Source organism: Cupressus sempervirens, chromosome 11 (genome assembly GCF_028749045.1).
Source record: "Cupressus sempervirens isolate cs-2001-9-10 chromosome 11, ASM2874904v1, whole genome shotgun sequence".
NCBI classification, from domain to species: Eukaryota; Viridiplantae; Streptophyta; class Pinopsida; order Cupressales; family Cupressaceae; genus Cupressus; species Cupressus sempervirens.
In genome coordinates this window covers 813,878,798-814,022,976 of record NC_143128.1, presented here as the reverse complement: position 1 = coordinate 814,022,976, position 144,179 = coordinate 813,878,798, and the positions used below count along the sequence as shown (strand labels likewise).

Here is a 144,179-nt window from a genome sequence, read left to right as displayed (position 1 = left end):
GAGTTGAGTGGACAACGAAAAAGAGTCAAAGCAAGAGCAAGACTACTCAAGCTTCTCTAGTCGTTGCTACTCCCACTTCCTCTCAAAGCGCCACACCCAATGTTACAACTTTGGCTACTCAAGGGCCGGCTCAATCTGTAGGAGGAGGTGATCAGCCCCTAAAGAAGAATATTTCAATAGCTCCAACTTGCCAAGGAGGTTCTCTACCAATGATTGGAGCTCAGGTTGGTACTGAAGAAAAGGGACAAAAGAGTCGAAAGATGGAACCACCACTCCACCCTCGCCTCCTCACACCACTCCAACTCCATCTCCACATGCTACTCCAATTCCATCCCCCTGTGTTACCCCATTTTCATCACCTCATCATAGCCCTACTCCATCTGTAGGTGTTGCTCTTTTGAAGCCAACTGGTTCTCCCATCTAGATAGTAGAGATTGGAGATGATAAGAGCAGCAGTAGCAAGTCCACTGAATTTGATGAAGCTGCAAAGAGAACTCAAGAAGAAGAGAATGTCTCAAGTTCATCTTGGCTCCTCTCTCAAGATCTGAAGAACCCCTTCTTTGCAACAACAGTAGTAATGACTCCAGTAAAGAAGAAAATGTTCAGCATAGAGTCACTTGGAATGGCTTCTAAGGTGATTGGTACGAAGTCCTAGCTTGAAGACACCTTAGAAAGAAAAAGAAAGAGGAAAGATGAAAGTGTTCCTACAAAGGATGTTGTGTCTCAAGCGGTACACTCTAGATCAACCATAGTAAAAGCTAAGAAGTAGAAAACTTTGTCCATAATTGGGCAGGATCTAGAAATTGGACATTTGACTATGGAGATTGCAAAACCAAATAAAACAGGGCAGATTGAGGAGATGATGCCTGAAGACTTCACTCTGCATTCAATTGATCTTGGAGAGGCCAGACATGATACAAAAGTTGGCTTATGGATATCAGGCAATGAGATAATAGAAGATCAGTTAGAAAACCTCAAATTATCAAAGATTAAGATGAAAGCTGAGATAGAAGAACTCAAAAGATTCATTAGGCAGCTAATTGTTCCATTGGCAACCATTACTGGTGTGCCTACTATTGAAAATCATGCAACAGAGGAAGTGCAAGCTTTCATCTCACAGCTTCAGAAAGATAGACATTTTGGTCAAATTGGAAAGAGTGGATTGATAGACTCAATGCAGATGGAGTTGCTCTGATTGATCAAATTGGGAATGTTATCCTTCGATTGGAAACTGAGAAAGATAATATCTCGTCTAATCAATGCACTTTGATCATGGAGAAAGCATGAAGTGATGAGTGTATTTCTCTCCTAAAAATGATTATCCAGATGAAGGCAAAGAAGGCAGTTGAAGTAAAGATTTTGAAGAAAGGAACTAAACCCCTATTTAAATGGCTCCAAGGTATGCAATTCAAGCTAGAGATGATTCAAGAAGCTGAAAAAGGACTCAAGGAAATAGAAGATAAATTAAAGAGAACTCAAGATAGGGCATTTGAACTGATGAAAGGATTACACACTGATCCACAAACTAGCGGTCAAGGGAGAGCCCTTATTGGAGTAGAGATAATGAAGAACAACTTCTCCATGTATTTAAGTAACCTGTCAGGAATGGCTTCAAGCATTCAAAATAGAGTGACAGAGCTACATACACTAGGTGGATGCATACACGTAGCTGCTGAAGAATTGACACGACATCTAAATTCTGTGAAAGAAATGGCTCGAGAACATTCCAAATGGCTCTTAAGATTTACTAATGTACACGTGCCTAGTCATGAGGAATTAGTTCCCATTATAGTTGCCACTAAGGCATATAGGGCGAAAGTTGAAAAGGGAAAGAAGTCTAAATGATTCGATGATGCCTCCTTTTCACTTTCTTTTGCAGCTTCTACCAATTTTGTAAATTTTGTAATATGAAAAACTAGCATCTTTCCATTTGTCTCCTCAGAAGATGAACCAATTAAAATTCCTATTGTAACGGTCATCTCTCAAAATCTATATGTATGAAGTTGAAGGATTAATGAATGGTTGGTAAAAATTTTGGTATGAAGTACTATTTTTTGTAGAGACAATTGAAGGGTATTTTATTTCAAATCATTTTTCGTTCCAGTACATATTGTGATTAGTTAGTGTTTCCTTTCTGTATCGCAGAGAACTAAGGAAGAACATAGTTTCATTCCCCTTGTTTTCTAGAATACAAATGAATGTAATAAGTATTGTTATAATTCATTTGACGAAAGGATTCTATTAGTTTTTCTCCATTCATCAGTTGTATTTCAAATTTGAGTTTGACTTAGTTTAGCATCAGTTGATTATGCGAATGGATTTATGGATTCATAAGATGTGTGGGTACATGAATCTATTTCAGTATTGAGAAGTTATTATTTGCCTGAGTTGGATTTAATTTAGGTCTAACTTGGTTATTCCTCTACTGTTCTCGGACTAAGAACATACCACAAAGTAGTTTAGGAAGAAAACAAAATTCATTGCAAATTTGTTTTAGGGAGCTATACCTATCAATTCAGAGGAAAGCTAAATTATTAACAAGAGGCTTTCCAACTATTCGTGATCAGATATTGTTCTTAATTGGGTAATAAAGAGTAATAATATAAAAGAACAATCTGTTTACCAACAAACTTCTTCCACTTGCCTCACCATGATCTTCTATATCATGCTCAGGTCCTACTATCTGTGATTTGGGCTTCAGACTGTGACTTAGGTTGCATTAGATGCAATTTGGGTGCTTCTGGAGATTTTGGGGACTCAGGAGGTGATTTTTTTTTTACTTCCAATTAGATTTGGCAATGTATTAGGTTTAAAGTAAATAAACTTTCTGTAATCTTCAGGTTCTTTGTTGCTCTCTTCTTCACTCTTTCTTGCAAATTCATCAATTCTCACATGTGCACTTTCTATGATCTTATGAGTAGTTAGATTTAAACATTTATATGCTTTACTTCTTCTGGAGTATCCTAAGAAGATGACTTCATCACCTTTGACATCAAATTTACCTTTCCTAGTCTCTTTTAAAATATAACATTTGCTACCAAATACTTTCAAGTAACTTAAATTAGGTTTGTAGCCATACCATAGTTCATAAGGAGTTTGAATTCAGTCTTTCTTCAGTTGTACTCTATTCAAGGCATGCACTATTGTATTGATTGCTTCCTTCTAGTATTTTATTACAACATTATTTTCTATCATCAAGGTTCTTGCACAATCCATGATTGATCTATTCTTTCTTTCAACTATACCATTTTGTTAAGCTGTACCATGGGCTAATACTTGTCTTTTGATTCCTCTTTTAGTGCATAATTCATTGAAATTCACCTCCTCTATTTTATCTCTAACATTTTAGTTTCTTTCTTGTTTCTTTCTCTACTCTTGCTAGATACCACTTAAACTTTTGAAAGGCTTCTAAATTATCTTTCAGATACATTACAATCATCATTCTAGAATAATCATCAACAAAAAGAATAAAGTACTTATCTCTACTATAGATCTCAATTCCAATAGGTCCACAAAGGTCTATATAAACCAACTCCAAGACTTCTTCAGAATGATAGTTCTTTCTCTTGAAACTTATCTTGCCCATCTTACTAATTTGACAATTTTTGCATAGGCTCATATCAAGTTTCCTCAAACTAGCAATACGTCTCACTCTTTTGTTTTTTTTTAAATCTTGATCAAGTTATCAAAGTTCACATGACAAAAAATCTTACGCTATAACAAGCTTTCTTCTATTTGAGCAATAAAACATGAACTTTCGCTAAGATCTAGGTAGAATAAGTTACCTTTTGTTTGGTTACTAGACCCAACTAGATTTCCTTTTCCATCTAGCAGCTTGGCCTTCCCATTCATGAATTCTACCTTGAATCCAATGTTATTCAACTATGCCACATTCAGTCAATTATGCTTCAGTCCTTCAACCCAATAAACATTATCACATCTAAGTTCATGGGTTAGTGAGATACAACCCTTTCCCTTTATGTAACATGGTTCATTATTTACAAATCTTACACTTCCACCATTGTAGTATTCCATATGTTCAAACTTTTTTTTGTCACCATTCATATGATGTGAACAACCACTATTAATAATCCATGTATCATTTTTGCTAACATGAGAGATAAGTGTCATTTTATCTTCTTCATCATTAGATTCATCTTTTACAACATTATAGACCATTTCATCATCATCGCTATTGTTTGAATCTTTAGTCATAAAATAAGATTTCTTACCTTTATCCTCATAGTCTTTGTAGCTTTTGAAATCCTTCTTGCCTTTGTATTTGTTGTTCTTCTTTTCATCTTTGTCTTCTCTGTTTGGACACCTTGCAACAATGTGACTAACTTCTTCACAAGAAAAGCATATTAAAGGAATTTTACCCTTGTACTTTCCTTTGCCTTTGGGATACCTTCTTCAAGTAATGCTTCAATGGCTTCAAGATTGTTGTCAAAATTGTCTTCCTCTTCACTTTCAAATTGTTTCCCTTTAGAATTTTATCTTTCTTCTTTAGTGACAACTTGGCTTCAAATATAGACTTAAGATTGCTAGAACTAGGAACATAATTATCATAGTTATCTAGCTCAAACACAGTCAATCTTCCAACTACTGCATCCAATGTTATATTATTCTTTGGATTTCATCTCATCACTTGAATTGTTGATACTATGATTGCATATATGGGAAGAAGTGTTATGAGAAAATTACTTACCAATGTCTCATCTTCAATCTTTCTTCCTAAGGCTTTGATCGCACAAACACTGGCTTTGATTCTATCACTGTATTTTGTAATGTTCTCATCTTCTCTCATTTTTATTTGATCAAATTTTCCTTTGAGACTTTCAGCTTTGGTTCTTCTTACATTTCCATCTCCTCTATAGATGGCTTTCACCTTGATCCACATCTCATAAGAAGTACTACAGTCTTAGTTGAGATTTGAAGCAATATCAATTAATCATATTGTTATGATTCTTCTTCTTTTCAATTTCTTCAACATTCATAGTTCTAGTAGGTGCCACATACTTGGCATTAAAATATTTCAGACCTAAATCATTGATGATTTCCAAATGAAACTTCATAAGTTCCTACCATGTATTGAAGTTATCTCTATTCAACTTGGGGATCTCTCTTCTGTAAGACATCCTGATCTTTAGCTTAGGTCCTTGAAACCTTCTCTGCAAGCACCAAAAGTTATGATACCAATTGTTGGAAATATAAGAGTAACTGAGAGGGGAGGGGTAAATTAGTTATCACAAAAATAAATCCCAGATCCCTTAGATGTCAGTACAAAACATAAACTCTGATAAAATTGTTGTTACTTGGTTAACACATAGGCACTTGGTTAATATTAACAATATGTTGTAACTTGGTAACCATTGAAATAACAACCATTACTCAACAAATATTGAATATGAATAACTTGAGATATTATATGTGATTAAACTTAATTAACTTAGTTGTACACACATAAGAGAAATAACATGAGCACAAGTAACACCAAGATTTAACATAGAAACCTAATTTGGGAAAAAACACCAGTTGCAACTAGTTATTGATTTTCACTCTTCTGAAGTGAATCATATTAGGAGCCAACCTTGTTAAAGGTTACAAAACACACTGTTAGGTGTGACCCTATTAGAGGATTTAACTACCTTGTTAGGAGTGGCCTTGTTTGAGGTCTTTAGACACTGCAATCTAGAAATACCACCTTGTTAGAGGATTTACAAATAATTGTTAAGCCAACGTTGTTAAAAGATTTAGTTGGCTGCTACAATGGTTAGAGAGTAACAATGATATGACCTAATTTCTGATACATCTGTATTGTTGATTTCAGATCTCAATTCTGGCTTGAATACTTGATCCTTTCTGATTGAATGTATCTTTGCAACTCCTCAAGGATATTCTGCTTATCCTTCTAATTCACTTCCTCTAATAATCTTTTATTCTTCCATTCATTCACACACATTCAATCCTCAACTTGACCTTATACTTATATCATACATATTGTCAAGTCGACTTGTGAATAATTAATATTCATCTCCTTAATCGACTATAACCAACAAACACATTCTTTAAACTTAATATGCCAAAATAAGAAAATCCTTCATTACTCGACCCTGCTTGGTAGACACTAACTTAGAAATGATTTTCTTGTGTTAACCAAGTAAACTCAATTAACACTACATCTTTGCAAACTTTCTTTGGTAACTGAGTGAGCTCTGTTAGTACTGGTTCCATCCAACTTTCCTTCATTAACTGAGTGAGCTCAGTTACCACTCAACTTCTACTACTTTCTCTTCTGTAATGTCTCTCCCATTTGATTTTTGTAAGTCATCTTGATGGATGCAACTTTGATGATCTTGCTTGGTGAGTGATCATAATTGGGACCATGAGTGGTCTACACCCTTGAGGTATTTAGATTTATGTTACTATATTAGTTGCTTTGATTATGCTTATGGTTGATTTATGAGATTTTGATGTGTTAGATAGTTCACTAAGGTTTGTGTCAGTGGTTATCAGGATCAATGTGATATCATAATGTTGTTCTATGATTACCCTAAGATTTGTGTAGAGATTGCACTATGTATTACTATACTGCTACATTGGACTAGGTTCATGTAATAGAGGTTAGTCATGTATTTGACCATGTTCACTTATGTGTTTTATGTACCTTTTTATGTTGTTAAACAACCATTATTAAATGCTCAAATAATTAGAAGTAAATTGCCCATGTTAGATTACTATGTTGATCAATTAATCATATCTACATGATGATGCCTTTTGTTTGAGATGATAGTATGTTTTATGATGATATCTGGTTATCCAATATTTCTACATATCCTCTGATTACATTTATATGTTGGATTTAATGCTATGGTTATTTACTTCATTTTTTCTTTGTGATGATTTACGCGAAAGTGAGTGATGTAAATGGATTGTTTTAGTACAATTAAATAAATGGTTAAATTAAGTTATTTAATGCATTTATCGCTTTGACTATATTATTATATGTAACTGCACTAGATCATGTGCTTTAGTGTGCAGGATTTATGTCCATGGCAGTGCCACGTGGAGTTAGTGATTCAACTATTCATATTTACCAATGTCGTTCCTGTATGGTTGACGTATCTTATTTAAATGTTTAAATTAAACCTTCCAATGATTTGATAAATCCAGACTCATTTGCATTATGTGATTAAACCTATGAATGTGTTTGTGCATTTAGAGGTTCGCATTGTTGCAAAAGTTGTTAAGGAATTATATGATTTTGATTTAAGGGTTTTGTGGCTTCATTTTATTTAATTTTAATTTTTGGCAGCTTTGTCATAGATGAATTCCAACTACTTGGAATAGCCTATTTTTGTTTGGTTTGATTCAAGGTATAACTAGGTTACTTGGTTATTTACCCTGATTGGTTATTCACTTGAAAAGTGAATAAGTATCCAAAAAAAAAATTATATTACTCACTTCTCACTTTTGAATTAGAAATTTTGAGAGTAAAACCCAAAATTTTCTTCATGAGGAATTACCATTATGTTCGTTGTGGGAACTATGGGCATGGGATCATCATGAGATTGGTCTCGTTGGATCCATCTCAGGGAGACCTTGGATTGTTGCAATTTTTGGCTACTTTTGTAGGATTTTTATTTTATAGTTTAGAATCTCGTTTTGCCCCTTTTGGCTGCAAGGTAGGGCTCTCCCATTTTATTGTTTCAACTTTGTTTTTGCTTTTGTTTTTCATAGTCATTTGTTAGGAGGTTGATAACTAGTGTTCCCCTCTATTTCTATATGCTAGCTCTACCTAGTTGGGTAGGTATGAGAATTTCCTTATTTTTTGAGATGAGGGTTTGGGGTTTTGCACCTTTATGCTGGCCATTTTTGCATACAGACTCTGAACCCAATTTTTATTAGATTTCCATGGGTTTTGTACCCTAAGACCCAATGGGTTTTAATTTCAAAGTTTTGAGTTTTGAGGTTTTTACCTCAATTTGTGTGTCACCCATTTTTCTCAAATTTTCTTGGCATGATGCTGGTCATGGACTTGGAGTATTTGTAGGATGTTAGTCTGATGCAGGAGCATCTTGGGTTTGCTTGCAATCCTATATTTTTGGAGGGATTTTGGTTAAGTGTTGTGGAGCTTGGCAGATACTGGTGTTTGGCATACACTGGGAGCTCGGCATGATCTATGGTTGCTTAGCATGGTCTGGGAACTCGACATGGTCTTTCATTACTTGGCATGGTCTATGGTTGCTTGACATGGTCTCAGAACTTGGCATGGTCTTTGGTTGCTCGATTTGGTCTATGGTTTCTTGGCATGGTCTTGGGACTCAGCATGGTCTTTGGTTACTCGTCATGGTCTTTGGTTACTCAACATGGTTTGGGAGGAGCTCGGCCTTGCTTAGAAATTTGGTGACTATTGTAGGCTGTGTAAATGATTTTTCCAAAATGAGCTAGAGGATGAAAATATCAAGGATTGAAGAGGGCCTAGAGTACTAACTAAGGTTTGAAGCATGAGTTCTAATTCAATCGGAGCTAGGAGATATCTCGATTTTACTCAAATATCAATTTTGGGCATTTAATTTATGTATTTTTATTTAATTTGTGTTATGAGCTGACTTGTGGCTTAGATTGGTATAAGTAGGGGTTGTGGGGAATTCTTTAGTCATTATTCATCCATCGTGGAGAAGAGAAGTACCTGAAGAATGAGTTTTCTTGAAATCTGATTAGTTCTTTTGGAATTTGATTGTGTCTGAAGATTTTTTGCATCAATGTTTCGAATCACACACAGTGATCCATCATCAAGATGAAGAACAAGAGAAAAAATAATAAGCAGCAGACTAGAGGAGACACAGAGATATAAAAAGAGGAGGGAGGGGGGACACGTGGATTGAGGGGGGAGACTAAAAGAAGAAGAAAATGAGATAAAATAAAAAATAAAAAATAAAATGAACATAATGATATAAATAAATTAGATGAATAAAGTTAATCATTAGAAGGAAACTCAGTAAGGAAAATGACTCAAGATAAAAGCAAAAAAATTGATAATAAAAATAATAATGAACAAAGAAGGTGAATCCAATAAAGAGCTACAAAAATGTTAACATAAACGAGAAAATAAAAATGAAAATGATAAAAAAAAAAAATAGTAATAATAATAACATTAACAATAACAATAAGGTTTAAAATAATAATAATAACAATAACAACAATAAAGAAATAAAAAATAAATAAAAACAAAAATAAAAACAAAAAAGAGACCAATTCATCAATAATAACAAAGATGTTAAAAATAATAGTAATAAGAGTTTTCTTGAGTCTATGAACAGAGAGCCAAATGTGAGGCAGTTTACAGTAGGATTGTGATGGAGTTGTGAATGTGTGGACAGAGCATCGAATGCGAGGCAGTTCACACTTAGATCTTGAATCTTGGGGAAGAGCTAGTAGCTGTGGCCTGGAAAATAAGGAGATTTCTTGGTGATCTTGCGAGCACAAGTTAAGATCTTCCTTGGGGTTTCTACCAGAGTGTGCATCTAGACTAGCTAGGGTTTGATTTGGATCTTGAGGGATCTTACAAAAATATTACTTGCTTTGTATTTGGCCGTAACTAAGAAGGCCTTATAGCTCAGCACATTGCATGTAATCAGTTATACTCTATGAAAGAATTATTGTAATTTGGTAATAGATCTTGTGTTGTTGCTTCTTTCTATTGTGTTTCCACTATGCAGTTATATTGTTGGGGGCTAGGACATCTCCTTTGAGGATTCTCCTACCTTACACTACGTCAGGTGGTATCAGAGTGAAGGTTGTTCCTGAGTGTGTAGATGGATCACCGAAGCTAAGGCGATTTGCACTAGGACTTGGGTTGACGAAGGTTGATCTTGTGGTTGATTGATCTCTTGGTCGATGCATTTGTTGCTTAGGGTTTGCTAAAATTTTGGAAGATGCTTCTAAAAAGATTGGACCCTAGGGCAATTTCTGATCTTACTGATATTATAGAAGAATAGATCTCAGAGAAGATGAGAGCAGAGTTCAAATATGAGATTGTATGGATGAAGAGTGACATGATTGCTGAAATTGTAAGTGCTTTGGGTGGTGTACCTAGACATGTGGGTAGTAAAGATGGTTATGAGGAAGTTGTTGAACACTTTGAATTTTTGAATCAAGTGGTGAGACCAGAACTAATCGTATGGAGAGACATATGGGAAATTGGGTTGTTCAGTTTGCTTGACTTGGATCTTAGTTGAAGCTGAAGCATAAGATAGAGGTTTCTAAATTTTTAGGTACTTTGAATCCTAAAGGCCTGATTGATTGGATTGGTGAATTGGAAGACTACTTTGAGCTTGAGGATATTGAGGATCCACTTAGAGTAAGGTTGAAACAAACTAAGTTGAAAGGACATGCTGCTCTTTGGTGCAAGCAACTGCAAAGAGACAGAGAAGAGGAAGGTGAAATGAAGATCACTAGCTGGAAATTGATGGTGACTAAGTTGAAGGCTACGTTTATTCCTGCTAATTATGAACTTGAGTTGTTTAAGAGGTTATAGAATCTGAAACAAAAGGATATGATCGTGAAAGATTATATAGAGGAGTTCTTCAAGTTGACTATTGGGTCTGGGCATAGAGAATTGTCAAAATAGAAGGTAGCTTAGTATATTAATGATTTGAGATTCAACATTTAGGATGTGGTTGGTATGTTGAATATTTCTTCAGTTGAGGATGCTTATCAGTATGCTTTGAGAGCAGAGGAGAAGCTAAAGAGGAAGAATCAAAGTAGTTCCTAAGGGAAGGAGAAGCAGGATGGTTCAACACAAGCTAAACTGAAAGTAGAAGGTGAACCAAAACCTGTTGAACATAAAAGAAGGATAGGTGGAGGTGGGTTCAAAGGTAATTGTTTCAAATGTGGTCAATAAGGGCATAGATCTTTAGAATGTCTAATTGGTAGGACAATTGTTGTTGTGAATGAGGTTACAGTCGAGGATAGTTAGCCTGAACAAGGAGAGAGTTTGTTGGCTTAATGAGTACTGGTTGGTGAGAGGACATTGGATTCTTGTTAGAGGACTAGTTTGTTCAAAACTTGTTGTAAGTCTAGTGGTAAAGTCCACAAAGTGATTGTGGATGGTGGTAGTACTGATAACCTTGTTGCTAAAGAAATGGTTCAGAAACTTGGTTTGAAGAGAATAAGACATCCTTATCCTTATCAGATTAGCTGGTTGCAAGGTAAGCATGCTTTGCAAGTGAGGGAGCAATGCCTTGTTGATTTCCAGATTGGGTAGTATAAGGATTAAGTGTTGTGTGATATTGTAGATATGAACAATTGCCATGTGTTGCTTGGTAGACCTTGGCAGTATGATTGCAGGGCTATGCATGATTGTGTTAGGAATGTGTTTACTGTTGAGAAAGGTGGTAGGAAGTTTTCCCTGATTCCTTTGCAGAATGAAGAGCTTGGTAGGAGGAACCTGAGTATTGGTAGCCGAGTTGAGTTGGCAGATTCTAAGAGGGTTGGATATCAGCATGGAAAGTAGACTTATGGAACACCCATGGTTGATTTGAAGAAGACAAAGAAAAACAAGGGAAAGAGTGTGCGAGTTGAAGACTTGGAGGATGTGTATGTGAAGAATGAGTTTGGGATTTATGTGCTAAATTCCAAAAGATGTCCTTCTAGTTACTAGAACATATTTTTGAACCTAGGGTGTCCGATGTAGGATCATCTTCAGTTTTCTTACAATCCTACATGTTTGGAGGGATTTTGGTTAAGTGTTGTGGAGCTTGGTAGATACTAGTGTTCGGCATACACTGAGAGCTCAACATGGTCTATGGTTGCTCGACATGGTCTTTGGTTGCTCAATATGGTCTATGGTTGCTTAGCATGGTTTGGGAACTCGACATGGTCTTTGGTTGCTCGGTATGGTCTATGGTTGCTCGACATGGTCTTGGGACTCGGCATGGTCTTTGGTTACTCGACATGATCTTTGGTTGCTTGACATGGTTTGGGAGGAGCTCAACCTTGCTTAGGAATTTGGTGCCTGTTGCAGGTCATGTAACTAATTTTCTAGAATGACTTAGATGATGAAAATTTTAGGGATTTAAGAGGGCCTAGAGTACTAACTAAGGTTCAAAGCGAGAGTTATAATTCAATTGGAGCTAGGAGATATCACAATTTTACTCGAATATCAATTTTGGGCATTTAATTGTTGTTGTAGGCCAACTTGTGGCATTTAATTTATGTATTTGTATTTAATTTGTGTTTTGGCCAACTTGTGGCTTAGATTGGTATAATTAGGGGTTGTGGGGAAGTCTTTAGTCATTATTCATCCATCATGGAGAAGAGGAGTACCTAAAGAACAAGTTTTCCTAAGTTTGTGAATAGAGCGCTAAATGGGAGGCAGTTTATAGTAGGATTGTGATGGAGTTGTGAATGTGTGGATAGAGAACCGAATGTGAGGTAGTTTACACTTGGATCTTGGGTCTTGGAGAAGAGCTAGTAGCTGTGGCCTGAAAAACAAGGAGATTCGTTGGTGGGCTTGTGAGCACAAGTTGAGATCTTCCTTGGAGTTTCTACTAGAGTGTGTGTAAGAATTTGGCTTAGGCCAGAATTCACCCAAGAACTAAAGAACTCAACACAAGCACACAGTAGACCAAAATAGATAGAGTATGATCAAAATGATGATATTCATTCAATAACTTGATTCAAGAGTACACTAGGAGTGCCTAGATATAAAGGCCTCAGGAGAGCTTCTAGAATGCATAGAAGTTAGCATCATGATATGTCATTCAACTAGGCACATGTCCACCAGATATGGATTATCCTCCATTAAGCATGGGATTAAGTGCGATGATGTGAGGATAAGCCTACAATGGTGTAGCACGCAAATCAGTGGTGTAGACAACATGTGCTAAATGAGGAGTGCGGATAACTGTGTTGTCATCATGACAACTCAGTGAATGATGCATACTCCTGTGTTGTAGACACCATGTGCATAATTAAAGTTGCGTAACTCAATGAGAGTACACAAACTCCTAAGTGTCTCACCTAAAATAATAATAAAATAATGCAAAATAATTAAATAATGCATTAACCTAAGTAAAACTTAAGTAAGTGTAATAAGTAAATACTTAATTACACCAACACCCCCCCTTAAGTGCAACTTAGGGGAATGCCCTTAAGCTTACGAAATCTAGAATGAAATGCAAGATGGGTCCCGGCTACTAGGCCATGTTAGGTACCCATGTACATAATGATATGCAATCTCCCATAAAGCAGGGAAAGAGGGAAAACCTCATGGGAAAAACCCTCCCCCAAAAAAAGAGATAAAGGAGGATGCATGAATGGATGGAGTAATCAAGACCCCCCCCCCATTATGACATACATCGAATATATACATAAGAGAATGATGAGAAGAGGAAGAGAGATAGGATGGACTCCCCCCCCCCCCCAAAGAAGAATGCCGAACAGTGACTGCTCTGATAAAGAAGCTGATCCAAGATTGGAGAATGGTGTTCCTCCCCTTAGGAAGAAACAATGCCAAGGGTACAAATGAGACACTTCCACTGTGTGTGGAAAGAATCCCATGGATGAGTGATGTCTCTAAAACTTACTCAACTGAGTGAAGAACCTATCCCAAAGAACTGTCTGTCTCTGCAACTGATGAAGTGTTGTAATATCTTATTGGAAAGAATGCTTTTGAGAGGGGGGGGGGGTGAATCTGAAGTACTATCTTTTGACCTGTTTTAAATTCTTAATAACATATCTTTGAAATGAACATGCATGCATATAAACATTAAGCAATCATGAGAAACAAATATGCATCACCACATAACACTTGAGATTTTGGTAACCGAGAAACCCTCCAGGAATAAGAAGGTAAAACTGGGGTAGGGATGATACCCACAAAAATTACTACAGCAATAATGTTTAACAACTTCTGATGGTCTACCCTGTTAAAGGCATGCCCTATTAAAGGCTTTACACTGTATCAATAGTGACCTGGTTAGAGGATTTACAAACACTTTACATGAAGTGCTACCTTGTTAAAGGATTTAATCACCTATTTAAAGGATCTACAAAATAGTTGTTAACCTAACTTATCATCATAGGATTTCCTTTCTAATACAATGGCTAAAGAGTATTAGGTATAATAAACCTGATAGCTTACAATCCTTGATTGCTGAATACAAGCACTTGATCTGCCTTCTTCTGATCTTGATCCTCTGAGATTTGATATTCATTTGTATCCCCTGCTTTTGTTCTTGATTAACTAGATATTTAATTGCTGATCTCTTCCTCTAAGTCTTTTATACTTCACTCTGAAAATAGTTTACCTTCCACACTTTCATCCCTCTTCATACAATGAGACTTAGTCTTCCTTATAAAGACATTTGAAGACTTAGGGTTAGATGTGGATCTACGATCCACATTGAATCTCTGATTCTCACTTATTCTTTGCACATTTACTATTGGTTGCATGCCTTCTCCATTTTTCTTATTGGATGCATGTAGGTTGCATATGAAAAAAAAAGATTTGTTCTTATCTTTTTAATCCTTTGAGATTTGTCATATTTCAGCCATGAAAATGGTTTACATCTATATTTGTAAAGTTACAAACTCATATGCCGATTCTGAGTTACTACTGCTTCCTGATGCTCGGCACTTATATTAAACTGGCTTACTCAGCTCCTATTGTATTTATGTATTGCTCGACATCATCTATAACTCGACACTTGTATCATGCTTGGCACCTAAAGTCATTTGACACTTGATCTTCATTCGGCAGTTGATCTTCACTCGACACCTGATCTTCACTCGGCACCTGAAGATCACTCGACACTTGTTGGCTTTCCTGACTCAGCACAACTTGTGGCTTGACATACATAGTGTGCTTGACTTTAATGTAGAAAGTGCTTAAGTGTGTTGGCACTCAAATGTCAAAACCATTTTTAGACTAACATGAAGAACCCTACTACAACTGTTGATCATAAGTATCCATAATCACTTCAACATGTGAGGATTGATCATGTAGAGAATGAACAAGAGAGTTGGATGGAACCCTCGTGACAATTGAAGAAGGTACTTCTATATTAAGAAGAAGAGGCAGATCATGAATGTTGTCCCCCAAATCTATCACTGAACTTGTATCTAGAAGACTAGATGTACCCTATTGTTCTGGACCTATCACTGTGGCGATGTATGCATGTGGACTGAACTGATGAAGTGACCTCTCATTATATCTGTCGACAGAACTCCACATGTCTAAATCTGTTAAAGCACTATCGCTAGAATCACTATCAGTATCCACGCTGTATGATGTGTGAAGAGGAGTAGAGGACAAGCTTGGAGAACTTTCCTCAAAATGTACATCCTTCTCCACAAATATATGATGAGTCTCTAGATCTAGAAGTCTGTATGCCTTCACATCGTCTTAATAACCAATAAAGGTACAAGGGTGAGATGATTGTGCCTTGCAACCCCTGAAAGATCTCTTTGCCCATGCAGGACAACCGAAGACTCTGAAGTGTGTCACAATAGGTTTTTTGCTGCACCATGCCTCAAAAGGAGTTTTTCCATTTAAGGCTAGATGAGGAGAACGATTAAGAATGTGAGTGGCACTTGAGATTGCTTCGACTTCTAATGATAGATCGAGAGACTTGGCATGAATCATGCAACTTGCCATAGACTTAAGAGTTCGAATCCTCAAGGCTGCAACATCTGTCTTATGCAGACTGAATACTGAAGGAGTCTGAAGATCAATGCCCTTATGTCTGCAAAAGTCCCTAAGTCTTCTATTCACATCCATGTTTCCATTGTCCATTCGGAGTACTTTGATGGCCTTTCTAGATTTCCATTCTGCATGAGTCTTGAAGGCTAGAAATTTGTCCAACTCTTCACCCTTACTATGCAAAAAGTATACCCAAGTGAACCTTGAAAAGTCATCAAGTAAGGTGAGTATGTAGCGACCCTAGCTGAATGCAAAAGGACCTGTTAATACCATGTGAACCATTTGAAGAACACTTGTTGCTCTTTAAGACTTCCCTCTTTGTAACTTCCTCTCTGGATGCATATCCACTAAATTTGTTGAACACTCACCTTTAGAAAAGTTGATTTGAGGTAGACCTTTCACCATGTGGTATGTCCAAAGTTGCTGAAGATAGTGATAGTCAAGATGACCATACCGCTCATGCCATAATTGCATGTTTGAATTGGATTGTGATAACAAGGCCTTTGAAGAAGACTTGGGTACAAAGTGAGAGAAAGAGTACAACCTCTTGTGATCATTCACTTTCCCTACTACAACCAAGGAATTGTCTTTAAGACTGTGCACTTTTATTGAGTCTGGAAGGAACTCAACTCTATGTCCATCTTCGAGGTGAGTGACTTGATAGATTGATAGGAGATTTGAACTTAGGTTTGGAACATAGAGAACCTCTTGAAACTCTTCATTTTCCATTTCCACGTTTCTTTTTCCTTCAACTTCCATTTTGCTATCATTCCCCATGAAGATGTGTGGTACCTTTGAGTGATTCAATGAATAAAAATCCTCCTTTGAAGAACCCATATGATATGAGGCACCTGAGTCAAATATACATTCCTTTGAAGAGTTTGAATTAGCCATGAGTGCTTGCCCTTTGCCCTTAGAATCTGAAGAAGATACCTTCTCCTTATAAGCATTAGGCAATGGAACATTATGTTTCTTCATGATGTGAGTCAACTCATCAATCTTTTTAATATAACACTCATGCTCTTCATGACCCGATTTCTTGCAATAAGCTCACTTCTTCTTCTCCTTATTGTTGTTGTCCCCTTTCTTGTTGGAATTCGAGGACTTGCCTTGTTGATTGGATTGTGGTGTTGTCTTTTCTACATCCTCAGATTTACTCTTCCATTTCTTCTTACCCTTTCCTTTATTTGAAGATTGCACACCTAAATTTTGAGAACCCTCATTGGCCACCAATGCTTTGGATTGAGGTGTTTTGAGAATCCCCATTAATTTCAACTTCTTTTCTTCATCATCCAACAATTTAGCATATTCATCAAAAGTGACTTTCTTGTAGGCAAACCCTAAGGTAGTCTTTGAGGTGTTAAAAGAAGATACAAATGTGGAATATTTCGATGACAGCTTGTTATGGATGAGATAGATCAGTCTGTCATCTTTGATAGAACTCCCACAATCAGTAAGCTTTTTCCTTAATTCATTCACCTTGATGATGAAGTCCTGTATTGAGTCATACGACTTAGGATCTAAGGAAATAAGCTCATCTTCAATTTTAAATACATCCTCTTCAGACACTTTATCATAAAGGTTTTTGAGGGTATCCCAAGCTTCCTTGGATGTAGTACATATCTTGATTTGATACATGATTTTATCATCTACCCCAAACATATATCACCTAGGGCTTTTCTATCCATGGCTACCCAATCAGAAATTTCACTTACTGATACATTATCACTTGCTGGTTTAGGAAGAGTACCATCTACATATTGTGAAACTCCATTATGCATTAAGTGATACAACATTTTGATTGACCACGAAGCATAGTTATGAGGAGTTAATTTAAGAAACTTAAAGTTGCCCATAATGCAGAAAATGAAAGAAAAGTGCAAAAAAGAGAGAACACAACACCAAGAACACCCCCCCTTTTCACTAAATCAAGAAACCCCCCAAAATAGATGCTTTGAGCACTTTATCAGTAGTGCGATTACAATGGGCCACTTGCCAATTTTGGCCTTCGTGGACTTCTGATTTTTCTTGTTACAACCTCTTAATGGAGTACAAATCTGAAACTTTACAATGTGCTACAACTTTGAAGCATTACAATGCAAAGAAAGACCCTATTGCTGAAAGTGACAATTTTGTCCACACAACCCTATAATCTGATGCTAGATTTGGAAAGTAGACAAAAAAAATGCACTTTCAAAAAAAACAGAACCTAATTTCGACTCCAGATGTGCCTATACGGAGCATTTGAAGTTGCAAAATGCAAGATTATGCAGGTACAGTCACCAAAAAATGCAATTTTTGAACAATTGATGCACCAAAACCACAAACTAGTTGCACCACTAAAAAATTTGAAAAATTCTACCCAATTTCAAAAAAAAATTACACCTGATTTGGAGTCCGGATGTGCGAGTTATGGCCTCTTGAAGTTAGACTGTAAAAACCAAAATCAATTTGGAGAGGGGTTGCATCAGAGAATCACGGGGTTAAATTTGACAATCATATGGCCATCACAGTAATTCTAATTTGGCCTATTTTGACTTCCAGACGGGCATCAATTTTAAGCGCATGAAAAGGATGACATCAGCGAAAATCAGGCCCACTGGATGACATGGCAGTTGACGTGGATTTCTAAATGTACGGGATGTACGAAAAACTCCTGCATGCCCGGTGACGTGGCGATGACTCGACTATAATGCTGACTGGGCAGATCATACGAACAGGGTGGCTGAAGATCTGACATGTCAGTCTTATCATAGTCAATGCTGACTGTGTTTATCGGAATGCGACGTGCTAGGACAAGATTGGTTAGTGTGTCTGGTGAGCATCAAATAATTATGCACCATGTGTCACTGACAGGGTTGCCACCATGGCGATAAAATGCCAAAAAATTTTCCCGTTGCTAGACTTTTGTACGACGTCAAGCAGGATGTATGAGATTAATCCCACATGCAGTGGGTTTGTGCTATGTGCACTTTTTATAACCAAAGGGCTACGATGAGAATGTAAATAATACCTCCACATTTGGAGTTGGCCGCCATGAGGTCCTTGCCAACCGCCGGTTAGATATACCAGCCAAAAAATGAAGTGTGCATAGATTCGACCGCATACGCTGGAACTTGAATTTAGCCGTCGGATTATGTGTGCAGACTATGCACAGACTATGTCGATTTATTGTGTACAAATCGAATATTTGCTGAAGCTGCTCGCAGAATTTGTTTAATAAACTTGCGAATTAAAATATATCCGCCAAAAATATGGAGATCTGGGCCGGGGTGTCACTACCCGGTTTGGCTAAAAAAATTTCTCTACTAGGGCAATTAATTCGAAAATAATTTCAATTCAAAAATCAAACAATTAGATCTATAAAACGATCATACCTAATTGCAAATCGGTGTCTTCGGGTGCCGGTTTGCAAAAAAAATTTGCCTCACGATCAACTTTCACCTACTATAGGCAAATTTATAGTCAATCTTCACCGAATCGATGCTCTGGACGCAACGATGAGGTCAGATCTGGCTCTAGACACTCAATTTTTGCAGATCCCCCAGATTCGTGTCAAGGTGCTGAAGCATGAATGGTCTCAAACAGCTACGTGATGAGAATCCTCCTCAGCTCTGATACCATGTAAGAATTTGGCTTAGGCCAGAATTCACCCAAGAACTAAAGAACTCAACACAAGCACACAGTAGGCCAAAATAGACAGAGTATGATCAGAATGACAATATTCATTCAATAACTTGATTCAAGAGTACACTAGAAGTGCCTGAATCTAAAGGCCTCAGGAGAGCTTCTAGAATGCATAGAAGTTAGCATCATGATATGTCATACAACTAGGCACATGTCCACCAGATATGGATTATCCTCCATTAAGCACGAGATTAAGTGCGATGATGTGAGGATAAGCCTACAATGGTGTAGCACACAAATCAGTGGTGTAGACAACATGTGCTAAATAAGGAGTGCAGATAACTGTGTTGTCATCATGACAACTCAGTGAATGATACATACTCCTGTGTTGTAGACACCATGTGCATAATTAGAGTTGCGTAACTCAATGAGAGTACACAAACTCCTAAGTGTCTCACCTAAAATAATAATAAAATAATGCAAAATAATTAAATAATGCATTAACCTAAGTAAAACTTAAGTAAGTGTAATAAGTAGATACTTAATTACACCAACAATGTGGATATGGACTAGCTAGGGTTTGATTTGGATTTTGAGGGATCTTGCAGAACAATTACTTGCTTTGTATTTGGCCATAACCGAGAAGGCCTTATAGCCCAACACATTACATGTAATCAATTGTATTCTATGAATGAATTATTGTAATTTGGTAACATATCTTGCATTGTTGCTTCTTGTTGTTGTGTTTCTACTATGTGGTTATATTGCTGAGGGCTAGGACATCTCCTTTGGGGATTCTCCTACCTTGCACTGCATCATAGTCAGATCGATGTTGCACTTTTATGTTTGCATTGGGATGTGTGTTGCATCCATACTCCTGACTTTGTGTTTGGTTGAGTGATTTTATATTTGATTTTATTGTTCTAATCAAACCTTTTTTGTTATTATCATGAATGCTAGGATTCATGTAGAATCCATACTCCTAGATAGAGGTCGGTTGAGTGAGTTCATGGTGTGTGGTTTTGTTGCATCATTAAGATTTGTGTAGAATCCATACGTCTAAATTAAGGTCGCTTGAGTGAGTTCATGATGTATGGTTTTATTGTTCTTTTGGATTTGTGTAGAATTTGTCCTCTCGAGTTTGTTTTCAGTTGAGTGTTATTTTGCATTATGTTCTCATCCAATCCTTGTGTTATGATCTTCATGATGGTGGTGTGCCACACACAAGTACTTACATGTACATTTGTCGAGTGACTTGTGAGGCCCAATCTCCAATTTATACTTTAGTGAAGTTATGATCATTGGGTTGGGTTGGGAATATGCATGCCTACGACTACTCATCGTTGGATGAGCGTGGATAGGGTAGGGTAGCACCATGGAGGAGGCTTCTATCTGATAGCCTAGCGACCATTGTCCAAAGGATTGGCAAAGGAAATTTCAATCAAGTGATAAATAAATAAAACATTGGGTGGTAATAAAACTTAAGATAATAAAATGTTTCAGTGTGAGAGCCTTCCGTTGGGAAGTTGAGTTCGCATAGTTCTGAGCTTGGGCTTTTCGATTCTAAGGAACTCTCCATGTTATCAACCCCTACATAGTTACCCATTGAGTGTCTAACCAAGACTTGTTATACTTGCATTGTCTCATGATCTTGGTTTCAGTCATCTTACTGTCTAGTGTGAGTGTTAGACATGGAAGTTTTCTTTATGTGTGTTTGTGGTTGGATTATTATCTCCATCAACACAACAAGAGTGGACCTATGGGTTTCACATGGTTGGGAGGCATAGCTACCTATACCATTACGAGGGATTGATGTACAAAGATGGTCTATTTTCTAGTTGAGACTGATGCTTGATGTTCACTTGGTATTTTGGGTTTTCTAGAGTATGTTTCCCTTGTGATTTATGCTTTCATTGGAATGCTTGGATACCATGTTTAGATGATGTTAGTTTATTTGACACATTCCTATATTATGATGTTTAGCATATGATTAGATGATGTGATTTACTTAGTTGGAGTGTTTATTGCTTTACTGGATTAGCATGTTAGATTTCCTTGTGCTTATGATGTTATTACATTTTAGTAGTGACATTCTCATAAGACAGCTCCGACTATCTAGTTGGCAGTTTGGGATGTTACGCATGTGGGATGGTTAGGGCCTTCAAGGTCTCATGATGTTATTATGGTTGGGAGGAACTACACATGAGTTTTAGTTGTGTTGGTGCTTTATTGTTTATGTTTTCCTTTATATGATGGTTGGTTTATGAAAAATGTATATACACTGTGATGTTTCTTTCTGCATGTTCCTTCATATGCTATTATGGATTAGATGGATAGTTGTATTCCTTGTTGCATGGTGTTTCATATATCATGCATTCAAGTGTCCAAGCCTTGATTATAGTGTATCTGGTACTCCCTAGTGTGGAGGCCCTTTCTCTTTTTCCCTTCTGATAGTTCATTGGATTCTTTCTTTTCAATCATGGGTGATAGTGGTTCAACATTGCACGATATTGGAAGAGTATCACATGCCTTAAGAAGAAAGCTTGTACGATACTGGAAAGTATCACACCATAGTAGTGTGAAATATTGTATGATACTAGTGAAGTATCGCATGGCCATACTACAAACTATCGCCTGGCCATACTAAGAAGTATCAATTAGCTATAGTGAAAAGTATCACCTCGGCAAAAAGTATCACCTGGCTATAGTAAGAAATGTTGCTTGATTGTTGTAAAGTGTCACTTGGTTTTCTTGCAAAAACCTGCTAAGGCAAACAACAGGTATCTCTGGACTTCTTGGTTGAGAGTTGATTGGAGTTTTGGGTACCCTTTAGGGTTGCACTCCTTCCTAGTTCAATAGTTGTTTCTATTGGGTTTAATACTTAAGATATATTTTAATATATGCAAAAATTCATTTGAGATAGATTCTAGACCTCTCTGAGATAAGATATAGATTCTAGAAAATTTCAAGGCTTCATAAATTCAAACTTAGCCAAATTTCAGGAGTCAGCATTATCTTTCAACATGGTGTCTTATAGATGAGTGGACTTAACTTGAGCCCTCATCTTCTGCATGACCATTGTTGGTCTTTGCTTATGATCCTTGATTATGATATGATTATTAGATATGGACTTGTGTGTCTAACCATGCTAGGAGCTTTTACTTTGGGATTGAACGAGAACATCCCCTTGGTACATACTCATGATTCATGTGGTCATAGTTTGTGAGTTGTAGTTTTGAGCTTGGAGATATTTAGAAGTGTTTGTAAGACTTTCACTGGTGTAGGTGAACATGTGAGCTTAGCCATGTTCCCTATTCTCATCACTTTGTCCTAGTGTTTTATAATTTGCACTTTGTTACTTTATCCCATTGTTATCTTCAGAAGCATGTTTTATCCTTGTGTTCCAAGGATCTCAGGGTGGGGCATTACATCTTTGACACTCGAATGAACTCAATAGACACTATCTTTTGAACTTGGCAAACACTAGAATGCTCGACAAACACAATAAATTGTCTTCATCCCCTGAGTGAGCTCGGCATACACTAACTAGTAAAGATATGACATTTTGTGTAACATCAAAGACAATGTACAATTGATCATTTGTTTTCAACATTAAGGAGCTATATTTGTAAAATATCTCACTCTCGGAAAAGATATCAATAATATTTTTGATTGTTTTGTTCACAAAATTGAAGAGAGTTTAGAAAAATAAAAAAATGTGTAACTTGTAATAAAAATCACATTTGTTATCAAAGGATAAACATTTTCTTTTATAAGATTTTGTATAGCAAGGGGTTTAAGTAAGGGGTCTAAAAGAGTCCTTATAAGAACTATTTTTGTGGATTATGAGGTCTCATGGAAATGCTTTTTTTTTACTAATAGATAATTTAGAATCTTGTGAAAGCTAGCAAGAGCCTCTATTTGTTACATTTTTCATTTAAGATGTCTTTAAGGTGGGGCTATAAGAACCTTGTGAAAGCAATATAAGCTTCTAGATTATATTTTTTATTTAAGGTATCTTTGGAGTCGGGCTACAAGTATTTATTACCACATATTATTCATTCATAATTTTTAGATTCATATCAATAATTTTTTAGAGAAACTATATAATTGTTTGATTCAACACTCTTTGCTATTAAAAAAATCACAAGATAAACTCTTTAAGACATCATAAGGCACGAGGAGTGGAGCATGCCCCAAGAAAATTTGGCTAGATGTATACTCTTGTACTCCTCTGTGAATGTCCTTGCTGAACTCATGTGTTCGTGAGCGTTGTGCCCCTACTGTGTTGCCACACTTGCAATTTGAACTTCCATTATTTTTTTGAAAGCTTACCTATTATTAGTACTTGTCGAGAGGCTAAGTACTACTATATCACTTTTTAGATTGTGAGCCTTAATTAGTGATTGAATGATACATTTTTAAACCAATCTCTATTAAATATTTTTCTCACTATCTCATTCTTTCAATACTTTTTATAGTTGACATGCACATTTTTTAAGTTAATATTTTATGCAATTTATTTATTGATGATTGGATTGGTTCAAGTCAATTGAGTCTTATGTACAAGATTTTTGGAAGATAAAAATAATAATTATTTAATGCCATTTTTTAGGCATATTGCATAAATTTAGCCTTTTAAGCCTAATTTTTTACATAAACCATATTTTCACTTTGTTTTATATAACATACCACCATTAAAAACTATACTCTTTTTTGCCTCTCTCCTATTAAATTATTCTTCTCAAAAGTGCTCAAATATAATTTCAATTTCAATTTTAATAAATGTATTATATTTAGTTATATTATATTATATTATACTATACTATACTATACTATACTATACTATAATATTGTTAGGTAAGGGGAAGAACAACAATAATTCTAATTTTTGTAAAGGTTTAAAAAGTGGTTATTTTACTCTATTATCTATTTGCTTTGAAAATAATTTTTTTTGAACAATTCGTCTAATACTAATCCACAAATGATCCAATAATTCTACACTATTTTTTTTGATGAACAGTCCCTTCCTTATATTAAAAAAAATACAATAACGTTACATATTCACAAAAAAAGGGGCATGGGAAAACAAGATCACCTTGCGAGTTCATACGGCCATAGGCTGAAAATCAACTATTCATCAAAAAAAACTTTTAGAAAACATTAGAAAACATAGAAATCCTCAAGCTGCCAGCGCATTGCCAGCCGAAGGAGGAGGATCTCATTATCAGAGCCCCACCCAAGGGTGAGGTGAGTAGATGGCTTAGGGAGAGTCCATCCGTCATCAACAATAGTAGCATTATCTTCATCTTTCTCTCCCTCAGGCTTGAGAGGAGAAATGGCTAAGTCCAGCTGGGGAAACACCCACTTAGGGTCTAAGTACATAGAGGGCCAACCGGTAGTAGGAGCAGCCATTAGGGACCACCCCAAACGAGACCTCCGGGGAGGCGAGGCAGAGCGGTGTCGACCACCAGATCCTCTAAAAGAGCGGTTTCGACCAAAAGCACCACTGCTAGGTATAACACCTCCTATAAACAACACAATACACTCCATGACTATTAAGAATGACACACATGCCCCTTCAAACTATAGAGATTCACGAGAACAACACAATACACTCCATGACTATTAAGAATGACACACATGCCCCTTCAAACTATATAGATTCACGAGAAATTGAATTTTGTGATCTAGTATTTTAGCACGTCTTGCTGTTGACAATTGAACCAAACTCCTGAGTCCTAAATCAATAATCTTACATTATTATTATTATGAGTAATGAAATTGCTAATTTTTGTAAATGATTTAATTAACAAAATCTAATAAACAGCAATTGACACCTGCTTAGATACCTTGAAAAAAGTTCCTATAAACGTCAATGGAGGGAGGCACCGCAGTAAACGGGCGTCAATTGATGCGTGGGAGTGAAGATCGGTAGAAGGCTTTAACAGAGGGAACTGACACCTAGGTATGCCCCACGTGTCGGTAATATAAACGATCCGTAGCCTGCCAGGTGTGATAAGAAATAAGATTCAGGAGGACATTCTCCAGCCTCAAACCCAAATTTAATTCACACGCAGGGTACGGATGCAAATGACGGAAAGCTTTCAACCTTCTTCCATCGACAGACTTCGCATTCAATGTGTTCTTATTTGGATTCAATGAATCGACATGCGCAATAAGGTCGTCAATCTGATTTGCTTGCGCCTTTTTGATTTTTCTCAATAATTTTTTGCCTACAATTTTATTTTGACTATATCATAATAATGGCTACAGTATTTTATACAAGCGCGTAGATGTTGAATGCGCGAGCCAGATGTCTTTCACATGTTGTTTCCTTCATCAGGATTTGGGACAGAGGCCTCGAATTGAAATATTAATTTTTTATAGGGATATGGCACGAATTTCAGATTCGCCTTTCGATTGGGAAAAGGAGAGTGGATATTGAGATGTTAATTTTCTTAAGTAATTTTCATTGGCCTCGTCTTGAAGAATCTACAGTTCTTCATCAGAATATGAGTTGATGTGCATAGTAGTCTGTCATGCCTATAAATATATTCTAGCTGTCTAATTATCTTTGCAGCAAGACATCATATGGCTGAAACTTTTAAGGCTTCTTATCTCGCGGTTAGGCCTCACATTTTAGATAATATAGCTTATTGGGGTTTCACAAGATCTGATTTTCACTATTTTGAGTTATGACTATTAGTTTTTACGGACGCTTTGCATGAAAAGCGAGATTTTCTCTTGTTATAGCTCTATATGCTTTGTTTTTCGTTGAATGATTAGATTTTAGTTGTGAGAGCTCTGTAATGTTTGCAGTTCGTTTAAAGAAACAATTACGTCCTCTCTCACATTGAACTTCTTTTTAGTAGCGATAACAGTTCGCATAAGGAAACAATGGCCTTGTATGATGGTGAGATGCAAATGCTTTTGTTATTTGGCCGTAGACTCTACGATTTACCTCTCTTCTCCATGTCTTAATCATAGAAATTTATATGCGCCGCAGTTTAAACAATTTTTTATGAACTGTGCTGTTTTGTGGTTGATCTTCTGAGCTTCGGTTTTAAAGCTCACATGAAATTTTTAGTCAGATAAGAGATTGAAACCTAAATCAGTGGCTGTGATAAGTTCATCCAGATCATAAAACACGCGCACTTAAAGCATGTAACCATGCCTCAAGATTCTGTTTACCGGTTTGTGGCTGCTCTTAAATTCTGGGCTTGGCTTTGCATTACCAAGAAAACCTTCTGTCTAACTTGTAGCGAAATCCACCTTCTGTTTAGAAGGCGTCTTCTTGGCGTGAAGTATATTACAATCTGCGACAAATAAGCCATTAGCCAAACCACGTGTATCGTTCAATTACCACGACTTAATTTTATCCTTATTTTTCGCGTCGTTAGGAATCCGATTTTCCTTTTAGTCATTGACCAGATTTGTTTCCTTATTTTGCTGAATGCTTTAGACGTTTCTCCAGTTTAGTAAGAGTATGCATTTGAGTTACAACAGAATTTTCGGCCATTTACAGCAGGAAAATATTTTATTTGAGGCAGCTTTCCTTGAATTTTTTACTTTTTAGTTTTGTGCTCGGATTTGTGATGGTTAAATGTATTTCAAATGCAAAATGAAGTTATTTGTTTTTGACATCTCAGGCCCTAAATCGTTGTGAATTCATGTGAAACAGTGGAACACTTTTTTGCGAGTGAAATGATCGACTGAATGCGTTTTTTTCCCTGATGAGCAGGCGCCGCAAGGAACAATTGTTATCAGATTTACTTGAACCCGTTGAATGAAAGTGTACATTGTGTTAGGTCAAAGTTCTTTTCACGGGAGATTCTTTAATGGTTTTTGTATTAAGCAGATAAATCGAGATAAAGCGCAGTTTTAAAACGAAGGGGTTGGTAAAAATAACCCTGATGAAATAACAATCAGGTATGCCTCTGACAAATGTCTTGTCTTGTCCTCAAGTGTAGTCTGTACTTACTAGCTTTGACAGTTTGGCAGTGTATAATTTTGAAATATTCTTCTGAATTGAACTACATTAAATTAACCAAATAAATCTTGTTACTCAGACCGTTAATTTTTTGGGTTTAAAATATTAACCATTACAAGTTTCCCCGTGACGGCATGATCTCTGTGACGAAAAGATTATTTTTTTTGAGTTGAGGTTCTAGTTAAAATTGAATCTAATTATGCACGGAAGATCTGAGTTTTGTCTTTTGAATTAACGTTTTTTAATAAAAATGATCTCACTTCAGTTTAGAATAAAATAATAGTAAGTGCCTCACTGAATACATTTTGCTAGGGAATGATCACACTTCAGTTTAAAATAAAATAATAGTAAGCGCCTTACTGAAGATCGGATTTTTGGTCTTTTAGCATGGATCTATACGTACGAGTAAGATAACTATACTTCAGTCTATGAGCGTGGTTAGACGGACAATTTGGTGAAGCGTAGATTTGGTGTAGGTATCAAATAAATCAGAGAACTCACTTGTTTAAAGTAGAGAAACATTTCTAGCTGCATATCTATATTTGTTTCTACTCTCTTCTAGATCTTTGCGGAATTGTCCAGTCCTTCTTTGTCCATTATAAGCTAGCTGTAGTTTAACAGTCACCTTGGTCTGTAAGGGTCATTTGTGGACTTAGGTACAAAAGTCTGTCTTTTATGTATTGTGTTTGCTTGCTATTGAGTAGGAGTTCTGTGCGGAATTTATGCTGCGATAATGAATATCCCAACGTAGTGAAGATTGAAGTTTGAGATCGCCTTAAAGAGAGAGACAACTTTTAGTCAGATCAATTTTAGCCCTTGGAAAATATTTCATTTTCCAATTTGTCTTACACCAGTCGTTGGCGGTGGAAAGCTTGGAGTGTACTTGTTCCAAATGTTCATGGTCTAACGTATAGAGACGGCTTGGATTCAGATTACCCGTAGCCATTTGACGAGGTTTCATTTACGTTAATATTGTCCTTACACTGGTTACATTCTGAGTTGGCACTACACAGCTTGTAGTGTTCTTGTTTGAAGTGTAAATCATCTCAAATCAACTTGACCATACTTGCTTGGAAGTACCACGAAAATTCTAGATTTGACTTTCTGGAGAGTATTTTAGATCAAGAGAAACTGAGTTGTTGATTTCCAATCACTAAAGGTATGGACTGCAGATTTTACGGTCCAGGTGTTTGATTTGGGTTGTTAATATTTTGTATTGTAGCGGAGGAATATAATCGATTGTAGTCCGAGTTAAATTTTTCCGATAATTGTAATCCTCGTAACCGGTGTTTGAGCATTTCAATAGAGCTTTCCAAATGTCCAATGCAAGCTTTACCTATGTTTACTAAGCTAACCCGTTTTAGTTTATCATATATTTTCTTCTATGTGATTGATGAAAGGAGCAATTCAATGTTAATGTTAAGCTGTACATTGAATCCATGTACAATAAGAAACAGCAGGAGAACACAAATATTTTCCCACAAATAAGTAAGTTATTTATAAGAACACAAATTATTATGTCCTCTAAGCTAAGCGACTTGTATGCTACTAAGTTACTAACAATGATGTATATTTTGTATTTACTACCCTAAACTGAGAATTATAATCCAGAATGGCTTTATTACCTAAACTAGAAGTTTTAGGAGATCGTGTTTATGATTTTATTTGTTTTGTTTTCCAGTTTCCATTTTTCATACAAACAGGAGGCAATATAGAGAATGATAGTAACTGAGCCCTTCTAGCTCAGAACTTTGTAATCAGTTATGTATGATTGCTCGATATCTTCTGGAATGTAGAGACATAAATGTTGAAATTGGGATATTGATCACAGAGTCCAGTCTGACACAAACATTCAATAGTAAGTTTTTGTGCAGAAACTTTTCTATCATAAAGAGAGCGGAATGTGTTGCGGGTCTTAAGGAAATGTCTAGAGATCATTGTTTTTTTAATTCATGGAGAAGATGAATAATAGTAAAGCATATTTTGGACTAGCTTTAGCTTATTTCATTTTGAGCAAAGCTCATCTATCTACAGAATACAAAGAGTTCCAGTTAACAATGGAGCTCCTTATAAGTTGTTATTGTGTATGCCTGATGACCTCTCTCTATATATATTTAATTTCGTCAAGCAGAATGGCTACTACAGAAAGGTTGCCAGCAACACAGCTTGGGAAATAAATTTTGATTTTCTTTGATACTTATCCGTAAGGCTTAATTAGAATCTTTGGATGGACAATTTCTGGTGCTGAGACATATTGCCATTAACAATTATATCCTGCTCCTAGTTTTGTTACAGCTGATATATAATACTTGTACAAAATGACCATAACTCAAAACACAGCTGTAAATTCATCATTCAATGTCAGTTCTCAAAATGTTGATCAGTCAAAATAGTTTATATTAGTAGCTGTACATGGAAAGTCATACAAATGTCATATTGTTTTTCTTTGAGAGCATCAATGTTGTGTCTTTTACATTACAAATTAGAAAATTGAACCAAAAGCAGTGCCAGTACAATTCCCACAAGCTCTAACATGCAATTCCCGTATGGCAGTTTCATGCTTCTCATTCTTGACCGAGACTATGAAAAGCTGTTTGTTAGGGTTTTTTAAACATTAGAAATTGGAAACTCAGAGGCAAAAGCATTGCCAGTGCAACTTCCACAAGCTGTACCACGTAATTCCTGTGTAGCAGTATCATGCCCCTCATTCTTGATTGAGATTATGAAAAGCCGTTTGTTAGGGTTTTAATATTGCTTTAACATTATGAGTTAGTAACTTAGAATCAAAAGCAACACCATATAACTCCCACTAGCTGTACTGTGCAATTGCTGTGTAGCAGTTTCATTCCCCTCATCATCATGTTTGATTGAGACTACAGAAAACAGTTAGTTTCAATTATTTTTATTATTTGAAAACTGACAGTTTGGCTGAAGTCAGGCCCTCTCCTCAGGTTTGGGAGAGGATCTTGAATGAACCTGGCTTAAACCTGGACCAGGATCTGTACTTGGTTTGATCTGGTTTGCATTTGGCAAGAGTTCTTCTGAATCCAGTAACAAAATTTTGAAGTATGCTTTATAATTAGAGAGTGCCCAAAACCTTATAGCTGGGGTTTCTCCAGTAGATTTGAGAAGATGAGCCAAAAGGAATGCTCAAATATAGCCTAATAGCTAGACACTCCATCAAGGTAGAGGGATTGTCTATCTATTATGAAATGATTCTTGAAGATAATTCTTGTGTTTGCTCGTTCTTGTATTTTGCAATATACGATTATTCTATAAATTAGATTCTTGTTTTCTCTTTGTTTTGGACAAATAAAGTTGTATTATCTGGCTTCATTCACTGTCATATCTGTAGTTTCTTATATTTCTAATGGTCTTAACGTATAATCGACTCATGTATTTTTTTTCAATAAATGGTTGAAGTAATGGTACTGTGTTTTGTTTTTTTGCATTTAATGTTGCAGTGAACAGGACAAGATGGTTAATTTTGGGAAGAAGTTGAAGGAGCGTCAGATCCCAGAATGGCAACGGTCTGTTCTATTCCAAGCAATCAGTGTTGTTTCTTATAATGTGACTTCTCTTCTTTGTTGTTCTTTATATTCTCAAAATACTGTTGCGATTGTACATAGTCAATTGTTGTATACATTTTAACGTTACATGGAAGCGATTACTCTGCCATTTGTCAATTCATGACAACACCTTAAAGTGGTATTGATTTCCAGTTCTTACTCTTGAATAATGAAAGATTGCAGCAAATGTAATGGCACTATTTGTGTTGTATGTGTTTTCCAATGAAAACAATCTTTCTTGTACTTATATTGTGGATGAGACAAGAAGAGACATGTCCCATGGAGGAACATGTCTATTCATTAACACATATTTGATAATTAAATCTATAGTTATATATATGTATTTTTATTTGTTATATTTCACATGATATACGAAAAAGCTAGCTTAAGTCTTGGTAGATCGGTTGGTTTTATTGTATTTAAGATATATGTCTATACACACACATATATAGTCTCATAGGTTTATCCGATTGAAGCTTCCAAACATCAACACTCCCTCTTAGCCGGGGAGGATAAACACAAGATACAATATTACCTCAATGTAAAATCAGGAATGACAAGTTAAAGGATATCTTTGATTAGAAGATATCCACCATTTAGATATCATCTTATGATATCAAGAGTAATGGCCTCTTGAATGTGAAGTCACATGACATTCACCAATTTTTGAGAAATGATATTAAGAGTAATGACCATACATAATGTATCTTCAATAATAATTACCATAGAAACATTCATGGTCTGTTTAAAGAAGTTAATCTAGTATGCAAGATATAATATATCATGATTGATGCAGAGCAAGGTGGGCCTTTCCAAGTTCTATGACAAAAAATGCTCAAACAATGTGTTTTCCCACAAGTTTCCCAACACAACATTAAGGCTTAGGTTGCCCAAATCAAGTGCTTGATCTCTCCAATGACTTTTTAGGACCCTAAGGGCTTTGAATCCCTTAATCCAACCCAAATAACTAGTCTACCATATTTCAAATGCCTATTCTCAAGGGAAAACCAAACAACTCTGCCTACTAGGCCTACAAGCCCCAATTAGCTCTCAAATGCTGTCCTCTTGCATTTTTCTCCAAACTTTCCCAAAACACCAAACAAATAAATAGCATATTCGGATGCTCAATTGGCTTCTCTACAACATATCAAAAGATTAGGTGGGGTTGTTTTGGACCACGTCTCTGCTGTTACACTACAGGCCTCATTTTAGTCATAAAGACCCCCTCATTTACAAAGAAACTATAAGGAATACTTATTCCCCAACCCTATAACTTGGTATAATATCTTCAAATGATCCTAAACTAAGGATTCTTCAATTAATTTGAACCCAACAACTTTCCATATATGCTTTCTATGAAACCCTCACCAAATTGAGCCAAAAACTAGGGCCTCGTCAAATCCCATCAAGAAATCACTTTCAGAATCAAATGAAAGTTATTACACCTTCCATTCAAGATATAGTAACTATTCCAATCATAAAACATAGGCCCACATAGGCCTCCAATGGCTAGATCTCCTACTGCTGCTCCATAGCCATGAATCTAATGTCCTTCAAACACCCAAACTCCAATGGTGATTGTCAACTTTCAGACTTTCCTATCAAAATCTTGTTAGCACTGTTTTGTACATATTATTATGTGATCATTCCATGAGAATCAGACACCTACATTCATGGAATGATCAACATTTCAAATAGAATCTCAAAATTGTTAAAGAAAAGATCAATATTCTTGTAACCAGTCAAGAATGAATGAACAAAGACTTTAAAGCATTCACCAGAATCCCTTGGTTTTATAGACGTTTCTGAACCATCGCAAGTGTAAAACAACTGATTGATCTCAATGAAAAGCAAAGATTTTTGAAAATAAGACACTTTCTATTGCATTTCTCAAATCTGTACTGTACTTGCTCCTATGCCTTGACTAGGCTCTATAGGGTGCATGACAACTTCCTCAACCGATTTCATTCGGTTGGCACTTGTTACAAACTTGTTTAAGGCTTTAAAACTAGTTTCCCTCCAAAAGGTAACTAGTTGTTATAATTTGAAAATTCAAATCTATAACTCTTATTCCTTCATTCTAATTAATTTAAAACCTATCAAACTTTTGGAAAGTCTCTTCCTAGGACCTAACCAACTGGTCTACTATCCCTTTAACCCCTTCTTAATCTATTGGGCACTATTGGCCCCCCATTACATTCAATTGTGCTCAAGCCTTTATCAGGACCTTGAGGAATCACACACATTTTATGAGTTTGATTATTACAATACAGCCGTGATTGGCTCTAAAACTCTCCAATTGACCTTCAAGGATGTCTTCATGTTATATTCCATGCCAAGAGTCTTCATGATGCCTTTGTCTTTGAGGGGTGCCCTTGCACCAATGATCTGCCTCAAACATCATAAGATGTCCATCATAATAGAAAGCCATGGTTTGTTTAAGGAACTTAATTCACCATGGAAGTTATCATCTATCATGATTTTCTTGGACATCTTAAGATGTCCATCACAATAGAAGGCCATGGATTTTTGAAGGAACTTAATCCTTCGTGCAAGTTATCATCTATCATTATTTGCTTAGACATTATAAGATGTCCATCACAATAGAAGGCTATGGTCTGTTTAAGGAACTTAATCCACCATGCAAGTTATAATCTATCATGATCTGCTTCAACATCATAAGATGTACATCATCATAGATGATTAAGTTATTGAAAAATTCTCACCTTCCAATAACTTTAACAAATGCAAGGGATAATCATTTGGAAGGTGTCACTTCCTCAAGATATACATAGGGTCTAAAATAATTATGAAATATCATTCATTTGCTATAGTTTCTTGATCACTAGAGAATCCATCTCAACATGGTCTACTCCCTCAGAATAGATATGATCAAGATCTTTAAGAATCAATGGAAACATATACACTATCTTCTTCCTCTCTTTCCAAGGCTGCCTTGATGAAATGTCAAACTCCCTCTAAATCAAGTATCAATCTTCTTTTTCTTGCAAATGAGTTCTATCTTGAAAGCATATCTTTTCAGATTGTACTTCGTATCAATGTTCAATGTGGTATATGTATACACATTGTATTCTTCAGCAGATCTCATAGTATATAAGGTTAATGATATCCTCTTTCAATATTTATCATTCCCCTTGTCTAAATTTTCAGTTGCACACCATTCTTATATATATATATATATATATATATATATATATAATTAGTGAGACATACCTTATACCCACCTTATTTGATCCTTCTTGAACACAATTTTTATAACTTAGATATTTATGTTGTCCTTCTCACCTGACGCATAGGGGTTGACGCTTGCTGTCCTTTGTACACTAGACTTTAATCCTTCTTGTCATTGACTGTAGACAAGAGATATATTGTTACTTACTCAAGTTCTGCTCTGTGATGCTTCCAAATTCCATTTGGTGTTTCAGATGCTGAGATGGTTTGGTGTGTGTGGATAGTAAGGTATGTAATTAGGTCTTCTCATTCTCTCCTCCAAATATTATTTGGTTCGCATTTCTTTGGTAGTGTTCTGTATCATATGGTATGTTCCCCATCTTCTCAATGAAATTCTGCCAATATTATCGGGTACTGATTGGTTACCAACTTACCACTTGTCACTGGGCTATTATTATCGGGGTTTGATAATAATAATAAGACGGATTGATAAGTAATAAATATTAGAACACTCATTTAGATACAAATGGAGATGGATTAACAATCATGAAACTACATATATACTCAATTATTTGTAGACATAAGGTATAGAACATGATAATAATGTATATATTTGAATGTTTATAATATTATATTTGTGTCTTAATTGTATGTGTGTTTGCAATTTATTTAAGTGATATGTTACAATTTTGAATGTTTTCATAACCCTGAAGTTGAGATGGCATAGATGGTTTGGTACCATGTCCACGCATTTAGATATGGGCAAAATATGGGCTCGTATGTGGATTTGTTTGGCTAAGATTTCCATGCTGTGTTCAAGAGCTCTGTAATTATACTTGGTGTCTCATACAAGGATACATTTATCTAGGCAAGGAAGGAGAAATTTATGTGAACTCTGCAGTTCAACCTTATAATGTTTCTTAGCTCATCAATTTCTCAAGGTTTGCGTGTTGGATAGTAATGTTGAATTATCAATTTATCTTGAATATACTGTTTATTTGTAAAATCTGACTCTGGAGAAAACTTGTGTAGTTATTGTTTTTCAGATAATTATTTTTGTTGTCAAATGATTTAGATTAAATGTCACCTAGTGATTTTAAATACTCTATTTCGTTGAGAATATTAAGCTTTTCTTGCATTGTAATTAGATAATATGTGAAGACTTGTAAACATTTTAAATATTACAATATCTTCTCACACACTACTCAGAATCACGCCACATTGTAATTTTTCTAGAAACTATAAACTCTGATGGTGAACTGAACACAATGTTAAAAGAAATGGTCTTTGTAACAGATATTACATCAACTACAAATTAATGAAGAAAAGGGTGAGACAGTATGCACAACGAATTCAAGCAGGAGCAGAGGATCGTCGTAGTATTCTCAAGGAATTTTCAAGGATGCTCGATTATCAGGTTAGTTAAATGTATGTTTCATGCTAGTCAGTTTTAACAATGTTATCGTTGAAGAGGATTACTTATTGAAACTTTACTTACATTATCCTCTATGCATAATTCACAATGCCACGTACAATCTGAAGGCTTTGACAAGAGTGTTGTATGCCCTCTATCTAAATAAAAAAATAAAATCAGAATGATGCAAGAAAGAGAAGAAAAATGCATTGCATTAAAAAATATCATGACACTAGATCCATGTTATATTTATAGAATCTGGTGGAATACATTAATAGTATAATAATAATGTTCGCTTGAATACATCGACAAAATAGTAATAGCAGTGTGGAAATGATAAGAAATCAAGCACCTGGTTGGACATCTTTCATCAGATCTGAATTGATGCTGCTGTAAATGCTGCTCTGCCCCACAAATCAGTTTGACAATAGGAAAGGAAATGTTCTTTGTGCAGTGCAATCCTCAGATGAGATTGCCCACAAGGAACCAGAAGGATTTAACCTTTGATTCTGGATTGAAGGATTTTATTCCTGAATTGATAGATAAGCTTTGCGTGTTGTAGCCACTCATTCTATGTCGGAAAATATGTGTAATGAGTTATAGAATAATTCCTCGATGTTGGCAGGCCTCTGTTTATTTATTGAAATGCTAGAAAATTGAGTGTCAAATCCTATGTGCCTAGCCTTATTGTCATCATAATTTCTGTTGATGATATTATTATCATTTATAAATGAAGTTTGACATTACATGGCCCTAGTGTAATAACATCAAATTTCTCAAGTTGCCAATAAAGTCTGATGAAAGCCTGACCACTCATCAGTAAATCAAATATAGCCTGAAAACCACTAACTAGAAAGACGTAATATAAAGCATTATGCAGAAATGATTCACAGCCAAATCCAATGACAGGTACTATTATTATTTGAAGTATAATAATAATGCTTGCTTCGGGCCCCTAGGAAGTAGGAAGAAGTTTTCCCGTGGCCATTTATAGTGGACATGTACACTTAGAAATTTGCTAATCCCATAAGGAGACTAGTGGTGAGGATCCTAACTCCAACCAACCTCTTAAAATTTAGGGAACAGACCTACAATATACGAAATGGTCCAAATATTGTAAAATATCAAGGAGAAATGAATGAACCAGTCCTCACTAGTATATACTATTTTGGTAAACACCCTTTGCCCGTTTAGAAGTGTAGAAATGGCTTTATGCCACACATGTTGACTTAATGAAAAAGGGACACTAAAAGTCCACCATAGCTGGAATTCCTTGCCCATGAACAATGCAACATTGGATGTTCAGGTATCCTTGGTCATTCCCAAGGAGCAGCCTTTGTGGTTAGGCTTTTGAATGGACTAAGTATTCTGTGATGATCTTGTTCCCCAATCTCTTCTCTTGGTTGTACAATACAAAGCAACATTTTTCTCTATTATGAAGAGATCCAACTCCTTGTACACTGACACCTTCAAATTCTCCAAGTTTCACAACAGGATTTGTGTTTCTTCCTTAGTCATAAATGATTTTTGAACTTGAAGTATTGTAGTTGCTACTTAAAGGAGGTAAATCCTGATTCCTAACTGCACTTGCTGCTGACTTGCTGCTGCACCATAATTGAGATATTGAAGCATTTGAATCAGGAACCCTGTATATTTGTGCACAAAAATCCACCAATTGGACTTGAGCCACAAGGATTTTTTGCATCTGAGCTTAAGATTTCCCTAAGGCGATCACAACCTTTCGCGAGGAAAATTGAAATGTGATTGCTTTAGTTTTTATCTTGCATGTGATCCAAAGTTATTGATTCCATTTTGTTGAAAAAGCATATGCTTGTTTCTGTATGCTGATGTGCATTGCTAGATTTATTGAGCATGTCCATTCCCATTTTTTGAGCATGTATCTGTTTGACCATTGACTTGTTCCTCATCTGCAATAGCATCACCATGTTTGTTACCAATAACGTGTCATAATTTTTATCCAATTATCTCCTAATTCTTTGGGTAGCTCTTCTAACCGATACATTTTCTATTCTTTCTGAAATCTTCATATCATCTTCTGGTATCCCACTTGTGTTTTTTGTCAAGGATGACAAGTTTCTGAGAGCTGAGGCAGTTGATTGACCACATAACCTCTTAACAAAAGCTGTGCTAGAAGATCCAATCTATACACCAAACTTGTCCTTCTGAAGCAGATAATCTAGAATATTCTGGGGTGACTGAATAAATTGTCATCTCCCTTGAAGTCAACAATCTGAAGTTCACTGTGAGTATCTTTAACCTGAAATATATTTTATTTGTACAAGCTGAATGATTTTAGTAGTTTAGGCGACCAATGAAATTGCATTTAGAAATGGTTGGGTGAAGGAGAGATTATTTTCTTCTGTCCTGAAATGTGAGGCTCAAAGCAGAAATAACTGTCCTGCTAGAAATGATCCCCACCTTTTTCTTGTTTTGATAGAAGCATATTATCCCTTCCAAACCTAGATAGATAGTGTACAAAATTTCAAAATAATAACTTTCTTCCAAAGGGCGGGATGATCTGTTAAATACAGCACCCTTGTATCCTTTTGGAGATTTGTTACTCCTTTCGCTGCTAGACACCTCAGCTGTGCCTATTTCTATTGTAGCTGAATCTTTACCATGGCCTGCACAGTATAACTATTTTTTGAGAGAATTGGACTACTTTTGGCAATATCAAAAGTTTCCTGTTTGGACACAAACACATGCTTCCTTAGGATTATTGGTACTGTTGTAGGAGACATTTTTTATGTTCTTGTCTTCCCCCATATCATTTACTCTTATTGACTTAAAGGTGCTATCACTCACAAACTTCAACTGGCTTGTAAGAGCTGATTTCTCGGAAACACTTCAAGGGTTATTAACTTATTCCGTACCAAACATTTCTTTTTTATACCGCTTTCTTCATCAATAGAGTAACATTATTTTTGCTCTGTTCGCAGCCAATACACCTCCAAGAAACTTTTCAAACTTTCTATAGGTTTTTGAATTGTGCATCTGTATATTTCATGAGTTGCACTAGATGGTTCCTTAGAGCTCTAGATTATCCAGACCCTTTGCTAGTGGTGGCAATTTCCTCTGCCAACTGTCCAGGCTCATGCTCATTTTGTCTGTTGCCTGATAGAGGTTTCGAGGATTGGTGGATATTTCAATATGAGACTCCTTTTGAAATATAATTAAAATAATATCTCCATTTAACCTCAAACATTAAGGATGGTTATCTGTCTTTAAGTGTTGGTTTCCTAGTAGGTGAGCTTATAACTAGATCATATATCGTGTTTGACGATATTCTTGGCGAACTTGTTCTTCTTGTGGCTTAGCCTGGTGACGTTAATGCTACTGTAGTTAACTTCTAATTTGGTGTTGATCCAAGTGGATCATGAAGACCTCAAAAATTCAGCCCACTCAAAATCTCCCAAAATTGACATCAATGCATAGAGCACGATGAAACATTCTTGACACAATTTGAAGTGTGTCTAAAGGAGTCTATTTGCTCGAGATTTGCTCGGTCAAAGTTTGGGTCAAACTAGTGAACTAGGGGTTGACCAAAAAGGTGAAATTAGACCATCTCAAAAGTGGTCAACAATGGGTCTTAAATTAAAGAGCCTGTCAAGAGCTTTCCAATGACGTTCATTTCATCGAAAACAGAGTTCATATGTGAAAGTTATGATTGTTTGAAGTTGGATGATCAAGGCAAGAATGATGACATCAGCATGACATCATCATGATAAGGTGTCAAGATTTTCCATGATTTGACATGATTTTTCAGACTTTTAAAAAAGGTTTGTTTTGTTTTAAAATGAATAATGTTGTTTTAAAATATAAAATGAACGTATAACCTTCCTATTAATAAGGATTCACTTTCTTATTTAAAAATTTAATAAGAGGCCATAATCTAACCGAGATTTCTATGTAAGGCTTGAATTATAAAAGCCAAAAATTGAACCGGTTAAAATATAAGGGCTATTAATATTAAGGATTTACATGGGAGGTATATGGAAGAATTATTTGTTATTTAAGGGGGAGATAGTTCTCAAATTTGTTATTTGGTTTTACAGCAAATAAGGAAAATAATTTGTATAAGAGGGGATTTGTTTTCTTGAGAAGACAGTTAATCTTGGAGGAGGATTTTGATAAGTCTTTGTAATTCTCGAAAGGAGAATTTGGGAGAGAATGCTGTAGAGAATTAAGTGGTCTCATAATATGAGAAAAAAAACTTAGAATTTTCTTGAGAGTATTTTTGATGACACTGTGTCATTTCTGTAAAGGCTTAATGCCTATTGAGAGAGAGTTGCAATTTTATTGCTTAGCATTGTAAAAAGTGGCAAAGGAGCTATGCACGAATATTTTGCTAGCAAGTTCTTGTCATCATAGTGTGGAAGCGAGAAGCAGATTGTAACTCCATGGAAGACCATGGTGATGTATGAGTTTTGCATCATAATTAATGGCATCGATCTTGCGAGTTTGCAGATCCGGAGACGTAGCCAGAGTCTGGTGAACTCCGAAATCAAATCTTTTGTCTCTTGTTCTTTTTGATGCATGTTTTGTCTACTTAGTTATTTTCCACATTTCTAAGTATTATTTGCTTAGTTCACAAGCAACGTTAGTTATGATCTTTCTATTATATCTGTATCCTAGTGAATCTTGAAATTCCAAGTGATTCATAACAAGGAGTTTACAGATCAGGTGTTTTCTCAAATGGTCAGTTCACTCCTAAGTAAAACTGCATATGAATTCGTTCATTCTTTTGAGTGATTCATTTATTAATTATGTATGTGTTATACACTTAAGGTTCTTTTATTACATCTCTTTCAAATCTTAATCATAGATTGAGAAAAAAATTCAATGCCCCTTTTCTAGGTAAAGAAAAAATTAGCTGGTAGACATTTAGCAATCTTTTGAAATTCTTTGCAAGACAGATTTCTTATTAACTACAGTTTCCAAGAAGCAATCCAAGAAGTAATTTTAAACTGTTACTCTATTAAATTCTCTTTGTGATAGTTGAAGTAGTTTTAAAATTATGTTAGTGTAAATTAAGCATAGATATACATACACATGAGCATTTGGATATTTCTTATGCACTTCGCCCAACCTTAGATCCAAGAAATTCAGCTTTAATCCATAAGTTTAATATTTCAGAAATTTTTGCAGATGCTTTGGTATACCTTTGTTTAGATTTGTTGAGAATGTTTACTTTTCAAAAATAAGCCTAATATGCCGTCTTTTCTAGTAATGTATTAGATGAGAGTCATTTGCACTTAAAGCACATTGAAGCTCATTTTCACATGAGAACATCTAATTTAATGTACTAACTTGATCCTAATTGACTTTATAAAGAAAACATTTACCTGTGGTAATATCTCGTGCAATGGTTAAAGAAGGAAACTGGATATACTGGTCAGGAGAGTGCAGGGTAATGGCCAGAGGTTGGCATCAGTACTGGTTGAATCTGATCTATTTGAATGATGGATGCAGATATAACTTCACAATCTTTTGTTTGAAGCCTAGTTTTTGCTAATCCTATGAGCTAAGATTGTGTGTGTCTGAATTGAGTATTTTTTATTTCAGATTGACTGCTATTTGTGCTAGAGCAGCAAGGGCATCTTTCTAGCACAATTTAATCTGACCTATTTGAATGATGGATGTAGATATAACTATACAATCTTTTGTTTGAAGCTTATTTTTTGGCTAATCTTATTAGCTAAGACTGAGTCTGAACTGGGTCTTTTTATTTCAGATTGAAAAGACTGTGCTATTTGTGCTAGAGCAGCAAGGGTATCTTGCTAGCAGGATAAAAGCTCTAGGAGAAGAACGGGAAATGCTAATGCAGCAGAGTGACTTTTCTGCATTGCATGCACTGCGGGAAGCATACAGGCATGTGGGTCAGGATCTTTTGAAGCTTCTACACTTTGTTGAGATAAATGCCACTGGATTGCGTAAAATTTTAAAAAAATTTGACAAACGATCTGGTTACAAGATTACGGACTACTATGTAACAACCCGTTCAAATCATCCTTACTCACAACTTCAGCAGGTCTTCAAGCATGTAGTAAGTATTTAAATTCAGCTGATCCATATTGACATTGCCAATCATTTCAAAGTTATATGTACTAAAATATAGCTTTGTGCCAGAAAATGTATGCTTTGAAACTGTACGGAGAACAGGACTAATATTTTACGGTCTACCATGAAAATGTTTTGTCCAATTTTAATATTTGAGGGGACTAATCAGTACATGAAAAAAGGATACAAAACAAAGGCTAACATGCATGATGATAATAAAGTATTTAAAAACAGAACAAATGAATCTATTGGATCCAATTTTAATATTGAGGGGACTAATCAGTACATGAAAAAAGGGTACAAAACAAAGGCTAATATGCATGATGATAATAAAGTATTTTAAAACACAACAAATGAATCTTTTGAATTATCAGGGCATAGGAGCTGTTGTTGGGGCATTGTCTCGCAATCTTGCCGAGCTTCAACATCACACTGGTAGCTACATTTCAATTTATGATCAACCTGTTTCAGCACTAGCACTTCAGGTTAGTGTGCTCAATGTTATAAATATATCTGAAGTGGATCAATTGTTTCTGCTGTAACTTTGGGGTAGTTATCTGTTACTCTGAAAGAACTATTTTATACCTTTCGGCATATCTGTTTGATTGTGATTATTACAGGACCCTGTTATTGATGAGATAAAAGAGGCAGTTGAGAGACTTACACACTCAACAAACTTCCTACGGTTTCTTGGGCAGCATGCCCTTATTATTCAAGAAGATTTACCTAGGCCTTCGGAAGAGTACATTGAGGATCAGAGATATCATTTTGTTTCTCTGATATTGAACTTAGTGAACACTTTCCTTTATATGGTAAATACATATATAATTGTTCCAACTGCAGATGACTATTCCATGAGTCTAGGAGCTGCAGCAACTCTTTGTGGAGTTGTTATTGGATCAATGGCCTTTGCACAGTTAATTTCTTCCATTTACTTCAGTGCATGGTCAAACAGGTCATATTTCAGACCACTTATTTTCAGCAGCATCGTTCTTCTCCTGGGGAATTTGTTGTATGCAATGGCATATGATGCAAATTCATTATATGTTCTAATAATTGGCCGTATCCTTTGTGGGTAAGTTGTGTATATTCTATTTGTCTTGTATTCAGGTCCCCCAATGGATGGTATACTTTTGTATGTTAGCGTGCATTGTTAACATATAGTTTCTTTATAATATCCTTCTTTCTATGTTTGTAATATAATTAATGTTTTCTCAAAACTACCTCCTGCATTTGACTTAAATACACAGTCAGTAGTATGGCATGTCAAAACCTTTTAATATGCAAATGTAGAACAGTACTTTGACATGGGCAGCTGGTCTTTTGTTTCTTCCTTTTAATTGTTGATATAAATTTCCAATCGTTCAGATGCCACAGCTTGAATTAGTTTTGAAATGATGGATCAAAATTGTGGGGTAGACAGTGGAGTACAAACATCAAATATTATTGGTAGTAGTCTTGGGACAAACAATATGGAGGATAATAATCAATCATACTGCTTCTAGAAATTTATGCAGATGTTGTTTTGTTTTGTTTTTTTTTAACATTGCATTCATTATCCTATTCTAGAATATGTTTGTTTGATAATTTTTAGATTTGAGGGAAAAATGCACACAGAGATACATTTATAGAGTACTCTTTGTGCAAATCTTGCTTTTTTCTTGCACAAAGCATTGTACATCTTTTTCTACAAAGTGTAATAATGTGTAGTCCTTGGTTATGTAACTTCCCTATAAAGTATTCAAAAAGCAGTTATTCCTTTTACAATAATATATTGTTAAATACCATTAATTTCTACAAGATAAAGGTATCTTTCACAATCCATATCAGGCTCCTTGGACTAAAGGGCTAAAGTTGTTGCTTACCATATACTGGAAACTAACAAAATTTTGCAACACATTCACTACTAATAACTATCCTTTTTAGAACAAAATCTTTTGTACTAGTTATGTCTCTAAAATGTGACGGAATACTTGTTGACAGACTTTTAAAAAAAGAACTAGTAATGTTTATGTTTAAATAGGTTGACAGGGTCTTATTTGAGTTATGTAAGGCCACTTTCAAATATTGCTCTAGAAAATGCAGAGGAAACAGGTAATTAACTCTTTGACTGTCTTAGTGCTCTTTGTGACTTGATGCTCAATTTTGTATATTGTGACTTGCTGGCATTTGCCCTTTGTACTGTTTCCAGACCATTAGACCCTTGCGGGTCTCTTGTTGGACATTAATAAATTTATTTTATTTTATCTTATTTATCTACTTTATGCATTTTCTATGTGTAACTTCTTGGGGTTTAATTATTTGTTCATTGCGACCATTCAATAGTCAGTCTTTAAATGTACTTTTCTTGATTGCACAGTTGAATGTTTGACATATTATTTGACTAAAGACTTTATTTTTCTGTTATATGTGTTTGTGGTTGATGTTTTGATTTTCTATGTTTCCTTGCTCCTTTAGGCCCATGTTCATGGGTCCAATTCCACTACTTTTTTCCTATTTAAATATGATCTCCGAGATTTTTTGGGTACCCATTGGAATCTTGTTTTTGTGTTCCCACATTTCCTTATACTGACCATTAAGAATTCATAGATCACAGATTTAGGCATTTCTTTTTTTAAAATAGATCCATCAAAAAATGTTGCCAAGGTTTTTAAATGTTCAAAAAGAAACTGAATGGGAATTGGTTTGAATGGTTGTTAACTTGTTTTCACTCTAGATGTTCTCATTCCTTTTCTGTTATTTTGTGGTGGAAGATTTACCTATTCTTAGCTTGGATGGTAGATATCTTTTAATATGTCTAGAAAAAAATTAATTACTTACCATCTTTTTTAAGGATGGAAATATTGAAAATATCATCTTTGACCCTAATAATGACTAAACAAGAGGATTCCAAGTATTGTAGACAACCATCAATCTTATTCTTTTGTTCATCTGTCATAGTAATTTATTAAGGAAATTTCAATATACATATCACATTTACAATATTTTCAGACATATGAAACGTGCACCTTGCTAATGGTTCAAACATACTACTGCCTCATTTATCCAAATGATGATATAGTTTCCAACTAGCAATAAAGTTGAAAAATCACAGAATGATAAACTACTTGCAAAAGAATTTTCCCCCATGCTGTAAATGGTAAAAAGTTAAAACCTGTTTTGAGTGCAAGAAGTCCAAATTCAGGCATGGGGACATCATTTTTCATAACTACAGTTTTAAATATTGTACAATCCAATAGCTCATATAGTGGATAGTAAAGTTACCAACTGTTGTATGATGCTTAGTAGAACAGTTAAATTAAGTTATCACACATGGGTAATGTCTAAATAGAGAACTAAAATGCATATGAGTTGTTAAGTATTGGTTCATATTTTTAACACCTAACCAGGGTTTCTGTGATGATGCTATTAAGGTATAAATATACTTATTGACTTTGTATGGGAAGTCTCTTCTTTGTTTAGTGTCTAAAATCAGGATTTTAAGAGATTCATGCTTACAGTCCTCTTGAATAGGTAGGGAATACTATTTTAGTAGAGGCAAAGACATTTGTAGAGATGTAAATATTTTTTAGTAGCAGCCAATTTAAATCATACACCATAGTACTCATCTTTCCAATGTTTAAATTTGATTGAATATAATATTTCTGCCAATAGTTTGAAGGCAATTCATTTTTAAGTTTTGATCTCTTATTTGATGTAATAAAATATTTCATTTTGCAGTCTAGGTTCTGCCAGAGCTGTTAATCGGCGGTACATTAGTGATTGTGTACCGCTAAAAATACGGTTACAGGCTTCTGCAGCATTTGTAAGTGCGAGCGCGCTAGGAATGGCAGCAGGACCTGCTCTTGCTGGACTCCTCCAAATGAACAAAACCTTATTTGGGCTCACTTTTAATCAAAGTACACTACCTGGCTGGGTCATGGCAATTGCATGGTTTGTCTATCTTTTGTGGCTCTGGGTATCATTTAAAGAACCAGCACGTGAGGATGAATGTCAGGCTGATGAGGTTAGTAACAAAGGTACGTGCTTGTTCTAGCCCAGACCATTTATTTCAATAGTTGTACCTTTATTATGATATAAAGGCTTTGGATATTTATTTTACAATTTTCCTTTTCTATACATTTCTTATCCGAGGGAAGGCATAGTTGGGTTTAAATGAGCACCGTTTGAATTTTAAACACAATTGTATTCAATATTTGTATTAGCATTCTATTTTTAGCGTTTAGCTGTTCTATTTTAAATCTGATCTATTGAATAATAATCTTTCTGGAAAAGGATATTTTGCAAATAGACATTATGGTCACAATGGAAAATTGAGTTATGTGAATGTATATGACTATCAAAAATTTATTTAATGGCATTGATATGATGTGGCAAAACTGAAACTGTAATGGAATTCAATTTCTTTTGTTCAAAATGGAACAAACTTGAAGAATGGAAAATTGATATATTCAATAGAGAAATTATTGACTTCGTCATTTCATGTCAAATGAAGCATGCGGATATTGAAAATAAAGATTGTGCATTAAAATAGTTTCCAGTTCTAAAAAGTGAGTGGGTTTTTACGAAAAAATTAGAGTATTTTCACCTAAGAGGTTTATAAAGAGAAAACAAAAGGCTAGTCCTAAACTAGTCAGTGGTACCATTGTGGAGCACAGCCTTAGGTGGCAGCCTCATGCTTTTCACCTAAACTAGCATTTGGGTATACACTCAGAAAATCCCACGCTAGAGTACAATCAAAGAAAAATCTTCATTAATGTTTAAAATCCTAATAACTAAAAAAAGATAATTTTAAATGATTAATTCCTACCCTAAACTAAAATCATTTAACCTTCACATGTTTTAATTTTTCTGCACTTAAAGGGAAAAATAAATCCAAAATATGATATGTTTACATAAAATATTTCATAAACACTTTTTAAAGAACTTGGAAAAACTTGGTAAATAGCACAACAAATGCAATGAGACAGTTTTTTGAACTAGTTGTGTGTTTTTGGAGTGTAATGCTACTATACTGTATACCAGATGTGAGTATGTTTGTATCGTGTGGAACCCTTTTTCACATGGCTAGGACTAGGTGGTGCCACTGTTAACAGGGCCAACTTATGGTTCTATGATTTATGTGTAGTTTGGCACATGGCAACACCCACTCAACTTGGTTGATCAAGACTTTATTGCACACTTGATCCCACATATAATACATCCTTGGAAACACATAGACAAGGCACAACAGGTTGCCCATCATTCACTTATGTTAGAAACATGATGTGTACAATTTGGTAAACCACACCCAAAGACAAGTACTATGAAAAAGATGTTATTCATCATAATTGAATCTCACATACTATGATCAAGCACAAGAATAATCAATTTAAAAATCTCATAAAATTTGTAGTAATATATATAAAGTACCATAACTAAATGAACACCAAAAAGCTGGTCTAATGATAATTACGATAGGCTATTATATGCTGAATGACTGGAAGTGATTTCTCCCATAGAAAAAAATGGTTGGAGACTTAAGAGGCCGAGAATTTTTTTTGGCAGAAAAACTTATCATTGCGGACTAGAATATCTGTTTACTTCTGACTTACAGGGTATTTTTTGTAGTTTTAAAGTTGCATTGAATTTACATAGTGTTATTGAATGGCGGAACTTTGACTGGAAGTGATTTCTCCCATAGAAAAAAATGGTTGGAGACTTAAGAGGCTGAGAATTTTTTTTGGCAGAAAAACTTATCATTGCAGACTAGAATATCTGTTTACTTCTGACTTACGGGGCATTTTTTTGTAGTTTTAAAGTTGCATTGAATTTACACAGTGTTATTGAATGGCGGTGACTAAGGGGTTTTGATAGTCGGTGGTAAAGAAATAACCGCCTCTAATTGCAATTTAGACCCTAACATATGACAAATATGAAACAGTAAGCAAGGAAGAACAATATTAGCAAAGAGAACAAATTTAAGTTTAGTAGATAAAGGGGTAGGTATGTGTCATCATGCTGCGCCATGACAGAAGAGGTCCACTAAAGCACATTATTCAACACACCTGAGATGAGATTGGGGATTTTACAGCTTGCGCAACCATTTTGGGGCAAATTCCACAAGTAGCAAGAGAGGGGAGCTTTTCTCCATTTGAAAGCATTGTGGAGAAATTGGAAATTGCTGCAGTAGATATGAAATTTTTGAATTGGAAAGGTTAGTGGTTTTGTCAGCAAGTTTTTTGTACAAATTGTTGTGGGAGCGATCACATGGTTTTCTTTTAGGCCCATTTATGGTTTGTGGTATGTCAACATAGAACCTATGTGCTTGGTGATTGTGGCTACTGTCTTCTCTTGTAATGTCCCCATTTTTAGTAGGTTCTTGCAGGTGGCCAGGTCAATTCACCATAGCAACTCTCGTGAGTTGATAGTGAGATTTGAGGGTCTTAGTTGTGTGGTTATAGGCTTTCTAGCAGCCTATGGTGTGTTTTGGCTCTGTTTGAGGGACTGACTATTTATATTAAGTCAATCTGTTGGTTCCGATGAGCTCAGTTGAGTTAGAGGAGTTGGAGGATGCTCTCATTTTTTATTTCGGGCTTCCAGTTTGAGCTCCAAGAATCTTGAGGGAGTGTCTATTTATAGTAAGTCACACCATCAGGTTCATTCATCATCTTTCATCATCAGGATCACTTTGGTGTTGTCAGAATTTGATTATGATGCCTCTTCAGTTGTTTTTGCAAGACAGGTGAATTATTATTATTATTATTCATATAAATATACTGAGGCTTCTATTTTTGATAGTGTTGTTGGTTGGTCACTTCAGTATCATAGCTCATTGGAACCAGAAAGAAAAGTTTTTTATCATGGGAACAAGAAACATTGGCCTCATGTGTCAGAATTTTAAGTTATGGTGGAGCCAAAAGCAATTAATAAATCAGATTATAATGACACTATATTATATTTTAATGTTGTGTGTGGAAAGCTTCTTAAGTGAAGTTCATTTGGGAAACTTTGTGCCATTTGGAGATTATAAATATGAGCCCATTTGATGAGTAAAGCATCCAATTATTTAATTATCTTATTTTGCTCTTGTTGTCTTTGTGACATTTTTGAGTCTGAAGTTTGGGTGATTGTTTCAGATGCTTACAATTGGAGGGTTTTTGCCTTTCTCGATTTTTGGTAACCCCGTAACATCCAGACTCAAGACCTGCCCCCGTATTGAAGTTGCAACGTGGAGGAAATGCAGTGAGTGTAGCAGCTTGGGCAACCACTGGAAAAAAAACCTGACCTGAAAGATAATGCCGTCACGGCATCCTTGGTTGCTCTGCACCCTTGCTGAAGTATAAGGGTTTGGGATCTACAGCTGAAGTATTGTAGATTTAATTCTAAGAATCCAAAGCTGAGGTATTGTGAATTCTTGAGTTTTATTATCGTCTTCTCTTTCTGTATTAACTGTGGCTGAGGAGCATTTATACAAATTGAATATTATAAATTCTCTGTTGTTGGACGAGGGTTTAGTTTGTAGATTGGAGTTTGTTTTGGGCAGCATTTGTAAGGGTAGACTATGAACGCCAGATTGAAATTGGACTAGGCAGCTTTCACGTTGACTTTGCAATTACATTCTACGACAAAGACTGGGTTCATTAATTTGTAAAATTCAGTTAATATTACATAGTTTGAAAGTAAACAGGCTGGCTTCAAATTCTGATTTATAATCAGCCAACAATTAAATTCCCTTTTCATTATATTGTTATATGGTTTGTTGATGAATGAATTCAGAGGCTGGTGTGAATCATTTCAAAATTGTTTATTGGCATTTGGTATTTATTTATGCAAAATTTATAAGGCCAAATTTAAATAAATTTCTGATCAGTTTCTTGTACATCCTGATATTGTGTTTAAAAATTAAGACATCATATATTCAGTGGTAATTGGGTTGCTTGCCAAGTGTTTGAGAAAATGTCAAACCATTGAAATGTGAAAGAATTTAGAAATTGATGCTTGATTTAGCTATAACCAAATAGGGTTATTACATCTCTGCACCAATCTTTGCTCAACCAATTCTGATAATTTAAGCTTATGCAGATCCATTGAAATTTGTTTGTTTATTTTGGTTATCATATATTTTTAAGTAAATTTTTAAAGATATTATACCATGCTTAATTATAAATTGAGGGTCATTATTGATAGGATTATGTCCAATTGAAACAATTTTGTGGGAAGCAAATGGCAAAATCTGAAGATTTTGTACCCCCCGCATGAGACCTGTGAATGAAGGAATTGGGTGCATTCCGGTAGCTCAAAATGCACTTGCTTGAGTACTGCTATTTAGAATCCTGCCTTAAGTGGTTAGGTGCATCAACTACCCTATCCCCCAGAGCTGCATGCTATCTCAGATAAACTTTCGTAGCCCTACAATGATGTAGAAGGGGGCCCCTTACCTCCGCAGGCCTATTTTAAGGGTAAGGGAAAGGGATCTCCTACTCAGTTTAATTCCTAGTGCATTTTTGTGTCCATCCTATTTGTCAGTTCAAAAGATCCAAATAGGGTTGAAGGGTATTTACATAGCAAGAACTGATTTTGGAAAGTTGAGGGATTTGACGTTCCTTCATTCAACCCTGTGGTTTAGGAAATTCCTTCTTCCATCCAATTGGATCATCTATAGAATGGTAGGTGAAGGCATAGCAGAAACAAAGAAAGTCTGAATGGGTGAGGCTATAATGTTTATCAATCTGATACATTCAACAAAGTAGGTTCATGGCTTGGTCTTTGCCATAAGGCATTACCCCTCTACCTCCATAAAGGGGAGGGGAGGCACAACATGTAGATAGCGATGATAATTGGTGTATATATATATTTAACATTTAACACTTTACTATTGAAGAGATTTAAACTCGATATTATCAAAGTATAATATGACTGTGTCATTATACCAGGTATGCTTTCACAGAATACAAAATCATATAGAAATATGAGTAAAAGTATTTTCTCTAAATACTTCATCAAGTCCCACATTATTTTCTTCAATCATCTTTCTTGTCAGTAATGGGTTGTTGGAAATTTCAGCATTTTCAAGATTAGGATGATGATGAAGGTTCATACTTTTCTATAATATTCTCCCTCTGATTCTCAATTGTACCTAATTCTGTGATTGAATCATCTTTAGTGTTTAGAGAGCGTTTATAAGCTACATCTTCTTTAAATTTAACATTTCTACTGATTTCAACTAATCTTTGTCCTGGAACATAGACTCTATATCCTTTGGTGGTTTCACTATAACCAACAAAGATTTATTTCTTCCTGGAGGGTTCTAGTTTAGTCCTTTTTTCTTTGAGAACATGAATGTATACAGGGCAATCAAAGATTCTTAGATGGCTTAAGTTTGGCTTTACCCCTGTAAAGACTTCTTTAGGTGTTATATTCTCTAAGATTGAATGGGGGCATCTATTCTAGATGTACACAGTTGTACTTGAAAAAATGTATGTTTTGATCATGCATCATGGCTTTTGCAGCTTCAATGATGGTTCTATTTTTCCTTTCTGCAACTCCATTTTGTTGGGGATTACAACGTATTGTACTCGCCCTCTTAATCCCAACAGAAATGCATAATTCTTTGAAGTTTTCAGATATATGTTCACCCCCATTATCTGATCTTAGAGTTTTTATTTTCTTCCCTGATTGATTTTCCACTAAGGCTTGAAATTCTTTGAATTTCAACAATACTTCATTTGACTCCTTAAGTTTTAGGAAATAAATTCAAGTTTTCTTAGACTAATCATCGACAAAGAATGCGTAATACAAAAATCCCCCTAATGATGGTGTTGACATTGGACCACATAAATCAGCATGGACAAGTTCTAGTACATTTTTAGACTTATGTTCATTTGGAGGAAAAGATCTTTTAGTGTTCTTCCCTAGAGCACAACCTTTACAAATTCGAATATGTCCAGATTTTACGTGAGGTAATCCATTAGTAATCTTTCGTATGGTAGGTAGGGCACTATACCAAAGACGTCCTAATCTTCTATGCCAAATCCGATTATGATTTGATATTTCATGGTTTAGTGGCATGTTTTTGATTATTACATAGTTTGTATAGGCTACCATCTCTAGATCCTATAGGAATAGCATTCTTAATGTTAGAATTTTTAGGCCAAAGTAACACTTTTATCTTCATGGAAGGTGATGTGACAGCCTTGATCAGCTAGACCTGAAATAGAAACCAAATTTCTCTTTATGCTTGGTATAAAGAGAACATCTTTTAATTGTAAAGTAACTTTGGTTCTTATTTTATTTGAATAGGTCCCTATTCCCTTCATTGGATAGGTGGAATTGTCTCCAATGGTGACTTCTTCAGTTGAATGTCCTTCAAGGGTCTCAAATTGGTCCCTAAACCAGGTTATGTGTCTTGAAGCTCCGCTATCAATTATCCAAGTGTTTCTATTTGAGTTTAATTCACTTGATAAAGTTAGGTAGGATACTGGATTCTCAATTTCTTTCACTTCGGCTATGGTTGCTTGAGCTTTCTTCTTTCTGGGAAGAACTTGTGTGTATGTCCAAACTTATAACAATAGTAGCACGAGACCTTAGAGAGATCTCTGTTTTTGTGATTGTGGTAGTTATTTCCTCTCTTTCATTTGAATTTCCTTTTCTTCCCTTTGTTGCTTGAGTTTGCATTTAGTGCTTGAATTTCTGCCTCTTTATTCGGATTGATCCCTCTTGAGATTAGTGAAGAGTACAATCGTTCGAGTTGATTGAATTTAGGTAGAGAAGGTCGACTAATGCATCGGATAAAAGATTCCCATGAGATTGGTAATCCTTTAAGAGCTATTAGAGATAGCTCCAAATCAACAACATTATTTCCGATTGTAGGACTTTGATCTCTTAATTCAGTGATTCACAAGAAGTAAGATGAAATTGTATCCCCTTTAATCATTTTGATATTTAAGAGCTGCTGCCTTAAGGTGAGTAATTTTCTTGCATTGTTGATTTCAAATATATTTTGAATGGTTTTAAACACTTCATAAGAAAATGTTAGTTTCTCTATCAATGGAAGAATGTGTGATCTTTGACAACATGAATGATTATTTTCTTAGCCTTGTTGATTCGTCTCTTCCAGAATGTTTTATGAGGTTCATTTTCAGGCATCTTGATTTCTTCTTCTATATATGAGTCTAATTCAAGTTCTTGAAGTATTGCTATAATCTTGATTTTCCATGAAACAAAATTTTGAGGCTCCTTCGAGTCTATCCTCTACTCTAATGCCTTTCACCATTTTGCTACCTTGCAATTATGTTTATAACTCTAATAACTTTGACCCAAATTTTACTATATTTATTTTTTCTTTTTGCTCAAATTTTACTCAAATTTTGCTCCTTTCTTTTTGCCAAGAAAAGACTCCTAGTCTTTGTCTTGGCCTCTCCCCGCGCCTCTCTCTTCGTCTTATTTATTGTTGTTTTCTCTTTCTCAGACACCGTTTGGTGCTCCCGCTATTGCCAATTGTCTTATTGTAAACTCTCATTCCCATAGACCTTTTGTGGTCTTTTGTTGGACATTAATATTATTATCTTATCTTGTCTTCTCTAGCTAAGCTCTGATACCATGTTAAGGGAAATGAATCTGATTTAGAGAGAATAATAGTTTGATGTTTTGAATATAACTGAGTGATTAAATTACAGTTCTTGTATTTCAGACTTCAAATATTATTACGACTGAGATAGGATCTCAGATAAATCTGAGAATTTAAATAAATCAGAACATATAAGAGAGTACCTAATAGAGAGTATGAACTGTAGTTAGTATATTATATATTGCAACAAATTATAATATCATATGACTGATTTATATCTGCTATCGAATGCTTGTCTTGAGATTGAAATTGCCGTCTTAATTGATTTCATTTCAATGCAAGCACGATAGTAATATAAGATTTCAAATGGGTGCATGCATGTAGGGGTATGACCCTTACGTGGCTCATGCCACGCAGGGTCATAACCCTACATGAATGTGACTGTTTGTTAGCATCACTAACACAACAGTTTATTAGATAACTAATGATACACCTCAATATGAATCGGCTCAAAGGCATGTTCAATATTCAGTCATTAGGGGACATGAGGAAGTCTATTCTGCTGAATGCAGACAAAGATTCACAATATGATTGATCTTAAATATGTATATGTATATGTGTGTGTGTGTGTGTGTGCGCGCGCGCATGTAATTAAATCAATTTTCCATATGCTTCAATCTGAATGAAGCTACTTTCTCAACATATGGAACATTAGATTCTTGGACATCTTCAACTCCCTTTGATTATCACAATGCCTGATCATGTGGTACTGTTGTAGGTGATGAAGATTCTTAGAAAGTTGCTTACGCAATATTATTACATGTCACTGTTCCAATAGCTTTGTACTTAGTTTGAATGGATATTAATTAAACATAAGATTGTTTTTTAGAGCTTTATCCAAGATAAAAAATGGTAATCAAAAGCTGATTTCTTAGAGAATTTCTAACTATGAACTTCCTTTAATATATTACACAAAATATTTTGCTATCGGTGTAATAATTGCACCTGCTTTTGGTTCAATGGCTAGTGTTAATTTAGCTAAGTTACCATATTTGATCGTTGACCCCCAAATTTGATAGTCGATTCGGTCCTCATTCGAAGTCGGTTTGAATTCAAAGCAGATTTGGTTTTTTCCTGATGAATTTGCTGGCAAAGCATTGGGCAGGACCTTGGTCGAATGACCAGCAAATTTGATCGACTTTTTTTTGTCCCGATGACTTGGAGACAAATGTTCTTTTGCATTTGGGCAAATTCTATTGTTCAACGCGATTATTTTTGGTTTGACCCGAGATGGACTAAAGTAGACACCTTCGTTAGTTTCAAGTCTGCTCATTCGTCCGAGAGTAGTGGCTTGGGCACACATTTCTTCTGGGACTGACTCCATTGATTTCACCATAGATGGAAGACTCGCCAGTTACTCGGCGAGTTTTAAACACTCGTCGAGTATTTTGAGACGGCGAGTAAATGGGCCAAAAACTCGCTTGTTCAAAAACTCGGCTGGTGTCCAAAAACTTGCCGAGTTCTACACAAAAACTCGGCGAGTTTTATTTAAAAACTCGCGGTTCTGAGAACCCGCGGCTAGTGACGCCTAAATAGGTCAAAATGCATTGTTTTTTGCATTGTTTCTTTCATTTGTGTGGAGCAAAGAAGGTTTTAGCTGATTACAAGTGAATCAAGGCAGATTGGAGTGGATTTTGGAGGAGAATCCTCCAAGAGAGGCATTCCACACTTTTTTGGTCACCTTGTGCAGCACATGTCCTTGACCTTCTTTTGGAGGACATAGGAAAACTTGATTGGGTGAGTCCAGTTGTGGAAGATGCTAGGCGGGGCACCAAATATATCTAGAATCACCCATGGGTTCTCAGTTTGATGAGAAAGGCCACTAAAGGCAAAGATTTGATGAGACCTACTATGACAAGGTTTGCAACGGTCTTCTTGACGTTGCAAAGTATTCTTGACCACATATTGGCTTTGAAACAAATGTTTGTGTGTGCTAATTGGGTTGCTTCATCTTATTCAAAGAAGCCCAAAGGAGAGGCTGTAGCACGGAGTCTTTGATGATAGTTTTTTTGCAAAGGCTATGAAGATTGTGGAGGTAACTTTAACTTCAAAAATCAAAACATTATATTTTTAGTTTATTCAAGTTTCATTATTATTTCATAACTTACTATGTTATTAACTAATTTGTATTTTTCAATTTCAAATGTAGATGTCTCTGCCCTTGGTTCTAGTCTTGCGCATATGTGATGGGCAGCAATCCCCAATGGGAGGTCTTTATGAGGCCATGGATAGGGCGAAAGAGGTTGTTAGAAGTTACTATCATGGGGACAGTCTCAGATTTGACCCCATTTGGGAAATAATTGATAGGAGGTGGAACAATATGCTCCACCAACCCATTCATGCAGCAGGCTGCTTCCTCAACCCCTTCCTCAACCCCAAATTTAGGTACTACGATTGTCCTTGAAGTTGGGATTTTACTAAGACTTTATTTTACTCTACTTTTTAAGGTTGTGTAGTAAGACTTGATATCATTTTCTATTTGTTTTAGGGCTGATGATTCCTACTCAGATCCTAATGGAGAGGTCATGGAAGGTCTCTCTAAATGCATTGAGAGAATAATATCTAGTGAAGCAGAGAGAGACCTTATTGTGACCGAACAACAAATCTTTGTGGAATCAAGGGGTCCTTTGTTCTCTTCTATGCTAACAAAGAGAGCAAGATCTACTCAAGCACTAGGTAAAGCGTCAAACTTTAAAACTATTGCTAATTGATAAGTTGTGCTTCTGATTATCTTTTTTTATTGCTTTATAACTTTTTATATTTTGTTTTACAAATTCTTGGTGGGCAAGTTGGGGTGGCAATACCCCCAATTTAAAGAAATTTGCTCGCAGAGTCCTATCCCAACCTTGTAGCTCATCCCATTGTGAACGCAATTGGAGCTTATTTGAGTCCATCCACACAAAGAAAAGAAACAGAATGACTAAAAAACGGCTTAATGACCTTGTTTATGTGCACTATAATCTTAAGTTGCGCATAAAAAAGGCACAGATCTCAGAACTACCTGGTCCACTTGATCTAGATGAGATAGATCCTGATTCTGATTGGACAGCACAGGAGCCAGGTCCATTGTTTACACCGGATGAGATCGCTGATTTGGACAGGCAGGCCATGGAGGGGGATGCTGAAGCCTGAAACTGATTATCAGTTCACAATGGATGACATTGAGGATGAGGACGAGGAGGATGATGATTCAAGCTCAGAGGATGAGGCATTACCATTAGGAGGAGATGCATCCTCTTCCAGAACCCCGAGCCAGTCGAGCGAGGGGGCACGGCCACAGAGTTCATAGTCACGCAGCTCACGCCCTATCCCAGTGCGGGGCACTTCTTCTAGGACTAGACACCCTCACTTTCCTCCTAGTGCAAGTGGAAAGAGGAAGATGTGATTGTATTGATCATTGATGTATTTAGACTTTTAGTATTTACTTCTAGTTTGACAGATTGAAACTATTTACTATATTGCTTCCTACCATGAGCATTCCGCATGAGAATGCAATTTTGTACACACTATGCATTTATATATATCTAAACTATGCTTGTTTCTTTTGTATTGTCTTTAATTAACTTATAAGATGCATCTTCTCATTAAATTTTGCAAAATAAATGTATTTTTAATTAAATTTCAGTGGCTTTTTAGGTTCCCGAGTTTTTAAAAAAAATTGCCAAGTTTTTCCCGATTAAACTTTTGGGGGGCTTGGCGAGTTTTTCAACTATGGATTTCACCATTTCTTCTACTTCTGTAATACGAGTTTGTTGAAACAAAAATCTGTTGTGTAGCAATTCGCAACGAGCCAGAGGAGAGCAAACTTGACGTCATTGACCTGTACATCACTGTAGATTGAGTAGAGCTAGAGAGTCCGCAGCAGCAACTTTCTATCTAGTTTAATTTTTTTTAAATAATTTTTTACTCTTTAGTTTAATATGTTTCATGACATCACATATTTATTTTTTGTAAATAATGTTTGTAAAAATTGACAATATTTTATTTTAATAAATTTTTGTTAAAAATAACTTAAATTGATTTAGATTTAATGATACTTATTTTCATTTAACATCAATATTTTATTATTAAATTAAATTAAATACTTTTTTAGTATATTTTAAATATTCAAAATAAATTTGGTATATTATGTTTTTAAAATATACTTTATAATCTTTTTCATTTTGTTTTTAAATTTAAAAAATAAAAAAATTATATATTTTGTCTTAATGCTTTTTTTAACATTGAGTGGATGTTTTAAATGATAACTAATATTTTGTCTTTTAATAATTTTGGAGATATATGATTTACATTCAAAAACATTAAATGGATGTAAGGTGAATTTAATTTTGATTTTTTTTCTAATTTTTCTCCTTGTCAATTTCATCTGAAGAATGTCGAATACAAACTAGAATTCCAACCTTGTGACTTAGATCTGTGCTATAGTTTTTCTTATTGGGTAAAAGAAAAAGGAACAATGAAATTAAATGCATTGAGGAATATGCGATATGGTAAAACATGTCAATCTTAGAATTTAGAACGAACCACAACGAAGCTTTATTCCCTCACATTGCTGTTTTTGAACCGAAAAATTGATATGGTTGACATTTTGTCATACCATTCAAACTTAATCGTTAATAAATGTGGTGGTGTATTTTGCTGAAGCGCTCTAATATTAACATAGTGGTGTATGAACTTATTTCCTTCAGCATATTTTTACATATATAAATATTTTTTTATTAAAAAAAAACCTTGCATAGACGAACCCTAAACAAACCCGAACCCAGCCCCAAATTTTTTTGAGTGAATTTCAAACCCGCATATGAACCAGAATCCGAACCGGCAACTTAGTAATTTAGTATACAAAACTGCATCAAGTTAGATAAATTAATGCAAGTAGAATTTTCATGGATAAGTTTTGTCAATCTATGCACACAGAAGCATATCTGTTGAATGTGATATTGTAAGCATAGAGACAATGGGTATTTATATGATTGTAAAATAATCAGGCCTTACAGAACTGGTTTCCTTCGGGCTGAGTCACTGACCTTAAAAGCATTTTTTTGGTAGATTTTGCTGGAAATACTTGTACATTTTTAAGGAAGTTATTTTGCACTTTACAGCTTGATCTCTTGCTCCTAGAGTTCTTATTCACACGTGTACACTGTGCTTGATCACTTCAGGGCCTAGGCACATAAATTGGTTGAAACTCATAGAGGTTTTTTGTGGCTGAATTCACAGTTATCAGCAATGGATGGCTTTTTTTGGGGGGTATAAACACATGGGAATAAATTTAATGGGATTTCAATAGATGGCAATTTGGTTTTGATGGGATTCGAGATTAAGTGGGCATAATGGACAGTGGGCTGAAGTTTAAGATGAATAAATCACCTCCTTGACTGCAATTCGGAACTCATTTAACGTAAAAACCTTGCTATCACATGATTTGTGACTTGTAATGAGATCTTTTTTTAATGAATTGAGATAATGTTGCCTGGTTGTTGTGGTAGACGGCGAAATGGAAAGAGAAGCAAAGTCTGTGTAAAAGAAAGGTGCGACAGAAGATGAGGAAATGTAAAAGGTCTTTTTACATACAATGGAATGGAGATGAACGATTGTGTAAGAACATGATGATACACACTGAAGCAAACCATAACTTCTGCTTCTTTTATTATCCGATTATAACATAATGATACACACAAAGCAAACCATAACTTCCTCTTCTTTTATTCTCTCTCTCTCTCCCCAAAGCTTTTTCTGATCTCTGATTAAGGTAAATTCTATGGAGCAGCATTATTAGTAAAAGTTACTTCCAACAACTGTGGGATCATATGGATGAAGAACATTTGGGATATGCTCCCAGTCTAGATCCACCACCAGTTCTTTAAGTTGAAGTGATTAAAACACTAAGCTTAAACCTTATTTATTTATTTATTTATTCCTGATTACAAACATTTTTTCCCCATTAAAATATATCTTGTTACTATTGAATTGATTACAAACTGCTCTTCGTATACACACTAACAAAAAACAATCCCTCTAATTGTTTGAGAGTAGAGATGGAAGGATAATTAGATAATGCATTATTGATAATATTCAAATCGGTCAAGTTAAACATGGCCATTTTCAGATACAATGAATGCTAATCATATTCCTCAAATTTTCTAATTGTTAAACATGTTTACCCCCTCATATGTGCTGATGTTTTCTTTCATATTGCATCCTATTATGTATTTTGCCTACTTAGCCCAGATGAATCATTCCGTTGTGGAGCATAATATTTTTATTTGTAAAACTATTGCTCCTTATTGCTTCTTACTAATAGATTTACTATTATTTGTACAGGACCAACACAAGGGTCTACAATTGAAGATGGCATGACACAACCTCTTTTGTTGGCTTCACAGCCTACAGAGAAAGCACTGGATGAAGAAGGTGACCAGGAAATTGATGGCAGTGAAGAATCTGCCGATGATGCACGAAAACCTGCAAGTTCATTTGTTGAGGCATACAAATTACTAACTAAACCTGTAAAGGTCAGATGCTTTTACTTTTGCATGATTGGTATTGCAAGTTTTGACATTCTGTAACAATTTTGTAAAAATGGAAAATCCATGTCTTATGGTTCTGTTATAATTTGTTGAACTACCCTGAAATTGTTGAACCTTAAATAGTAATTAATAGAACTAACTTCTGAAAGTCACCCACTCCCAATAGTTTGCAATTATAATATTTTATTTTATTTCTCTTTTATCAACACTTACATCTGGCTTTTTAATTGTAACAGTACGATGGTATAGGTAATGCAATTGTATCCTATCTTAAGTTATTATACATTTTTGTTTTGTTGATCAGCAGAAAACTTGAATATGTTTTGAATGAATTTTCAGAGACTCCTTGCATGAAAATTTAGGCAGTTTTTAGCCCTACAATAGATAAGGACTAAAAAGAAACGGCAATCCAATGCTATGAACTTGGTTTTTATCTTTAAGCTGTTTAAGGTTCAATCCTATTATTCCCAGGATTCTGACCATTTTATCAGAAGATAACTGACTCCAACTTTTTTCCTTTTATTCATTTGAGGTTGTGAGATTGAGATAAGCCTGTGGGATTTTGGAATCTGCTTTCTTATGGTTTTTTGGCATTTGCCAATAGATAGGAAAATAGCAACTTGCATGACCATGCTCTTTTATTTAATCCCTCTTTATGTTTATATATAAGTTTTCCAATCTTTGATTACAGATACAAGTTGCTTCTTTCGTTTATGCCAGAATGTGTAGCTTCAAATGAGCTGTTTCTCTTCTGACCTGCACTTGTATCCTTCTGAGAAGAACCTCCCTAGATATCCAGGATTTTAAAAATCTTGAAAGAAGGATCCTTAATCAAAGTACTTAAGAGTAGTTAAACACTGTCTTCAATGCTAACAAAATGGAAAATTACCTACATCCACAATTGATTGGAAAAATTCCTTGCTCCTACATTTTAATGGGACAAAGAACATCTTCAATTTTCAAAAGGTCAAGGTTTTATTATTCAGTGAAGTGACTACCCATATGCCAAATCTTTGTTCCCTGTGTTACCAGAAATGAGAAATAAAATTTGCAATCACAATGGCAGCATGATGAGAAATGACACATTTTAGAGGTTGCGTACAAGAAACATATATAGATACATATACATATACATATGTGTATATGTATCTATATATATGTTTCTTGTACCTAACCTCTAAAATGTGTCTATGTATATATATGTATATATATGTACACACACACACACACATAATGTTAGATTTAGGATCTCTGCAAATGTAATAACATTGTTGTAATTCTATGTGTTTCAATTGCAGATTTCCAAAATATATAAATATATCTTCAAGAGGCATGTCTTGTGAAGAGACATGTCTCTATGGTTATATATGTTAATTAATCATTAATTAAAACATTATTAACTATAACATATCTATATTATATAGAAATATATAATATATAATATATAGCATACAATATATTATATATAATATATATAGCATACAATATATATATATATATATATATATATATATATATATATATATATATATATATATATATATATATATATATATATATATATATATATATATAGATTTAGATCTATTAGAGTATGTATAGTTAATGATTAACAATAACCATAGAAAGGATTAACTCTAAGATAGTTCAATCTGACAGAAGCTACAATTTAACACTCCCTCTTAGCTCAGGAGGATTGTAATAGAATACATTATCACAATAATCTTAGAATGTCATATTAAAGACCTTAATATATATATATCACACTAGATACATTATCCTTTGATAATATAAGTCTCAATAAGAAGTCTATATCATAGGTGAGATCTTTTTATAGTAGGCATTGCTTCACGAAATGTGTCAGAACAAACATGCCAACAATATCTAATTCTAACAATGATATGTATATCAATTGTTTTCTACCATAGCTATGACTTAGATACATTCGAAGCTATCTCAACACTCCCTCTCTATTTGGAAAGATTGATATATAACATACTATGTTCTTGAGTATAAGGAGATATCATCTCACTATGATATCCCTAAAATGGCATAACAATATGAATTCATCAACACACATATGTAAAATTAACATATGGAATTTACTTCAACACACTAAAAGGCTTGAATCCTCAATACTCCCTCTTAAGCAAAAGGAAATTGAAATAAGTTTAACTTACACAATAAGGTGTAATCATCATTATGTTTTAAACTAAGAGAGAGAAAGAAAAACATAATGGATTTTCATGGTGTCCGGTCATCGCCCAAAAGACCCATGAAGGTTATCAATGTGTCCGGCAAGATCCGGCCCAAAGAACAAAGATAACCCAAACTTTCAAAACAATGGGTTTTCATGGTGTCTGGCTATCGCCCAAAAGACCCATGAAGGTTATCAATGTGTCTGGCAAAATCCGGCCTGAAAGATAACACCAAATTCAACCATTGTTTGAAAACAAATCAACTAAAATAAAGTCGTCACTTTATAATAGGATCAAAACACACGAAAGGTCGTTACCTTTCACAAGAAAAGTCGTCACTTTTCACAATACAAGCTTGCAAGAAAAAATAATTTTATATTCATGAATATAAATTTTAATAAATGCATTTACAACAAAGTCATATCAATTTTACCTCTGAAGTACACAATTTCAACTTTGCAAGAGGCTTGGTAAAAATATCAGCACTTTGCTCATCTGTACTAATATAACTCATCCTTGTGATAAATGCACCAGTATCACAAGGTCACATGACATGGAGCATTTTCTACAAGAGTAGATTTATCACTGTATGCATATAATCATCAACCATATGATGTTAGTCAATAAGTGCATAAGAAACAATAATCATTAATCATGTCAAGTTTACCTCTGAAGTGATATGATCTACTCCCTCTGAATAAAAATTTGATAGAATCATGTTCTTATTTGCTCCGTCTTGATCTAAAGCAATGTCAGATTTCTTCTTCGTAATCTTAATCATAAAGGATGTTCACTTCCAGAGCCTACACAATAATCTTGGTGGCAAACGTCCCAACTTCTTTTTTCTGCAAGAACATCTTTAGATATGAAGGAAAAGATCAATGCAATTTAACTCTTATAGTACATATAAGTTTATAACTGAGAAAGAGACTATAGTAAGTAGATAATTGTAATACTCAAGAGTAAGAATTACTTATCTTTCTATGACAATCCATAAATGTCAAATCATTAAATCTCCTCTCTAAAGATGGTTTCAAGTGGGAATTTGAACATTATTTATTAAGTTTACCCCCCACAATGTGAAATTCCAACTTTTATATCATTGAGCAATTTTACGTACTCGGTACCTAGAGTATGATTATGCAAGTTATTTAAGGATCTTTTCATTTTCTAGTGATGTTCACAAGGTGTGGCCCATTAAAATCACGAAGTCGCATCCATGTATTTCTAGACCCCCTCTGATTATAAATCTTCCAAACTCCAACATTGCCTTTAGAAGAAGTGTAAAACTCTCTCTTAATAAAGAAGGATATTCATAATCTCAATCATCAGGGATATTTGTTTCAAGATCCTCACTTTATCCAACTTGATCATCAGGGTCTTTGGAACTTTCACATCACATCAAATTTGAATACTTCTTTCTAATTTACAACTTGATCTTTTCATCCATAGACGCTCCAAACCTTAAGCTTAGTAGTATAAGTGAACACAAACCTGTCCACAAGGGTAGACCCATTAAATCACATAGTTGCATGAAATTACAGTCTTATTGATTGTTACAATCTATCGATCATTGAAGATTCTATCATAACACGATTTACTCCCTCTGAATCAATAAGATCGAGATCACCGAAGATTTACTAAATCATATCATCTATCTACTCCCTCTCTTTCAAGGTTGCCTGAAATATCAGCCTCCCTTTTTTCTTTCCTAAAATAACATTCTTGAAGGAAAAAAAAAAGATCAAGGGACATAGCTTATATGTATAGAGATATAGGTAAGAAAGATATTTCTCAGTATATAATAATCGAAAATAATTTTCTCTTGTAATTAAGGGATAATATCTTAGAGACAATACTTGATTCACTTTCATATATTTTCTTTATTTCCATATATACATATTTCCTTATCAAAATAAATATGAAATCAAAAGACATATATATCTATTACTAGAGATCACATATTTAGGTTTATATTATCTCACCATACTATACAAATTAAAATGAATGATCGTAATGATAATAATCAAAATTAATGTTATTATTCTAATAACAATTATATGTCCCTTTAAGTAATTACATATATATAATTCTTCATCATATATATTCATAAAGGAATACGATAATGCTATGTTTCTAAATTAAATTAAATTAGATATGATGATATATACCAAACAAGTATAACAATACCTGATTTTACCTTTCTCCATCCACGAAGACGTAAATGGAACTAATTATATTTCTCCATACGTGGGTATTTTAGAAGAAGACCCTTCACCATATTTTGTAGCATGTGTGATGACCAATTCTTTCAGGACTTAATGAAGCTCATTTACTATGTTCTATCACATTGCTCCCCTTCACAATTTCTCCTTGCTTTACAAGAGCCTTAAATGAAATGTCAAGCTCCCTCTTAATGTGATATCTATCTTGCTTTTGTAGCATGTGTGATGACCAATTCTTTCAGAACTTAATGAAGCTCATTTACTATGTTCTATCACATTGCTCCCCTTCACAATTTCTCCTTGCTTTACAAGAGCCTTAAATGAAATGTCAAGCTCCCTCTTAATGTGATATCTATCTTGCTTTTCCTGTAAGAACATTCTCAAAGGAAAAGATCAGGGCAAAATAACTCTTATAGTATAAAAATAAGAGAGAGATTAATATAATACTAAAAAATAATTCTTCAATATAATATAAGATCATTCCAATATAGATAAATAAATATCTAACTTAAATATATATTTTAGACATATTTATAATATGCATATATTCCATCTTTTAATATCTCATCTACGTTATATATATTACGAGGTAATTGGTAAATACTTGCTTATTAATAACAGAGACCGAAAGGTCAATTTATACAAAAGGAAGAGACGATGTTTCCTTAGGAAACGATCATAAAGAATAGAAACATTCTATTCCAGAGAAAGCAAAAAACGAAAGCAAACTAAAGCTAAAGATATTTACAAGATAACCATTAACTAATAATAGACGTCTTATCTATTATTGTAATACCCTCCTTTAATGGTTAATCTATCTAACACACCAAGCTGTCCTCTGAATTTGACAAACTTATCAGGACCAAGAGGCTTGGTGAGAATGTCTGCAGTCTGATCTGAGGTAGGAACATACTGCAGATCTATAGTCCCGTCTTCAACTAGCTGTCGTATGTAATGACAATGAACATCCACATGCTTGGTTCGTTCATGGAAGACTGGATTCCGTGCTAACTTGATAACACCTTCGTTATCAACAAACAGAGTAGTCGGTCCTGCTGGTGACATCTGCATATCCCCAAGCATCCGACGAAGCTAGACAGCTTCACATCCTGCCTTAACAGTCCCTCTATATTCAGCCTCTGTAGAAGAGAGAGAAACTGCCTGCTGCTTCTTGCTGGTCCATGTGACTGCACCGGATCCCAAACTGAACACATATCCAGATGTTGACTTTTTATCATCAACAGAGCCTGCCCAATCTGAATCTGTGAATCCACTGAGTTTAGGATTAGAACTCCGAGAATACAGAAGTCCATAATCAAAAGTGCCCTTCACATAACGAAGCACACGCTTTGCTGCCATCCAATGATCAGCCTTAGGAGCTGTTATAAAGCGTGAAATATAGCTGACTGCGAAGCTGATATCAGGCCTAGTAGCAGATAGGTAGATGAGGCTGCCTACTAGTTGCCTATACGTAGTATCATCAACGGAAGGAGAATCAGACTTGGCTGATAACTTGAGACCTTTCTCCATAGGTGTAGATGTAGGTTTGCAATCCTGCATTCAGAATTTGTCTAACAAGGCTCTGGCATATTTGGACTGAGAGTTGAATATACCAGAAGACTGTTGCCAAACTTCAACACCTAAGCAATAATGCATGAGCCCAAGGTCAGTCATATCAAAAGACTGGCATAAGTGTTGTTTGATTCCCTGAATCAAAGATGCCGAACTGCCAGTGATGATCAGATCATCCACATAGATAACCAGAAGGATGATGTCACTGTCAGTAGTCTTGATGTACAGATTTGAGTCTGAAGAACTCCTCTTGAAGCCTTGATCACTAAGGTACGTATCAATTTTGATGTACCATGCCCGAGGGGCCTGCTTCAAACCATAGAGAGCTTTTACCAATCTGAGAACCTGATGGTCTTTACCAGCAACCTTGAAACCAGGAGGCTGCGTCATGTAGACCTCTTCATGGAGATCACCATTCAGGAAAGCACTCTTTACGTCCATCTGATGGACCTTCCAGCCAAATTGTGCATTTCCACGCGATTTGCAGACCCGTAATTCGGGAATTTCTCCAAGCAGAAAAACCCTAGGTGGGTTTTGGAGAAATTAGCTGAAATAATTTTGGAAAAATTTAAACAAATAATTTCAGGAAGAAATTATAAATTTTTCCAAAAAAATTTAAGTATTTAGCTTTGATACCATATTACGAGGTAATTGGTAAATACTTGCTTATTAATAACAGAGACCGAAAGGTCAATTTATACAAAAGGAAGAGACGATGTTTCCTTAGGAAACGATCATAAAGAATAGAAACATTCTATTCCAGAGAAAGCAAAAAACGAAAGCAAACTAAAGCTAAAGATATTTACAAGATAACCATTAACTAATAATAGACGTCTTATCTATTATTGTAATAATATATGCTTTCAACTATAAAATCCCAAAATAATAGACTTCATAATAATACATTTCATAATAATATGAAAATAACCTTAATAATAACTTACGGATACTTACACTTCTATTGATGTGTTTGATGACTTTTCATGAGCATTAACGTTAAAGTTTGTGATGTTTTATACATCTACTTACCCTATGTCAAGTATATTCACTTAAATATAACTTTAGATATTTTAAGCCGCCTGCATGATGCCTTCAATCTATGTTGCATTTTTGTCTATTTGGTCTTGTTAATATCTTTCGTATTATCGAATTGAGCATGGAAGAGAGTGGGATCTTGGTGGTAGCCATGGCTGGAGCTTTCCATGGAGATTAATTTGGAGCAAAGGGAATCTCGTGGAAATCCATTCGAACTTGTTCCATCTGCTACAAGTGCAAGTCATGCCGAGAATTAATATGCTCGGCACCTTCATGAATTTCAAATTTCTGACCTTTGGGCATTTTGGATCACATCATATAATAGTTCATTGTTCCTGTGTTTTGGTCACATTTTATACATTTCTCCCTCAACATCTACTTACCAAATTTCGGCATATCATTTCTTTTCTTTTATAATTTTCTCCATATCCAACATTCCTGATCGTAATTTCTAATTTGCAGTATTGAACGCTTGAAGAGGAAATTAATTGTGTGTGGAACATTCAATAGCTTCCCATTTTCTCATAGCATAGACTCTCCTTACTTCTGCGCTAAGTTCTCTATCAGCAGAACATCCATCCGCAATCTCTTCAAGTCACAATTCAAGCGTTTTCTTTACAATCTTTTATTGATTGTACTGATCAACTTATATTCTTGTCAGGTTTCACATAAGACATGCTGTTTCTATCTTCCATGTTTTATTTGATTCGTATGGTGGCTCCATCTTAGGTATAATCTGAAGAAATGGGCCTGATATTTATTATGACCAATATGAGATATGTCCCCAAAGCAACTGCAAGCTTACTCTACTTCACGTATGAACCAGATGGATTCCATGTATTTAATTTCTATGTTCATTTGCGATGTCTTCTAAACTGGGGTTCGATGCCCATCAAATATCTGTTTTATTTTTTGTAATATTTTTAAATTGCAATTATAGATCACTGGCATGCAGGAATATGACTATAATATTAAAGTTTCTTGAGAATAGTCAGTAACATTCATGCATTCGATTGTGTGAGGATTGATGGTTGTTGATGTCAAACCACGTGAATATGTTCTCCTTTGTCCATTTGTTCTCTGATATAATAGTTCGACTATCATTTGTATCAAATACTTCTATGATGCCTGTTATCATATGTTGAGAAGGGGCCGCTAGATTCTTGGATCTTTGAAAGGGTGCTACAACTTCTTTTGTCTCTTTGTTCAATACTTTATTCTTTCGTAATGAGTGCATGTATTATCATTCTTTTATTTTACATTTGGAGTTGGCTCTGATACCATGTTAGATTTAGGATCTCTGCAAATGTAATAACATTGTTGTAATTCTATGTGTTTCAATTGCAGATTTCCAAGATATATAAATATATCTTCAAGAGGCATGTCTTGTGAAGAGACATGTCTCTATGGTTATATATGTTAATTAATCATTAATTAAAACATTATTAATTATAACATATCTACATTATATAGAAATATATTATATAATATATGGCATACAATATATAATATATAATATATATAGCATACAATATATATATATATATATATATATATATTAGAGTAAGTATAATTAATGATTAACAATAACCATAGAAAGGATTAACTCTAAGACAGTTCAATCCGATAGAAGCTACAATTTAACACATATACATAGATCTATATATGTATATAATATACAATTATACACACACACTTATATATAAACAATAATTTGATGTATATACTATATTATAAAGTATAATAATATATATTTTATTTTCTATGCTATTTTTTAGTGTATACATGATATCCGTAATTTTATAAGAATGTAGTTAAATAATCTTATATTGACAAAGAAAGGCAATAAACCATATGCTATATAGGAAGTCACCATGTGTGCTTAAGAAGTTCAGATCAAAAACTATGCACACAACCATATAGTGGTTAACTTATTAAGCTCTTTAAAACTAATGTCATGTCCTCTCTTTAGGTTGTACCTATTTCATTTCAGCACTCAACTTATGGTTCCCCTATGAATTCATTGTCTCATCAAGGGATTGAATTAAAGGGACGTCCTTGTGCATCTCTTTAATTCAAATTAGGATTTGGTTGTATAATTTGAATTTGGGTGCCCACCTTTGGGATCGTCTCATGGAGGCTTAAGGCCTAGCATGCTTGATTGTTCATAAGCATCATTGTGGAGTTCATCTATTTTTGTGTTTTTGATTCCTATGAAGGAATTAAGCTTGTTTTGGAGGTGAGACATCCTCCCTAGTTTGTTGATTTCTCCAATAAGGTGAAGTCACTTCATGACCTTATTGGATGTAATAACAGCTATGGATTCTAGCTTTAATTCTGGCTCTATATTCTGAACTTCTGAGAACTTTTGTGTTCTTTTACGAGTTTTTAAAATTTATACTTTTTGGAATTTGTGATGATATATGAAATTTAAATAATAATGCTTGAAAATAGATTATTGAAATGCAAATTAAGAATTTTGCACTTTCAAATTTTATTCATCAATTAGGCAAGAGCCTACAACACAACGGTAAATTGTGAGCCTCTTATCTAAGAGGTCTTGGGTTCAAATCAACTCAAGCTTAACACATAATAATAATTATTCTCAACACATAAAACAATAAATAATCTAGGCTTCAGCCCTTTACCTATCAAAAATAAAAATAAAACAATTCATTGATTAAGGATGCAAATAATTAAAATGCCAAAGTATTATTACAATAATAGATAAGACGTCTATTATTAGTTAATGGTTATCTTGTAAATATCTTTAGCTTTAGTTTGCTTTCGTTTTTTGCTTTCTCTGGAATAGAATGTTTCTATTCTTTACAATCGTTTCCTAAGGAAACATCGTCTCTTCCTTTTGTATAAATTGACCTTTCGGTCTCTGTTATTAATAAGCAAGTATTTACCAATTACCTTGTAATATGGTATTAGAGCTAAATACTTAAATTTTTTCGGAAAAATTTATAATTTCTTCTTGAAATTATTTGTTTAAATTTTTCCAAAATTATTTCAGCTAATTTCTCCAAAACCCACCTAGGGTTTTTCTGCTTGGAGAAATTTCCGAATTACGAGTCTGTAAATCGCGTGGAAATCGTGGCCATTTTTTGGAGACTCGCGTTTTTGGGGTGAAAATCTGCATGTTTCTGTATCAAATCTTCATGCTCTTAGCCATCTCAGTCTGTCATCGTGCTCTGGGAAGTAGATTCGACCATTTTTTCATCAAGAAATCTGAAGTTTTTTCAAGCTTTTTTCAGCTAGGGCCTTTTTTTTCGAAATCCTAATTTTTGGGGTCGAATTTTTTTTTTTTTTGCAGATTCTTGGTGGGTTTTTCGAGAGCTCAACTGGGTTGTCCGTTTTTTCTGGGTGCCTCGATTTTTGTGACTCGATTTTCGAGCCAGCGGATTCAAAAAACGACAGCAGATTCCTTCTGGGTTTTTCAAGCTCTCTTTTGGGTCATTCTCTGATTCTTTTGGGTCTTCCGTATTTTTGCCTCGAAGAACGTGCCTTTACAGATTTTCACAGTTTTTCATTGAAAAACGTGCCATGGCATCTCTGAAAAATATTCTGCTCGAGCATAATTCCAAATTCAATGGTCGCAATTATGGAACCTGGAAGCAACGCATCATCGCAATCTTCGAATATCGAAACATCGATCAACTTGTTCTGGGTGTTAAGCAGCGTCCGACTTCTCCGGGTCCTGATCAAGATACATGGGATCTGAACAATCGAGAGGCAGTAATGCTTCTCAAACTCTCCGTAGCTGATGACCAGCTTTCTCAGATTCCATCCGGCAAGACAGTGGCCGAAATCTGGACACATCTAAAAGGTCTTCATGAGACTTCCGACAAGAGCAGAGCCTTCTTTCTAAAAAACACTCTGTTTTCTATTGTCATGGATGAGCGCACCTCGCTCCAGGCACACCTGAATCGGATTCAGGAAATCCGTGATCAGTTACTTGCCATCGGTCGCAAGATGGAGGAAGAGGATATTGTGGTAATCACTCTTCGGAGTTTACCAAATTCCTATGAGCATTTTATCGAGACTCTCAACATCACATCTACTGGTGTTGATCTAAAGTTCACTGATCTCTGCACCCTGCTACTTCAGCAAGATCGGTGGAAACAACAGTTCAGTAGCAGCTCCAGTTCCACCTCCACTGAGCTAGCCTTTGCTGCGAAATCCTTTCAGAAGGATAAGGGCAAGTTTCAGCAACCATTTCAGCAGAAGTCTTCTGCTCCAGCATCCGATGGTACCAAAAAGAAGAACATTCAATGCAACTATTGCCACAAGTATGGTCACATGAAGGTTGCATGTCGGAAACGCTTAGCTGCCCAGTCTAAGCAATCAGGTTCGCAACTCAAAGCGAACAGTGCAGAGCACACTGAGCAGGCGGAATCTGCCTTTTACGCCTTCATGGCTAAAAGACCCGCAGATCATGTACAGTCATCTACTTGGTACATTGATTCAGGTGCCTCTCGACATTTCACTCACCGTAGAGATTGGTTTATTGACTACCAGCCTTATTCAGATTCTATTATCTTTGGTGGTGGAGAAGAGTACACGGTTGTTGGTAAAGGCAACATTCAAATTTAGTCTGTTGGGAGGAAGCTCATATTCCTTGATGTGTACTACGTTCTAGGGATGGAACTAAATCTACTCTCGGTCAGTCAGTTGCTGCGACATTCTCCACACTTGGCAGTCACCTTCAGTTCACATCAGTGCACCATCACTGATCGGGCGACTAAGTCTACTATTGCAGTTGGTCTTGAGGATCATGGTCTTTTCAGACTTACTGATTTTGGTGATTCTCAGGACTTAGCTATGGCTGCTCGGCGATCTTCCATCAGCACACTTTGGCATCAGCGATATGGGCACTTAAATGTGCATTATCTCTCACAACTTGCTCGGGATGAGCTTGTTCTTGGTTTGCCAGAGATTCAAACCCAACACCTTGGAGTTTGTGACGCATGTCAGGCTGGGAAGCAACATTGCACACCTTTCCCCAGTGGCGATTCTTGGCGAGCTTCTCAAGTACTTCAGCTTGTTCATGCTGATATTTGCGGCCCTATGGCCACTCCTTCTGTTCTTGGGTACAGGTATTTTCTGTTGTTTGTAGATGATTTCAGTAGAAAAATGTGGGTGTATTTCCTTAAAAAGAAATCTGATGCATTTATTGTATTTCAGAAGTTTAAACCCTTAGTTGAAAAAGAGTCTGGGAAATCTATTATTACTCTTAGATCAGACAATGGGGGGGAATTTTGTTCTAATGTTTTCTCCAGCTTCTTGGATACACATGGCATCCAACGCCAGTTCACCACACCCCACACGCCACAACAAAACAATGTAGTTGAACGTCGGAACAGGACAATCACCAAGATGGCTCGTTCCATGCTCGAACACAGACATGTTCCGAAGCGTTTTTGGGCAGAAGCAGTTAACACTGCAGTTTATCTGTTGAACCGGTCACCCACAGTGGCGGTCAAAGGTAAAACTCCGGAAGAGGCCTGGTCACGTCGCAAGCCCAGAATTAGTCACCTGAAGGTTTTTGGCTCTCTTGCTTTTGTTTGGATCCCTGATGCTTCACGCACCAAGTTGGATGCCAAGAGTCAGAAACTGATGCTTGCTGGATATAGCAGTCTTCACAAAGCCTACCGCCTTATTGATGTTGAGACATTTCATCTCATATACAGCCGCGATGTAGTCTTTGATGAGCAGCGAGGACCATTCATGCCTGTTTCTCCTGTTCCTGATCCAGCAGACCAGCCTATGCAGGTTCATGATTTGGGAGTTCGGCTTCCATTAGGTCCACCTGATGGGAGGGCTCCAGTAGCTCCTACAGCTCCAGTCCTACCAGTGATACCTGTACAGCCACCTCTGGCTTCTCTTGCAGGATCACCTCGTTTTGAAGATGCTTCACTTGAGTTTGATCCAGATTCTTCTGATCAGGATCCTGCTGATCAAGCATCTCCTAGTACTACTGTTGGTCATTCTCCTCTCCGGCCTAAGTGGTGGGCTAAGACACTTGCTGATCTTCATGATGATGAGCTCATTGATGGGAGAACTACTCGGAAAAAGAGCAAAACTATAGATTCTGTTAACTTTGCTCTTATGGCCAACATTCACAGTGTGTTTGAACCTCAAACATATTCCGAGGCTAAAGGAATTCCAGAGTGGGAACAGGCCATGCAATCTGAACACCAGAGCCTGCTGAAGAACAACACTTGGGTCCTTTCTGATCTTCCCCCAGGGAAGAAACCCATTAGCTGCAAATGGGTCTACAAAATCAAATACAAATCAGATGGTACTTTGGATAAGTACAAAGCTCGTTTAGTGGCAAAGGGCTTTTCTCAGCGTCAGGGCATTGATTATGAGGAGACCTTTGCTCCTACTGCAAAGATGAGCACCATCAGATTAGTCCTAGCCATGGCAGCACAGTTTGGCTGGAAGGTCCATCAGATGGACGTAAAGAGTGCTTTCCTGAATGGTGATCTCCATGAAGAGGTCTACATGACGCAACCTCCTGGTTTCAAGGTTGCTGGTAAAGACCATCAGGTTCTCAGATTGGTAAAAGCTCTCTATGGTTTGAAGCAAGCCCCTCGGGCATGGTACATCAAGATTGATACGTACCTCAGTGATCAAGGCTTCAAGAGGAGTTCTTCAGACTCAAATTTGTACATCAAGACTACTGACAGTGACATCATCCTTCTGGTTATCTATGTGGATGATCTGATCATCACTGGCAGTTCGGCATCTTTGATTCAGGGAATCAAACAACACTTATGCCAGTCTTTTGATATGACTGACCTTGGGCTCATGCATTATTGCTTAGGTGTTGAAGTTTGGCAACAGTCTTCTGGTATATTCATCTCTCAGTCCAAATATGCTAGGGCCTTGTTAGACAAATTTCGAATGCAGGATTGCAAACCTGCATCTACACCTATGGAGAAAGGTCTCAAGTTATCAGCCAAGTCTGATTCTCCTTCCGTTGATGATACTACGTATAGGCAACTAGTAGGCAGCCTCATCTACCTATCTGCTACTAGGCCTGATATTAGCTTCGCAGTCAGCTATATTTCACGCTTTATGACAGCTCCTAAGGCTGATCATTAGATGGCAGCAAAGCGTGTGCTTCGTTATATGAAGGGCACTTCTGATTATGGACTTCTGTATTCTCGGAGTTCTAATCCTAAACTCAGTGGGTTCACAGATTCAGATTGGGCAGGCTCTGTTGATGATAAAAAGTCAACATCTGGATATGTGTTCAGTTTGGGATCCGGTGCAGTCACATGGACCAGCAAGAAGCAGCAGGCAGTTTCTCTCTCTTCTACAGAGGCTGAATATAGAGGGACTGTTAAGGCAGGATGTGAAGCTGTCTGGCTTCGTCGGATGCTTGGGGATATGCAGATGTCACCAGCAGGACCGACTACTCTGTTTGTTGATAACGAAGGCGTTATCAAGTTAGCACGGAATCCAGTCTTCTATGAACGAACCAAGCATGTGGATGTTCATTGTCATTACATACGACAGCTGGTTGAAGACGGGACTATAGATCTGCAGTATGTTCCTACCTCAGATCAGACTGCAGACATTCTCACCAAGCCTCTTGGTCCTGATAAGTTTGTCAAATTCAGAGGACAGCTTGGTGTGTTAGATAGATTAACCATTAAGGGAGGGTATTACAATAAGAGATAAGACGTCTATTATTAGTTAATGGTTATCTTGTAAATATCTTTAGCTTTAGTTTGCTTTCGTTTTTTGCTTTCTCTGGAATAGAATGTTTTTATTCTTTACGATCGTTTCCTAAGGAAACATCGTCTCTTCCTTTTGTATAAATTGACCTTTCGGTCTCTGTTATTAATAAGCAAGTATTTACCAATTACCTTGTAATAAGTATATCCAAAAATGAAAACAATAGTATATGCAATATATTTATTTAAGCAATATTAAAGGAACCTCGAAGTCTAGTTCAGAATGAATTTCTGAACTCCCTGATCAAGGGCATAGAGTATACACAATATATATATTTAAGTAATATTTAAGGAACCTCGAAGTCTAGTTCAGAATGAATTTCTGAACTCCCTGATTGAGGGTGTAGCTCCCTATGTATGGAAATTCCTCTGACATCAAACTAGAATCAGCAGTAGCATCTCCCTAATCAAAGCAAGCTCTCTGCCTTCAACGATGATCTTGGAATAGGATATCACAGCCATCATGAAGTGATATTGCTGCCTCTGGAAATAATTACAATCCATGGCTTAGGCTTTGTGATTATTGATGACGACATTCTGCTAAATTTCTGAATCGGTACACATAAAATGAAAGAAACTGAAACTAAAAAACACAAAACGAATCAGGAGCACTAAAACTTATCCTGGGAAACCCTCCACTTGAGGTTGAAAAACTCAAGTCACAAAATGATGATCCTATGTTGAGTTCTCAAATCAATACGAAATATCTGTTTCTTACGATTGAAGACTTTAACCAGTCAATTGACAAATATTATTCACCTTGAACAAAAATTGATCACTTCAGAATAACCAGAAGAAGCACATCTCCTAGACACTCGAAAGACTTACAAAATATATATTTATCTTACACAGATCGAATACAGAAATGTCAAATATATCTTTTCTTCTGAAGCAACCTGCTGTAACTTATTTCTCAAACATAATATTATCAGAGAGTATTACAAATAAATCTCTATCAAAACAAAGGCTGCCACTAGATGTGTAAAAAAAGCTTTTTTACTTGCTGTGAGTACAAAACAAGCAGACTTCCCTCAAACCGAAAGGTTTTCATAGAGGAACTCAAAGAGGCTGCCATTATAATCATAATGGCTTCCATCAACGCGTTTAAGTTCATTGTCAACATGAATAGTTGGCAACTAGAAATATCTTTGACGATCATAGACATGAGTAACTACGAATATAAAGAAACACAATGCCAAGATAAACACACACGATGCCATGACACTATAGAATGGCTTATCCAAACTGATCATGAAAGAAATAATAGCTCAACAATATTGGATGTTGCATGATGACATAGTTGAGCGATGACAATAAGGTAATCTAGCTCGAACATCTTTGATAGCAAACATAAGCTGATGTGTAATAAAGAAGAGGATCCTATACATGAATACATCTCTCTTTAGAGAGAACAAGGTCAAAACTTTATTTTACATTTGGAATAATATGAAGATCATGGAAGGATCAATCACAGGTATGATGAATTTCTCTTGCGTCTAAAGATTAACATATCCAACTCCAAATGTGCCGAACAATTATCATACATCGGCCCTAGTCTATAAAACACAACTCCTAAAAGCTACCAACTTCCATATATGCCTAACAACTATGTAAAGCCCCACGTAGGAACCCTTGGATGAACGAATGATTTTAATGATGCCCACAAGACCACAACAATCTAAGGGACCAAATGAACACAACACTAAGCAATTTCCATATTCCTTTCCATTTCCAATCTTTCGATATGGATCTTAACCAAGAAATCCACAGTTTGCTTGATCTTGTCAAGTTCAAATAAGCTATGTATGTTGTCCGCCTTTAAGATGACATCATAATAAGTCCGGATGTTGTCATAAGCTGTGCATTCTAAGAGAAAATGTCAATTTATTTCAATAGCTCCTATCCTACAAACATACAAACCTTCTCCTTCCAAGCCTCTTTGGGCCTCTTCCATCTTCTTGTCTTGCACTTGAGGCGATGAGATCCCGTCCTCAATTGTGCCACTAACAACCTTACCTTACCTTTAATAGCAGCCCTAAGGTATGCTTTCTCGTCATGATCCTTGGTTGGGTTGAATTCTTTAATGTAATAAGCCTTTTTTCTACCAATGTCATTATTCCACATGGCACTTTGAAACTTCTCTCTAACAATTTTTTATGCCGACATTAGTGTTTTGACACTCTTGGACCTTGATGTTCCATTTATCCATCCATTTAATGTTTTACTTCATCTAGTTTTCTTCCTATGGTTAAGAGCCTCTTCTTTCACAATTTTCGGCCAACAATGGTCATGTATGTTTTCAATACTCTTTAGGTAGCTAATTAACCAAATTATTGCTGAAGTAACGGAAAAGCGTCGGCCTCTGACAAAGGAATTTCATAGGGAACAAAAGATTTGACTCAGTTTGCCTGTGATTAAGTGTTTTTGAATTCCCTCTATTTGTCTCCATCCACATTTTGACATGTTGGCTCCCCACACCTCCCAACCATAAAGAACCATTGGCATGACGAGCAAACAAAAGAGTCTTCTTGGTTTATCAGCCCCATAGTTCCGCTGTCCTGCATCTATTTTGAAGTAGAAATGAAGCTACCTTGAATCCTTTTAACTCTACAAGTCTCCCAACTGAATTCACAATGAAAGTCAATCCCAAGGTAGTTGTACTCTTTCACAATGTCCAACAGGCTGCCTTCGAAAAGGAATGTAGTATGCTTTTCTTTTCTCCTCAGAGAGAATCATGACATTGGTTTTTGGAAATATTCACTTGCATCCCAACTTCTTAATTTTTTTCTTTAAGGCCCCTAAACAATCTCTTAATCCTTGAGCCATTTTTGCTATCAAAATAAGGTCATCGGCATACAAAAGAAGCTTCACCACCACATACCCCACCAACTAAACACCCTCCTCCTCAGTTTTATCTAAATTTCTAGTTTATTGATGTACAACCCAAAAAAGATAAGAGATAAAGGGCATCCTTGCTTAACACCAATATCACTCCCAAAACAATTGGACATACCATCACTAGTTCTGATTTTAGCTCTAACTTTGTCATATAATCTATGCACTGCTGCTATATATTCATTTGGAATACCTAATTCTTTCATTTTGTTCCACAACTTGTCTATAGGCACTGTGTCAAAGGCTTTCTTGAAGTCAACAAAATCGCAATAAGCTTCTTCCGCCTGATTGTCCCACACTTTCTCTATTATGTGCCAAAGAGTGATGCAATGATCAATTGTGGAGTGTCTCGGTCTGAAACCTGCCTGCCCTTTTGCTCTTTTACTTTCACTTTCTGCACATTTGCTGATTCTACATTCTATAATGCTCCCAAAAAGTTTGTGGAGAAGTGGGTTAACCATAATAGTGCGGTAGTTTGATGGATTATTGATATCCCCACTCTTTGAGTGGGATAACCACACTAGTAGTCCAATATAATGGGAAACCCTCGCAAGCAGCACGATTGAAAATATCCTTTATATGAGGGGCAAGGATTTCCACTCCCCATTTTATAAATCTAGCTTGCACCCAATCAATGTCACTCACTTTACCACTTGCCAATTTCTTTATTTCTATTTTGATATCATCAATCGTGAAGATTTCCTTCGAAGCATTCATGGTAGGAGGATTGTTCTCCTCTTGTGGGCACTCATATAGCGGCTTTGCATACTTGAGCCATTGCGCATCTGTTATTTATTTGTTTTCTCCTTTGCTGTAATTCTTTCCAAATTTTGTTGGAGTCATGCTTTCCTGGGATATTAACTGCTGTCTTAACATATTCTACTTTTTTGGTGTGAATCAGTTTGGAATACTATTTATTGGTCTCTTTGTTAGTTTCTTTCCCTTTCCTTACACTCCTCATTTTACTAAGGATTCGTTGGAAAGGTATTAGTAGTCCTCTTTTTGTTGTTTGACCTTTTACATGCATCTAAAGCCTTATGAATAATAACGGTCAGTGGGCTGCTATGAATTGGTTCACATTCCTCATTGACCTTCTCACTAGCCAAATTATTATTACTTTCATGAAGTTGTTGTTCAAGCATCACAGATTTAAAAGGATTTTGCCTTTGTTGTTAGTTGCCTTTTCCACTTGAATGTCATGTTTATTATTGTGTGGGCCATTTGAAGCGAAGTCCTTAAACCATAAAGGCATGTGGTCAGATTTTATCTCTATGGGGCAAACACTGATGTTAAACTCAAGCACTTCAGCTATAAGATTTTGTGAACAAATTACATAGTCAACCACACTTTGGCCATTATATGTCTTGCACGTGATACCCCCTGATTTTGGCCATCTTTCCAACCCATTGCAAACAACCATATCAAATACACTGCACAACCCAAGTAATTCAGATCCAAAGTGCAAGACACCTGCTTTGCCATCATTGGAGGCTCTCTTCCAGAGCTTATCACTACCTTCTTCCAGCCATAGAGGATTGTTTGTCACTTTTTCACTGTCAATCAGCTGCAAGGATTGATTATTAGCTGACCTAGCATTGAAGTCCCCCACTAACATTATATCTCCAGTGGTATTGAGCTGTAAAATGTCTTTTTTCAGTGATTCATAGGGATCTATGCTGTCTAGGTTTCTCTTCTTATAGAACTTAGAGTTTTGCGGAGCAAAGTAGCATGTATCCAATCTAAAACTAATTTTGTTTGCTGATATTTGCAGCCAAATATACTATTTATTTGGGTCCTCTTTCTCAAATTTAACAATGCCATACCACCTCTCACAAATTAGCACCGTAATCCACCATGCCCTTTACTTGTCTCATTTCCTTTATTCCATACGGAATTTTTTTCGTAACCTTCAAAAATTGGTACTTTGCAACCATCGTGCTCGTGTTTCTACAAGAATGATAATATCCCTCTCTTCTGCAATGGGCCCCACCCCCGAGCCTCTTCGCCATGGATAACCTCTATAGTTCCAACTTACAATGCTTAAGCAATCCTCTTCTCCATGGACAACAAGGATAAAATATGCAATGATTTTTATTTTTGAGCAAGTTACATAATATCAACATCAGATAACCAACTCAAAAGCATAAAAACCTAATCATAAATTAGGGAACGTGGCATGCAATCACATATTCACATGACACAAGTGGAAGTCTTTCAACACTTCCAACGATTCCCAAGCCACTTTTCATAAACTTAGAACAAAGTCTACATGTTCCCGAGAATGCTCTTCAAGGATCTAGACAATGTCCATGGAACAAGAGGCTAAGCTAACAAGCATTCACAACTATCCCTAGGGAGATGCAAACAATCTCGATCCCCGACTAACATTGTTCTTTTTAAGCCCAAAAGAAAGATTCCAACTATCGTTAATTATACAAGCTCATTTATCCTTCTAAACATGGTCATAACATAAATAAACCATACACCCATAAACACAGATAAACAAAGTCTACAAGGCAAGCTTGGACCCTCGAGAATCTAACCCAAAAACGGTTTCAAAGTACACGTGACCTCTAACTAATAGCATAACAACACTGGGTGGAGATGATAATGATCAAGAATAGATGCCACCTGGGAAGAACAAACATCAATTGCTAGAGACATTGATTGGCAATTGGCAAACTTAAAGTCCGAAATGTTTGAATCTTGAGAGTCGCAGGCAATGAATCTCAAATGAAAACAACGATTGGCAAATTGGGGGCTTGTCTTCCCAGAAAATGTCTCAGTCTAGAGAGTTGCATACAATGATCCCCAGACGGAGATCACGATTTACAGAGTCATCAAAAGTAGATGCAAATGTCGATTGGAAAACTTGGATTAAAGCACACAAAATTGTAAAATTTGTCCTATGTTGAGTCCAACATACGGTGGTAAAACCACTAACTCCACATCGGGGAGTATCATATACATGAATATTGAGGCCATGGTCACTTGATTGCCTCAATATACATAATTGAAAGCATAAGGAAACTAAGCTACTCAAGAACAAAAAACATAAAGATACAAGGCATATGTCAATGCCATAGCAAGGATGCGCTATCAAGCTCCAATGTCTCATAGCTGGAGGAAGTCCATCCCTATACATTGATCCCCAGTAGTGGTATCGTTAGCAACACCTCCCAACTACATGGAACTTGTAGACCCATCCTGTCACGCTCATGAGATAGGAACCCAGCTACACACATAAGGCATACACACAAGCAAGGAACGACACACACACACACACCAAAAAAATGCATAACCTCATAGGACATCACAATGTTCCCTACTAAATGCAATCATACATGGAGAACACTCAACACGAGATCCAATATCCAAATATAAACAAAAAATCATATAATTATAGTATAATTAGGGTACAACTCAAAATCGACAAGGCTACTGTCCATGGAGTCTAGTGGAGTGTCATTACTTGGTTCACAATAGCCCAAGTAGCATCAAGTCTTTGATCAACTCCCTTGGAAGGTTAGGTGGTCAAATTTCTCTTTTTATTAATTTTATTAGCGTGTGTTATTATCACTTGTTATTGTTAATAACTTCTCCACATTACCAGATCGGCCACTTTCGGCCAGGATACATGTGACAAGCCACTCCACAATCTCTACCCAAACACCAAACATGCTCACCTTGCCACAACAATTAGGCACAAGCAAAAACAAAGAACAAATAAAGCAATAAGGAAAAAGCCTTAAAAGTCTTTCAAAGTCATAAACCCTCAAAACATGGTAAACTCTATCTGTCTCAAACACCAAGAATACGGGTCATTTGAACCTTAGCATAGGAGCATAGCTTATTAAGATAATATCTTATACTTTCTATAATAGTCAACTACTTATCTGTAGTCCGTCTTTTAGTCTAGATAGGAATGTTTCCTATCCCGTCTCTTTTTTCTTCAGTCCAGATAGGAATGTTTCCTATCCTGTCTCTAGTTTTGTTTCTAATTCCGTCTTCAGTCTACGTTGTTTCTTTTAGAAACAATGTCCTTGTAATTCTTTATAAGGAACACATTTGTTCCTCTGTTTATCAATGAATCATCCGGAAATCCGTTAATCTGCCAACTCTTCTTGAATCTTGTAACATGGTATCAGAGCCATGATAAGGAATTTTTCGAAAAATTTATAATTTCTTTTGAAATTATCTGCACACCACGACAGTTGTCTCTTTTTTGCAGCCTCCTGGTCTGCAAAATCCGTGCTTGTATCCTTGGGAAAGCTTGCAATTTTTTTCTGCAAATCACGTCCAAATCACACGCGTTTCAAGCAACTCGCGTCCATATATTTTCCAGCTCATTTGACAGCAAAATCGCGATTGTACAGTTAAGGATTAGTTCGTTTTGTTTGCATTCTTCATCATTTGCGCTCTCCTTGAAAAAAAATCCGCCATTTTTATCAAGAAATCTGAAGTTTTTTCAAGCTTTTCTCCGCTAGGGCCTTTTTTTCGAAACCCTAATTTTTGGGGTCGAAAAAATATTTTGTTTGCAAATTCTTGGTGGGTTTTTCAAGAGCTCAACTGGGTTGTCGTCCGTTTTTTCTGGGTGCCTCGATTTTTGAGCCAGCGGATCTAGAAAACGACAGTAGATTCCTTCTGAGTTTTTCGAGCTCTCTTCTGGGTCATTCTCTGATTCTTTTGGGTCTTTTGTATTTTTGCCTCGAAGAACGTGTCTTCATAGATTTTCACAGTTTTTCATTGAAAAATGTGCCATGGCATCTCTGACAAATATTCTGCTCGAACATAATTCCAAATTCAATGGTCGCAATTATGGAACTTGGAAGCAGCGCATCATCGCGATCTTCGAATATTGAAACACCGATCAACTTGTTCTGGGTGTTACGCAGCGTCCGACTTCTCTGGGCCCTGATCAAGATACATGGGATCTGAACAATTGAGAGGCAGTAATGCTTCTCAAACTATCCGTAGCTGATGACCAGCTTTCTCAGATTCCATCCGGCAAAGACAGCTGCCGAAATCTGGACACATCTAAAAGGTCTTCATGAGACTTCCGACAAGAGCAGAGCCTTCGGAATTTGTTTCTGTTTTTATGGGTTTTTTGATTTTCTCCTCAAAAATCATTTCAAGTTGTCTGTAATACGCAAGGTTGTTTGAGATTCTGGGTTTTACCGTTTTTTCCACAAAAACAAAGTTTTGTAAATGCAACTTATTTTGAGTCATAGCACTCTTCTGGCAAAGCTTCTTGGTTTCAGCATTCTGTAGATCCAGGGAGGGTCTCAATTATCACAGAATGTTCCGACATCCGTATGTTGACCATTAAGGGAGGGTATTAAGATAATATCTTATACTTTCTATAATAGTCAACTACTTATCTGTAGTCCGTCTTTCAATCTAGATAGGAATGTTTCCTATCCCGTCTCTTTTTTCTTCAGTCCAGATAGGAATGTTTCCTATCTTGTCTCTAGTTTTGTTTCAAACACCATTCATCCACATATGACATGTGAACTCATTCTCAAGTATGGAGTGTGCCAACCCAAGAACAAAAAAAAGATGGAGGTTATCTCAACTCTAAACCATTCAAGTCATATAATTGAGTAAAAGCAAGAATAAGCCAAATAACAACTTTCTTGATTGGCCACTTTGCCAAGAGTACAAATTTTGATGGAATCCATCAATTATCTCTTTAGAACACGAGGAAGGTTAAAAATACTCAAAAGCCATAAAATATGTAAATTTCAGCAAAATCCGGCTACATGTAAAAATTAGTGATTTAAACATTGAAAGAGCACTTTGTAGTAGAGATTACTAAAAACAATATTTTGATCAAGCCAAACATGACAGGTAACAAGTCTTGAATGGCACACAAAACGAGGCACCAATGAAAAGACCAAAAATCAAACATCAAATAAATTGACGAAATTCAAACCCATTGAGCTAAATACATCCAATGACACTTTTCAAAAAAAAAATTTGATCCAAGGCACTTCACGTATAGCTACACATAAACTTCAAATACCACATGGGAAAGCAAATAAATGCTTACATCGATCCATCTGGGTCAAGGAATCAAACACAAACATGGGGTAATTCTAATTTGCAGTCTAGGATCCTAGTGCAATTTATTTCAATCAAAATAATGAAGTAAAATGAGAGACCTAAAAAGCCCTACCCTCACAAATGGTAAAAACCAAGAAAGAAGAGAATAAAATGAGGACTCCATTGAGTTGGTTGAAATCATTGGCAAAGTGGAGCAATCTCGTCACAAATCCAACAAGCCACTCTATGCACAGATCCAATCCCCAGATTTCACCTAGCAAACAAAAAAGAGTGATTTGCTCCAAGAGGATAAACATAAAAATGAGAAATGAGAACAAGACTTACTTTTTGCTATTATAAACACTTTTCCCCAAAGTGACTTATAAAATTGATTATTTAAATAATTAATTAATCTTTTTCCCATTTAAATAAATTCATCCCAAATGTCTAGTATCCAACCATGACAAATTAGATGACAATTAAAGTCAAATAATTAAAATCCTTAAAACACATTAAACTCAGCACAAACAGTCATTGGTCTATCAAAATTGCAATATAAATTCAGATTTACCAATTATGCATTGGAGGGACATAATATAAAAATTGGATACGCTGCCCATATAGGGACAACATTGCCTCGGCTGAAGTTACTATCTCCTTTGCCCACAATCAGGGATATATGGACACACTCAATCCTTGCAACTTAGGGTGAATGTGTCTGGTACCTATTCACTAAAACATGCAGCCATCAAATGTGAGCAATGTATAAATAGGCAAACCACATAAACATATTATGATAATAGATAGTTTCTATTATATCTGCTTAGTATCTAAATGGTTATCTATTGTAATCTCTTGTAAATATTAGAATGTTTCTATTCTTTATGATTGTTTCCTAAGGAAACATCGTTCAGTCTCTTGTATAAATTGATCTCTTGATCACTGTTAATAACAAGCAAATATTTTCCAATTATTTCGTAATATGGTATCAAAGCCAACGCTCTAAATATTTTCTGAAAATATTTATCATTTCTTGTACGAAATTATCTGCCTAATGTTTTCAAAATTATGTTCATTTGCTTCCATTTGTTTCACCTAGAATTTTCATAGTTTTTTGGCCATTGTTTGCAAACATTGCGTCATTAAAACCCTTTGCAAATCTTGTCCTATTTTCTAGAAAAAGCACGACCTTTTTTTCTTTTGTAAATCATGTTTTTTTGAAATCACCATTCTCGGCCTTTGCAGGGTTTCAAGATCACTAGTTTTTGTTGGCATTCTTCTGTGCCTTGTGACTGCAAATCATGTCTATATTGTCACTAGTTTTTTTGGCCCCGATTTGCAGTCTTTTAACCCCAAAATCCTACGATTTCTACTGCTGCTGTTTCCAGATTATGCTCGTGGTTTTTGACGAAATATCTAGGTTTTTTGGTGGCTTGTTATGCTTAGTGGGTGACATCTAGGGTTTCTTAAACCCTTAAAACCGGATTGGTGCCCAGAAACAACAATTTTTTTGCAAATCTGCCATTATCGGGGGGTTTATTGCAGCTAGGGCCATTTTTGGTCAAACCCCTAATTTTTGGGCTTGAAATTTTTTCCTAATTACAAATTCTTGGTGGGTTTTTAGAGAGTTGAATTGGGTTGTGAGATTTTTCTAGATACCTAGATTTTCGTGTCTCGATTTTTGAGCTAGCGGGTCCAGATATCAACAACATTTTCTTTTGGGGTTTTTTGAGCTCTCTTCTAGGCTTTTTTTTTGGGTCTTCCATTTTGTTGTGTTGAAGTACATGCTTTTACAAAACTTCACACTTTTTCATTGAAAAATGTGCTAGGGCATCTCTGACTAATATTTTGTTTGAGGGAAATCGTCCAATGATAGCAATTATGACACGTGGAAACAACAAATGCTAACCATCTTCGAATATTGCAACAAAGATAAGGTGATTTTGGGTACTACAACTTGACCTACTCAGCTAGTCTTGATTGAAGCAATCTGGTTCGCAACTCATAGCGAACAGTGCAAAGCACTCTGAGCAGACATAATTTGCCTTTTACGCTTTTTGACAACTTTGTGCTATAGATAGATTAAGGAAGGGTATTACGGTAATAGATAGTATCTATTATATCTACTTAGTATCCCATGGTTATCTATTGTAATCTCTTGTAAATATTAGAATATTTCTAATATTTAGTTTTGTGTTTCTAGAATAGAATGTTTCTATTCTTTACGATTGTTTCCTAAGGAAAAATCATTCAATCTCTTGAATAAATTGATCTCTTGATTACTATAAATAACAAGTAAATATTTTCCAATTACTTTGCAATAAAATATACATGACATCAAATTGTGAAGGAGAAGGAGACATCATGTAGATCTTGCAAACAAGTGAATATGACTACTTTTCATTTTGTACCAACACCAAGGGAAAATGCACAACAGTGTTGCATTTAAGGTTATACACCTCATATAATCACATTAACATTGCAATTAAAATAGAAATATTTAAAGAAACCATTTATGAATATTTTGACCATTTATCAATGAAATTAAATAGTTGAAATACCCAATAACATATATGGCACAATATATTAAAAAATTCCATAAAATCATGATGATGTGAAATCCATAGTCTTGAATGTAAAATAACAAAATAACATCATAAGACATCATAATGCAGATCTTGTTAAAGTACTAACAACATACTCACATATAATTGTACACTACTGCAAGAACCAGAATAAAGTGCTGAAATCAAATGCATCGCATGGTGTAAACACTAGATCAAATTGGATGGCTACGCACGAAATAACTTTTTGATACAATCCAAATCTAGGTAACCACTTGCACATACATCAGTGAAACCATCGAATCACATCAGAGCTAAGTACAGTAGACAACAAGCTCCATTGCAATTGTAGTCTTGGAATGGATACAAGAATAACTAAGCTGGGTACATCTCACAAAGCCAACACAAATGCATAGCACGAGAATAGTACACATATAGAACCAACGCAAAGCATCTCAAATCAGGTTCACAACCAACCAAAGCACCATGGTTCACACAACTGGATATGAACATAAATAGCATGTCGATGTAATGTAATGTCCCCATTTTCAAATAGGACTTGATGATAAATAATATGATTATAATATTAATAATTAATAAATAAATAATGATAATAAAAGATAAAGATAGATTACAAAATCTAATATTTTAATAAAATATAATTGTTAAGTATTTACTAAATGAATAATATTAATAAATGAACAACATAAAGGAACACATTTAGGCAACTCAACAACATTGATGGAGGACAATTGTGAAAAGGACAAATTGAAGCCTTTTCACTTGGGTCTCGAGTAGGGTGAAAGAAATATCAACTGATTTCACAGAGGAGCATACAAGGGACTGTCCTAGAAGAGGAAGCAACAAACATAGACAGAGGAGAAGATTCAAAAAATAGTTGATCTATTTTTATATCTAAGAGATAGTACAATAATGCATGTTAGGTATCAAAGATAGGCTTGTGCAAGTCATTTGGAATTCTTATTCTTTGTTTGGGTCTTCAACTCAGATTTGGTCTATAACAAAACACGGAAAATAATAGCAGCTATGGAAAGCATCGACCTAAATTGGAATGGATGTGGGAGTGTATTGAGGCGTAGGCATTTTAATATTCAAAGCTAAAAAGACATTAAGAGATAATGGCCTACACATATTGGTAGCAACTTTTTCCATCAATTTTGGCAGCAAAATATCAAAGGGAGAGCAACGAATGATATCTTAATTGATAACAATTTTTTTAGAATGGGCAGTTATTGTTTTTGGGATTGGCAGCGAATTGTAATCCTCATTAGGGAGCAAATTGTTCTACAAGTGGGTAGATTGAATTGAGAGTTTCCAAATCATCATAACCATTTAAAATTTTGAACTCGAGACAGATTCATCTGCAAGGCCAAATTAGGAGGAGAATCTTTCAAAGGAATTCAATCAAGAGTAGTGCAGAGCACCTACAGCCGAAAGAATACTTCATTAGAGATTGATTTTAAAGGAGTCACTAAAACTTAGATTGAGAAGCATCGAAACCAATCAAACTTGAACAACAATTTGCCTCTGCATCTTAGGTAGTGACCTTACATGAATTAGAAATCGAGGTCTACCATCAACAATGAATTACACCCAAATTTGGACGACAAAACATCATTAGTTGGTGGTGAGTAATCTCCATACTTGGTATCAAATATATGAAATTTAAAAGATTTACTTAAATTTCAATTCGCATACAATTCGTTTTGCCAAATCCAATTTTTTCGCTGGATCCAACTAACTATTTTATATTTTTATAATGTTGAACTAAATTAGGGTTCACCACAATACAAAATTATCTTACTTAGCTTTTTAATGAATGTGATGGACTCTATTGACAATCTTAGATTTTATAGACATCGCTTTGTGTTGGAGCAAACTAAATACGCTTAGCCTTTTATCCGTTTAGCAACATCTAGGGCAGTATCCTTCAAAGAAGTAGACCCCTTTTTTGAAGATCTAGTGTAAGAGTGCTAGACTTTTGTTGAATCTAGACAATCTAGGCATTTTGCTTCCAAGTTTTCTCACCCATTGTACAACAAACCCTATTGCAAATCATCTCAATGGGCTCCGAAATCATTCTGAACCTCTTTAGACAAATGGGTTCCAGAATACAAGTCCCAAAATTTTTACCCTAGATCAGATCCCTTCTTGCCTCTCTGAAATGAGAATCCACAACCTTCTTCCTAGTGAATGGCAAACCCTTAAACCTACCTTACCAAGCAAACTTGTATCTTTCAATACCAATGCCATCAAGAATGGAGGTTCAACGAATGTGCAATCTTAAGCCAATTTGAGAGTGTCCGTCAATAGCGATTCAGCAAGACTTTCTCTCAGCATTAAAGGATGTGCATTTATTACACACACACATATATATTTTATGTATATGTGTTATACATAAGGAGTTCAAATATATGTCTTAGATAATATAATTCTATTTTACATTCTTAAATACCAATACTGGAGATTCATAATAAGACTAACAATTTATATTTTTTTATTTTTTTTCGGTCCACATAAAATCTCATTGTCTTTTATTTTAAATCCTTTTTCTCATATCTTTTTCTGCCCTTATGCATTAAGTGCTTGTGTATTTATGTGAGGTAGAGATTTCAAAGGACTTGCCACTATTTGTGTCTTTCAAATGACGTGGGACCCTAACCAAAAGGGGTGGCACCCACTTTAGATATAGTGCTCAAGCATAGTAATATTAATAAACTCCTAATATATTACCTAATAATATTTTTGTGGGTGATTCATTGTTATTAGGTAATATATTAGGAGATTATTAATATTACTATTCTTGAGCAATATATCTAATTAGATAGTAGAAAAATTGTGTGTTTAGATAGAATGTAAATAAATGATAAATTGAGTAATGGAATATTTAACTTTTTTAGTGGATTATGAATATATATATTCATATTGTTGTTGATAATTATTATTAATAATCAAATTGTGTGTTAATGGTTTAGGAATATATAATTTTAATTAGGCATTATATATTTACTCTTAAGGGTATTTAATAATCATCTCATATATCTATATGGAATAATATATTATATAATTGTATTTTAATCATGTAATATATCACATTGTATTAGTATATAAATATTTAATGTTTTGATCATGTTTAATTATTGGTTCTCATTTAGGGAGGGGACACAATAGTCAGGAGCAACCTAATTATGCTAGGTCAACTAGGAAAAGGGGACACAAATTCCTCCAAGAACTTAAAAACAAAGATTGGGAGGCGATAGGACAAACAAAATTAATTGATTTGTTTCATGTAGGAAAGGGGAAAATTCTTCCCAATGAGCCATGAATGTCCTGAATTGGAATGTTAGGGACCTTAACGCCCCTAACAAGAAGCACATCCTAAAGCGTTGTATATCAACAACACAGTAAGATGTCATTCTTCTCCAAGAAACAAAATTAGATAATTTGGAAATTGGATGTGTTAGATAATCTCTAGGACTTGAGGAAATTTGGGACTCTCTAGCTAAGGGAACTTTTGGTGGGCTAGCTATCTCATGGGACCTTAGGAACATAACTATCTTCTCACTAGAGAGCCATGAGAATTGGATCTGTCTAGTCAAGGGAGTTAGAAAAAAATCAAGCTTTAGGATCTTTAATGCGTATGGCTCACTCCTAAATAAGGATAAGATTAGGGTTTGGAATGAGTTAGAAGTTAAATTAAAAGAATTTAAAGGTGAAGTGTCCATAATATGGGAGACTTGAATGCTGTTTCAAAGCCTTTAGAAAAATGGGTGGGGGTAAGTAAGAAATTGTGTAAGGCCACTAAAGATTTCATGAATTGAATAAATAGAAATGGGCTTCTTGAAATAGCAACTCCCAAATAATAATTTACTTGGAAAAAATAGGAGGAAGGGATTTAGTAATATAGCTGAAAAATTAGATCGATCTTTTATTCATGGGTACCTATCAACAGTACCAATCTCCTTGGAATCAACAGTAAAACCAATTTCGGGAGCTGATCACTATCCAGAAGAGCTGAAAATCATTGAAGAAAACAAACCTTGTAATTGCTCATTTAACTTTGAACAAATGTGGCTCAAGGATGACAATTGTCTTAAATTGATAGAACAATAGGAAATGGGGGGCATCAGGATCTAAACTTTTTCAAGTATTCAATAAACTAAAAATTATCAAACACAAGTTAAAAGGATGTGTTAGTGAACATATTGTCCTTTCCAATTAAACAATAATCTACTCTATGCCCAAAACGTGGAAAATCCAATAATATTTACAACTGTTGGGAAAACATAATACTTATTTGTTTCCCTCTCTGCATTTATAGGTACAACTCCCTTTACAAAGATTTATCAATGAGCTCAAAAGAAACCAACAATAACTAAATACACACTTTTACTAGAAAGTGCATAAGGATCACTCACGTACTCTTAGGTACTGAGGTAACAGTTTACATAGTTATTTACAGAAAAGAAATGAAAAGCTCACAGTCCTTTCACCAGCAATAATCTAACTAGAATCTAAACACTAGCACAGATCGAATCGATCATGCAAGAAAATAAATGAGAATGGACCACAAAGAAATAGCAGTAGATATTACCTGCGACTGATTATCATAGCTCACAAAGTAACCACAATCAAATTGCTTCAAACACAAAGTTTTAAAGCACAATAAAAGGTGACAGATATATATATTCAAAAACTTCCTTCAGCACAAAGTCTTTTGAAAAGCATTCATATATATATATATATTCTAATTCTATCTATCTATCGCTATTTCTATCTAATTAACTTGAAACAGTACTAACTTCATCAAAGTGTATTTTTGCCTTCTAATAATCTAACCCCTAACTAGTTAAATGCTCTAATAATCTAACCCCTAACTAGTTAAATGCTCTAGCATTTATAGTTCTTACATATCCAAAAAGGCCTCCATTAAAGCCTAGCCTTTCGGTTCAAAACAGTTACGAGCAGTAAAGACAGTTTTTGAAACAATTGTAAAGAAATAAACAGAAATTAACTGATTTAACTAAACTTTGTCAGCAGTTTTCTCTCTGTTAGCCACGGTTTTCTTTACCAGCTTCTAGCTCCTGAAGGCATTTGCGAATTCCTGCATTGCATTGGAGTATGTGTATTTTAGGCTCAACAATTTGGACCTGCAAGCATCATTCTGCCATTTGAGTTCTTTAATTCTTTGGCTTTGCTGCGGCATGAGGTTCTTATTTAGTTACAACATCGATTCGATGTTTGCCAGTGGAGTGAAGTCACTAGGAGTAGGTGTATCATTGTCTTTGATTTTTGTCACAGCATCATTGAAACTTCTTGTTAAGACCTTGGAGTCTATATTGCCATCTTCGAATTGTGGAATCCCTATGGGATTAACAACATGCATATCCTTTAGGAGCTCTTTGTGCATCCCAGCGATCTCAGTCTCCACTGATTGCGTTTCCTCAATGGCTTCTTTGTAAATAGACTCCTTCCAACCCATAGTACTCTTCAAGGTGAATAGCATGCATGAGTCCACAATTTTACTAAGAAATTTCAGAACTCTGTATTTTTCAACCTCATTAACCTAAAATACGGTGGCTTGGCATCAATTCTGATCGACTTCCCATATTGGCACGATGGTTTGAATTTCGCCCAATATTGTCTCTCCCTCAACACATGTGGTAGTGAAATCTAGGATGAACTTACTATCTTCCTTTATTATAGAGGCCACCCAATCCTGTATTGCGTTTGAGAGTAGTTTTCCATTTTGCATCTGTTTGACTAACTGTTGGCTATCTGAGGAGTTGGGATCAAAAGGCTGTGGGATTTTAACCAGTGGAAGAGCACCTAAATTCATCAATGAATCTATATAGGCGGCCATGGTAATTACCAAGGCCTTGAGCTCTTTCTTTTCTTTGCTATCTTTCTCTGATTGGGTCAGCATGTGATCTCCAGAGAATTTGAAAAAGTGGTTACTTGTGTCTCTATTAATGGCTCCTAACTCCACAGTAGTGACCTTAAAGCCTTCAACATCAATTTCTCTAGATTCATTCTTCTGTTTGTATGTGGCGACTTTAGTTGTTACTGGATCTTTGATCAGATGTGCATCACTTTTTAATTTCTTGCTCTTAGAGCCACGCGTTGCATATTTGGTAACGATATCCTTAAAAGTTGTAGATACAGGCTGTAGATTCCTTTTTTTGCTGATCGAATTAGATTAACCAAGACAAGATAGTAGGAGTAGTGGAAATTCCTTGAGCTTCCTTGGTGGGAGTCATGAACTTGGGTTGATCTGGATTAGGAGCTTCAATTAGCTGTACATCACCATCAGGATTATTCGAAAAATTGAGTTCTTTGCCTAGACCCTATCCTTGAGCCATCATCTTCTCTTTTTGAATTTCCTATTGCATGAGTGCGTCGGATTTGGTCTTGGACTTGGTTCTAGGGGTCGTGGTTTGTGTAGGAGACGACGTTCTTTTCTGCTTATTAGGAGTCGACAAACTACCTGCAACATGAGATGAAATCGGAATGTTAGAAGCTAGTGGTTCAGAGAAAGAAACCATCTTTGGAGATTTTCCAGTTTGCTTTTCATTGATAGTCCTCATGTTTCTTCTCCTTAGCCAATTATCTGTGTGAGTGAGGATAGATCTGGTCCTCAAGTTTATATCATCCTCTTCTCCTTGGCTCCAATCTACTTCCAATTCTTTCAACTCACTTGTCTCTTCTCATCCTAGTTCGACAATGTCTGAACCATCTTCAATCACCCCTTCTAGTTGGAATTTCAACTTGAGAGAAACAATTTGTGGAAGTGTTAACCTCGAGTGATCTCTTCTTTACACTTCTTCATCATTGCAATCCTGCCATAAATCCTCTAAATGTGGAACTGTAGGTGATTGACCTTTCAAACCAAGAACTTGGGCTGCAAAACCTTTCCTGTCAAAAATCCTCCTTCCCTGATAGGATCCAAAATTGAAACTAAGTAAATTATTCCCGATGACTGAGGCATTAATCATGCTGCTGCAGGTTAAATGGCCAAGCTTAATAGGGAAAATCGATTCCCAGTTTTCTTGAGGTAGGTTGCCTTTAATCACTGAAAACAACTGTGTACAGACTTCGGCTAAGATAAAACAATCTAGTGCATAGCGAGGTAGTTTCACTAGTTCTTCTTCAAATCCGCCTACCCTCAAATAGGTGAATTTAGGAAACTAAATAAAATAGCTCCTATAATTTTGAATCAACTTTTGGGCTTCTAAGGATAACCTTGGCATTGGTGCCTTATTTAAGCCCAAATGTATACTCTCTATTAGCACATCATGCACCATCCTAAAATCTTCTAATACCCTATCTCTTTGGAGCAAAGGGTAGTATTGGTAGATAGTTACATCTTCACTCCAAGTTTCATGTGGAAGAGAGGTAATATTACTGACGCAGGCAATGTAATAGGTCAAATAGGAAGTCATATAGAAATTTTCTCTAGATTCCTTAGCATGCTTAAGTTGGCTTCTCAATGAACTGGCAATTACCTCAGCCCAATCCAACAGTTGTTCTCCTTTCAGAATGATTTCTACATAGTGATACATCCAGTCTTCAAAAAGATAAACATCCGCCGAACCTTTAACCTGGTGTAACAAGACCATGAGGTCATGAACATGAAGTTTCATATGGTCTTTGGTGACTATTTTGGGCAACCTCGAACCACCTCTATAGTTTGTCTTTGTCCACTTTCTAGCATTGGTGTTACGGTACTTGTTTGGACTTTAGTGATACTCCACTAAAGACTGGGTAGGGCTAAAGGTGGCAAAGGTACATTCAGATAGACCTAAAACTAAGGAAATGGTTTTTCCTTATAAATAGATAACACGGATTCCCCGTCTTTGTTCAAAATGCTTTTGGTCCTTACATCATAGTGGTCAATGCATAGCTGAAGTAACTCAGGACTCAAAAGAGTAGGGGGAAAAGCCACAGCTTCAATTAAAGCATTGGTTAAAATTTCTAGACAACCATTGGTCTCATTAGCTTGCTCAAGAAAATTGGTTTGCAACTTCTCTACCCTGACACCTTCCAAGTTGGTATCGCAAATGACAGGTCTTTTACATTCTAAACTGGAAATGTTTATGAAGAAACATAAAATAGACTTCATTTCAAGTAAGGAAATAAAATCCCAACACTGATTCTTTCTTTGAAATGTAGATGATAGAGCAAAGGGGGAGAGGTTTCTTGTATTCTCACCTGTAGTTTGCTGAGAAAAACTAGACCTTTTTCCTTTGCTTTCTGCTGCTTCTCCTTCAATTCATCGTTTCACACGATAAACAATAAAATGGGAAATTTGCGTTCTTTTAAAGGGAAAGGAGAACATACAGGTGAAAGTACAACCTCATAATGAGGCATTCATGGTGAATTAGTTGCGGCCTGATTCGCACGATTGAAATCCATGACAAGACCTCTTTATTTAATAATTCCCCCTTGCAGTTGTCTTTGCAACGATCACTTATTTCTGACAAACAATCTATCTTTTGGGTGAGAGATTTCCCCCTTTTGAGTCATGATGACAACCATTCTTGTGTTTGAAATGGAATTAATTAGAGTACGACCTCCAATCATTGCTTCTTGACACCTAAATTAATGCCTCGGGAACCGGGAATCCTTAGGGAATTGCGAGCACTTTTTGCCCAAAAACATTCAATAGTAGAACCACTTTGAACTGCTTCGAATTGAGGTTCGAAGCAGTTCAAAATAATATCCTTATAATGCTTAATGGGTCCCACCTGCAGGAAAAACGGTTAGTATCAAATCTTTCAGTTGAACTTCTTTGAACTACTTCAAACCGAGGTTCGAAGAGGTTCAAAGAGGTTCAAGGCATAAGAGACACAATGGACAACACAAGGTAAATCTTCAAATGCAAGGCTTGATGATATTCGGGAGATATGAAACCAAGGAAGGTTGGTTCAATAGTTAACTTGGGCATTCCAAAAGAAAACAGAGAAAAGCCAAACAATGGCAACTCAAAATAAGGCTAACAGGATGGAACTCTAAATTCTTTAGATTTATTTTTCAGTCTAAGATGACCTTGGAAGATAAATTGGTACAATTAAATAATGCAGTTATTAAAAAATGAATGGATGAACCCTTATATTTGGAAGAAAAGAACCTAATGAAGGAATATGAAGATGTCTTAGCTAAAGGAGAAATCATTTGGAAACAAAAATAAGGGAGATATGGTCAAAAGCAAGGGATAAGAATACAATTTTTTTTTTTCATTATAGCACCGAGCAAGACTAATGGTGAATAGAATACTATCCATCAAGGATGACAACAATGAAGAAAGGGAGACTCCTAAGATTATAGAAAGGGAAGCTGTAAATTGTTTTGGGAATATATTCAATAATAAGGAGGGGTCTAACCTATCAAAACAAAACAAGATTATTAAAAATATTCCTAATCTCATTTCCAAAGATCATAATGAGATGTTATTAGGGAAATTCACTTTACAAGAGGTAGAAGCTACTCGAGCATATGCATCCAGATAAATCTCTAGGCCCTGATGGATTCCAACTCGCTTTTTTCGAATATGTTGGGACTTCATAGGGTTAGTAGTGACTGAAGCTTTAGAGGGTGTAGGAAATTTTGGAAAGCTCCTTAGGGAGGTAAACAATACATTTATAGCTTTGATCCTAAAAAAGATAAAGTTGATTCCTTTAATGACTTTAGACCTATGTCTCTTTCCAACACCCTGTACAAGTTATTTACTAAAACACTAGCTTATAGGATCCATAAGCTTCTGCCCAACTTAATTAATGAGGAACAAATGGGTTTGTCCCAGGGAGATCTATCTATGATGGGGTGATAATAGTACATGAGGTTATTTATTCTATTCAAAAAAACCTAGAACCAAGTATGCTTATCAAATTGGACATAGAAAAGGCTCATGATAGAGTAAATTGGAGGTTCCTTTATAAATGCCTTGAGGCCTTTGGCTTCACCATACTATGGATCGGTATGGTCTATGAATGCATAGCCAGCCCCAAAATGTCCATCCTAGTTATTGGATCCCCAATTGGATTTTTTGAGACTTACAGAGGCTTGAGACAAGGGGATCCTATATGTCTCTTTTTGTTCATTCTTATGGCAAAGGCTTTAGGTAGGTCTATTTCTCGAGCTAGGAATAAAAGCCTTATCAAAGGTATTAAAATCAGTAGCGAGTTAGAACCTTCTACCCACCAACAATTTGTTGATGACATATGCTCTATAGAAAAAGCCCCATGGATGAAGCTAAAGCTTATAAGGCCTCGGGCCAAGAAATTAACCCGGAAAAATCAAGAATCTTCCTCAATATCTCCCCTAGCTTGGAACAACAGATTTATAACATTTTGAACTCAATAAGTGAAGCTTTCCATGCAAATACTTGGGTTTACCCTAAATATAGGTTGTTGATCCACTGAATTATGAGATCTCAGTATTGAGAAAAAAAAAAGGAGTCTTGGAAAGGAAAATTGATTTCAGCTGCGGGTAGAGCCACAATGGTCCACTTTACAACCTTTATATCAGCTGTCTTGAATCAACCTCCCCACTAGCAAAAGTGAGGAAATTGATAAACTTAATCGTAGATGGGGGACAAAAGGAAAATCTCATTATTGTCCTGGGATAAAATGTGCAGACCAAAAGAGCATGGAGGAGCAAGGGTAAACAACATTAAAGCCCAAGGGAAAACCTTGGGTTCAAAATTGGTTTGGAGGCTGTTTAGAGATCTCCATCTCAACTGGGCTAAGATCCTATTACATAAATATTTATCAAACCCTGACCCTATCAACCTATTTAGAGAGAAATCCCTTCCCAAAGGATACAGAACTTCATGAGGGATTGCAGAAACATAGTCCAAGACAAACTTACATGGAGCTTGGTGGATGGGGAAGACACTCTGTTTTGGCAAGATTCTTGCGGAGGCTTCAAAGTGTCAAATAAGGAATTTAACTTCACTTGATCTAGCAGCATCTTAGGATCTAGAGATCCATTGAATTTAACTTCACTCAATTCTGAAGATGGAGATGCATTGAAGAGTTTCCCAAACAAAGTCGAATCTAACAAACAGTCATACATACTGATAAGAATTTGGAAGTGATCAAGGGAAGTGCATAGGAATAAAAGCTGGCCAAGAGCATCATGAGATTGTGACTCAAAATGCAATATTACTTTCTCCCTTTATTCCCATTTTTAGAACCTTTTTCTAACATAGTTTTTGTAAGGATGCAAAAATATGTGTAAAGACAACACATATCTTTTATTCATTAATTGATTTTAATATAAAAAGTTATGCAAAAAAGACCCATTCCAAAGGAGTAGTTTTGGAATATTGTTGGGAAAGTTCTGTTTTTAAGATTGCGAAAGCTTGCCAAGGCTATTTTGGGAGCCAACGTCGAGATTGGTAGCTCCATCTGCTACATTGTTACCTCTTTATGAATGTAGGAAAAACTAAAACTTTTTAGCCATCAACCGAGCCCCATAATCTATCTCTTTTGACCTCCAAGCATTAACTATACTAGTTTCACACCATTAATAATAATTTGCTGTGCCACTGTGAGTAAAGATTTTCTTCCAAGTCTTTGTAAAGAAACCTTGATACTAGTGAATACATCAATTCCTTTGGCTTATCTTATGAACACCAAAGTCTCTAATTCTTTTTTAATTTTCTTTTGGAAATATTGGTTATCTTATTATTTCTTATTTGTTCTGCACATACTGTATTTAAAGAATTGATCATAAAGGAAATTAAGCATGTTTGGATTGAATCTCAATAGATTAACTTTGGAGTAAATTAATATATGATAGGGTAGATTGAATAAAAGCGAAGGAAAAACCTTTTCAAATAACTACAGTTCTCATTCAATTTTCGGTATGCAAGACAGAATGTTGTAATAGGGAAATGAAATTAATAAAATTATCTTAATGCATTCTTTACATGCTTGCACAGGTACAGCTTTTGATTTATTTTATGCTAAAATACGCAATGGAGATATTGCTCTCTGAATCAAGTGTCGTTACTGCATATTACTTTAATTGGGGTACCAGCTCTGTTGCAATTTTTCTTGCCCTGCTTGGATTAACGGTTCTACCAGTGAATATTGTAGTTGGCAACTATATCAGCAACATGTTTGAGGACAGGTTTGTATCTTCATACATGATAATATGTTTTTCAAATTTGCATTGATTGGAAGTTAAGGAACTTTACAATTCTTAAGTCTTACAAAAGAATGACAACAACTTTTTTGCATGAACTTGTCGATTTATGATGTTTAAGTTATTGGTAGCACTAAAGGAAATTACTTCATCTCAAGTGATTTTATGCATGGCAAAACATTGAAATCTAACAAAGTTAGTCCAAAGAATTCAAATTCTGAAATGGATTGTGTCAATGTGTGTTTTGCGGCACTTGGCAGCATAGACTAAAATAACAAGGATTTCTATCCTTTCCTGAACAAGGATATCAAATGTTGAACTTTGTGATCAACTAAGGCAACCCCAAGGTTTGCAATGCGAACAATCTGAATTTACAATAGATAGACTCAGTGAATGATGTAATTTTCTATTCTCACAAAGGGACTTACACAATTGTAATGTCCCCACTAATAGGGTTAGTTAGGGACAAGTAATACCTGCAAAATAAATGTTAGAATCATAATAATAATAAAACTAACTATATTATTTTACCCTTTAAGTTAACCAATCTTAAGGACGTCTCCAGATCGGGCTTCTTAACTCATAGCTACCTTGCCGTCATTTTGAGAGTGCACCCCTTACGATTCTTCTTGGATTGGCATCCTTTATCCAAGGCCAATGATATATGCATATGTTTGACAACATCATAATATTCTGGCACATCGATTATTGGCCATGGCGGACAATGGAGCTCTTACTATCTCCATGCTACATGCTTCGAGTCTCATTAATATCCATGGTGTTAACCCCATGAGCTAACACAATATTATCCACAAGTATGATTCATAAATATAAATAAATACAAAAACATAACTAAACAAATATAATCCATAAACATACCTTCCTTACCTTCTTTTTTCCAAGAGACAACCTTTCATAATACAAATATTTTGAAAAGTCACAACACTTCATAGTTATAATCCTTTCGAAAAGTCACAACACTTCATAACTAAAATCCTTTGGAAAAGTCCCAATACTTTAAAATCACAATATTTTTTAAGAGTAACAACTGTTCATAATTATGACACTTTCAAAAGTTCACATCCTTTCAATATCATTGATACCTTTTCAAAATGTCACTTTCTTATTTTCTTTATATTACTTTCCTCTTCCATTTTTCCTTTTTGAACTCCTCTCTTCTCCTCTTCCTTTTTTCCGTTCTCTAAAATAAACTCTCCTCCCTTTTATATTTTAATTTTAAGGAATCATGTCTATTTGTTAAATCTCTCTTGACTTTTCATTAGATTTAGTTAATTTATAGTATTCTATGTTATATTATTTATTTACTTATTTATGTTTATTATTATTTATTATGAAATTCTATTTAGAAAGTTAACATACTTTCTACAATATTGTTTCTTGTATTTAATTTTATAATTTAATAAATAAGAATTTAGAATTTCGTATGGTGTTGTTAGGAAGGAGTTAGTTACAATTACTGAAATTGAAACCTCACCCTAATGGTTTTAATAGAAAAATCCCAACGACCATCAGATGGGAACCAACGGTTCCTCTAAGTGTTCCAAAATCTTCATCACTAGGCTAATTTGTACAAGGCAACCATAGAAAGCAAGGACATTTCTTTTCTTTTTATTTTGTATGGGAGTGTGGCCGAATCATTGCCTTAATTCATCTCATGATTCCTAAAAAGCTGTTGTGTATGGAAAAGTAGATAGAATGAACATCTGATATAGAATTTTAAGTGATGTTTTGTTCCTACACTAACTTAAAATCAAGCAAAAGACAAAAGGGAAAGGGTTAGAGAATCTAATCTAGTACCCAAGGATAATAATGATAATGGATAATGCTTAGATAGACAAATTCCTTATGGAACTACTTTCTACTTAACAATTGGAGATAGCTCACAATGCCATAGAAAGAGTGAAATCTTCTAAGGTAATAAAACATTTTCATATTGTAAATAATCCATCCAAATACCCAATGCGGACACAATCCAATTGAACAGATCCACAATTGAACTATGGTAGAACGAGGTCCAAACCAGCCACATGAACCAAGGAATTCATCAGATATATCCACATTTTTCCATCAAAATCCAATTAAGTTTAACTAAATCTCAAGAAGTAGATTTCATGCAAAATGTGGAAACTCATATAAAGATCCACCATATTGTTAATGAAAATTATGTATTTATTTCAATATAGTCAAACTGTTTATAGGCTTTGCAATTACAAATGAAGAGCCTAGATTGATTTATAATCAATGTCCAATATAATTTAACAAAAACCCCAAGTGGGGTAGTTATATTGAAAAATTTCATACATTTAATATCCACCAATTGGAAATTTACAAATCACTGAATACATGTCCTTTTAAGGATGAGCCAATGAGAAACTAAGATGCAATGTTGAATTCAATGCTTTCTACATGTCTAGTTGATGATGAATCAAGTTTGATGAACTTGCACAACATTGACATGGAAATGTTTGATTGGTTGAAATTAAATAGATGCCATAAATGCATGACATCATTGTAGCTTTCTTAATTCATCACCAAGAAGTCCTTTGTATCTCTCTCGATCTCTTGATGCTCAACATCATTTTCTTCATCCAAGATGATCCTTGAAATGCCTTTTCTTATATCATGCTTTATATTTGTTGATGTTAGTTTTTGTACCACTACATAACATATTAGCAATTGAATATCAGATATGGAATATCAAACACACAATTCCTCTCTTGAAAAGTTAATACTAATGAAGACATAAGCAAGAACTCTAATGTTCCTTACACCTGTGGATACTAACTCAATATATCGATGTGATTTGCGGGTAATCACGTAGGTGGCCTTACACTTTGTTTGAGGATGACTTGGACTACAGTGGAATGATGGTGATGGTGATTCGGTGTGAATGCTAGATGATGTTGATGGAGAAGGTGATGGTGATGGAGGGTGAATGTTCTTATGACTTATGCTTTCCTAACTTTCCTCTTCAAAATTCCAACTCCTAACTACTTGCTATTCTGTTCCTACTATGAATGGAAGATTACCAATGGGACGGGGATCGAATCTAATGAAAGTTAACCGACGGCTCTACCTCCATAGGTGCAATGATTTAAAGGAAAGTGAACTAGTTTATCACACAAGGCTTCCCAACAAGTTGCTAGGATCCCTATCAAACATCCACCAATGTTACCATGCAACTTTTCATCTACTTTACTCTTTACTTAACAACTTGAAATGCAATCCACTTTAACAACTTGAAAAGAAATTTTACTCTTAACTATTTGGAAGTAGTAACCATGCAATAATACCAAAAGCTCTTAATCACCATGCAAGTCACAACAATGAGAAAGAAAAGTGATTTTTTGGCATTATCTTTGCAACAATTTTCTTCCACCATTACAAATGAGAGCAAATGGCGTTATATAGAGGCCAAAATGTACAACCGACGATAGAGACAAGAGGCAAAATCGACGATCTAGATTGAATCCTAGAAACCCTAATTAGGGTTGGCGCCCCATCAGCCAATGAGAAGATGCCACCTCGTTAATGGACCAATGAAAAAAGTGGAAAAGTAGCAACTAATGAGAAGGCACCAAAATGGTGGCCAATCAGAATTAGACACTTTTCCTACCCTAGAAGAAAGAGAAATTGTCAATTGGGCTTACATCAAATGATCTTCTAATATAAATCTCCCTTTTTCTTTCGTTCTTTTAGGTAAAGCAATGAACCTAGCTAGCCTTACGGAGACTTCTTCTATGGGAGGGCAAGGTGTATGCTTTATCTTGAACTCAGCCAATTTCACCATGGTGTTTGCTGCTTGTAGTGTCTTCTCATAGTCCTTCTCATACTCTTTTGTGTATCCAATAAAGACATTGAGGGAGGAAAAGGTGCCCAAATGTTTCTTTTTGCTAGCAACCTTTCCCAACTCGTCCAATCTCCATCCAAGCCCTGTCTCATTGATGTCTTCCTCTCTAATATCTTCAAAATCAAGTGCCTCCCCAACGTCGCTCATCATGGTTGAAATGGAAGTGTCGACGCTTGGATTGTGCTGTGCAACTGCATTCTGTATCTCCTCGAGTGTTCTCAATCTGGTAGTCAAGGCAACAAACCAAGACTCAATTGTACTCAATCCTCCTTCATCAATCAACTTGGCCCTTTCCAAATATTTCTCTGATAGCCCAATGAACACCTGTAGCTTGGGAATAGCTAAATCCTTGACCGGAAGGAAATCCTTCCACTCCTCTTCAAATACTCTGAATTTGTTTCTAACAGTCACTAATGATTGGAATGTCGAGATAAAGGAAGGCAAGAAATTTTGCCCGTCTTGGATTGTATCATGGATCCAATTCTTGGCTTAATGTAGTTGAGCCGCTATCTCTTCTATATTGTTCCCGCTGTCTTGAGGAAGGACTGCTTGGTGCAGTTGTTGGATAGGCTGGCAATCTCTCCAATATTTGTTCTCGGCCTCCAACTTTATGATCCTTTCATTTGCCTTAACCTTTCTTTGATTGAAGCTATACCTTCCTGGAGATCCTCAAATTCCATGTCATTTGTGTTTCTTCCCAAGTTGTGCTCTACTATTTCATATTCTTGAGCTACAATCTCATCTAATGCCTTGTTGACTGTTGGTATAACAATTTGAACCTTTCGGTGACCATCATTGTCACTCCTAATTACCTTTGCCACCGTCTTTGCAATTTGTTTTTGGTTCTTGCTATCACCCTTTTCTATTAGTCCTTGGATGTCTTCAATTGTTCAAGCAGTTACTGCCTCACCTCTTGGCATAAGCATTTGCCTTAACCATAGTGTTGCGGTGCATCTCCCCAAATTTGGATTTGGTTCAATTAACAAAGCATCACCAACGGCCTCGGGCACCTGACTTATTTCCTCAATATCAATCGGTCCATCTTCTTCTCCACTAGTAACTACTATGTCATCTCCTTGTTGGTTTTCTGAGAGAGGAGAGTACTTGGTGCTATTACTGTAACCACTTGACTCTAAATCAGAGCTCACTTCTACCGCAATCCTTTGTTCACTTGTGTTATCTTCTTGACCTCTAGCCTCAATTATACTTTCGCTTGACGGTGTTGCATGTTGTCTCTTTGCTGGAGGTTCCGTATATTCTTTGTTTTTCTCAACCTCGAAAGCTCTCTTCTTGCCTCTAATTGTTTCTTGTTGCTGGCTACTTCCCTCACCTTTCTGTCCGATTGATTCCGCTGGGCCTTCTTTTGGTCTCATCTTCTCATAAGGGGTATCCTTTGACTTTGTAGCTTCCTTAATCTTTCATTGTACCACGACTTGGTATGCAAATCAACTGCTCTTGTAACGATCTCCAAGGAAGGATCCTGATGATCATCCCAATCTACTGGATTCAACTTTGTTCCCTCTACTATATCATAATCTCCTCTCAGCACATCGCCATCATCTTCCAGTTGATTGGGAATATCGAGGCCTCTCCATCTGATATCTGTCATCATGTTCACTGACAACCTTGAGAAAGCTAGCTTTCTCACATGAAAGTCATCCTTGGCATTGGCCCAAGAGTCTTCTATAGTGGGAACATGTTTAAATGCATTCCCATAAGATACCTTGATAAGACCATTAGGATCGAATCCTTGCCTTGCTTTGTACCATCCTAGATGATACCATTCCAATTCCTTCTCCGCAGCTGCAAAGGCGACCCAATTGGGTCAACTATCATTGCCAATTCCGAATGAGAAGGTAATCCCTATCTTACCCTCGAGTTTCATTATTCTGTCATAATGCTCAAGTTGCCTAGCCAATTCCATCAAAACTACCTTGTCGGGTGGGTATCTTGGAAGCCTCTTGGGACAAACTGGATGAACCAACTCCCATATTTTTTAATCTTTGCTTCTGCTTCCGATGAAAGTCTCTTAGCAGGTGTCAGTTGTAATACCCTTACTGTCTTCATGGCAAAGGCGTCACAAAACATTTTGTAATCTTTGTTGTTGTGCAAATGAAGCTACGAATAGCATTCATGCACCAAATATTGCCCCGACCCACTACCAATTTCTACTAAGGCCTTAAGTCCCGGACTTTTATACAATCTAGCAATTAGGTAAAATAGATAGGATCCCATGTAGAATTGCTTTTGGTTTTGCACGGTTCTAAGTTGCAACTCTAGACTCTCGCTTATGATCCTAGCCCAGTCAAATCTTCTTTTTCCTTTTTCAATTTCATCAATAAAGAAGTACATCCAATTTTTGAATTGCATACTTTGAGCTAGGTCCATGATCTGGCTGAGGAACACAATGAAATTTCCATATTCTGATTTGAAATCTGCCATTGTGAGCCTCGATGATCTGGTTACTCCTTTCTTTCCCTTGTGTAGCCAATCCTATTTTAGATGCATGAAATAAGCTTCCTGGTTATTCTGAAATGACTTGGCTGCCTGATCCATCATCATCACTATCATGCTCTTGTACTAGGGAATGTTAAATGCTTCTTCGATTGCCTGTCCGCCAATGTTGGCCAACACCCTCTTCCCTTCATCAAAAATGATGGATTTATTGATCAGATCAAACTTGGATGTGCACTCCATAACCAATTTTGGACAAGGCAAGGTAGGAGGAAAAGCTGCTGCATGTACAATTTCATTTCTATATATCTTCTTTGCCATGGGGGATTGTCCTTCCTTTAGTCTGTCCTTTATCTGTATCATATTTATTGTACCGACATTGGTATCAGTTATTCACCTCATTTTCGAGAAGAAAATTGTTTTGGGCATCATATCCTCTCTGTCTTTTTTAGTGTTTGTTCCCTTAGGGTTCTTGCTTGCACTAACATTTACCATCTTAAACACTTATTTCTACCCCTTCGTTCTAAGTGATATGGACTACCCTTATCGATCTCCAACCTTCTTTCTATCGATGGATTCTAACTTATTTCTGCCTCGCCAAGTGCTATCACTACACTTATCAAACTCCAATCTTCATCCTAGGGGCGGGACTACCACTTATTTTTGCCTCTTCGTGCCTTAGGATGGACTACTCTTATATCTCCCAACTTCAACCTAGGGTGGTCTAGCTTATTTCTGCCTCTTCAAATATCCTATCATAGATTCTACCCTTATCAATCTCCAATCGTCAACTTAGGATGGGATGATGAATGCAAGAAGAACCAAGAGAAACAAAACTAGACAAGAACAAAAGAGCGAAATCTGCTTAAGGACCACTTTCAACTATAAATGAATTGAATTTAACTTTACCAATGGCCGGGTCTTCTTTTGAATTTCGGATCAGATCTAAGAATTTCAAGCCCCTTGGAAATATTGATGCCCTAGCTGAAAAAAAATCAGAACTCTGTCCTCTTGAAATTGCTCATGCATGTGCCAAAAATCAGGTCCTTCATCATGTACTTCTTCATCAACAAAAATCGTTCAACCTAGGAAAATCAAACCTCCACAAATTTTGGCTAGGGCAAAAATCGCAGCTCTCTATGGAAGGAAAAAAATCAGACCTCAAACATGAAAATCTGCTCCTTGCAAAAATCACTGAGTTTGGAAATGTTCTCCCTTTGCAAGTAAAAATTGCCAAGTTTGGAAGAAGGCTGCCCTAGCAAGGAAAATCGCCGAAAATGGAGTGCAAATCTGCCTTATAAGAATTGCCAAGGAGGTAGAGCTGCCTTTGAAACAAATCGCCAAACATCAAAATCTGCCCTTTGCCAAAAATCGTCCAAGCATGGAAGAGGAGGATGGAGTGAATGAGAAGATAAGGGGAGGAGATCCATCTTATACCCCATTTACTTGTCTTCTCTAGCTGGCCGACTTGCACCTAGAGAGGAAAAAACAATTAATTAATGCACAATTTTTGGTCCCAATTAAATGCTAAGCCAAAAAATAATTTTGCCACAATGAAATTTGTATTTTTAAATTGCCGGTTAGACCAAAATTGCAAAAGATAAAATTGAAAGCCTTGCAGATGCTAAATATTTTCATTTAATGATGATTTAGTAATCGATATATCATTAAAAATCAGATTTGGCAAGCCAAAATTGATTTTTTTCAATTTTAAATTACTAATTTCTTTAGACATTTTAAAATTTTAAGGCGAATTTAATCCATTTAATGCCAATTTTTTGCAATTTAATCTAAATTGATTTTGCTATGCAATTTTAATTTCTAAAAAAAAAAAATCATTTCTCTAGAGTCTAAAATCAATTTTCCTATTTGATTTCACCATCACAAAATCAAATTTTTCACTGAAAAAATTCAAGATTTTCCAAAAACCCAAATCTAACAAAAGTTTCACTTTTTGAAAATTACTCAAGTTTATACAATTATGTTCAAATTTAAAAAAAAAAATTTGTCTAAGTACAAAATTCACAATATTATCTTGCCAAGTGTTATTTGAAATTTGTTCGGCCTTAGGATAAAATTAGTTGTTCCGGAAAATCAAGCTTAAAACCAGGTGAAAAACAAATCTAACCTCCTCCCTCTTGGCCCAAAGGCGTCCAAGGTGAAATTTTTTCTAAAATCAGAAATTTTTGGACAACTTCAAAAAATTATTGCCAAGGCGACCGAAAAGGGGAGTCCCCAAAATTTTTGGAGTGATGGTGTGAAAGCCTCACAACAATATCTTCACTGGATGAGATTCCAACTTTGATTAACTCTTCTCAAACTATTTGCTTCATGTGAATTCCATCTCCATCTTTTACTATCTTTTTCTTTAATGACTTTTAATTGTTGATCTTCTTGTTGCATAGTTTCCTTGGTTTTCACTTCGTGTTTTGAATCTTCCTCTATCCATTTCCTTGCATGACTTGATCTATTTCCTACTGTGAAATTTACCTTTCTGTACCATTCGTCGTTACTCCTTAAATAATTTCTACAAAGGAAAAACACCTTGGGTCAAAGTTGTGACTAAAAATGGAATGTAAGAGAATGTGAAGAATTAAAATAATTTTCACAACAAATAGTTCTTCTAAAGGAGTTGGTAAAACCAAATCCTTCCCAAACAACCTCTTTGTTGTTGAATTTTATCTCGTCTCATCTTCTAGCAAAGATTACTTGTTTCTTTGTTCTTGAAATCCTCTTCCCCTATGAAATTCTTTCCTAATTGTTGGATGTTCACCTTCAATCTGATCTAAATTCACTCTTTGAGGTCTTGAACCTAATTTCTTTGATGAAAATCGTCCTTAATCTTTTGGAGTTTGTACTTGATCTTCTCTCAATTCACCTCAAACACCAAGGTGGATAAAATAGGAGGTCAATAAGTGTCCAAGATGACACGACATTTTAGGCAATCTCAAGCATCCCTAGAATGCATTTAGGCAAGTTTTTTTTACATATTGGAATAAGGCATATAGACAAGTCAAAGGTTGGTCAACGATTGGTCAGCAATGTGAGTTGACCCAAAATCTTCATTTTCATATTTCATAATCTTCTTGCACATTTCAGTAAGGTTTAGTAGGCATTAGGAGTCTTTTGTTTTGATTTATTGGAAAAAGTTGTAAAAATTGCAAAATTCCAAAAAAAGTTGTCATGCAACTTTTCTTGCAAAAATGGAAGAGCAACAGTTAGATCATTGTTTGGATCAAGCAATCGGGCATGGAAGAATGAAGTTTGTAAGGTCAAGAGTTTTGGCCTATAAAGTGAATATGTTCAACCTAGTTTGGGGTTGGAATGTGTTGTACATAATTTGAATGAAATAACAAGTGTTTTGGTGGGAAAATCATGTACAGTCAGTGAGTACCTTTCTAAAATCTACTTGCAGAGTGATAGTAAGTTTTTGTTATGCTTTTAGAAAGTTGTGTTTGGCTTGTTGGTGAATGTAATAAGCATTGTTAGAAGCATTCAATAAACTCATTTGCAGCCTACAAACTTAAGTAACTCAATCTGAAACTAAAGTACAGTGAGATAAAGCTTGCATACAAAGTGTTTGATGAAATGTTAAGTATCGGAGCTTGCATGATAAGTGTTTGACAAAATATCAAACATATACATTGTAGTTGAAAAAAAGGGTGATATTTCGCCAAACCCATGATATTTTGCAGAATAATTTTCAGGCCAAAAAAAATGCACAAAAACTTGGCTCCAAATTAAACCTAAAAACCGCAACGATTTTTCCCAATAATACTGCGCGAAAATTGGAAAAATGCTGTAAAAAATCATTGAGAAGTCGTCGGAATTTTAGGTTTGAGGTTTAGTTTTTGATGCAATGACATTCGGTCTACTGCATTCTGCGTCAACAGTCTTCCTCTCCCTGCATTTGGCGAGCATTCACAACTGACCTTGTTTGCATTCGAATGGCCTCCATGGTGCCATTGAATTTGTCTGCATCGTGTCATCGACTTTTAGAGGTAATATGAGCGGCGATTCTATATATAGGCAAAGGGTATTTGGGTCAACCCTGCAGCTAGTAGAGTAAACAAAGGTCAAGAGGCTTGTTTCTTCGATTGAGGAAGAGTGGTCGTTTCTCTCGTCAAATGGTATTAATGTTTTTTGTTATTGTAATATATTCGGTTTTTAAAAATTGTTTAAAACTTAATTTATTTTGTAAAAACAAAAATGTATTAAATAATTTATTATTTCATTTTGATAAAAAAATTAAAAATAAAATGTACTAAATAATTTACTATTTACAGTGTATTTTAAATTTACAAACATGTTTTATTTAACAATTTTAACTATTATATATATAAAATAATAATAGTATTGATTGTATTTTTTAATAGATTTATAATTGATATATTTAATAGTAATACTGTGATAGATTTATAATATATATTAAAAGATTTATAATAGATTTTAATAGTTTTATAATAGATCTTAGTAGATTTATAATAGTATTTTAACAAATTTATAAAATATTAAATTGTCGCTTATTAGATGCTTTCTAATTATAATTGGTTGTTTATTGGCTAGGTCCTCAAAGTCTACGTATTTCTTCACTTTGATTAATGTATGGTGGATATCTCAAATCATTATATGTTCTACAAATTTGTTGTATATGTGTGTTTTAAGAATATTCTACAAAACTATATATTTTGAAATGTTAGATAAAAGTACCAATTTATTGCCGATTTTTTGGCTGAGTTTTTGCTGATTCCAAGATTTTCAATTGTTTTGGGCCAGCCGAGATATTGCTGAAACCGAGTTTTTCAACTATGATATACATTACTGAAATTAACTATTACAGCTAATAGACATTAAGATAAACACTTGCCACACATCCCAATGAGCACCTCCAGCTACTAGGCATTTCTACAAACAATTAATAGTGCAATCTTGCAACCATTTACAATGACAGTACAATACTAGCATAGAACTAAAGACTTGCAATTATAACACTCGCAATTTATTACAAATAATTCTCATGGATAAATAAAATCAAACATGAAACCTAATTATGATTGGCATCTAAATTATTTGCACCAAACCCAAGGAATTGCAATGCCAAACTTCTTTCACTCCAGCTTAAGACAACGTGCCAACAGATAATAAATGTTGCCTTGCATTGACCAAATGCTGCTATTCAAATAGTGACGTCCTTGAATGATGCTCAATAGTGATGTCTAAAAGTTTGCAGCCAATCACCTTTGTCATGCACAAACTTGGGCCACCCAAGGTAGAGTAAATGCAGGCTTTGAAATGCTCAGTTTGCAATAGGAAAACAAATATGGCCTTCAAGCAACAGTAAATACGGTAGAAGGCAAGCTCAAAACCATGCCAAACCTGATATAAATTGCAGTCTTTCTTAGTCACAAAAAACGGCTAGTAATGGCCTTCCCAATTAGCTACAAACTCATGCCAAGAGGAGGAAATATTTGGTATCCAAATTGATCTTTGGAAAAAACTTAATAATTTTGGTATACAGCAAGACCAAAAATACCATCAATATAATCAAAATTAATCTTCAAATAATCTGTTGATGTTTTGGTAGCTTTAGTAGGATAAACCTGTGAGATCGAAGAGAAATTAATTAAAATGATATATATATATATATATATATATATAAAATTAAGTTTTCAATTATATTAATCATATTGATGAATAGGCATGTCCCATGAAGGGACATGTCTCTTCTCTTGGTCTATTCCTTATATAAATACAAGGATGTTGTCATTTGGAAAACACATACCAGACATTATGGTAGTGTCATTACAAACACAACGATCCTAATAAAAACAACATAGTATTAGAGCTCACGGTCCGCTAGAGATTCGATGAGGAATGTCATGGGTAATGTAGAAGCCATGCCAAGTGCATAATTCGTCAATTCATGACAAGGCCAATGTTGAATCTCCAATCCTGGTAGGGTACGAAAAATGATTGCGAGCATTTGATAGTGTCAACAAATGCTCAAATATGCCAACTGAAATAAAGAGTTTGTATGTGAAATATTTGATAAAATGTCAATCAACAGAGAAAGTTCCGATCTCTGCTCAGGTTAATCCTAATGAATCATTAAGTATGGCGTTTAACAAAGTGCCTTCTAATTTCCATACATGAGGAGATTTGGGGCTCGAGTGAAAGGCACGTGTCTGAATTCAAATTCATACTGAGACACATTAAGTTCATATCTCATGATCAATATTTCATACTCGGGCTTAATAAGTGCCTCGAAGACAAAACCTTGATTCACGATATGTGTCTCATGTTGATACCAAGTGTTCCACTTCAGGAAATATGAGCTTAGATGATGTGATTAAATATAAATATTTCAGCATCGAACATGTCCCATGTGCACATCTTATCAGGGGAAAGCATCACCCAACAATTTCAACAATGAATATTTTTGACACCAATGAATTTATGCCCAACACCAAAGAAATGTTCCAAAGATCAATTAAAACCTTTTACATATCAGTCAGGTCCCCCGTTCATGATGAAGCCAATGCAAATGCAAGTCAATTAACCTCAAAGGAAGATGCAATCTTAGGCGGTTGGACATTTCATCGAGTAAACAGGGGCAGGTAGTGAACCCAATATCTGCGCAGAACGATGGACACCCTGCAAAAAAGGCGCCTTGGATGTCGAGGGAAGGACCACGTTAGCCTTACACCATTGATCAAGGTCAGTATTCTCCTCCAAACACAAGAAGCACCTGATATTAAAATTGATTGGGGTGATGAGGATTTAGTAAGAGGCTGAACAACCCAAAAAAAAACAAGAAAGAACAAGAGTCAGTGTGAAGGAAGATTTATTAAAGTGAAGCATAATGTTTATGAGAATGACTATTGTGAGAAGTTTAATTTTTCCTTAAGGAGTCCTTTCATTGGCGGCAATATATAAGTTTTTTTTAATTAATAATCATGAAATATATTCATTGGAGAGATGTGTCCATTTTGAAAGTGTGATACTCTTACAAGATGATGAGGATATTTTTGTAATAATCCAATGAAAAGGATGTACACAGAGTAAAGGCACATACTTGAAGCCAAATAATTGAGAGAAATGATTTCCAATGCCGAATCATATGAGACACCCTTTCGGTGGTGAGGACTATTAACAAAGCATTGGGTCCCACAGAGTATGTAAGATAATCTTGAGGTAATGTATTTCTTTTAAATTATTATTGTTTTATCTCCATTTTATATTATAATAATGTCTTATTATTAATAATTATTTTTAGTTATATGAGATAGTGTAATTGGAAAAAAATATGGCGATCATATAAATAGACCTTTATCTATATTACATTGGAATGATCTTATATCACCATGCAGAATTATCCTTGAGTATTATGTTAGTTCGACTTATTCCATTACATACTTTAAGAATTATGTGCCTTGATCTTTTCCTTCGAGACTATTATTACAGGAAGAGGGAGATTGAGATTCAAAAGGAGTCTAACACATGTCTAAAGGAGCGGATAGATGATATGATTTAGTCAACCTTCGGTTTACCCATGATAGATTTAGATTTAGATTTAGATTTACATGGGTAAACCTTGATAATGTAAACCTTGATTGAAGTAGCCTCCTAGTAACTTGCAACTCTTGTTAGGATCAACCACAGAAAAAAATAACAATTACATGGAAATATAACCAATATCAGAAACTAATTAATTGCACAAAAGAGAACACAAGACACAAAGATTTAACGTGGTTCACGCAATCCCTGGGCTGCATCCACTAACAAGTCCGATATTATTATTATCCAATGATTACAATCCACAATCCCTTATAGCTCAATACCGCTGAAAGAAGCTACAGTCTCATCATATATTATGAAATCCCCAATCCTAAGCCATTTTATACAAGCTTTTGCCATTTACAAAATTAGGGCTAGAATAAGTCGTCCAATAGAAAATAGAAGCCGATGCCTTTTACAATAGAGAGTCAATTTTGGCTTTGGAGGCGCTGCCCCCAAACACCCCTGCAGGGGCTTTGCCCCTTGACCCCAACCTGTACTGCAATAGGAAGTGCACTTGGGGTGCTACCGCTTAAACCCCCCGCTGCCCCCAAACCCCCGTAGAAATAATCTAGGGGGAAACCGTGCCGAAGAAACCTCTGAGTCTGATTAGGCTCCACATCACAACAATCTCCCAGTTCGAGACTGATCAGACTCTACAACAATAACCTCCTACTTGGAGACTTATCATAGCACTACTAAACCTTTAGCTCCCACTAGAATATCAAGCACCCTGGACTTTGCTATTCTTTTATTCTATTTAGTTTATAAGACCAATCGAAGCTAAAGAGGAGTTCATATCTGTTGGATTATCATCTGTATGTATCTTCTCCAGCTTTAACTGTCCATCATCCAAAACTGACTAAATGAAATGATATCACAACTATATGTGTTCTGTCTTTGAATGAAGAGCATAATTCTTCACAAGATGATGACACTTTGGCTATTTACGAACAAATAATTATCCCTCTGTGGGTGTCCCAATTATTCCATGAAGAACTAAAGCCATATCATCTCTTTGGCTGCCTCCGTAGTAACAACATACTCTGCCTCTATAGTGGATAAAACATTCACCTTCTATAACTGAGAAACCCAGCTCATTACTGCCCGACTAACAATAAATACATAGCTTGTAGTACTCTGCTTGGTATCAATATCCCTTGCCAAATTTGAGTCAACATAGCCTTGTAAATCAATAGTAGAGCCCTCAAAATGTAAACACTTATTGGATGTTCCTCTCAAATATTTGAGAATCTATTTAACTACGTTCCAATGCTCAATTCTAGGATAACTCATATACCTGCTAACAACTCACACTACATGTGCAATATATGGCCTAGTACATGCCATGCCATACATCAAACTTCATATAGCTAAAGCATAGGGTACCTTGGACATATTTCCCTCCTCTTCCTGTCTCTTGAGACACATCTCCGTAGTCAATTTTAAATGACCAGTTAAAAGTGTGCTGATAGCTTTGGCATTCTCCATAGAGAAATGTTGTAACACCTTCGCAATATAATTAGCCTGAGATAAAGCCAATTTTCTATTTTCTCTATCTCTGCAAATTTTCATACCAAAGATTTGTTTTGTTGTCTCTAAATCCTTCATAGCAAATGAATGTGCTAACTGTCATTTCAGCCCTTTAATGTGATCCATGGTAGACCTAGCTACAACCATATCATCAATATATAAACATAAAATAATGCAATTGTCATCATCTAACTTCTTAAAATAAACACAATGGTCAAAATGACACTGAGTGTAACCATGCTCATGCATAAAACTGTCAAATTTAAGATACCATTGCCGAGGTGCTTGCTTCAAGCCATATAAACTTTTCTTCAATGTGCATACTAAGATCTCCTTACCTTTGACCTCAAATCCCTGTGGCTATGTCATATATATCTCTTCATTCAAATCACCATGAAGAAAGGTTGTTTTAACATCAAACTACTCCAAATGCAAATCTTCAGTAGCCATAATAATTAAAACAATATAATAGAAGTCATTTTAACAATAGGAGAACACATCTCATCAAAATCAATGCCCTTTTTTTGTGCAAATTCTTTAACCACTAACCTGGTTTTAAATCTTTTCTTACCTCCATCCTCTTATTTCAACTTGTAAACCCATTTATTTTGTAAAGCTCTTTTACCTGCATACAACTTGCATAAACCCCATGTCTGATTTTCAGCAAGGAGTCCATTTCTTCTTTCATTGCAGATCCCCACTAAATCTTTATATCCCCCTGCACAGCTTCATCATAACATTCAGGTTCATCAGCATCTGTTAGTAAAATAGAGTAGAAAGAGGGAAAAAATCTTTCTGGAGGTCTACTTAGCCTTGTTGATCGTCTAACATTCATTGGGGTTTGTGGTATTTGTTGTTGCAGTTGTTGCAAAGCATGAGGGACTGCTGGAACATCTTCTTTTCAAGTATCATCCAACACTACATAATCATTTTCTTTCTACTCGTGTTGCTGCAAGAGATCTTTGTACAATGCTTTCTTATTGAATATGACATCCCTGCTTCTTACAATTTTACAATTTTCAAAATCCCAAAGCCTTTAACCAAATGCATCAATGCCATGTCCAACAAATACACATTTTTTTGAATTAGCTTCTAGTTGGATATATTTTCAGAATCTATATGTGCAAATGCTTCACAACCGAAGGTTTTGAGAAAAGAATAACTCACCTTACCGGTCCATGCTTTCTCTGGAATACCATAGCCCAAAGGAGTAGAGGGACCTCTATTAATCAAATATATAACAGTATTGACAGCCTCCGCCCACATGTTAAAGGGTAGCCCATCATGCACTCCATTATTGTCCTATTCATGCATTTAGCCACTCCATTTTCATGTGGAGTCCTTGGAATAGTTTTCTATCTGTGAATACCATTAGTGGAGCAATAATCTTCAAATTCATAACTGCAATACTCGCCACTATTATCAGATCTGAGACATTTTAATCTCTTATACTCTCGTTTTCAACCAAGCATTTCCATTTCTTAAAAGTCTGAAATACATCAGATTTCTGTCAAAGGAAATAAACCCATACTTTTCTAGTTGCATCATCAATGAATGTAACATAATAATGAGAACCACCAAGGGAAGATACCTAAGTTGGTCTCCATACATCTATATGCACAAGCTCTAATTTTTCATTTTTCTTTTCTTTCGCACTCTTCACAAAACTCACTCTCTTTTGTTTTCCATACACACAACTTTCACAGAAATCCATATTGACACATTTCAGACCTAGTGAAACTTTCTTTGAATAAAGTAATTTCATACCTTTTTCGCTCATGTGCCCAAGTCTGTTGTGCCATATCGTTGTATTAGAATTTACAACAACTATTTGTTCTCCCTACTCAATTGCAGCAACTGTTCTTGAACATTCAGTTTTATCTGAAACAACTAAAGTAGAAGGAACTGTATGACTTGTACAAAGATATAAGGTGCCTACTTTCACACCTTTTCGTACTAAAGGGAAAGTTTTGAAACCTTCCAATTTTTATCATTAAAAGTAATTATGCAACCTTCGTCACCGAGTTGCCTAGCTGAAATTAAATTCCTACTCAGACTTGGAACATGTCTTACTTCATGCAATAGCAATGATTCCCCTTCTGCAACTTAATCTTAATTTTTCTCTTCCAATAATCTGACAGGGTTCATTATCCCCCAAATAAACAAGCCCAAAATCCCCTTGGACATAATCAATAAAATAACCTCTATGGGGTGTAGCATGAAATGAAGCCCCAAAATCTAAAATCCAAGAATTATCAACACTTTCTAAAGAAATAAGCAAAACATCCTCTTCGGACTTGTTACTTACCACATTTGCCTCCTTGTTCCCTTTTGGTTTATCTCCTTCATTGTTCTTTCGAGCCCAACAATCTTTTTTCTCATGCCCTAGTTTTCCACAGTACTGGCAATCTCTTTGTCCTTTGGATTGAGACCTCTTCCCCTTTGATTGTACTCTTGATTTCCCACAATTTCTAGAATTACTCCCTCTCTTAGTCATTCTACCTCTGCTTTGTTTGTTCAAAACACTTCCTGATGTAGATCCATTTGAGGTTTTCCTATGAGTTTTCTCACTTAGAATAACACCAATTGCATTATCAAATTTTAGGGTATTAGATCAAGAAACAAAATTAGTCACAACCATTACGAAGCCATTCCAACTTTCAAACAAATAACACAAAATTAAGAGAGCCCTAGTTTCTTTATTAAAATTAACATTCACAGAAGATAATTGACTAGTAAGTGTATTAAACTCATTTAAATGATTTGCAACAAATCCTCCTACCATCTTCATATTAAATAAATGCTTCATGAGAATTTCTTAATTTGAAGCGGATGGTTTTTCATATAGCTTCGCTAGGGTTTGCATCAACTTTCCATCGTCTTCACTTTTGTGCTATTAAATGTCACCCATGGTGCCAAGCATAATCGTATTCTTCCAAGTGCCTTTCTATCCAAAATTTTCCCCTCATCTATCAAAGTTCCCTGTTTCTTGACTTTTCCTTCCAATGGTTGCCATAAATCCTTTTGATAAAGATAGTCCTCCATTTGCATTTTCCATAACTTAAAGTTGTGTCCATTAAACTTCAACCTTAAGCTTACCCTCATCTCCCATTGCTCCCACTCAACCGTGAGACCTTCTTGTGAAGGATAGCTAAAACAACTGACGACAATCTGGGCTAAAAAAAAATGATGACATTCTAGCCCTGATACCACTTGTTAGGATCAACCACGGATAGAAATAACAATTACATGCAAATATAACCAATGTCAGAAAATAATAAATTGCACAGAAGAGAACACAAGACACAAAGATTTAACGTAGTTTCCTTGGGCTACGCCCATCAACAACAAATCCAATCCTTTTTTTTTAGTGATTACTATTATTATTTTTTGCCACAAGACCTCGTAAGGGGCACTACCCCTTGACCCCATAGAAATAATTTAGGGGCAAACCGCATCTAATAAACCTTTGAGTCTGATTAGGCTCCACATCACAACAACTCTAACCCCATCAACTATAGATAGCACAAACCCATCCCATAAAGGATAGTATGAATCTTGTTCCAACCCATACTTGCATGAAACCACATCCTTTACTTGTGGGTCAAAAGAGAAATGATGAGCAATCCTCACTGTATAATTACAATAGAATGCTCCAATCTTTGCTAGAGGCTCATCAATACCAAAACAAGAATCAAGAGATGGCTCCAACCTCTAACTCCTAACAACTGGTTGGGCAAGATCTAGGATCTTGGGTAATACTTTCAACATACCCAACCACAAAGTTCTTATGCAGAAGCATTGTAGCCAAAGTCTCTACAATCTTTCCCACTAAACAAAAAATACCACAAGAACTTTGGATGAGAGTACCTTTAGAAGCTCTCTATGAACCCTCCTACAATTTCTGACTCTCAAGCATAAACTACAAAAATGACCCTATGTAGTAGAAATTATATGAAGAAGCATCAACCTACTCCCCTGTAATCCACAACTGATTTCCTTGAAACGGTGGTACTACCAATTGTTTGTTACTATTAGTTGTATGAGATGGAGTAATATATTTTCTTCTAGCAGTAGAAAACAAATCGCCATGAGATCTTATATTCAAATCATATGATACCCTGCCCAAGTCCTACGAAAAAGTGGGAGTAGTGTTAGGAACTGACACACAACTCTCTAAAGAATCCACTATTGTCACATCAAGACTCACAATAACCTTTTTTGTATCATCTGTCAGTATAGTAACTACTAGGGGACTTGGTACAATAGGAAGCTCTCTCTAGTCCTTCAGTGGTGCACTCATCTCATCCATAACTATTGCACTTATCTTAGGAATGGATGTAACTTCATCCTCATCACATCCATCATCCCTATTTGTGGAAGTCAACTCTCTGCCAACCATCTCTATATGTAGTTGACCTGGATCTAGGGCTGGTGTAGATTGTACACGCTCCAACTTCAAGGTAACCTCATCCAAACATGATTGTGACTCTTGGTAGGCCAATTGAGTACATTGCAAAGAGTTCATAGTCACATCAAGCTCATGGGTGAGCTAATCAACCTCCTCCTTTCTCCTCATGGCATCATATCATACCTAGTCTCTTTTGAGTAGGAAATCCCAATTTGCTAACAACTGTAAATAATAATGTCTCATAACCTTGATAGCCTCTCAAATAGCATGGAATTCCTCAAAGGGAAACTACCATCGTAGTACACATGTCGCAAGAGTGCTCTAACCATAGACAACCAACATCAAAGTGCTCTAAAGTTGCGGCAATCATGCTATTGCTAACCTTCAACTTCTCAATTGAAGGATAAGGAATCAATAACCATTGATTCCTACACATGTCGTCTAATCCTCACTGCTCACCACAAGATCATTAACATCATGTGTATTAAGTTATTAACAACCTCATACATGTCCATCAACGGGGTAGTGCTATTGGGTACCTCTACCAATACCTCTTTTGAAAAGTGGAAGCTACCACTATATCAAAATCCTTGTATGTCTCTGCTTACCCCTCACGTGTAAGTCCCTTTAAATTGTGACCCTGGGACCTATCATCACCCACTAATCCCTCTTAAGTCATCACCAAGCATTTTATATGATATACTAGACTCACTGCAACATGAATCATCATTGTGTGAAACATCGGAGGTCCCCACACCACTAGTATCAACACCGTCCAACTCAGGCCCCTCTGCTATTGCTTGCTACTGCATACATGACTCAATGTCATCATGTAGATCAAAATCACTAGGGCATAAATCTACATCATTTATGTCCTCTGCAACACTCAAACCATGAGTGTCATAACTAGGTAGCTCGATGGTTGCATCCTTCCCATCAAAGAAGACTATTCTCTCTTGCACTGGCTCAACACTGACAATTGAACTATCAGTGGTCATATCCTCCACGTAGTTTTCAAAAACAACACCTTCATCAAGAGAGTCTAAACTAAAGTGGTAACAATTGCATCTTCTGCACTCTTACTATCCACAAGATCATTAACATACTCACATAAGGGACTAATAGCCTAAAAATTTGATGCAGGAGCATCCAGAGGTATAAGGGCAATCCTGTGTCACCCAAAAAAATATACTTAGACTTAGTTTCTGTTTCATGTGTTTTCATTTTTAGATACCCATTTCAGTCAAATAAAGGTTCCAACTCTCACAATTCCACTATCAGTGTGTTTGAAAATCCCGAAAAAATAGGAGCATGTAATTGGGCCATCATTTTGGTAAACTAGAAGGTGTGAATTGGCCATATGAATGTAATCATGATTTAGAGCGTTCCAGAAAAAGAATCAGGTCAAAAGGCCCCACGGTTTGAAAGTTATTGCAGTTTTTTGAGTTTTGGAGACCTCCTAAGAATGCTTCAAAGTCAGGTTAGGGGCATTAAATGACTTCGAAAAGGGCCGAAAAATGGGGGACGAGCAAAGCTTGTCCATAGGGCTATAGAGCGCTTCGAGAGCTTTCCGAAAATGTAAACGGTTTGTCAATCGGAGCTACGGTTCAAAAGTTATGCCTCCCGGAAGTTCGGTTACCGTTTCTGGATTCTTCTAGATTTGCACTGACTTCTAACGCAGCTTCTGGAACCTTCTATTTGGTCGGTGGATGCCTACTAGCACTTTCTAGAATGTACTCCTAGTCCTTAACCCTCCGGGGTCTATTTAAGGAGATTTCTGGCATTGTAAAAGGCAGTTCGGAGTGGAGTTTGAGAGGAGGTACTGAAAGGAGAAATTATCTCCAGATTTATGCTATTGTAAGCCCTTAAGGCATGTTTTGAAGTTTATTTTCTCTGTACTGTTTGTACTAGCTTATTTTCTCAGTTAATACAATTTCCCTTTTCTGTTGTGTCCATTCTGTTCTTGGCTTGTGTCCCCATCAAAATTAGACCATGTATTTACCCATATTCCCACTACTACCAATTGATGTAAGACCACCATCAAAGGTAGGTAGCATGTCCGTAGCATTTTCTAGAACACTAACTATGGAATCCTCAAACTGCTGGAACTCAATGTTGTTGTCCTCTAAGGAAACATACACATACATATGTCCTTGTGTAGAACCTCCAACATCATAACTGCAGATAGGACTAGTGGCTGCCCCACTAAGTACAGGATCATCTTCACCATGATCATTAGCTTGTAAAAACTCAATTGAAGATTTCTTGTTGTCTTACCTGTAAAAAACTTTAGTTTATCTTCTTACATTCTCAATGAAAACTTTTCAAAAATGGAAACCATATAGCTAGCTGCCCTGTCCACTGTCACTGGATCTGAAAGTTTTGCTTCCATCCTTCTCTGATTTTGTCTAATCTTATCTGTGCTTTCTGTTAGGGCATTTGTTGGCTTCTTGAGATTACCCTTGTTATTCAATTAGTTTCCATATTTATTAGATTTCCTTTATTTGTCCATACCTCAAATAAGTGCAAGAGTGTTGGTCAGTCAAATAACAACAAGAAGAAAAAAAAAAATCTTTCCCTACCACACAATATGGCAAGAAATTGTTCCAATACAACTGTAAAGAACCCAACCAATTTTAACTTCAATTCTAGTGGTTGGACATTTTGTCAAACACTTATCATGCAAGTTCTGATACCACTGTAAAGAATTCTTGTTGGTTCTAACTTTGGCAAACACCAATTTTTTTTACTATTCAGATGTTTGACATTTTGTCAAACACTTTGTATGCAAGCATTGAGGTTATTGAATGTTTTTAACAATGTGAGGTTGCCATGGAACTGATATACTTATTCTTTCAGTTCAGACCTTTGACAAACATATACATGACTGAAATTAACTATTACTGCTAATAGACATTAAGACAAACAGTTGCCATGCATCCCAATGAGCACCTAGAACCACTAAGCATTTCTACAAACAGTTATAGTGCAATCTTGCAACCATTTACAATGATAGTACAATGTCAGCATAGATCTAAAGACTTGCATTAATAACACTTGTAATTTATTACAAATAATTCTCATGGATAAACCAAATTAAACATGCAACTTGATTATGATTGGCGTCCAAATTAGTCACAGCAAACCTAAGAAATTGCAATGCCAAACATCTTTCTCTCTAGCTTAAGAAAACATGCCATCAGATAATAGATGCTGCCTTTCCTTGACCAAATGCTGCTATTAAAATAGGGAAATTGCAGCCTTGAAGGACGCCCAAGAGTGACACCTAACAGTTTGCAGCCAATCACCTTTATCATGCACAAACTTGGGCCACCCAAGATAGAGTAAATGCAGTCTCTCAAACACCTAGTTTGCAGAAAGAAAATATGACCTTCAAGCAACAGTAAATATAGTAGAAGGCAAGCTCAAAACCACACTAAACCTGATATAGATTGCAGCCTTTCTTAGTCAACCAAAACAGCTAGCAATGACATTCCCAATCATCTACAAATTCACACCAAGAAGAGGAATGGTTGGCTTCCAAACTCAAATTGATCTTTAGTAAAAACTTAATAATTTTGGCATACAACAACATATAATCAGAATTTTTACTAGATTAAGCACGAGTCACCACAATCTTTCATTGATTCAAAGTGCAAACAAAGGGGAATCAGTCCTTAAAACCCTTGTAGAAACCCTTCAACATTTTCACAATGTAATAAAAATCAATAGGCAAGAATGAACTCTTTTTTCCATAAAGTCTCTTTTATAATACAAAATGCAACTTGGCCTTATTCCTTACACTTTTCATTAAAGAGCCTTCATCAATGATGAACTGACTTTGCTAAGCTACAAGAACCTACTAAAATGGGGACATTACATAATCATACCTAAAACCTCCCTTTCAAGGAGGAGAGTTTTGTTCTAGAGGGTGTGATTGAGGAATAGTTCTAGACAAGAGGGTGCATTTGAGGACTAGTTCTAGACTAGAGGATGGATTTCGTATTTTAATTTGGAATTCCTTACCTATGAATTTTAAGGATTTCACTTGAAAATTGCACCTTGTCCAAGATTGTTTTACAAAATTTTCCTTATTTTCCTCTCCTGCAAGGTTGGAATATCTGTTGACAAGGAATTTTATTACGAATTCTCTCCCTTAGAATTTCATAAATTTTATCTTTGACTCACATGCTTACACAAGATAAGGAATTTTATTTTTCTGAGTCTTGATAAATCTTGATTCACATGCTTAGAAGATTTTTCTTTTTCAATTTCATTTCTTGACTCACTCCTAAACTTGAACTTGACAAAATGAAGTCATTAACATCTTAAGGCCAGAGATTGCACAATCATTGCCAAACCTACGAAAACTAAATCAGATTAAACCTAGCTAGCGGCAAAAAAATGCAACAGATTGTTAGTCAATCATTTAATTTTTTCTCTTTATTAAGTTTTTTGTTTTTCTCAGTCTGATGTTGAAGTTTTTCAGTTTATGATTAAGTTCAGTGGAAACATATGCAGAGAGTTCTGTCACATTTTTTTCTTTTCTTGGGAATTTAATTTAATGACCTTAAATTTCTCATTTGGAAATTGTTGCAAACTAGGAGTGAACTTAGTCAGTGAGGTTGCTTTCCATAATCTGACAATGCACTACATAGAAACTTTTATTTAATCTTTCTCTCTCTATTATTACATTCATACCATTCGTTGGTTCAGTTTACATTCCCAATTGTATTAGAAGGAATAGTTCCTGGGAATGGATGTGTTATCACTTAATTTTTCTTGGGTAGTTGCATACTAGTGGGCATGATTTCAAACATAAAATATGGTTTTATTTCTTCCATTACGTTTTGTTCCTATTTTGACATTCTATTCCTTTTGCAGGCAAATTTTATTTGTAGCTGAGATATTTACATGCTTGGGTGTATTTATAAGCTTTAATGTGATTTTCCCCTACTCAGTTGCACAGTATGTTTGTGGAGCATTTATCACGTTTGTATCTGCAGAAGTTCTTGAAGGTATGGTCACCTTTTTTCTTTCCCTCAAAGCAATCATCCTTTATTAACTACATCAGGGAACAGTAAAGGCAGTGGTTTGTGGATACTGCTAGATATACGTAGCTAACATTTATTTGGCTTTGTTCATGCAATTAGAACCCTTTCATATAAATAAGTCCGTTCTGAGAACATTTAGGGAGTTGAGTCTATATTTAGTGAGCTATGCTACTGAAGAAAAACGTGTTGCCATGTAAATTAGTCTTTGAAATGTACTTGGCATGCAGCTTCACTATTTAAGGTTCATATGAATAGAAGCCAAAAGCTCACAAAAAATGGAGTCTTGCAATCTTCCAATATGATCCTTCTGAAATAATCTTGCATGCATGCCAGAAATTTGCAATAATTGAAGTACTCTGATTCTGTAATAGAGAGGCATTCCTTGATAACTGATGGTATTACTCAGTTAAATTGGACATTTGATGCTAGCAATCTGTAGCAACACCAAAAATATGAATTCGATGCCTTATTCATGGAACATTTACGTGAGCTGTATTTAATTATCCATTTGATGTCAATGTTTATAGCTTATGTCGGATAACATTTCAATATAATTAGTATGATATTTATACTTATGATTATTATTTATATAAATTAATTCATATCAATATATTCATATATCTAACTATATTATTTACCTATCCTAATCGGATCAGGATAAATGCTTGGACACACCAGATTGTTTCAGCAATAATATGTCATTGACTTGATAGTATGGAGTATTATCTGAAGTGTTATGGAATTATTTACACTGTCTTGATCGAGCATTCCAATTGGCTTTGACTTGGGCAGATTATATCGGTGTCCTTACTATGGCGGGCTCCCCCATTTATCGGTCATGTTCAAAATGTTTAATTAATGGTAGTTTATATTGCTTTGGGCTTTGGTTATTATGACAGCTGCCTTGTCTCTTCATACACATCAACTTACACACCCCTATGCATTCTCTATGCATTATAGGATATATAACAAGAGTTTAAATTCTCTCTTGGAACAAACATAAAATAAATGTTACTACAAAGACAGATTCTAAACTTAGAATATAGAATAACAAAGTGCTTATAGGAGGAGTTATAAACTGAGATTACATATATAATAGTAAATTTTGAACCTTAAAATATTCTATAAATGTAATCAAAATCTTAACATTTGAGACCGATTTAGTTCCTTTAACATCAGTGTAGCATGGCTTGTTCCCCCTCCCAAACCTCAAAGTACCTGTCCCTTAGATGTCCCCGCACTGGGTACTTGTGTACCCAAGCACCCCCACCTTTGCCACTCCGCAACTATGTTGCTACTGGGATGGGTACTTGGATTTCTATTTTATTTTTTATTTTTTATTGTTACTATTGGGTATGTAATATGTTACTATGTTGAATGTTCAATTGTTTTAGTTCATGTTGCAATTTTGCTATGCTCAAGTATTTTAATTTGGTATGTTTTGCTGAAACTTTATTTCATAACAAGAATTTTAAGTTCTCTATATATACCATACAACACCTCTCCCTACCCCATCCTCCCCATGCTGCCATTCCCCCGTTGTCCTAGAAATAAGGCCCATTTTCCCCCATCCTAGAAATTTGTCCCGACATCCTGATGTACCCCAGTACTAGTGTAACATTGTTTAGCATTGATGTCAATTGCGAAAGTCTTTTTTGTTCTTTTGGTAGGGGCAAATTACCACAAGAGAAGTCTTTGTTAGAGTAAATAATTAATTATTAATTATTTATTGTATTTACCTAAGCTTACTTAGGTAAATGCATTTATTAGTTGTAGTCCAGGAGTTTGTTATAAGTTGTTGACAATACGGGAGTTTGTTCTTTCCTAAGTCATATTTATCCTCTCACCTTGTTCGAGGATTTTTCACCTCATGTGGATGTATGCTTAGTTGTCACACTTATCTCCTAGCGTCTTCTAGCTTGTTCTAGGAGATTCCTTGAGCTCTTTATATTCGAGCTCCCTCTTTGTATTTCATATCATAACATCTCATTCTTGCATATTGTAAATAAATATTTTTCTTGTGTTTGCATATTTTATCTCTCATGTCCGTTTAGGGTTTTTCCCTTGCTCCACGCTCTTCTCTCCTTGGCTTCCCTTTGACAGGTTTTCACATGCAGGTGATTTTGGGCGTCTTCGGAGTTGGATTTCATCAACTCCAACAGTCTCTTGTCCCCCACCCTGTTTTCCCCATAAAACCCCTTTCAAGAAACTTGGTACAACATAAAATCCTTTCTATAAGAAATAATACAATTGTCCATAGATATAAAATTCATTGACTTAGAATTTTTTTACAAAAACAAATGAATTCATAGATATAAAATTTAGTAATTTGCAAAGGCCGTTTACAAAAAAGAAAAAACCATGAATTCATTAAAGAACATAAATTTTCATACAAAATATAGTCACAAAATATATGCAACAAGTCTAAATCATTTGGGAAATATCTTCTATTAGTTTTGTTTAAAAATGGACAAGAACAAGTAGATTTTCAGAATCCATGAGATATATGTAGTTTGTTGTTTCTAGATTCAATTGTGTAAAAGTTTTTGCATCAATGTATCCATCATCAAGATGAACATGAAAGATTGCATAAGGAGTATTATAACAGGTGAATGCAAAAATCAATTATATGACACTAATCTCATAATAGATTTGAATAAAACGCAGACAATGTTGTAAAAACTTCATGGCTGGAATCCAAAGATAATTGATATTATGGTCAAGTCATGGAGAGATGGGAAGGTGAAGATTGATGGGATCGACTTCTAGGTCAATGAAGGGGTCATCGCCAAGGTCATTAACTCCCCCAATTAGGGCATAAAATTCTTTAGGGATAAGAAAATATCCTTGAATGCAGTGAAAGACTTTGCAAAGGACACGAAGGAGATGAAGGATCTAGTGAAGACTGGTGCCTACTATAGGCCCGCATCTATTAAGAAATTGTGGAGGTTTGTCTTAAGGGCAATTATATCCTACATTACGCTTGACACAAGGTTCGACAGGATTCAAACCCACCATTTCGTTAGCCTAAACCATTTCAGGTTTCGAACAAAAATTTCCATCCCTTTCTACCTGTTTTTCTGTGCAAATAAGAGTATTATGGATTATAAGAAGAAAGCGTACGCTAATCCAGCCTTCCATGAGGGTTTGTTATTACTCATATAGGAGCATTTTAAAGCTCAAACTCGGGGAAGGGTTATTGGCCAAAAGGCAATTTCTTCTAAGGAGATAGAGAGCTTCTACCTCCCTTCGAATACGAAGGATAGTGTTTGTCTGCACTCGGATGACAAAGAGGAGGTGGCTAAAATCATGAAGGATATGGGTAGGAAGAAGAAAAAGAAGCCAGAGAAAGGAATAGAGAGAAGGATAAAGTAGGAGGAAAACTCAGAGGAGGATTATAATGATGAGGAAGAGGGGATGGATATGGATAAGGAGGGCAATGTGAGAGAGGAGGGCACTAGTAAGGCTCGGGTAAGCAGGAAGGATGATAGCTTGGTCAAAAGGAAAAGGGGTGGTGAGAAGGATGCTGAGAAGGTACTTGGTAAGGGTAAGGAAAGCACTATCAAAGCTCTAGAAGAGAGAAAAGAGGAAGAGGGCTTGGCTAATACCATTGTTACTCTTGACGCAAAGGGAAGGAAAACTACATGGAGGAACTTTCATGCCAGCATTGTGAAAATGGGTCTAGTTAGAGAACATGTCCACCCAGAGGTTTTGGAGGGAAGGGATGGCAAAAGTTAGTTGGAAGAGCTCATTGACCTGGCTTTGGTGATTCTTAGTGACAACGCACAAGAAATGGGGTTGAACCTCCTTAACAATACCCACAACAGTTTGGTTGACAATTTTCGGTCCATTAAATTGAAGAGATTAAGTTCAAGATGCAGGGGCAGGAAAGCAGGAAAGGCTAGAAGGGGGGGACGGGAATGTTAGAATTAGCAAGCTGGATGCAAGGGTTTCTGAGATTGAAAAAAGAGTGGAAAGGATGGAGAGCTCTCTCCATAGCTCGGCTAACCAGAGCCTTAACATAATAAAAGATCTTAATGATAACATCATTCAGCTGCACTCAATGATGGAGGAAAGCAAAAAGGGGAAGAAGGAAAAGGACAAAGAGGAAACTAGGGTGGCTAATGAGGATGACCCTTTGCAGGGTAAGAGCCACAAGCAAAAGGAGGAGAGCGGAAAAGAGGAAGAGGGAAGAGGAGGTCTCTCCAAATGATAGCCAATCGAAGACCGACAAGGTTGAGGCCATGGGAGAGCTAGAGCTCAAGAAAGTGAAGCTGGCTAAAGAATTGGTACCCTAATCGTTTTTCTTGGTTTTTTGTTTGTTCCCTAGCTTTTGGCAATATGTTTTTTGTTTATGTCTAATGGCCAGGTATGGTCTGTTGTTTTTTCTGTTGCTTGGTTGTTAGACCTGAACTTTTAGTATTTTGTAGTTAATTGGTGGGTTTCAAGAACCTTTGTAAAAAACCTATTTTACTTAATCAAAAACATGCAAATACGAAATCCAATAATATACTAATCTCATTAATTTCTTCTTCATAGAATAAATCATTTTTTATAATTGGGGTCTTGCACTTTGCAATTGATTGTGACTCCAATTTGAAACTAGACGGCAGTGACTCTTCCTTAGAATGACCATCATCCTCACCTACAATATCGTTCAATTCAATTCCTTCTCTTTTTGTTTCATCCTCTTTAGTTTTTCTCTCAAAATTAGGAATCTCATCTCTTGTGAGCATTCTCTATATAGATCAATGTTGTCGAAGTCAATTGCCTCATGGTTGAAGGCTAAAAATGTATTCATGGAGATAAGGGAATTGATTTTGTGTTGATTTGTTGTACTTATTCTTGTGAATGACATCAATTAAACTCAAGTTGTGCTCACATCTAGAATTGATACAAGATGGAGCAATATTTTGGTGGGCTAACAATTGAGGATGTGGCGTTTATGTCCTTCAAGTTTTCCTCCAAGTTAGTTGCAAAGTAGAAATTGTAACAAGGCTAGATAATTAGCTTCAATAGTCCAAAATTGTGTTTTGTACTTGATGCACAACAAATTGTAGCAAAAATAACATAATTACACAAAAGAGAAATTATTGTATAGAAGCATAGAGAATAATTAAGAGAATACAAAAGTCCATTTTGATTATCAATTTCTCATAACTTAAGATGAAAAATGAAATTTTTTTTGAAGCCATCACAAGTTTGTCCACAAGCAATAATTGCACACTTTAAAAATTTGAAGTGAAAATGAAGATGAAATTTTTGTTTCTAGATTCTTGGTCTGTTCTCTCTTATATGGCTAGTACCAAAGGGAAGTTTGAATCATAGTTCACAGATGGTCACAAAGGACTATTTTTGACTTACGAAGACATGAAAGTTTTGAACTTTTGTAGTTGACATTAAGAAACACTCTAGTAGGTTTGAGGGGTACATTTTATACATTAATTTTTAAAACACAAAACAATGATTATAAAGCTGAAAAGATTTTTTTGGAGTGTGAAATCCATATTTTTGACACAAAATATGAGTCAAGGGCTTAAAATCATTGACTACTTACTAAAAAACTCATAAAAAATCATCATGTTAATTTTCGAAAGAAAACTAAGATAGATCTAGGAAAAGTAGTTTTTAATTTTTTTGGCAAGTACTTAGTAATTTTCGTACATTGCTAAAATGCTTTGAATGCTTGTATTGTAGTGAATCTCCAATAATTAGATCTTTTGAGCTATTCCTTAGGTTTTGTCCTCTCAATGCATTTTATAAGGCCCTTCATAGCCTCTCCGTTGGTCCTAAATATGCTTGTGTATGAAACAATTGGGGTTGAGGTAGTATATTATTGAATAAATGGGATGGTGAAGTTGATTGTTTCACTCTCAATTAATAATGTTGTTAGTATTATGTGTTAAGTATTGCATTGATTGCAAAAACAATTACAACACCCTCTTCGGTTCTCTCTCTCACCCATTGTATATTTCACCTTCTTTAACATAAGGACAAAGGAAACAAATCTCCAGACAACTCTCCCTCTTCTAGGTACATTTCTGATATCTCTCTCTTAATGTATTACTCTCCCCCTATCGGGGGCATCTTTCCCTCTTTCAAACGTCTAAAAGCTTTTTTGTGACCAAGAAACCACAAGCTTCTTAATCTCCCTTGAGAGTAGCCACAACATCAATCTAGGATACAAATGATAGGCTTTAAATATCTGCTTGGAAAAATGCACCATTTTATATTAATTTTGAAGTTGGAAGGGCAATATCTACAATCTGATCTTTTTGTAGGCGCATGCTCTAATCTGAGCTCTCTCCACCATCTTCTCTCTTAGGAAGTGATATTGGATACAATTTTTTTTGGTTCCGGATGCATCTTTTGAAATGTTGACTACACTTTTATCATCACATGTAAGTCGAATTGTGCCTCATACGCACCTTGATATCTCTTAGGGTTTACTTTATTTACATCACCTATGTAAAACAAGTTGTTTCATCAATATATTCTAATTTTGTTGTTGATCAATGATAATGGTGTTGAATTAACAATAATAGATTTCCACAATCTATGATGTTACTACAATGCTTCTTGATAAGATTGTGTATTAGTTTTTCAGCATCAGTTGTATCCTAGAAGCATAGTGGTAATGACATCGATGTTGCTTCTTACCTGTGATGATACTGCCTTGGATTAGCTTGATAACATAAAACAAACTAACAACATGATAAAAATTAGGTCTTGAAATAGTTAATTGTAGACCTATTAGTAGTGTTGATCCACATTTGGAGATTTCTATCCTTGTGTAAATGACAACCAATAACTTGAGAGGTACTAATTGTAATGTCCCCTGCTAGAACATTAAATAATTTAATTATATATTTTTGGTTAGACTTTTGTAGACCAAAATCTCTATATATCTTTGAGTTTTTGTTTTATATTTCTCCATATTGAATGAACATCTCTCAATTTTAATATTCTATATAGATAGTTTTTCTTCTAGGAATCGTGTATTTTCATAAACATAATTATATTATATTAATAAGGATATAATTTTATTAGTTATATATTAGTAACATAACATATATTATTTTGATAATAATATAAATTATATTTAATAAATATCATTATTAATATTCATAAAATTATTTTTTATACTATTGGATAATATATTTACTATATAATATTAATAATACATTTAATTCTCATATTTTCAAAGTACTATATTATGCAATATTTAGTATGATTATAATAAATCATAAGTTCATAACTATATTATTATTTATATTACCATTATTTTATTGATTTATTATTTATTTATATTTTATTTGGCGGGGATATCATAGTCCTCCCCTCTCAGAGTTTGCTTGTCCTCGAGAAAAAAAATTCATTTATATTATTATATATAAACTTTTCTTGTAGAACCATCAAACAAAGCATATAATTGGATGCAAGAGGGTTTTTAGTATGCATGAAGACACAACATACATGAAGTAGACATATGGACACATGAAAACACAAAGCAGACACGTGAAAACATGAAGTAGACACATGAATGCATTAAACACAAGGCAAACACAATGTAGACACATAATACTTGCATTCTTGATTAATGCCTTAAAGTTCACTAGTCAACAAGATGATTTACAAATTTTACTTGTTCAATAGAGTCCTGCAACCACAAGTGATCATTATTATGTATGTGTATGTGAAAGTTCAAGAAAATGCGAGTTAGATAATTTATTCCAAGCCAATCCCATACTTCCACAGGAAGTGGCTTACTTAGGGGGATGCTTGTTTTGTTTTGCAATTATTATCATTCTTTAATCGAGAACACTTAGGATGTAAATAGATTGCTTAGGCACTAAACTCAATGGTCTTCCTCAAAGTTTCTATGGATCCAAGCCCACAATCCCATCTTGAAATGACCTCAAGGCAACTTGATCCCATCTTGGTCAAAGCTCAAGGCAACAATAGGGACATTGATCCTACCCATCTTGGAATAACCGATTGGTTGGACTAGCCTGAATACACCTTTTTACTTTCTCCTAAGGCTACCTTTATAGGTAAGTAATAAACTCTATGTGAATTAAAAAGGTCATGTTATTCTGATTATAACTCTGGTCTAGAAGGAATGCTAGGATGCAATAGGTTGCTTTGACACCAAACTCAACGATCTTCCTTAAGGTTTCTGTGGATCCAAGCCCTTGATCCCATCTTGGAATGACCTCATGGCAACTTGAGCCCATCTTGGTCAAACCTCAAGGCAACTATAGGGATGCTGATCCTACCCATCTCGGAATAACCTGTTGGCTGGATTTATATAGGCCTTCCACATATTGTATCACTACCTATTCCTTCTAGCCTGGATTTTACAATAGGACTGAGCATGAATATTATTTAAATAAATTGATCAATAAATGATATACTTACCTCAAGGATGCCTAAATCTTAACAGAGTTCTTCCTTCTATGCTGGTGGTGTCATTTATGTCTGATTGTATCAGACAGAGATTTCAGAATGGTACTTATTACATGCTTACCAAGTTGCCAACTCCTCGTATCTGTATCAACTTCTCAAATGAAGGCCACACCTTGTTCAGCAATTTCAGAGGAAGTAGCTAATGGTATGATATTATCCCCTTTATAGCACCTTTTGGGAATTTTCACCGAATAGATGCCCAATGCAGTAAGAACCTCTTCGACAAAGTGAAGCAGCCAATCATGAAGTTCTTTAGTTCAAAATGCACAATCTTGCACTCATGAATCAAAGACCAAGCTTAGAAATGTGAACCCGGATTTGATGCTCCCAACTAAATTGAAATGCTATAATAGTGTGGCAAGTAGGAAGATAGATGATTACGGAGCCATCAGATCAGTTCCACATTGAACTGGAAAAGGCTGAAAGTCTGGAATGTTCAAATCTGAGCACATTTCTTGACCACTACTACTTGATGAAGTTTAGCTGTCTCCAAATACATGCTCAGAACTTTGTATTGACCCCTGATGCCACAGATAAGAATGTTCATAGCAAGTAGAAGAAATCAAAATAAACAGAAAATGTCTCAGCAACCTCACGGTAATACATGGCTTATTGTTTGTACACATCACTGTAGGTACCAATACTCCAAGATGACTGTTGTACTTCAAGATTCTTCTGCTGCCTTTCCCAATAATCCTCTAATGCTGAGTTTGTAGTTTTAGTGGCCTCTTCTATTTCCTCTGTCTTTTCTCGTTACCGTTCTTGCTTTGGATGTCTGGCTTTATTCCCGGCTGCTGAAGGGAAACACCAGAGGAGGACCCATTTTATATCATTGTTTGATATTACATGAGATTATTCTATATTCCGTCTATCCACTTTTGGCAGGTAAATGTCATACAATTACAAGTACCAACTCTGCTATAAATTCTGTCCATTCATTTCTTTTATCAATGGTTGTCATTATCAATTTGCTCAATAATGGATGGTTATGTATTTTTTATTTATTTATTTGACAATTACCCTCTCTTTGCATTTGTCGTCTCTTCATGTTATTAGTCGCTGTTATAAAACACATTAGTTTGGTTTTTGGTCAGGTCATTTAGAGTATATCACTCTGACCCAGGAAATTACATTTATGACAATATCAAGTCTTGGTTTAGAAATACAAGGCAGATGCAACCCTTAAAGGATGCCATGACAGAATTCTAATTTCCAACTCAAGCAACTAATACATAGTCCAATCTATATTTGTGTTGCAAACTTCAAAGAGATGCCATGAGTTATATGCTACCTTATCTCTGCTGCTTATATTATTTTTTATCACAATAATAATGTTGCCTGATAAACTTCCTGAAGGTAATTGTCAATTTCAAAATGGCATTTTAATTTAATGTGGGTTTCCACACGTCTTTGCCCACAACAAATTCTTTTTGAACCACCACCTCATGTAGACTTTTATGTCTACAGTATTGACACAAACTCAGATGGGAATCCAAATCGTCTCAGAATGAGTGACTAAACTGCTTTCTCTCATAAATGGCTTTGAACTTAGACAGTTCTTTAATCATTTTCCTTGTGAATGTTAGGACGGCTTTGGGAGAGTGTTCACAACACTCAAATATTGGTGTTCCTAGATGGCACAAAGTGTTATGGGAGGCTTATTTCAGGGATCCCATTATAATATCCGCCTTTTCCAAATGAAAAAAAATGTTGACTCGTTTGGTTTATTTATGTAAATTAAACCCTGGCAATATTAATTTCATTCTCGAAAACTCTGACATTCTCCGGCAGTAGCAAATAAGCTTGAAAATTTTCCATTACTTTTCCTTGAATTTTGGTGAAATTTGAATGTATTTCTTAAACTTTTTTATTCAGTGCCAGTAATAATCTGATGTTCAACCTTTCTTGTGAGTACCGTAGTCTTTAATATAAGCTGGAATTTGTTCTAGATAAAATTCTGATACAAGATGTGGCAGGTTTGAAGCTCTGATACCATTTGTATTGCCCCCTACTGAAACATAAAATAATTTAATTATATATTTTCATCTCTTTGATATACTTAGTCTAAGAATTTAAAATACCATCATCCAATTGAGTAACTTGAAGACTAAGAAAAAGTGACAATTAACCAATCACTGACATCTCAAGATTGTTCTACATATCTTCTGCAAATCTCTTACATACCTTTTCATCTCCTTCAAAAATGATTTCATCAAATATACACAACTATCAATATTTGTTCACCTTCAACTTTGAAACTAAAAATTACTATATGTTAAAGGTTTTGTACTGCTTTCTTTTTTTCTTCTCAAGGATTGAAAGACACTAACAATCCATCTTGAATAATTAGCCATCTATAGAATTAGCTTCAACAACAGCTAGATCCAGAGGGAAGTTGTGAGAATAACTGTTGTGCATAGCTTCCATACCAAGGATAGCATGATTAATGATACCTGGCGAGTGTTAAGTACACAACCTTGACTGTGAACAACAAATTGATTGAAATTGAATCCATTTAAGTTGAAAGCCATAGTGCTGATGCCCAAAGCAGTAAATCAGATGTACCTTAATTTAACTCTTGTTGCAGTAGATACCTGTCCAACCTTGGGTACTGAGGTTTGGGAGCTTGCTTGAATCCATAAAGAATATTCTCAAGAGTGTAGAGCATATCTGGATCATCTAACAGTTGAGAACTATCCGATTTTGGAACACCCACTTTGTTCCTATCACATTCTCGTCCACTGGTCTTCACACTAATTCCCATGTCTGTTTCTTTTCAATCTAATTCTGTTCTTCTATACCTTTCATACTTTTCATCCATACCTTTCACACTTTCATCCATCAATACTGTTCTTATTATAAATTTATCTTAGCTATACCTTTCCTTCATCCATCACTTTTGCTAGCTTCCGGAAAGGTCTTTAGTTAAACTTGGATAAGAAACAAAATTTTGCTTGTTCACTTGCCTTGGAAAGTTTTTCCAGGACTAAAATCCTTTATCCTTATCTCTAATGATTTGATCTTCTGAATGATTTTTCAGAACATACTTTGTTGGTGTCTCAGGTGCTTGTTTTAACTCCTGCATCTTATTATTCTTTGTCTTCATCATCTTTTTCTTTTGTAGTGCATGAAGCGTCTTCAATCTCACAAATCTAAGGTTTTGAAGCAACCTGATCTTCTTTTGCTCTAACATTTGATCTTTCCACAATCCTTTTGAGTCTCTTGTTATAACATCAGTATCTCTTGTTGCTTGTAGAGATACCAACAACTGTTATAACAACTACATTCTATTATAACAAATCTAAGGTTTTGAAGCAGCTTGATCTACTTTTTCTCTAACATTTGATCTTTGCACAATCCTTTCGAGTCTCTTGTTATAACATTGGTATCCCTTGCTGCTTGTTATAACAACTCCATTCTGTTGCAGATGTAGATGCAGTCAATTGTCTCCTACTACCATGTTCTTCACAAAATCTTTCATTTATCCAGCTCTATTAGGATCGTAAACATTTGATCCGAGGTTCTACTTCATTCTCAACCATAGATCTGAGCGCTTTAAATCTATCTAGGACTTTGTGATCTTTATTTTGAGAGAGTTACTCATGTCATTCTAGGGTAATCACAATGAGCTCCAAAGCTTTTGTAGTAGAAGACGGCTTACTCTTGAATCTGGTTCTCGTCTGCTTCTCCAATTGTCATTCCTTTCAAACTTTATTAGCAGGCTTGATAATCTCTCACTGCTTGAATAGAACTTATCTTCACTATGTTGCCAAAGTTGATGTGTCCCATTTTGCCATAACCAACAATCATTTCTTTGCACCATCATATAACTGTTTCTTTCGTTCTCCTTTTGGGTTATAGTCACCTTTTTTGATCTCACATCTGGAACCATGAAGGTAAGCTTGTAACTTTGATGTGCACATTTGACTGACACAGCAGATTATGCTTTAAACACATAATAACCATCCTCTATCTTATCATTAATGGATATAGTTCCTTTACCATAGATTGGGGCAGCCTCTTCACCACCAAACTTAACATATTTACCCTCAAATTCTTGATTTTTCTATTATTAGTCACATGATTTGAGCATCCACTATCAATCACCAAATCTCTTGGTTCTTTTGCATGTAGGTCAGTCTGCATTTTCATTGATACTTACAGTATCATCTTCTTTTAATGCTAAAAACAGAGTTTCATAATCTGAATCATCAATTCAAGTCAACGACTTTCTTTTGAAAGAAGCTTCTTTTAGGCTGATAAGTAGGAGATAATTTCCACAGCAAGTCAAATTGTGATATTGCATTCAGGATTTAACTGTGTGATTTTTGAGTCAAACTCATCGACCCATGCTTCATGAGTAGTGATAAAACATGAATCTATCTCTCATGAGAATAAATGGAACACTAAGCACTCATTAGATCTAGGTGATGCTCACAGGGGTGAAGCACTAGGACTTCCCAGGATGTCACCCATCCCAGTACTACTCCAGCCTAAGCACACTTAACTACGGAGTTTCCTCCATGGTTAAACCCAAAGCTTGCAACCCCATTTGCAAAACCTTCACCAAATGTTGTGCCTTATGAACCATTCATTCAAAAGCCCCTTAAGATCATCAATTGATAAGTAGGAGATAATTTCTACAGCAAGTCAAATTGTGATATTGCTTTCAAGATTTAATTGTGTGATTTTTGAGTCAAACTCATTGACCCATGTTTCATGAGTAGTGATTCAACATGAATCCATCTCTCATGAGAATAAATAGAACACTAAGCACTCACTGGATCTAGGTGATGCTCACAGGGGTGAGCATAGGGGATCTCTGTACTTAAGCATGCTCAGGCTGGAGTAGTACTGGGATGGGTGACCTCCTGGGAAGTCTCGGTGCTTCACCCTTGTGAGCATCACCTAGATCCAATGAGTGCTTAGTGTTTCATTTATTCTCATGAGAGATGGATTCATGTTGAATCACTACTCATGAAACATGGGTCAATTGTTTATCGTACTGGTAAAGAATTCAACACATACAGACAATGGAACACGAACACGAACAACAGAATTATATTTGCATATGCCAGACATACATTATGCTTCATAAGATGAGTAATAGAAGATGATTTACAATGATCCTAGACGGGATATAAATACTATCCACCGAACCTTCTCAGAGGAGTCCGTCGGCCACAAACATTATGTCCGCTACAAACTATTTACCCGTCGGCTACAAAATACAAAACACCGACGACAATCATTCCGTTGGCTACAAAAACATCGCCGGGACCCATCTAGTCGGCTGACATCAATGAGTTTGACTCAAAAATCACACAGTTAATACCTGAAAGCAATATCACAATTTGACTTGTGGTGGAAATTATCTTTTACTTATCAATTAATGATCTTAAGGAGCTTTCGAATGAATGGTTCATAAGGCACAACGCTTGGTGAAGGTTTTGCAAATGGGGTTGCAAGCTTCGGGTTTAACCATGGAGGAAACTCCATAGTTAAATGCGCTCAAGTTGGAGTAGTATTGAGATGGGTGACCTCCTAGGAAGTCCTAGTGCTTCACCCCTGTGAGCATCACCTAGATCAAATGAGTGCTCAGTGTTCCATTTATTCTCATGAGAGATGGATTCATGTTGAATCACTACTCATGAAACATGGGTCAATGAGTTTGACTCAAAAATCACACAAATAAATCCTGAAAGTAATATCACAATTTGAGTTGCTGTGGAAATTATCTCCTACTTATCAATTGATGATCTTAAGGGGCTTTCAAATGAATGGTTCATAAGGCACAACACTTGGTGAAGGTTTTGCAAATGGGATTGCAAGCTTTGGGTTTAACCATAGAGGAAACCTCATAGTTAAGTGCGCTCAGGTTGGAGTAGTAGTGGGATGGGTGACCTCCCGTGAAGTCTCAGTGCTTCACCCCTGTGAGCATCACCTAGATCCAATGAGTGCTTAGTGTTCCATTTATTCTCATGAGAGATGGATTCATGTTGAATCACTACTCATGAAACATGGGTCAATGATTTTGACTCAAAAATCACACAGTTTAATCCTGAAAGCACTATCACAATTTCACTTGCTGTGGAAAATTATCTCCTACTTATCAATTGATGATCTTAAGGGGCTTTCGAATGAATGGTTCATAAGGCACCAACTTGGTGAAGGTTTTGAAAATGGGGTTGCAAGCGTTGGGTTTAACCATGGAGGGAAACTCCGTAGTTAAGTGCGCTTAGGCTGCAGTAATACTGGGATGGGTGACCTCTCGGGAAGTCTCAGTGCTTCACCCCTGTGAGCATCACCTAGATCAAATGAGTGCTTAGTGTTTCATTTATCCTCATGAGAGATGGATTCATGTTGAATCACTACTCATGAAACATGGGTCGATGAGTTTGAGTCAAAAATCACACAGTTAAATCTTGAAAGCAATATCACAATTTGACTTGCTGTGGAAATTATCTCCTATTTACCAATTGATGATCTTAAGGGGCTTTTGAATGAATGGTTCATAAGGCACAACACTTGGTGAAGGTTTTGTAAATGGGGTTGCAAGCTTTCGGTTTAACCATGGAGGAAACTTAGTAGTTAAGCGCGTTCAAGGTGGAGTAGTACTGGGATGGGTGACCTCCTAAGAAGTCCCAATGTTTCACCCCTGTGAGCATCACCTAGATCCAATGAGTGCTCAGTATTCCATTTATTCTCATGAGAGATGGATTCATGTTGAATCACTACTCATGAAACATGGGTCAATGAGTTTGACTCAAAAATCACACAGTTAAATCATGAAAGCAATATCACAATTTGACTTGCTATGGAAATGATCTCCTACTTATCAATTGATGATCTTAAGGGGCTTTCAAATGAATGGTTCATAAGGCACAACACTTGGTGAAGGTTTTGCAAATGGGGTTGCAAGCTCTAGGTTTAACCATGGAGGAAACTCTGTAGTTAAGCATGCTCGGGCTAGAGTAGTACTAAGATGGGTGACCTCCCAAGAAGTCCCGGTGCTTCACCCCTGTGAGCATCACCTAGATCCAATGAGTGCTTAGTGCTCCATTTATTCTCATTAGAGATGCATTCATGTTGAATCACTACTCATGAAACATGGGTTAATGAGTTTCACTCAAAAATCACACATTTAAATCCTGAAAGCAACATCACAATTCTTTTAGGCTTCTCTCTATCATATACAATTGTTTTTTATTAACTCTTCTAAGACTATCCCTTTTTATGTTATCATCACTTGGCCTTCTGTAATTATCTTCTTTGGGAGCGCATCTAGCAGCATAATGGCCTCTTCTCCCACAATAGAAACTTTTAAAGACAACATTTTTTTTCTTTCTGAACTTTTCGTTAGTCTTCTCACAAAGTTTTCTTCAATATCATCTGGATCATTATTTGTACTTCAGGTTCTACACCTTGACTTGCTTGATCTTCACATCTTCATATATATTGCTTTTCCTTAACTTTTGAAATATCCTTTGTAGACTTGCAGGGTCTCACGATCAGAAGTTCTGAATCACTCAAACCACTTATGAGTGCATTTCTTGCCTTGCCATTGTTCTCATTTAACCTGATCTTATCCAGAGTTGAAGGAGCAGAAGCAGGGTAGTATAATTTTTTGCAACAAACTCCCATATTTCAAATGATAAGAGTTGAAATATGATCCTATCCACAACTTTCAGAAAGCATAGTTTGTGCCATCAAACTTTGGTGCTCTGTAACACATATTTCAAATGATAAGAATTGAAATATGATCCAGTCCACATCTTTCAGAAAGCATAGTTTGTGCCATCAAACTTTGGTACTCTGTAACCACCTTCTTGCCATCCCGGACCTTCCTTAAGCAGTTAAGTTTCTCATAAAGAAACCAAGCTTTGAACACCCTAACATATTCCCATATTTCAAATGACCTTCCTTAAGCAGTTAAGTTTATCCTAAAGGATTCAAGCTTTGAACACCCTAACATATTACCATATTCCAAATGATAGAGAGTTCAAATATGATTCTATCTGCATCTTCGCCATTAAACTTTGGTACTTGGTAACCTCCTTGCCTTCTGGAAACTTCCTTAAGTTGTTAAGCTTCTCCTAAAGGAACCAAGGTCTGACACCAGTTATTGAACACACCACAAGACTAAGAGGGAATAGAGCTAAATTAGTTCTGAACATAAACTCAACTGTTTTGAAATATGAAACCACATCAATTAACTTTAACAAACTTAACATCAAAGAAAGAGCAATGAACAACATGCACGTGAACACCAGATTTTTACTTGGAAAATTCAATATGGGAGAAAACCACAGTGGGAAACAACTCATTGCAAATAACTCAACACAGATCTTCACAGGCCACAATAAGACACATAACGATATCTTAACCTCCAACACAAGTTTGGGCCAAATCCATATGATCCAAAAAAAAAACCAAATTGTCTGAACTTCTCTTGCAGAGAAAACCCATGCATCAATAAGCCTTTGACTCAATGTATTTGATGATGGCACACATCAAGGACTTTTCATTCAACTTATTTTGCTTCTACTTTGCAATGTGCATATATTCTGCGCATATTTCTTTCTATGGCAAATTTTGATACTTTTTGGGGCTCCTTTGTTGCCGTGGATTTCTATGTGGTATTATGTATGCAGGGATAGATTCTCTTTTCCGAGTAATCGGTGGCAAACTTGATATTGCTTCTCTATCTCTATTACCTGATGTATTTTGCTTTGTATTCTAAAAAGGCTTGGTTTGGATATTTCCAGGTGTAAACCTGTCATTGTTATCTAAGGTGATGTCTTCAAGGCTTGCGCGGGGAACATATAATGGTGGATTGCTATCAACAGAAGCTGGAACATTGGCTCGTGTGGTGGCAGATGTCACCATTACATTGGGAGGATATCTAGGGCGGGGTCAACTTCTCAATGCAACACTCCTTCCTACATTGATCGTTGGAGTTCTTTCGCTTTATGCAACTGCTTCCACTTACAATTCATTATTCTAGCTTTTTTTTTTCTTTGGATTAATCTTTGGTCTCTCCGGTCCAACTGGCTGTAGAGCTTGTACAATAAGAATTCCTCCTTTATGCAACTGTGTAAATCATGCATTGCATAATAAATAGTTAATTTCAACCAAGGGAAGTTTCCCTGGATAAATTTCCAAATGAATTCTATGAAGATCAAGCAAAGCATTCTATGCGGCAGTTTCTTTAGTTTTTTTTTTTTTTTTCTCCTGGTCATCACTGATTAAGCATAACGTCTTTGAAGACATGCCATGTGCCCATAACCTGTTCGCTCCTATGGATTGGATGTCGTAAAGAATGTGTCCAGGGCCAGCAATTTGCACTGTTTTCATTTTAAAATAGGATAATTAAAGCCAAATGCATCTGATGTGACTTTTCTAAATGTATTAATTAATTTACAAATTAATCTAAAATTATAAAAGTGGGGAAAACATAACATGATTTTAATAATTGTTCTTCTATAATATTTGGAAATTGAAGAGGAAACTAGTCAAAAACTTTGTGAAGTCATTTAATTCAAAATCAATAGCAATCATTTGAGGGTTTTATAGGCAAAATTTTACTTCTCCTTTATAGGTGAAATGGTAAGATTAGACTTTTAATATCACTAAATTTCATCTTCAATGCAATTATACAGCAAACAATATATATTAGTTCTCTAGGTTACTTAAAATGAATCTTGTAGAAGCAAAACATATTAGTTCTCTAGGTTAATTCAAATTTAAATAATGTTTGACAGAATTAAAATGTTGTTAGAGTTGCAAGATTTAGTTAGGAAGATATCCAACCAAAATCAAGAGACCAAATAGATAGCACAAGGATAACCTGAAGAGAAAATGCTCAAATCTCCTATGAAGTCCCTAATTAAATTTAACTAAGATGCATGTCCATGTATGTGTTGATGTCCTACAAGAATGACATATTAGGAACATCAATTGAACACCAACACCCTTCTAAAATGCAACTTAGGGAGATTACATGCACATTGTAAGAGGGTTCTTGGTTACCAGGACGTGTATAAATGCAACAAAGTCTAGAGAAATAGAGAAAATGAGAAAACCAAATGGAAAAAAAAACTTCTCCTTAAAAGAGATGGAAACATGACTATGAAAGAGAATAAAAAGAAAAAAACCACACAAGGGGAAAAAAATCCGTAGACCCCTCTCTCTTATAGGATAGAAAAAGAGACCAAGTCTAGTCCCTCAATCTAGAATATGCAATGGTAGATGCTCAAAACTAAGTTTAGATGATCCTCTATAATCTTCAAACAATGTTCCATGTTCCTCTCCTTAGGAAGAAGGAAAAGTAAAGGTTTATGAATGCAGTCTCCCTACTGCTAAAAGGAATATGTTGGAATAAATGTTAAGATTTTTGGAGTTTTTGAGAGTTGCTCAAATGTCCCCATGTTGATGTCAAAAGTTGCTACTTCCAAATCAAGTGTAGTAGGCCACACAATTGGGAAAAAAAAAATCAAAAAAACCCATGGTCTAGTGAAAATGAATGTAGAGCAATATTCAAAGACTCAAGTATCTCCTCTAAAGATAGAGACCTTTTCCAAATGTTAGTCCAAAGTATTCACACTCATTTGAGTGAAGGATAATCATGTAGATAAGGAAGAAGAGGGTCAAAGGATTATCTCTAACAAAGAGAAGATGTGAACATCATCAATGTTGTCTCTAGAATCTACAAGATAGAGCTTCACAAACAAACTTAGCAATATCTGTCAATGTTAGTCATCTGGTCATCTTGAGGAACCATGTTTAGAAGATAGTGAATCACAAGCAAGAGCTATAGAAACAAAAACACCATTAGGAGTAAGAATAGATGTGATCTTAATAAAAGTATACATTATGCAAGGCCCAAGAATTGGATTACATCTTAGTGCACCCAAGTTTAAGAAGCCAAAGTTCTCCTGGAGATTAGTATCCACATTAGATATCATCATGTGAAGAGTTATACTCATCAAAAGAACACATTCTTTAAAAAGGACTAGAACTGAGATGTATAATCCACCAACCCAGTACTCATAATAACTCTATTCTCCAAGTCTTAGATAATACTTAAATCAAGAGTAAAGTCCATGGTCTTCCTAGTTGCACTTGCACCATGAGATGGTTATTGGTCAAATGAAGTACACACAACACATCATTGAAGCTATCATTACCAAATTTAATAGATCCTTCACCAATTACATTCATATATGTATGATTGTTCATGAAAATTGGTAGCATTTACCAACACTCAAATGAAGAGAATGTAGGTCCTATAAAGATGTAATATGATGAGAAGCTACTGAATTTAGAAAAATCTTCTTGAATCATGACCTATTGTAGCACAAAGAGTTCTTCCTTTCTTATATGTCCCAAAAGTAAGGTGTCGAAGAAAAGATATTGATTTTATTATGAAATCGAGGTGCATCCATTAATATTCCATCAAATATTGTTGATAAGTGACAACTACAAACAAAGTTTGGCTCCTTTGTTATCTAGTTTAAAACCATCTTTTAATTTTATAAATTTTATAAATCTTTGCATAATGTTATGTTGAAGTTGATTAATGCTAATATTTTGCAAATTCTTCCCATCATGCCAATAGACCTAAACTGTTAATTGCTTCTTATGATCCTAATCAATTTTCCAATTTAATCATTACAGAGTTGTAACATCCATTTGCCAATTGTATAGCTAGTAAGCATATCATCTCAAAAGTAATCTATAACTATCAACAAACAGTTGGAGAGATCTCCATTGATTGGATGACCTTCCTCTGAATATTTGAAGTACAACTCCCTCCTATGATATAATTGGGATTTTTAGGGATATTTTGTTAACCAGAATGCAATAAGAAAAACTAACACCCTAAGAATAGTCATGTTTTAGATGCACATCAGTAACTCATGAATATAGGGAAAATGAAAAATAACACAAAGTTCACCTTAATATATTGCATAAGAAAAAGAGAGATTTTAATAATCCAACTATAGATAAATTAATAATCTAGGACTCGAAGTCTGATAAGAATATGCACAGCCAAATCAAATGAGAGGTCACCAAATATTTAACCATAATAACTCAAAGTCTATTTTGGAGCTCAGAAAAATACAAATAAACGCCTAATTTTAAAATACATTTCTTTGAATTCTTAGATGCCAATTGAATTTACATAAATTTTAACATGTCCCTATACAAAATGACTAGACTCTAAACTATAAGAAATAATTTTCCCCTTTCCTTGTAGTGCTTCTCTTGTTTGCATTTTGGCTTCTACATTATGTATGCTTCTATTTAGTTGGATGAGATATTTGGTGATGTCTTTCTTTGGCCCTTGATGCTTTATTGATGCTCTTATGTGATTGGATGAGCTAAAATTATGCTTTGATGGCTATATATGCTTGTATTTTGGGTTTGTATTGAACCCATAAGAGGTTGTTACCTTTGGGGTGATGTTTTTTTTTGTTGCATAAAAGTTTGTTTATGCCCTTATGTATGATTTTTTTGTGGTTGGTTGTAGACTCAATTTATGATGCTAGATCTTCGAAGGCCTTTTTTTTGAGTTTTGATATGAGATTGACTCATTTAGGTCTTTTATTGACCATCTTCATGTTATGGTTTTATATTGGC

The 144,179-nt window shown here is 35.6% G+C and overlaps 2 protein-coding genes across 12 annotated transcripts; both read left to right on the top strand.

Annotated features, from left to right (window-relative positions):
• Positions 1–25,213: 25,213 nt before the first annotated feature.
• LOC149532050 (SPX domain-containing membrane protein At4g22990-like) lies at positions 25,214–140,748 on the top strand. Of its 11 annotated transcripts, none has more exons than XM_089811561.1 (13): positions 25,314–25,519; positions 25,613–25,801; positions 27,081–27,268; positions 30,794–30,859; positions 35,387–35,507; positions 41,260–41,571; positions 41,960–42,070; positions 42,206–42,660; positions 45,306–45,604; positions 59,518–59,708; positions 97,980–98,170; positions 122,896–123,029; positions 140,303–140,748. In XM_089811561.1, exons 4-13 carry the CDS (start codon positions 30,807–30,809, stop codon positions 140,539–140,541), a joined length of 2,106 nt encoding a protein of 701 aa, XP_089667687.1. In that variant the 5' UTR covers positions 25,314–25,519; positions 25,613–25,801; positions 27,081–27,268; positions 30,794–30,806; the 3' UTR covers positions 140,542–140,748. The 11 variants fall into 11 exon arrangements, with proteins under 11 accessions (XP_089667692.1, XP_089667687.1, XP_089667690.1 ...); XM_089811560.1 differs by having other exon boundaries at positions 25,354–25,519; positions 27,021–27,268; XM_089811564.1 differs by lacking the exon at positions 25,613–25,801.
• Positions 55,071–56,398, top strand: LOC149532051 (uncharacterized). The gene is made up of 4 exons (XM_089811569.1): positions 55,071–55,228; positions 55,343–55,578; positions 55,682–55,869; positions 56,248–56,398. The coding sequence occupies exons 1-4, from the start codon at positions 55,214–55,216 to the stop codon at positions 56,274–56,276; spliced, it is 468 nt and encodes a 155-aa protein (XP_089667695.1). The 5' UTR covers positions 55,071–55,213; the 3' UTR covers positions 56,277–56,398.
• Positions 140,749–144,179: the final 3,431 nt, after the last annotated feature.

Excerpts from the sequence above, each read along its gene's own strand:
- LOC149532051 (XM_089811569.1), top strand. Across the intron at positions 55,579-55,681 it reads TTCCTCAACCCCAAATTTAG|GGCTGATGATTCCTACTCAG; the intron begins GTACTACGATTG and ends TATTTGTTTTAG. Across the intron at positions 55,870-56,247 it reads AAGATCTACTCAAGCACTAG|GAGCCAGGTCCATTGTTTAC; the intron begins GTAAAGCGTCAA and ends TGGACAGCACAG.
- LOC149532050 (XM_089811566.1), top strand. The coding sequence starts at position 30,807 with ATGGTTAATTTTGGGAAGAAGTTGAAGGAGCGTCAGATCCCAGAATGG. Across the intron at positions 98,171-122,895 it reads AGCAACATGTTTGAGGACAG|GCAAATTTTATTTGTAGCTG; the intron begins GTTTGTATCTTC and ends TTCCTTTTGCAG. Across the intron at positions 123,030-140,302 it reads ATCTGCAGAAGTTCTTGAAG|GTGTAAACCTGTCATTGTTA; the intron begins GTATGGTCACCT and ends GGATATTTCCAG.